At 32.9% G+C, this 141,848-nt stretch overlaps 4 protein-coding genes and 1 long non-coding RNA gene across 14 annotated transcripts; 1 reads left to right on the top strand and 4 right to left on the bottom strand.

Annotated features, from left to right (window-relative positions):
• The first annotated feature begins 25,776 nt into the window (after positions 1–25,776).
• LOC127700648 (phytanoyl-CoA hydroxylase-interacting protein-like) lies at positions 25,777–47,509 on the top strand. 4 transcript variants are annotated; one of them, XM_052204201.1, is made up of 6 exons: positions 25,777–25,803; positions 33,823–35,357; positions 38,857–39,157; positions 43,835–43,923; positions 44,854–45,145; positions 46,080–47,509. In XM_052204201.1, exons 2-6 carry the CDS (start codon positions 35,238–35,240, stop codon positions 46,766–46,768), a joined length of 1,491 nt encoding a protein of 496 aa, XP_052060161.1. In that variant the 5' UTR covers positions 25,777–25,803; positions 33,823–35,237; the 3' UTR covers positions 46,769–47,509. The 4 variants fall into 4 exon arrangements, with proteins under 4 accessions (XP_052060161.1, XP_052060163.1, XP_052060162.1 ...); XM_052204203.1 differs by having other exon boundaries at positions 33,823–35,759; XM_052204204.1 differs by lacking the exon at positions 25,777–25,803 and adding an exon at positions 35,722–35,759 and having other exon boundaries at positions 35,320–35,357.
• Positions 47,047–114,912, bottom strand: LOC127700649 (tetraspanin-9-like). 5 transcript variants are annotated; one of them, XM_052204206.1, is made up of 8 exons: positions 114,751–114,912; positions 101,714–101,790; positions 100,912–101,145; positions 99,541–99,615; positions 98,232–98,342; positions 97,123–97,329; positions 49,042–49,125; positions 47,047–47,602 (listed from the first exon to the last, which is right to left on the bottom strand). In XM_052204206.1, the coding sequence occupies exons 2-8, from the start codon at positions 101,768–101,770 to the stop codon at positions 47,540–47,542; spliced, it is 831 nt and encodes a 276-aa protein (XP_052060166.1). In that variant the 5' UTR covers positions 101,771–101,790; positions 114,751–114,912; the 3' UTR covers positions 47,047–47,539. The 5 variants fall into 5 exon arrangements, with proteins under 5 accessions (XP_052060166.1, XP_052060167.1, XP_052060169.1 ...); XM_052204207.1 differs by lacking the exon at positions 114,751–114,912 and adding an exon at positions 111,268–111,328; XM_052204209.1 differs by lacking the exons at positions 97,123–97,329; positions 98,232–98,342; positions 99,541–99,615; ... (1 more) ...; positions 101,714–101,790; positions 114,751–114,912 and adding exons at positions 51,254–51,442; positions 52,269–52,376; positions 60,297–60,371; ... (1 more) ...; positions 63,186–63,263; positions 69,480–69,624.
• Positions 52,489–58,214, bottom strand: LOC127700653 (uncharacterized). Its single transcript, XR_007981676.1, has 3 exons — positions 57,026–58,214; positions 52,941–53,016; positions 52,489–52,530 (listed from the first exon to the last, which is right to left on the bottom strand). It is a non-coding gene; the product is annotated as an uncharacterized LOC127700653 (long non-coding RNA).
• On the bottom strand, positions 70,436–87,247 carry LOC127700651 (CD63 antigen-like). 3 transcript variants are annotated; one of them, XM_052204213.1, is made up of 10 exons: positions 87,055–87,247; positions 81,968–82,012; positions 79,708–79,781; positions 78,972–79,202; positions 78,334–78,408; positions 76,160–76,267; positions 75,352–75,540; positions 74,350–74,433; positions 73,061–73,144; positions 70,436–72,341 (listed from the first exon to the last, which is right to left on the bottom strand). In XM_052204213.1, exons 3-9 carry the CDS (start codon positions 79,762–79,764, stop codon positions 73,082–73,084), a joined length of 807 nt encoding a protein of 268 aa, XP_052060173.1. In that variant the 5' UTR covers positions 79,765–79,781; positions 81,968–82,012; positions 87,055–87,247; the 3' UTR covers positions 70,436–72,341; positions 73,061–73,081. The 3 variants fall into 3 exon arrangements, with proteins under 3 accessions (XP_052060173.1, XP_052060174.1, XP_052060175.1); XM_052204214.1 differs by lacking the exon at positions 87,055–87,247 and adding an exon at positions 83,118–83,217; XM_052204215.1 differs by lacking the exons at positions 81,968–82,012; positions 87,055–87,247 and adding an exon at positions 81,843–81,862.
• Positions 114,913–123,464: 8,552 nt separating the features above from the next.
• LOC127700650 (tetraspanin-18-like) lies at positions 123,465–138,960 on the bottom strand. Its single transcript, XM_052204212.1, has 9 exons — positions 138,868–138,960; positions 135,883–135,953; positions 133,856–134,086; positions 132,330–132,404; positions 129,740–129,850; positions 127,975–128,175; positions 125,387–125,470; positions 124,295–124,362; positions 123,465–123,617 (listed from the first exon to the last, which is right to left on the bottom strand). Exons 2-8 carry the CDS (start codon positions 135,940–135,942, stop codon positions 124,300–124,302), a joined length of 825 nt encoding a protein of 274 aa, XP_052060172.1. The 5' UTR covers positions 135,943–135,953; positions 138,868–138,960; the 3' UTR covers positions 123,465–123,617; positions 124,295–124,299.
• Between the last annotated feature and the right edge of the window lie 2,888 nt (positions 138,961–141,848).

The following is a 141,848-nucleotide window of genomic DNA, read 5'->3' as shown; positions in this document are numbered from 1 at the left end:
TGTTCTGAATACCGTTTAGGTCTATTCAGCTGTACAATAGTATGTATGACAGGTCAATAAAATTTGAAATATGAATTTGTTAAAAAAAACACCATATCTGTCAGACACATGCAATATGGCGTTGACCTAATTTTCACGGTCGAGTAGTTGGATTACGTTTCAGAATTTGGTTTGCTCCTCAGAATCTGTGGTCAGGTCACCAATATCCAGTCTGTGATGTTGTAAGGAGTAAATATAGGCCCATGTCTGACATATTTCATATAAACCAATATCATGAATAAATTTTATTCCCAATCAGTCAGTTGAAATTTGGGATAATGTCTGTACCTAAGAAAGATAGGGCCTATACATAAACAATTTTTAGCCGCTAACATGGTCGATTAAAAAAATTTAAAACAAGACTTCACTGCATCATATGACCTTGGCCTCAGTTTAAAAGTTCATTTCCATCTTAATAATAACAGAATTTACATATAGAAGAATTATAACAAATCCAAAATTGTAGCAGGCAAGATATTTGAGTGTGTCAACTCTTGTTTGTTGCTGTCGTGTTGACGTACACCCAATTTAGGGACTTATCATTTTTTATCTGGGAGGGGGGGCTGGGCAAAATGCAGGGGGGATCAAGTTTTTTTCTGTATGTGGAAAAGGGGGGTTCAATTTTTTTTATAAATTCAATGTGGGGGGATCAATATTTTTTGCACATAGAAATAAGTAGTTCACATACTTCAACGGAGACAAAATGTCAAGAAGAACATTACAACAGTCAAATCGAAATATATTTTTAACACCATTCATATACAATTAAGTAAGACATCACAAGACTTTAGTGATGTAGGATCTGAAGCTGCCATTTTGTGTCATTTTGTCCCATATAAAATGCATATTAGGTGCTTCATAATCCGAATAATTTAGTAGTTATATTTCACTCACTTCGATCACTAAATTAACAAGCATTACTGCCAAGTTTTGTTATAATCAGCTTAATAGTTTGAGAGAAATAGGCCCCTTCACGGTTAGTTCGGCCATATTGGATAGGGGGCATATTTTCATAATGGAGGTAAAAATAGTATGAAAAATACGGGAAAAAACATCATTAAAGCAGAGCAGTTGCTTGGAAACATGCATAGGATTTCCCGTACTATCATACTATTTCCATCTCTTTCAAAAAATCTGCACCTATTCAATATGGCCGAACTAACCGTGTAGTGGCCTATTAAGTATAAAATAAAACGAAATCTACAGCGATTTGTGCAAAATTTTGTCCAAAAATACAAGTCACACCGCATCATGGAAGAATATAGTGTAGAGCAATAAATTCTCCAATAAATGATTAAATATTCATCTAATCTGCATACAAACAGTTGAATATTGATACAACAGATGATTCTGAGATGATGAACAACACTAATGTATCTTTTTGTTTCTTTACAAGATCGCTTTGGGTCCATTTATACCTCTCACTCCCTCAAAATTTGTACTTTTTAGGCTTATAAATCAAAATTTTGAGGTTACTATCAAACATTTATGAATGAAATGTGACAATTAATGAGTAATTGAATTGTTCAAGCTGTAAGCATAAACTATCCATATAAAAGTTTAGCGACTCAATGGAGGTTTCAATAAGGCCTTACGTAAAACTTAAGTTTAAGCAGCGTTCAAGAGAGGGACATATAATAGATCCCTCTAAGTAAATAATGTGTTGTTACTGTTTCAATGTATATTTTTTACAGAGTTACGTAGGATAAAGTTTTCTTTAATAGCCCAATATAGGAAATTAGAAAAAAAAGTCAGAAAAAGCTATTCAAAGCACTGGCTTGCTCTACCTACTAATATTCATGGAAGAGGCCTCATGGAATAGCCCTATTTCAAGACAATTTTCCCTCAAATATGTTTTTGGACTCAATACACTGAGAATATTTCATTTTCAATATTTTCGTGAAATAACATGATACGTGTTTTGCATGTTAAAATTTTAGCATGTTTAATAGAGGGGGGATCACAATTTTTAAATGTTTTTACGGGATGATCAAATACAATTGATAACAAAGTCGAAGGATATATAACGCCATAACATATACATAAAGAAAAAAGATTAAAAAAAAACGTCCACATTATCAGTAAGGTCTAAATCACTCACCTGCTGATACGGCACCTGCTGATTTTGCACCATCAGCTGGCGATACGGCACCTTTTTGGTAAAATTTGATTTGCCTCCCTTCGCACAGTATCTTAAGTTTTCAGAGAATAACTTAACGAGATGTGTGCTCCCACAACCATTTTGAAATTACAAATATATCCACAAATGTATTTTTCACAAAAAGATTTAATATACATCTCTTTTCTTCTCATTTTAAACGTATTCAAATTGTTTTTGTCAGGATTTATATGAATTAATATTTAGAAAATGTAAGTATTTTTCATTGGCTTGGTAGTTTCAATATTATGTAAACTATAAGCTAAAAAAGACTAAGATATAAATTTTGTTCTAAATATATTTTTATATAACTATACACACAATGATGCCTGCCGTGTCATATGCATAATGAAGTTTTGGGTGGAGTTTATACAATAGAGAATAAAAGACAAAGACCACAGAACAGACACACAAAAAAGGAATAAAAAATAATAGGATAAAAATAGAGAATAATATGTAAACTAAAACAAAAAGACTAAAATGTAAATTTCGTTCTGAAATTTTTTATATAACTAGACTAATCGTGATGCCTGTCATATACATGAATGAAGGTTTGGGTAGGGTGTTGAGAGAGAATAATGGAAAAAGACTACAGAATGGACTAAAAATAAACTGAAAAAAAGAGTAAAAATAGAGAATAATGTGATGCTAAAATTTAAAGAATAGAGAATAAATAATAGGGTACTAACATATACAGAATAGAAAAAAAAACTGGGGTGCTAAAATACAACGAACATATAGATAGAGCAGGAGCGATTTTTTTTCTATTTGAATTTATTGTCCAAAAAAAGAATTGCTCTACGAAATAACTGTGGTCAATTTATTTTAGAATTCTTTGACTGCACTACCTAGTACTCATCCCGTTATTATGATCCAAATTCAAAGGCTTTGTCTTTCGGCCTCTTTTATTTATCTTCTTTTAAACTATGATAATAATGATTAAAAAAACCGGTAAAATAACTAAAAAAAACTCTCTGTGCATGACACTTCGAATATTCACCTGCTTAAAAAATCGCGTTTATAATATAAATTCCACTTCCGCTAATTGAAATTGAACTTAAAAACTTATCACATTTCGTAATCACGACAATTGTGTTAAAAGAGGTAATAACTCTGAAGCTCAGTAGATTGTTCAACAAAAACACACTTGTATAGATCCACAAATATTTCCGGCGTGTAATGAAAACCAAAAATGGACTTCTGTGATTTACCTATTCCATTTGAATAATACATCAAGACAAATTAAAAAAATTAGATTTGTCAGTGAATGTCTTTTAATTTGACACCCTTATTTAGTTCTACATTAATTAGAAAAGGCTTGCAATCTTCGATGTATTAAAGACATTTAAGTAAAAAAAATATATACCATCTTCAATTTTTTTTTTTTTTTTGCAGTTTTACATCTTTCAATAAAATTGAAAATGGAAATGGGGAATGTGTCAAAGAGACAACAACCCGACCAAAGTGCAAAAACAACCGAAGTCCACCAATGGGTCTTCAACAAAACGAGTAAATCCCGCATCCGAAGGCGTGCTTCAGATGGCCCTTAAACAAAAATGTGTACTAGTTTAGTGATAATGGAGGCCATGTTAAATTCAAAACATACAAATAAACTAAAATTCAAAATCATACAAGACTAACAAAGGCCGGCGGGGTTAAACATGTTTTGTGAGATTTCAACCCTCCCCTCTATACCTCTAGCCAATGTAGAAAAAACAAACACACAGCAATACATACAGTTAAACTCATTTAAAAAAAAATCCGAGTCCGATGTCATTATAGGTAACAAAAGAAACTAAGCAAATTGATTGATTGTTGGCATTTTAACGCCACTTTTGGGCTATTTCGTTGCGGCCAGTTTTTATCAATGGAGGAAGCCGGTACCAAAAAAGTAAGCAATTACTTGTATAAACCCTTCACTGACAAAATCTGTTTTGGTGCTTGTTTTAATTTACTTTTGAGGGTTAGATTAGCAATAATATAAGGATTTTTAGTTTAGTTTAGTTTTGATTTGTTTTACTTAAATTTTTAGACTTAAAAGCCATTTTACCAAATATGTTAATTTAGAATTTAAATATATATATATACTTCGTCGCACGTGCCATCTCACTTGACCTTTCTGCACTTATAAAAGTTTTCAACTTATGTCAGTCTATTTGGTTTGATATACGCTTTCAGCACACACTTAAATCTACTTTAATTTTACCTATTTGGTTATTTCAGGTGCTATTTAAGGCCTCTTATCATGTTTTATCATTTATAAAAATAACAATTTCATGCTTCAACTACTGGTTTCCATGGTAACCAATATGCAATAGCAGCCATTTTTAAAAGAAAAAGTTATCTTTTGCTATGTGATATGATATGTTTATTAGGTATCATATTATTTCTCACTATGTGTATCTGTGAAAGGCTCAAAATGACATTTCACCCAATTTCACCATTTTCCCGCCAAAATTTTTGGGTTTTAAGGCTAAATATTTTTTTCCTTATCGGTGACCTATATTTTTTATTTAATAAAATTGAGAATGGAAATGGGGAATGTGTCAAAGAGACAACAACCCGACCATAGAACAGACAACAGCAGAAGGTCACCAACAGGTCTTCAATGTAGTGAGAAATTCCCGCACCCGGAGGCGTCCTTCAGCTGGCCCCTAAACAAATATATATACTAGTTCAGTGATAATGAACGCCATATGAAACTCCAAATTGTACACAAGAATTCTTTGCTTATTCCTTGAAGCTATATTTCAGCTTTTTATATTACAGTTTTGGACCAAGTGTCACAGACAGTTTTTTTGATATTCCGATAAAAATATGTCAACACCTCTATTTTGCCTATCATTTCATTGAAAAATGGTCCCTTTTACATACCTGTTTAAAAGTAATATTTTGATCTTAAATGGTCCGGGACCCCCTATTTTTTTTCGACCAATTTGATTCACTCTCTGTAAAGATTGAAATAATAAAAAAATACGGCACTTCTGACAGAAACTTCGAATAGGCCCGAGCCACCTTAATGTGCAATTATAGTCGACATTTAAAAATCTATAAATAAGAAGACAATCGAAATAAATCAAGACCAATACATTAGGGGTTATAGTTAAGTTCAGGAAAGTAGCTAATAGATATAAGAAGATGTGGTATGAGTGCCCATGAGACAACACTCCATCCAAGTCACAATTTATAAAAGTAAACCATTATAGGTCAAAGTACGGTCTTCAACACGGAGCCTTGGATCACATCGAAAAGTAAGATATAAAGGGCCCCAGAAATTACTAGTGTAAAACCATTCAAACGGGAAAACCAACAATCTAATCTACATAAAAAACGAGAAACGAGAAACACTTATGAACCCCATCAACAAACGACAACTACTGAACATGAGATTCCTGACTTAGGACAGGTGCAAACAATTGCAGCGGGTTTAAACGTTTTAATGGTACCAAACCTGCACCCTTAACTGAAACAATAGTGTAACATCACAACATAGAAAGACACACTATAAAATATCAATTAAAATGGCTTAACTCAATCAAAAGACATATTAACACAAGCCTTTATAGCGAGTTAGCTAAGTCGTTTTAACGAGTTAGTTAAGTTGTTTTATCGAGTAAGCTAAGTCGTTTAAACGAGTTATCTTAGTTGTTTAAACGAGTTAGCGGCGTTGTTAAAAACGAGTTAGCTAAGTCGTTACAACGAGTTGATAAGCTATTATTACGAGTTAGATAAGCTTAGTCGTTATAACAAGTTTGCTAAGTCGTTATAACGAATTAAAATTAAAACTCCACCTTGACAGAACCGGCTTCCGTAGGCTTTCGTACTGCGACATATGTTCTTTCATGGTACTACATTCTTTCGATACCTATATTCTGGCATTGCATAAGGCCATGTTAATGACGTGTTTACATTAAATCCATTGGAATTTGGATGTGACATAATTGATATTTAAGTCTTAGATACATGAGCTTTTTATTAGTTGTTATTGGCTTTGAACTTGATGTTAGTAACTGTGAGTACTATCAGATCTGAGTGTCGTTTTGTTGTTAGGGATGAGGGATGGATAAATACCCTCCCGCGTCTGGTCTGTGTTTTTGATTGATGCTTTTCTGCATTGTATCGATCTGTTGAGTTAATTCTTTTCAACTGATTTTTCTAGATCGTTCTTATGTTGTGCTGTTACAACACTGTCCCAGGTTAGGAGAGGGTTGAGCTCTCACCAACATGTTTAACCCATCATATACTCTATGTGCCTGTCCCAAGTCAGGATGTCTGTAGTTCAATGGTTTTCTTTCGTTCGTGTCAGTCTTATTTGTTTTTCGTAAACGCGATGTCAAAAATGCGAAAATGCAAAGTCGAAAATGCGAAAACGCAAAGTCGAAAACTCGAAAACAGAAATTTGAAAACACGAAAACGCGAATGGTTTCACCTAGCGATTTTTACGTTTTTGCGTTTTCGCGTTTTCGTGTTTTCGACTTTGCGTTTTAGCGTTTTTGCATGTTGACTTCGCGTTTTCGCTCTTTAGAATATGAAAAGCGAAATCACGAAAACGCGAAATGGCCTTAACTGGCCACCATACCAATGAAACAACTCTCTACAAGAGACACAGAAACTAACAACTACTTTAGTTGTAATTTCTCGAAACAGTGCCACACACGTACCTCGTGAAAAAAATGCGGTTTCAATACGTTAGTTTACGCAATGGCTGCATGAGAGTGGTGGAGAGTCCTTCAATTCTGTATTCTTTAATTTTCTATGCCATTTTTCTCTATTCTTTATTCTTTCTTTTTTAATAAGGAGTGACAAAGAGACAACTATCCACGCGATTTCAAATGAATTGGACGTAAACAATCATAGTCAACCATACAGCCTTTATTCTCTATTCATTATAATTTAGCAACTCGTTATTCTCTATTCTGTAAACCCCCATCCACATCCTCATAACTTGTTCCAAAAATGCCCAGCATGATATTAAGTCGCAAAATAAATCTTACCATAATCCTAAAAATGTAAGTATATAAGGATCTATGGTATATAAGACAAGATAACCGGTGCATTTGCTTATAAATGGCACCTAGAACAAGATACATTTCTTTGATAGAACGAGTGTATTATACATATACAGACATCCCATGCTTCCTATATTTCATTGTCCATTTTAAAATAGTAAATAGTTAAAATCCGAATGTAATCTGTGTAAAAAGTGCAAAGTTCTGAAATTTTATCAAAATTTACGTGAACGACTTCGCGTAACGTTACCAGTAAACCGAACATTTCAATATTTTCATCAAATCACGTTCACGGTTTAAAGTTTTTCGTTTACATTTTTCAAACAGAATAAATTATCCATTGTTCTCTTTTCTGTAAACCCTTGTCCACACCCTCGTGTGCCTATTAATCAAATTTGTTCTGATTGATTGATTGTTGGTTGCTTAACGTCCAGTGGCAAATATTTCATACATATTCAGGACGAGAACAAGTCAACAATAAATAGAATAGGTAGGTCCTGCAATAGAGGCCATCCGGAATGATGGTCGGGGAAATTTGGACTGCCACTGGAAAATGAGGGTATATTGGATAGGGACAGAAATTTTGCCTTGCAACAGGCCACCTACCAAAGAGTTGATGCAAGGTTTCTTAACGCGCAAAGAGCATGGCAATCTCTTTACACGAGGCATCGGATTTAACGTCCCCATTCTGATCGGACGTGGCTGCAAACTTGATACATCCCGCACAGCCAAACGGACGCCCCACTTTGGCAAGCGTTTTACTGCCGGTCGGAAGAATACTAAATGACCATAATTCTATTCCCCAGTAGTGTTTTATCTCAGAACTGAATAAAGGCATGGTATTTTGTTTACCAAAAGGGCACTTTGCGCGTCTACTATACCAAATAGGGCACATAAATAAACTAGTAAGTTACACATATTCATTGTTTCTCATTAAAAGATATATAAATTTAACAAAGTTAAGCTGATACATTGTATAATGATATAAGTATAATAGTCCCAGAGTTGAGCAACTTTAATAAATAAATTGAAACAATGCATATACATGGAAATATATACATTAATCAAGTTGATCTAAACAAAAGTATGTTAATGCGTGTAGAATGCGTAATTTTTCCTTTCGGGATCAATATTCTTCCGTCAGCTGTGCCATTCGTGCGTCCGTAGTCATTATCGTAAAGATCCGGATTTCGTTCATAGCTGGTCCGTTTCCCGACTCCGATAAATATTTCAATGGCGGACGAGGATATTTACAAAAAAAAAATGATGTTAGGCACGCAATTTGGAAAGGAATATGACGTTTTTAATGCTATAAATGAATAACAAATTTACTTCATGCAACTTTCACCACGTTCTTACCGACTTATTATGCCGAAATTAAGAATGATTTGACGTACGCTCCAGAGTACTAGTATTGCGGAAGAGATAAATACTGTCTTCATGAAATAACATGAAATAACATGCAACTTACTTTAGACGATGCTTGTCGCCTTTCGATTAGCGAAAAACACCCAATACCGCGATCCGATCTCGACCCTTATTACGCTTAAGGGCAAATGGCGTCAAATTTTTCAGAAGAAACAGGGCATGGCGTCCGATAAAAGGGACATGGCGTCAGGAAAAAAGGGCATGTCACCCTTGGGAGGGGGGGGGGATTTGTTCTGTGATCGGTCCGAAGACATGATTTAGAGTGAACTGAGGACTGTTTTATCCTACGATGCCGAGAATGTACATCAATGGGTTTTACAGAATAGAGAATAATGACCCAAAAAGTAAAGAATAGAGAAAAATGAGGTGCTCAAATATAAGGAATGGAGAAAAATGTGGTGCTAAAATATAAAGAATATTCTGTAAAAAATAAAGAATATGGAAAAAAAATGATTTAAGAAATAAATGATTAACAGAAAAATAATGAAATTGTGATTTTTCTGCACATACGATTTATTTTTGATAATTGACATTAAACGAGTATAGATCATTTGGTATACAATGTCGAAATGATCGTAATCGGATCTGTGTCATTGATCTTAGCCAAGCAATAGACTGTTTTTCTGTCCTTTGTCTTTTTGGTTAAACGCCATTATTCCAACAACCCATTCCGACAGCTCATTAGGTCGACAACCATTAGACATTAAACATCATAATACAATGATTATTATAAAAAAAAAGATTTTTTAGTGAAATACACAATACATAAAACACAAAGTAATAAAGTGATAATATGAGCAATGTAGGATATTATTACAGTATGAAGCATTAAGTGTAAAGAGGTCGGTTTTATAAAAAATTTAAAAGAATATGATATAAAATTTATTCACAGGAAATATAGTTTCTAGCTCATGTTGTAGTAGTTCTTCTCGTGACAAGTGCACAGCAGCGAGGGACTTTACATCACAACAATGCAGAGGTCATCAAAGGGAGGTCATTCAGAACTAGCTACAGATATGAGATTATCCCAATAGTGGTTCCCCTCATGACACATGCACAGCAGCAAGGGATTGACAACCCATTAGTCCGACAACCAAATTATCCGACAACCCATTACTCCGACAGTTTTACCTGTATGCGTAGGAACTATTTTGTTTTAAATATGTACTACTTTCCAGTATGTTCTTTTCTGTCTAGGCCCGATTATGTGGTGTTACATCTTACAAAGTCTATCCAAATTAGTTTTGCAAAGAATTCCGCTGAAGCCGGTGCTAAGGGCCGTGACGGTTTTATTTAGTGAGCAGTGAGGTGCACGTGGGAGTTTTTATTTTTTTTTTTACTCCGTGTTGAAGGCCTCACTGTGACTTTGAGATGAAGAACAGCAATAAAATTACAATTTGTGTATAGAGGTATATTATTCAATTATGTATGTTCGCACCTTTTTGTATATACAGATATCGATTATGTATTACAGAGTTCAAAAGACGGATATTCAGAACTGTTTCCGTATGGATAGACTTCAAATTCCGTGTATACGGAATTATGACGTAACATTTATACGCAAATACAGAGCTTTGCTGATAATTGGAATAATTAAGAATATAATATGTGTTTCAGCCGTGTATCACGTGTTTAGACGTACTCATCAAATTAATTATTTCTGTGACTGTATCTTACGATATTTAGCTAATCTGCAATCAATTCCATATATCATGTACTGTGTTACAACTCTAGATTCTACTGACGAGAAGGTAACAATAGTCCACCGAAAGCTGAATTATTTAGTTCAGTGTAGGTGGCCGAGTTGTCTAGAGCGATGGACATATTGCAGGCGGCGTTGTCTCGATATCACAAGAGCATGAGTTCGAATCCCGGCGAAGCAAAAACAACAATTTGCTTCTGCAGGTTTGCTTTTTAAAATACAGAATTTATTGTGTATATTGGATATTGTGTGGCCCCCAGTGATATTGTTGTCTTTTTTCAAAACTACCTCTACCGTTTTTTATTGGGGAAAATGCATATTTTTTATGAAAATTGGGAAATTTGGAAATTTTATTCTAAACACATCTCCGATTTTTTGCTGACCTTTGCTGTCTTTTTTGCACTGTTGTGTTCATGTATATTTTGGTTGTCATACATGTTCAACCTGAAAGGTACTTTTCGGAGAGGGGAAAGAAACAGAAGCAATGATGGTACTTAATGCATTGAAAACCACATGTGTTACAAACACCATGATGATTCTGATCAGAAAACCGGATCTCAAAAGTGCTTTCTAATATCAAAATAATAACATGAGTACGATATTTACAAACATTACTACCAATGCTATCACTGTTTGGGGAAAATGTAAAACTTTTTGGGAGGAATTTTAAGCCATTTTTTTTAGTAATTGGGAATTTTCTATAGGGGAAAAGGCCGAATTTCGGCTGTAATCTGAGGCAAACAATATCACTGGCCCCAATATAGAGTAATCAGACCCGCCACTTAAGGGATTAAATAAGCGAATCTGCGTTTCATTTATAACAACCTACGACATTATTTTTTTTTTTATATTTGCTTAAAAGTGAGACGAACTGTTGCATTTTTTACGCGACCTTAAGGTGGTATTCTACTGGGCCCCGTATTATGATACATTAACAAACACTTTTCTTTTTACAAGATATTCTTTATTATAGAAGTATTTTTTACTTCAATAATCGCATTTTGAAATTGACCTTAAACTTCAATATCTTTTTAAAGACCTTGCCGCCAGTTTAATCCAATATTGAAATAAAATCGATACAGTAGTGTTATGTACAGTCAGTTTGTCTCAACAATTGTCCTGACTAAACCAATGAATGGTAGACACTCCAAGTGTAAGTCCAGGAGAAGGGAAATCATTTGACAAAGACACACATGGGACAAGAAAGGCACACAGCGTCTTACATACACGATTTTTTAAATATTTGTTATTGGCTTTGAACTAGCTGTCAGTAACTGCGAGTGCTTTTAAATTTGTCTTATTTGTGTTTTTATTGCTGTGAGGGATGTATTAATACCTTGCCACGTCCGGTCTGTGTTTGTGTTAGATGCTTTCTATTTTGTTTCGATCGGATGAGTTAAATTCTTTTGAACTGCTTTTCTATAGTTTGCTCTTATGTTGTACTTTTACACCACTGAACCAAGTTTGTGGAGGGTTGGCACCTTCAAAGATGTTTAATCCCGACACATTATTTATGTGCCTGTCCCAAGTCAGGAGCCTGAAGTTCAGTGGTTTTCGTTGGTTCATGCTTGTTATATTTGTTTTTCGTAAATAGTTTTGTTATTATTCACCCCGTCCTGCGCCCCCAAACTGCATTATTAAAGTGGCATGTTTTTTTCTAGATTTCAAAATAAGCTCAGGATATAAAATCGGTAGCCCTACATGTATAATGAGTGTAATATCCCTATGTCTGATCGACCGTTATTGTAGGTGCCGCGTACTGTCTCCGTATTTCGTGGATTCGTATTTCCGAACATGACATTTATCAAACCGCAATTTAGGTGTCTTGATACATTGTAGCAGCTAGAGTTGCTAATCTGTTCGGAGTACATACATAGTTCGTCCCATATGTCTTATTTTTTATGGGCCCTGGGTTTGTATTTGTCTGGTGATTTTCCTCATTTTTAACTGACGCTTCATTTGTTTTTTTCCGCGACCAAATTAAAAAAATAAAGCTTAGTTGAGTGATACAAGTGGTTAAAAGTGTTACGACCAAAGAGGGCGGGTAGGGTAATCCAACTCTGGTATATTTACTTATGTAGTTAATAGCGGTGAAAATACGAAAGGGGGAAATTGATGATCTAGAAGGTAAATCAAGACACATAAACAAATCCGGGGACTAGATCAGCACCGAATGACAATGGACACACAAACGCCGAAAATTAAAGACAAATAAAATACCCGGACCCGACCCGTAAAACAAAATGTCTACAAGTGAAAGGTTTAGCTAGTTATAAAACCAGGTTTAATCCACCATTTTCTACATCAGAAAATGCCTGTACCAGGAATATGACAGTTGTTGTCCATTCGTTTGATGTTTTTGAGCTTTTGATTTTGCCATTTGATTAGGGACTTTCCGTTTTGAATTTTCCTCGGAGTTCAGTATTTTTGTGATTTTACTTTTTTTATATGCAACTAGTTTTCTTTATTTTCAGATATTAAAAGCGTGTTTCAGTTGCGATATGTTTAAATTTTTTAAAGATACGTTTTATTCAGACAAGAATGATGTTTTACCGGATAAAACAAAGATTCTATGTGTAATCGGGGAAATGTAGTGCATGCTCCCTTTACGTTCGTTCGAACCTTTCGTCAAAATGTAAGAAAGCTCTATTATCCCAGATTTCTAAAGTATTACATAGAAATTGAAATAATTAAAAATTTTCCGTGTTAAGTTTTAATCAGATATTAATTAAAATAAATACAAGGTGTCCTTTGTGAAGTAAAGTCATGGATAGGGGATAGGGTCGCCATACCTCTACTTTGAACATCATTAGCGCATGTACAAACCACCCACGTTTGATTGGAAAACGTATATTTTTCAGCTCCGCTCGGCAGTTTCTATACTGTTTTCAGGATTTACATCCCCCTTGATAACATTCTCAATGTGACGTCGAGTTGAGGTTAGCTCTATTAAAGCACAATTCGAGGAGCACACACAATCAATAATCACTTGTCAATAATAACAATCTACTGAAGGTTGAAACAGACAAGAAGAAGAACCATCATGTAAAATTATGATATTACTGGAAACTTGCATAATTTTATAAGAAATGGTGAAATAATTTTGAGTGAGTTAATTCAAAGTGTCAAAGAGCACATACGTTGAAATATACGAGTGAATATGAGCACAATAATGGAACCAAACTTTACATATTCAGAACAACAGACTCCCCTGAATGCATTTATGACAGTCTTTGTACCTTACGGAATAAAGAGTATAGAATATTTGTTCCAACAGGAACACATATTATATATGGCATTGTTTCTTTCAAAATATCCAAGAAAACGTTTTTTTTTAGGTGGAACAAATAGACGTTGACAGTGGAAACGCATAAATCATTACCTTTCAGTGAACTCTCCGTTGCAATGTTGCGAATAATAGTGCTTAAAGGGGGATCTGATATTCAAATTAAGCAACATCAAATGTATCCTTAAGTTAGGACCATATTAAAAAGACCATCCTTAGACACCTAAATTAGTGTCTTAACTTAGGATAATTCCTATGATATATTCTAGGTTGCGACACGTTTGATACACCCACATAAGATATGTCTGTCATTCGTTATATCGAGAAAAAAGATCGTAAAAGAATACGTAACAGTGGTCAAGTATTGCGATTGGATCGTGAAAGCTCTGGTATAGGATCGGGAAGGAAATCTTATCGAGAAGAAATATGCAAGGTCAATTACTTATCTAATTTAATGAATTATACGGACAAATTTACCAAAAAATAAAACTGTCTGTCAAAATGGTTCAACATTATGATTAGTATCTGAGAAATTCAAGGTTTAAAAGTAAACCGTTTTTACAAAAATACAAAAGGCAGATTGCTCCTCGACATTTAAATGATATTAGATATGGAAACAAACAAGATTTTTTTCATAATTCAAATTACTAACCAACTTTTTTTTCTGAAACATGCCATTCCATTTTCATGATTTAAATGGTTCCTAAAGTTATCTTGTGTTAGCATAATCAGACATTCTGCAAAAAAATGAAATATTTACAAAACATTGATTTTTATGATCGTGAAAGATCGCGTACCGCTTTTTGAAGCTCGTGAAAAGGATCGTGGAAGATTTGATGGAACGAAAACGTTCAAACCATTATTTAATTATATGATGGTTTATATTTCTAATTGGTATAGCAAATATTGGATTTGCATGACTCATTCCTGTTCTCTTTTGTTGGTGAATAGGGCTATTACTCGTTCAATGCCATATGATCTGATTATTTTATACAAATTAAGATTGAGAATAGAGCCTAATCTGAATTACAGTGCAAGCATGGCATCAGGCAGAATCTAAAGCGATGTTCGTTGATTGGTAATTTGTCACAAACTTAATGTTTAAAGTTTATATGGCAATGAATATTTGAATTGGTAATTTCGCCACTAAGTTGGGTACAATGACGTATAGCTATTGTGAACACACTGATCAAACAATCAAGTAAAATAACGTTATCTTGGTACCTTTTCAGTTTATGCCAGAGCATCCACGAAATAAACAATAAATAAGCCAATATTGTCATATATACGATGTGCGCACGAACGACACACCATATAACTGAAGGTAACAACCCTTACACAATAAAAAATAATGTGTACATATGCATATATTTCCAGGGCGGATGCATTAAGCATTACAGATACATATATATTTTTACTTTTCGAAAATCTTACGCTGCTGAAGGTCCTTTTATCCTGGATATCTTCTTATTTAGACACGTTTTTGGTTATTCTAATAACTTTTAAGTAAAAGTGTTGAAAAAAAATGAAAAAAAAAAAATTAAAACATTAATGTTCTTTCTTATTTGAATAATTACACGCTTCAACTAGTTGCAAATATATCAATTGGTAAACAAATTTTTAATGCTGGTCCGGCGCAGGACGTTTGCGCTTTTTGATAGGACATTTGCGCTTAAATTTTTAGGATATTGCGCTTTTTAAAAAAAAGACATTGGCTGTTTTTTAATAGGACATTTGCGCTTAAAATATAAAAATAAAATGCTCCGCAGGGCGCAGCTTGATACGACCGCAGAGGTCGAACCCTGAACAGTTGGGGCAAGTATGGACACAACATTCAAGCTTGATACAGCTCTGAATTTGGATTGTGATTAAATATTTGACACAGCATAGGTTACTGACACAGAATGAATGTGGTCTAAGAACTTAAAAATTTTAAATTGGACATTCACCTATTATGGTCCAATATCCAAAATCTAAATACATGGTTAGATTCAGCATATCAAAGAACCCCAAGAATTCAATTTTTGATGAAATCAAACAAAGTTTAATTTAGGACCCTTTTGACCTCAATGTGGACAAAGTTGATAACGGGGCCCAAAAATCAAAAATCTAAATACATGGTTAGATTCAGCATATCAGAGAACCCCATATATTTAATTTTTGTTGAAATCAAACAAAGTTTAATTTTGGACCCCGATTTGGACCAACTTGAAAACTGGGCCCATAATCAAAAATCTAAATACATGTTTAGATTCAGCATATCAATGAACCCTAAGAATTCAATTTTTGTTAAAATCAAACTAAGTTTAATTTTGGACCCTTTGGACCTTAATGTAGACCAATTTGAAAACAGAACAAAAAATTAAGAATCTAAATACACGGTTAGATTCGGCATATCAGAGAACCCCAATAATTCAATTTTTGATGAAATCAAACAAAGTTTAATTTTGGACCCTTTGGACCTCAATGTGGACTAATTTAAAAACGGGGCCCAAAATCCAAAAACTTAATACACGGTTAGATTCAGCATATTAAAGAACCCCAAGAATTCAAGAATAAAACCCCATTGAAATTGGTCAAGAAATAAGCAATTTATACGAAGTATCTTCTTTTGCACAATACTGTGCAATTGAATATTTCTTGTTATTGCGCAATACTGTACAATTGTCAATTTCTTGCTATTGCGCAATATTGTGCTATTGGATATTTCTTGCTATTGCGCAATACTGTGCAATTGAAGATTTCTTGCTATTGCGCAATACTGTGCAATGGAAGATTTCTTGCTATTGTGCAATACTGTGCAATTGAAAATTTCTTGCTATTACACAATACTTATTATTATAATAATTTACACATCCTGTTTGGTGTGTATCTCCTACCATATCATTATTATTTGCTTTTAAATATAAATCAGAAATAAGCAACTTAAAATGGAAAATTTTAAAAGAAAAAAAAAAGGAAAAAAGAAAATCCCACCCCCCAAATTTTTTGAAACTCCTTATGATTCATCACCCCCAAACTCAATCCCAGCCTTCCCTTTGTGGTATGGTACCTTGCAGTACAATTTCAGAGAGATCCATACACTTGAACACAAGTTATTGTCCTGAAACTAGAAAAATGCTTGTTTTTTTCCCCTTTTTGGCCCCTAATTCCTAAAATTTTGAGGCAATTACCCCCAAACTCAATCCCAGACTTCCCTTTGTGGTAAGGTACCTTGCAGTACAATTTCAGAGAGATCCATACACTTGAACACAAGTAATTTTCTGGAAACTAGAAAAATGCTATTTTTGGCCCCTTTTTGGCCCCTTATTCCTAAAAGTTTTGGGCAATTACCCCCAAACTCAATTCCAGCTTTCCCTTTGTGATATGGAACCTTGTAGTTCATTTTCAGAGAGATCCATACACTTACACACAAGTTATTATCATGAAACTAGAAAAATGCTTGTTTTTGCCCCTTTTTTGGCCCCTAATTCCTAAAATTTTGAGGCAATTACCCCCAAAATCAATCCCAGCATTCCCTTTGTGAAATGGAATCTTGTGGTACAATGTCAGAGAGATCCATACACTAACACACAGGTTATGTCTGGAAGTTACAAAAATGCTTATTTTTGGCCCCTTTTTGGCCCCTAATTCCTTAACTGTTGGTACCATAACCCCCAAAATCAATCCCCACCTTCCTTTTGTTGTATTGAACCTTATGGTAAAATTTCACGGAGATCTATTCAATTAAACTAAAGTTAGAGTGCGAAAACCAATGTGTCTTCGGACGACGACGACGACGACGACGACGACGCCAACGTCATACCAATATACGACCAAAAAATTTTTAATTTTTGCGGTCGTATAAAAATCATTTAATATATAAAAAAGGCACAAAACATTCGTATATTTATATACAGCTAAAATCATAAACATTTCCCCATCATGCTTGTGTCAGATGAAAACGACAACACTTCAATAGGATGGATACCTTACAACAACCACGAGTATTAGTCTTTTTAAAAGTAAACAGGTACAGCAAGTCGTTTAAAAATAAAATTTCGGTCTTCACAAATTGAAACAAACTGAAAAAAAACTATGATGGTACAGTTCCTCGACTATTCATTAACAAAATAGCCACAAGAGGAATACAGTTTCTAATTCTAATCCACTAGTAAGAAAGCTTATTAAAGAATTTCGATCAAAATTTAAATGATCCATCCATAAAATTTTCTTTTTTTTCTATCATTTACCCAGAAACGTGTACTAAATTTTTTTTTCAAATATGTCTGGATAACCCGAATATTTTTTTTTCTGATTTTGTCGTTTGTTCGGAAGAACTTTCAAAGAATATGTGAACATCTTTTCATGACTTTGGTAAATTTCTAAAGATTACATGTAAACTATTATGGGTAAAAAGCGCAAATGTCTTGTCAATTTTATTCAGGTGTATCAAAGTCTAAGGCGCAAATGTCCTTTATAGTGCTACAGGTAAATAGCAAAAACGTCAGGTGCGTCCGTCTGGTCACGCCATTTTTTTCACGATCAAGATTATGCATTGCCCGATCTTTAACAATCAATTTTGATAAAAAAATTAACAAAATTCAATGTTTTCAAAAACAAAATGAACGGTTTCAGGGGGTAAAAACTTATATGTTTACTGTACTATCTGACACACCAAAGATTCAGTTTCAAATATACCATTATATATTGGAATGTGACCATTATAGGTACACAGCGTGTTTTGTTTCAATACATCCACTATACTTGTGTTGCACCTTTTGTGTTTTCTCATAAAGTACTGCATATTTTATTTATCTTCTTACACAGTATTATTGAGAAAGTTAAATCATTTTGACAGACAATTTATTTTTCCGGATTTGTTCCGCGTTTTGAAAATACTGTCGATTTTTCACAGATTTTGAAGTAATTCTACTATTAATTACATTCACAATCCGATACCAGATCCTCACGATCCGATCGCAATGCTTGACCACCATTAGGTATTCTTTCACGATCATCTTTCGATATACCGAATGACAGCCGTGATGATGGTCTTAGGACATATCATAATCATAAGACTGCTTCGATAAACAGGCATTAGCAATATAACTTGACACTATAATTCATGTTTAAATCATTGCATAATACAGAACTGTCTTAAATCTTACGACTGCAAAATAAGATAATGGCATCTATCAAAAAATGTAAAAATGTAAACAATCCTAAAATTGCAGTTCTTACATTCAGTAAAAGTGTTCTTTTTTTCTATTGACCGTTTGTTTAATGTAAATACCCAAACGCATATTCGCATTCTTTTTTTATGATTCTATTATTGTGTCAAAATTATTTCAGCGTTTTTTTTACACCAAAAAATTAACACAAATCGAAAGTTTCCATAGAAATATAAAAACTGAATCCTTTATGTTTACGACGGTGAGTTATTGGAAAATTCGATGATGTTTTGTTTTGTTTTAAAAAAATGTAAAAGTGCTGCATATAGCCTAGAATTTGATATAATCTATATATTTTATTTTTATTTTTGTCATTCTTTAATTAACAACTCAAATATCGTTTGACATGACTGGCTGAGATATCAATTTAGAACAAAATATAAATAGATTATCAGTTGGTGTCCCAACTATTTTTGATTTTTTTCTATTTCTTATAAGATTGCATGGATTAAATATATACAGTTATTTTATCAGAGGGGAGCATATTGGTGAATAATCGTTATATTGTCTTATAACATGATAGGATAACTTCACTGACGGTTAATTATCTGTGAAGATTCAATGAAATTAATATCTCAATAAAGCAGTTAAATGTAAATAAAATGCAATCTAATGTCTAATACTGTTAATATCAAATGACACGAATGCAATAAAGATATCATTGAAGTAATCTCTTCATGGGCTGACAACTGTAACAGGTGCTCATCTCTGACCGCTATGATAAGCACCGCGTATACATGCATTATCATCATAAATATCTTGGTTCCATTGCGTATAATTATGATCTGATTTAAATTCCCTAGATTTTGCTGTTATCAGAGAAGCTACCTGATTGTGCAGTTGATATAAAAATAAGAAGATGTGGTATGATTTCCAATGAGACAACTCTCCATAAGACACCAAATGACATAGAAATGAAAAGTCTACATTATTTATGTGTTAAAAATTTAAACTAAATGCGTGCTTGACCATACAGTTAAACCTACACCGTTATATGGTAATTAAGTGTGGAGAATGTTTAACTCGCGTTCAAATCTAAATTAAGGAATGGTTTGATGTCCTTTTACCAAATGTATGACAACAGTTTTGCAGAAAAAAAACGCATTTGTAAATTTATTCTTAGTACCCATCAAAAGCAACACATATAGCTGTTTAAATGGATTAGGAAGAATTCCTTTATATTGCGATATTGTAAAAGATATGGATATACCTCATTTGAAGTTAAAGTGCAGGTGATGTTATAAATAAAGAAAGGGTCAACAGATACACTTTCTATGGTGCCTATAGGAAAGGGTCATATCAGCAGGTGATGTTATAAGTAAGGAAATGGTCAATAGGCACACTTTCTATTGTGCCTATAAGAAGGGGTCATATCAGCAGGTGATGTCCTAAGTAAAGAAAGGGTCAATAGAGACGCTTTCTATGATGCCTATAAGAAGGGGTCATATCAGCAGGTAATGTTTTTAGTGAAGAAAGGGTTAATAGAGACACTTTCTATTGTGCCTATAAGAAGGGGTCATATCATCAGGTGATGATATAAGTAAAGAGAGGGTCAATAGAGACACTTTCTACTGTGCATATAAGAAGGGGTCATATCAGCAGGTGATGTTATAAGTAAAGAAAAGGTCAATAGAGACACTTTTTATAGTGCCTAAAGGAAGGGGTTATATCAGCAGGTGATGTTATAAGTGAAGAAAGGGTCAATAGAGACACTTTCTATTATGCCTATAGGAAGGGGTCATATCAGCAGGTGATGTTATAAGTAAAGAAAGAGTCTATAGAGACACTTTCTATGGTGCCTTTAGGAATGGGTCATATCAGCAGGTGATGTTATAAGTAAAGAAAGGGTCAATAGAAACACTTTCTATGGTGCTTTAAGGAAGGGGTCATATCAGCAGGTGATGTTTAAAGTAAAGAAATGGTCAATAGAGACACTTTCTACTGTGCCTATAAGAAGGGGTCATATCAGCAGGTGATGTTATAAGTAAAGAAAGGGTCAATAGAGACACTTTTTATAGTGCCTAATGGAAGGGGTCATATCAGCAGGTGATGTTATAAGTAAAGAAAGGGTCAATAGAAACACTTTCTATGGTGCTTTTAGGAAGGGGTCATATCAGCAGGTGATGTTTTAAGTAAAGAAATGGTCAATAGAGACACTTTCTACTGTGCCTATAAGAAAGGGTCATATCAGCAGGTGATGTTATAAGTAAAGAAAGGGTTAATAGAGACACTTTTTATAGTGCCTAAAGGAAGGGGTCATATTAGCAGGTGATGTTATAAGTAAAGAAAGGGTCAATAGAGACACTTTCTATAGTGCCTAAAGGAAGTGGTCATATCAGCAGCTGATGTTATCAGTAAAGAAAAGGGCAATATAGACACTTTCTATTATGCCTATATGAACGGGTCATATCAGCAGTTGGTGTTATAAGTAAAGAAAGGGTCAATAGAGACACTTCCTATAGTGCCTAAAGGAAGGGGTCATATCAGCAGGTGATGTTATCAGTAAAGAAAGGGTTAATAGAGACACTTTTTATAGTGCCTAAAGGAAGGGGTCATATTAGCAGGTGATGTTATAAGTAAAGAAAGGGTCAATAGAGACACTTCCTATAGTGCCTAAAGGAAGTGGTCATATCAGCAGCTGATGTTATCAGTAAAGAAAAGGGCAATATAGACACTTTCTATGATGCTTATAGGAAGGGGTCATATCAGCAGGTGATGTTCTAAGTAAAGAAAGGGTCTATAGAGACACTTTATATTGTGCCTATAGGAAGGGGTCATCTCAGCAGCTAATGTTATAAGTAAAGAAAGGGTCTATAGAGACACTTTCTATGATGCTTATAGGAAGGGGTCATATCAGCAGGTGATGTTATCAGTAAAGAAAGGGGCAATAGAGACACTCTTTTTTATGCCTATAGAACGGGGTCATATCAGCAGGTGATGTTATAAGTGAAGAAAGGGTCAATAGCGACTCTTTCTATGATGCTTATAGGAAGGGGTCATATCAGCAGGTGATGTTATAAGTAAAGAAAGGGTCAATAGAGACACTTTCTATTGTGCCTATAGGAAGGGGTCATATCAGCAGGTGATGTTATAAGTAAAGAAAGGGTCAATAGAGACACTTTCTACTGTGCCTAAAGGAAGGGGTCATACCAGCAGGTGATGTTATAAGTAAAGAAAGGGTCAATAGAGACACTTTCTATTGTGCCTAAACGAAGGGGTCATATTAGCAGCTGATGTTATAAGTAAAGAAAGGGTCTATAGAGACACTTTCTATGGTGCCCTAAGGAAGGGTTCATATCAGCAGGTGATGTTATAAGTAAAGAAAGGGTCAATAGAGACACTTTGTATTGTGCCTATAGGACGGGGTCATATCAGCAGGTGAGGTTATAAGTAAAGAAAGGGTCAATAGATATTTTCTTTATCGTGCCTATAGGAAGGGATTATATAAGCAGGTGATGTTTTAAGTAAAGAAAGGGTCAATAGAGACACTTTCCATGATTCCTATAACAAGGGGTCATATCAGCAGGTGATGTTTTAAGTAAAGAGAGGGTCAATAGAGACACTTTCTATTGTGCCTATAAGAAGGCGTCATATCAGCAGGTTATGTTATAAGTAAAGAAATGGTCAATATAGACACTTTCTTTGATGCCTATAGGACGGGGTCATATCAGCAGGTGATGTTATAAGAAAAGAAAGGGTCAATAGAGACACTTTTTATTATGCCTATAGGAAAGGGTCATATCAGCAGGTGATGTTATAAGTAAAGAAAGAGTCTATAGAGACACTTTCTATGGTGCCTTTAGGAATGGGTCATATCAGCAGGTGATGTTATAAGTAAAGAAAGGGTCAATAGAAAAATTTTCTATCGTGCTTTAAGGAAGGGGTCATATCAGCAGGTGATGTTTTAAGTAAAGAAATGGTCAATAGAGACACTTTCTACTGTGCCTATAAGAAGGGGTCATATCAGCAGGTGATGTTATAAGTAAAGAAAGGGTCAATAGAGACACTTTTTATAGTGCCTAATGGAAGGGGTCATATCAGCAGGTGATGTTATAAGTAAAGAAAGGGTCAATAGAAACACTTTCTATGGTGCTTTAAGGAAGGGGTCATATCAGCAGGTGATGTTTTAAGTAAAGAAATGGTCAATAGAGACACTTTCTACTGTGCCTAAAGGAAGGGGTCATATCAGCAGGTGATGTTATAAGTGAAGAAAGGGTCAATAGAGACACTTTCTATTGTGCCTATAGGAAGGAGTCATATCAGCAGGTGATGTTTAGGTAGAGATAGGGTCAATAGAGACACTTTCTATTGTGTCTATAAGAAGGGGTCATATCAACAGGTGATGTTCTAAGTAAAGAAAGGGTCTATAGAGACACTTTATATTGTGCCTATAGGAAGGGGTCATCTCAGCAGCTGATGTTATAAGTAAAGAAAGGGTCTATAGAGACACTTTATATTGTGCCAATAACAAGGGGTCATATCAGCAGGTGATGTTTTAAGTAAAGAAAGGGTCAATAGAGACACTTTCTATGATGCTTATAGGAAGGGGTCATATCAGCAGGTGATGTTATAAGTAAAGAAAGGGTCAATAGAGACACTTTCTATTGTGCCTATAGGAAGGGGTCATATCAGCAGGTGATGTTTTAAGTAAAGTAAGGGTCAATAGAGACACTTTCTATTAAGCCTATAGGAAGGCGTCATATCAGCAGGTCATGTTATAAGTCAGGAAAGGGTCAATAGAGACACTTTCTATAATGCCTATAGGAAGGAGTCATATCAGCAGGTAATGTAATAAATAAAGGGTCAATGGAGACACTTTCTATGGTGCCTATAGGAAGGGTTCATATCAGTAGGTGATGTTTTAAGAAAAGAGAGGGCCAATAGAGACACTTTCTATTGTGCTTATAGGAAGGGGTCATATCAGCAGTTGGTGTTTTAAGTAAAGAAAGGGTCAATAGAGATACTTTCTATGATGCTTATAGGAAGTGGTCATATCAGCAGGTGATGTTCTAAGTAAAGAAAGGGTCTATAGAGACACTTTATATTTTGCCTATAGGAAGGGGTCATCTCAGCAGCTAATGTTATAAGTAAAGAAAGGGTCTATAGAGACACTTTATATTGTGCCTATAACAAGGGGTCATATCAGCAGGTGATGTTTTAAGTAAAGAAAGGGTCAATAGAGACACTTTCTATGATGCTTATAGGAAGGGGTCATATCAGCAGGTGATGTTATAAGTAAAGAAAGGGTCAATAGAGACACTTTCTATTGTGCCTATAGGAAGGGGTCATATCAGCAGGTGATGTTATAAGTAAAGAAAGGGTCAATAGAGACACTTTCTATGATGCTTATAGGAAGGGGTCATATCAGCAGGTGATGTTATCAGTAAAGAAAGGGGCAATAGAGACACTCTTTTTTATGCCTATAGAACGGGGTCATATCAGCAGGTGATGTTATAAGTGAAGAAAGGGTCAATAGCGACTCTTTCTATGATGCTTATAGGAAGGGGTCATATCAGCAGGTGATGTTATAAGTAAAGAAAGGGTCAATAGAGACACTTTCTATTGTGCCTATAGGAAGGGGTCATATCAGCAGGTGATGTTATAAGTAAAGAAAGGGTCAATAGAGACACTTTCTACTGTGCCTAAAGGAAGGGGTCATATCAGCAGGTGATGTTATAAGTAAAGAAAGGGTCAATAGAGACACTTCCTATAGTGCCTAAAGGAAGGGGTCATATCAGCAGGTGATGTTATCAGTAAAGAAAGGGTTAATAGAGACTTTTTATAGTGCCTAAAGGAAGGGGTCATATCAGCAGGTGATGTTATAAGTAAAGAAAGGGTCAATAGAGACACTTCCTAAAGTGCCTAAAGGAAGGGGTCATATCAGCAGGTGATGTTAAAAGTGAAGAAAGGGTCAATAGAGACACTTTCTATTATGCCTATATGAACGGGTCATATCAGCAAGTGATGTTATAAGTAAAGAAAGGGTCAATAGAGATACTTTCTATGATGCTTATAGGAAGGGGTCATATCAGCAGACACTGGACGTTAAGCAACAAACAATCAATCAATCATATCAGCAGGTGATGTTATAAGTAAAGAAAGGGTCAATAGAGACACTTTCTATGGTGCCCTAAGGAAGGGTTCATATCAGCAGGTGATGTTATAAGTAAAGAAAGGGTCAATAGAGACACTTTGTATTGTGCCTATAGGACGGGGTCATATCAGCAGGTGAGGTTATAAGTAAAGAAAGGGTCAATAGATATTTTCTTTATCGTGCCTATAGGAAGGGATTATATCAGCAGGTGATGTTTTAAGTAAAGAAAGGGTCAATAGAGACACTTTCCATGATTCCTATAACAAGGGGTCATATCAGCAGGTGATGTTTTAAGTAAAGAGAGGGTCAATAGAGACACTTTCTATTGTGCCTATAAGAAGGGGTCATATCAGCAGGTTATGTTATAAGTAAAGAAATGGTCAATATAGACACTTTCTTTGATGCCTATAGGACGGGGTCATATCAGCAGGTGATGTTATAAGAAAAGAAAGGGTCAATAGAGACACTTTCTATTATGCCTATAGGAAAGGGTCATATCAGCAGGTGATGTTATAAGTAAAGAAAGAGTCTATAGAGACACTTTCTATGGTACCTTTAGGAATGGGTCATATCAGCAGGTGATGTTATAAGTAAAGAAAGGGTCAATAGAAACACTTTCTATGGTGTTTTAAGGAAGGGGTCATATCAGCAGGTGATGTTTTAAGTAAAGAAATGGTCAATAGAGACACTTTCTACTGTGCCTATAAGAAAGGGTCATATCAGCAGGTGATGTTATAAGTAAAGAAAGGGTCAATAGAGACACTTTTTATAGTGCCTAATGGAAGGGGTCATATCAGCAGGTGATGTTATAAGTAAAGAAAGGGTCAATAGAAACACTTTCTATGGTGCTTTTAGGAAGGGGTCATATCAGCAGGTGATGTTTTAAGTAAAGAAATGGTCAATAGAGACACTTTCTACTGTGCCTATAAGAAAGGGTCATATCAGCAGGTGATGTTATAAGTAAAGAAAGGGTCAATAGAGACACTTTTTATAGTGCCTAAAGGAAGGGGTCATATCAGCAGGTGATGTTATCAGTAAAGAAAGGGGCAATAGAGACACTTTATTTGATGCCTATAGGACGGGGTCATATCAGCAGGTGATGTTATAAGTGAAGAAAGGGTCAATAGAGACACTTTCTATTATGCCTATAGGAAGGGGTCATATCAGCAGGTGATGTTATAAGTAAAGAAAGAGTCCATAGAGACACTTTCTATGGTGCCTTTAGGAAGGGGTCATATTAGCAGGTGATGTTATAAGTAAAGAAAGGGTCAATAGAAACACTTTCTATGGTGCTTTAATGAAGGGGTCTTTTAGCAGGTGATGTTTTAAGTAAAGAAATGGTCAATAGAGACACTTTCTACTGTGCCTATAAGAAGGGGTCATATCAACAGGTGATGTTATAAGTAAAGAAAGGGTTAATAGAGACACTTTTTATAGTGACTATATGAACGGGTCATATCAGCAGGTGATGTTATAAGTAAAGAAAGGGTCAATAGAGATACTTTCTATGATGCTTATAGGAAGGGGTCATATCAGCAGGTGATGTTATAAGTAAAGAAAGAGTCAATAGAGACACTTTCTATTGTGCCTATAAGAAGGGGTCATATCAGCAGGTGATGTTATAAGTAAAGAGAGGGTCAATAATGACACTTTCTATTGGGCCTATAAGTAGGGGTCATATCAGCAAGAGATGTTTTAAGTAAAGAAATGGTCAATAGAGACACTTTCTATTGTGCCTATAGGAAGGAGTCATATCAGCAGGTGATGTTTAGGTAGAGATAGGGTCAATAGAGACACTTTCTATTGTGCCTATAGGAAGGAGTCATATCAGCAGGTGATGTTTAGGTAGAGATAGGGTCAATAGAGACACTTTCTATTGTGTCTATAAGAAGGGGTCATATCAACAGGTGATGTTCTAAGTAAAGAAAGGGTCTATAGAGACACTTTATATTGTGCCTATAGGAAGGGGTCATCTCAGCAGCTGATGTTATAAGTAAAGAAAGGGTCTATAGAGACACTTTATATTGTGCCAATAACAAGGGGTCATATCAGCAGGTGATGTTTTAAGTAAAGAAAGGGCCAATAGAGACACTTCCTATAGTGCCTAAAGGAAGGGGTCATATAAGCAGGTGATGTTATCAGTAAAGAAAAGGGCAATAGAGACACTTTTTATGCCTATAGAACGGGGTCATATCAGCAGGTGATGTTATAAGTGAAGAAAGGGTCAATAGAGACGCTTTGTATGATGCGTATAGGAAGGGGTCATATCAGCAGGTGATGCTATAAGTAAAGAAAGGGTCTATAGAGACACTTTCTATGGTGCCTATAGGAAGGGGTCATATCAGCAGGTGATGTTATAAGTAAAGAAAGGGTCAATAGAGACACTTTCTATTGTGTCTATAGGACGGGGTCATATCAGCAGGTGATGTTATAAGTAAAGAAAGGGTCAATAGAGACACTTTCTGTTATGTCTATAGGAAGGGGTCATACTAGCAGGTATGTTATAAGTAAAGAAAGGGTCAATAGAGACACTTTCTATGAGGCTTATAGGAAGGGGTCATATCAGCAGGTGATGTTATAAGTAAAGATAGGGTCAATAGAGACACTTTCTATTGTGCCTATAAGAAGGGTCATATCAGCAGGTGATGTTATAATTAAAGAAAGGGTCTATGGAGACACTTTCTATGGTGCCTTTAGGAAGGGGTCATATTAGCAGATGATGTTTTATGTAAAGAAAGGGTCAATAGAGACACTTTCTATTGTGCCTATAGGAAGGGTTAATATCAGCAGGTGATGTTTTAAGTAAAGAAATGGTCAATAGAGACACTTTCTATTGTGCCTATGGGAAGGGTTAATATCAGCAGGTGATGTTTTAAGTAAAGAAAGGGTCAATAGAGACACTTTCTATTGTGCCTATAGGAAGGGTTAATATCAGCAGGTGTTGTTTTAAGTAAGGAAATGGTCAATAGACACTTTCTATAGTGCCTATAAGAAGGGGTCATATCAGCAGTTGATGTCCTAAGTAAAGAAAGGGTCAATAGAGACGCTTTCTATGATGCCTATAAGAAGGGGTCATATCAGCAGGTGATGTTAATAGTAAGGAAAGGGTCAATAGAGACATTTTCTATTCTGCCTATAGGAAGTGGTAATATCAGCAGGTGATGTTATAACTAAAGAGAGGGTCAAAAGAGACACTTTCTATGGTGCCTATAGGAAGGGGTCATATCAGCAGGTGATGTTATAACTAAAGAGAGGGTCAAAAGAGACACTTTCTATGGTGCCTATAGGAAGGGGTCATATCAGCAGGTGATGTCCCAAGTAAAGAAATGGGCAATAGAAACACTTTCTTTGATGCCTATGAGAAGGAGTCATATCAGCATATGATGTCCTAAGTAAAGAAAGGATCAATAGAGACACTTCCTATGATGCTTATAGGAAGGGGTCATATCAGCAGGTGATGTTATAAGTAAAGAAAGGGTCAATAGAGACACTTTCTATGATGCTTATAGGAAGGGGTCATATCAGCAGGTGATGTTATAAGTAAAGAAAGGGTTTATAGAGACACTTTCTATGGTGCCTTGACGAAGTGTCTCTATAGACCCTTTTGGGTGATGTCCCAAGTGAAGAAAGGGGCAATAAAAACACTTTCTTTGATGCCTATGAGAAGGAGTCATATCAGCATATGATGTCTTAAGTAAAGAAAGGGTCAATAGAGACACTTTCTATGATGCCTATAGGAAGGGGTAATATCGGCAGTTGACATTATAAGTAATGAAAGGCTCACTAGAGACACTTTCTATTGTGTCTTTAGGAAGGGGTCGTATCGGCTGGTGATGTTTTAAGTAAAGAAAGGGTCAATAGAGATAATTTCTGTAGTGCCTATTGGAAGGGATCATATCAGCAGGTGATGTGATAAGTAAAGAAAGGGTCAATAGAGACATTTTTTATGGTGCCTATAAGAAGGGATCATATCAGCAGGAGATATTTTAAGTAAAGAGAGGGTCAATAGAGACACTTTCTTTTGTGTCATGGAATGGGTCACATCAGCAGGTGATGTTTTAAGTAAAGAAAGGGTCAATAGAGATAATTTCTGTAGTGCCTATAGGAAGTGGTCATATCAGCAGGTGATGTTATAAGCAAAGAGAGAGTCAATAGAGACTCTTTCTATTGACCCTCTCTTTACTTTAAACATCACCTGCTGATATGACCCCTTCCTATAGGAAAATAGAAAGTGTCTCTATTGGCCCTCTCTTTTCTTTAAACATCACCTACTGATATGAACCCTTCCTATAGGCACCATAGAAAGTGTCTCCATTGAACCTTTCTTTATTTATTACATCATCTGCTGATATGACCCCTTCCTATAGGCATCATAGAAAGTGTCTCTATTGACCCTTTCTTTAATTAGGACATCACCTGCTGATATGAATTTTCCTATAGGCACCATAGAAAGTGTCTCTTTTGACCCTCTTTTTGTTTAGGACATCACCTGCTGATATGACCCCTTCTTAAAGGCACAATAGAAAGTGTCTCTTTTGACCCTCTCTTTAGTTATAACATCACCTGCTGATATGTCCCCTTCCTATAGGCACAATAGAAAGTGTCTCTATTGACCCTCTCTTTACTTATAACATGATCTGCTGATATGACACCTTCCTATAGGCTTAATAGAAAGTGTCTCTATTGACCCTTTCTTTACTTAAAACATCACCTGCTGAAGTGACCCCTTCTTATAGGTACAATAGAAAGTGTCTCTATTGACACTTTCTTTACTTAGGGCATCACCTGCTAATATGACCCCTTCTTATAGGCACCATAAAAAGTGTCTCTTTTGACCCTCTTTTTACTTATAACTTCACCTGCTGATATGACACCTTCCTATAGGCACAATAGAAAGTGTCTCTATTGACCCTCTCTTTACTTATAACATGACCTGCTGATATTACACCTTCCTATAGTCTTAATAGAAGTGTCTCTATTGACCCTTTCTTTACTTAAAACATACCTGCTGAAATGACCCCTTCTTATAGGCACAATAGAAAGTGTCTCTATTGACACTTTCTTTACTTAGGGCATAACCTGCTGATATCACCCCTTCTTATAGGCACCATAGAAAGTGTCTCTTTTGACCCTCTCTTTAGTTATAACATCACCTGCTGATATGACCCCTTCCAATAGGCACAATAGAAAGTGTCTCTATTGACCCTCTCTTTACTTATAACATCACATGCTGATATGAAACTTTCTTATAGGCACAGTAGAAAGTGTCTCTATTGACCCTTTCTTTACTTAGGACATCACCTGCTGATATGACCCGTTCTTATAGGCACCATAGAAAGTATCTCTTTTGACCCTCTCTTTAGTTATAACATCACCTGCTGATATGACCCCTTCCTATAGGCACAATAGAAAGTGTCTCTGTTGACCCTCTCTTTACTTATAACATCACCTGCTGATATGACCCCTTCCTATAAGCACAATAGAAAGTGTCTCTATTGGCCCTCTCTTTTCTTAAAACATCACCTACTGATATGAACCCTTCCTATAGGCACCATAGAAAGTGTCTCCATTGACCCTTTCTTTATTTTTTACACCACCTGCTGATATGACCCCTTCCTATAGGCATCATAGAAAGTGTCTCTATTGACCCTCTCTTTACTTATAACATGACCTGCTGAAATGACACCTTCCTATAGGCTTAATAGAAAGTGTCTCTATTGACCCTTTCTTTACTTAAAACATGACCTGCTGAAATGACCCCTTCTTATAGGCACAATAGAAAGTGTCTCTATTGACACTTTCTTTACTTAGGGTATCACCTGCTGATATGACCCCTTCTTATAGGCACAATAGAAAGTATCTCTTTTGACCCTCTCTTTAGTTATAACATCACCTGCTGATATGACCCCTTCCTATAGGCACAATAGAAAATGTCTCTATTGATCCTCTCTTTACTAATAACATCACCTGCTGATTGGACACCTTCCTATAGGCACAATAGAAAGTGTCTGTATTGACCCTTTCTTTACATAGGACATCACCTGCTGATATGACCCCTTCCTATAGGCACAATAGAAAGTGTCTCTATTGACCCTCTCTTTACTTATAACATCACCTACTGATATGACACCTTCCTATAGGCACAATAGAAAGTGTCTCTATTGGCCCTCTCTTTACTTATAACATCACCTACTGATATGACACCTTCCTATAGGCACAATAGAAAGTGTCTCTATTGGCCCTCTCTTTACTTAAAACATCACCTGCTGATATGACCCCTTCCTATGGGCACCATAGAAAGTGTCTCCATTGACCCTTTCTTTATTTATTACATCAACTGCTGATATGACCCCTTCCTATAGGCATCATAGAAAGTGTCTCTATTGACCCTTTCTTTACTTAGGACATCACCTGCTGATATGACCTTTCCTATAGGCACCATAGAAAGTGTCTCTTTTGACCCTCTCTTTACTTATAACATCACCTGCTGATATGACCCCTTCCTATAGGCAGAATAGAAATTGTCTCCATTGACCCTTTCTTTACTTATAACATCACCTGCTGATATGACACCTTCCTATAGGCACAATAGAAAGTGTCTCTATTGACCCTCTCTTTACTTTTAACATCACCTGCTGGTATGACCCCTTCCTATAGGCACCATAGAAAGTGTCTTCATTGACCCTTTCTTTATTTATTACATCACCTGCCGATATTACCCCTTCCTATAGGCACAATAGTAAGTGTCTCTATTGACCCTTTCTTTACTTAAAACATCACCTGCTGATATGACCCATTCCTATAGGCACCATGGAAAGTGTCTCTATAGACCCTTTCTTTACTCATATGACCTGCTGATATGACCCCTTCTTATAGGCACAGTAGAAAGTGTCTCTATTGACCCTTTCTTTACTTAGGACATCACCTGCTGATATGACCCCTTCTTATAGGCACCATAGAAACTGTCTCTTTTGACCCTCTCTTTAGTTATAACATCACCTGCTGATATGACCCCTTCCTATAGGCACAATAGAAAGTGTCTTTATTGACCCTCTCTTTACTTATAACATCACCTGCTGATATGACCCCTTCCTATAAGCACAATAGAAAGTGTCTCTTTTGGCCCTCTCTTTTCTTAAAACATCACCTACTGATATGAACCCTTCCTATAGGCACCATAGAAAGTGTCTCCATTGACCCTTTATTTATTACATTACCTGCTGATATGACTCCTTCCTATAGGCATTATAGAAAGTGTCTCTATTGACCCTTTCCTGACTTATAACATGACCTGCTGATATGACGCCTTCCTATAGGCTTAATAGAAAGTGTCTCTATTGACCCTTTCTTGACTTAAAACATCACCTGCTGATATGACCCCTTCTTATAGGCACAATAGAAAGTGTCTCTATTGACACTTTCTTTACTTAGGGGATCACCTGCTGATATGACACCTTCCTATAGGCACAATAGAAAGTGTCTCTATTGACCCTTTCTTTACTTAAAACATCACCTGCTGATATGACCCCTTCTTATAGGCACAATAGAAAGTGTCTCTATTGACCCTCTCTGTACTTATAACATCACCTGCTGATATGACCCCTTCCTATAGGCACAATAGAAAGTGTCTCTATTGACCCTTTCTTTACTTAGGACATTACCTACTGGTATGACCTTTCCTATAGGCAAAACCATAGAAAGTGTCTCTTTTGACCCTCTCTTTAGTTATAACATCACCTGCTGATATGACCCTTTACTATAGGCACAATAGAAAGTGTCTCTATTGACCCTCTCTTTATTTATAATATCACCTGCTGATATGACACCTTCCTATAGGCACAATAGAAAGTGTCTCTATGTGCCCTCTCTTTACTTAAAACATCACCTGCTGATATGACCCCTTCCTATAGGCACCATAGAAAGTGTTCAAATGACCCTTTCTTTATTTATTACATCACCTGCTGATATGACCCCTTCCTATAGGCATCATAGAAAGGGTCTCTATTGACCCTTTCTTTACTTAGGACATCACCTGCTGATATGACCTTTCCTATAGGCACCATAGAAAGTGTCTCGTTTGACCCTCTCTTTACTTATAACATCACCTGCTGATATGACCCCTTCCTATAGGCACAATAGAAAGTGTCTTAATTGACCCTCTCTTTACTTATAACATCACCTGCTGATATGACCCCTTCCTATAGGCACAATAGAAAGTGTTTCTATTGACCCTTTCTTTACTGATAACATCACCTGCTGATATGACCCCTTCCTATAGGCACAATAGAAAGTGTCTCTATTGACCTTCTCTTTACTTTTAACATCACCCAACAGACACTTTCTATGGTGCCTATAGCAAGGTGTCATATCAGCAGGTGATGTTTTAAGTAAAGAAAGGGTCAATAGAGACACTTCCTATTGTTCCTATAGGAAGGGGTCATATCAGCAGGTGATGTTATAAGTAAAGAAAGGGGCGATAGAGACACTTTTTATGGTGCCTTTAAGAAGGATCATATCAGCAAGAGATGGTATATTAAGTTAAGAAAGGGGCATAGAGACATTTTCTTTGATGCCTACAAGAAGGGGTCATATCAGCAAGAGATGTTATAAGTAAAGAAAAGGTCAATAGGGACACTTTCTTTGATGCCTTTAGGAAGGGGTCATATCAGCTGGTGATGTTATAAGTAAAGAAATTTTCGATAGATATTTTCTTTATGGTGCCTATCGGAAGGGGTCATATCAGCAGTTGATGTCCTAAGTAAAGAAAGGGTCAATAGAGCCACTTTCTATGGTGCCTATAGGACGGGGTCATATCAACCGGTGATGTTATATGTAAAGAAAGGGTCAATAGAGACACTTTTTATGGTGCCTTTAGGGAAATTTATATCAGCAGTTGATGTTATAAGTAAAGAAAGGTGACTCAGGGACAGAAAATATGATCACTTTTGTCTTTGAACCGAAAGTAAAGTCCCTTATAAAGTTGCATTAGTTTTGGTCATGTTGGGTGATAAATACGCAGCCACGTCTGGTAAAAAAAAGATTTCTCATCCTTTGTCTCGTAAAGAGATAGAGTGCCAGGCTCTCTGCACGTTAAAGATCCTTGAAAGAAATCCTCCTTGAAGGGTCTGTAGGCGGGCTGTTGCAAGGCTAAATTTCAATTTCTCTATCCAGTATACCCTCATTTTCCAGTGGTATTTCAAATTTCTCGACATTCATTTCGATTGAAGACCTTCCGTTTTATTCATTATTAAAATTGTTATCACCATTAGCATGCATGAAATATTTGACACTGGACGTAAAACGAACTACAATCAATAAATTTAATATTGCTCTTAATATCAGTGTAAATTAAATATTCTTCTTCTGCTAGTGCTATGGGGGTATATGTTGAATAATTGAAAAATGAGTAATTGATAAAGTTAATCTTGGTACACAAAGTTGAAGCAAATTAACACTAGTGATATAAAGGTTCCTACAGAAGCGTATATCGGTCAACTATAATAATATCAACAGTTTAATTAAATTTGTTTAATATTATAAAGTAACACCAAAAGAAAACTAAAGCAACACTATAATTAATAACGACGTATTTGTTATATAATATTCCTATATTTTCATCTTTTAAGGCATTAATTATCGTAAAATAACACAAGTTTACATCGAAATTACTAATAACGCTTGACCGATATACGCTTCCGTAGGTACCTCCATCAAAATATATGTGATTAAAATAAGTAATAAAATTGTATGTATTTATACAAATTATAAAATACATTTACACCATGTTTACATTGAAAGTATAAGGATACCCTACATTTATCATGATAATCATGATCATCATAAACGTAGTCAAATTCCAGAATGACTACCTCCCCCTTTTTATCCCTGGTAAATTACTGAAATATATCGTTTTGCATTAATCATCAAATCATTGTGAAATTATATTAATTGTATGCTTAACTTCTATTAGTGGTGTCCAAACAATAATATTTTAAGAAAAAAATAACCTAACAGTCATATAAGTTATTTTCCTGCTACATGTATAAGTTTAAATAATTTCATTTCACTATTTTTTTTTAACTTTGCAAGATTAATAAATTATTGTTTTCCAAATTAATATATGTATTCAAGGATTTGTATAGTACGACCATACAAATCGTTGATGTATTCTTATTGTGAACTATAAAAAAAGGCAAAATGTTCAACAGTGTATTCAAAATTATACAAACCATTTAAATAATACTTTCCTGCGATTTTACATAATTAATTTCTAGCTGTCATTTATCTTAACTTGATTAATAAAGTAACATGACATTAATTTTCAATTTAAAATCGGTTAATGTACAAAGGGAAGCAACTTTAGTTGTTCTACATAGGGGCAAAATTGGCAGGTTAATGGTGCAAAATCAGCAGGTGCCGTATCAGCAGGTGAGTGATTTAGACCCGTCTCCACATTATAACCCTATCCACAAAAATTTAACAAAAAGGTATTGTTATAAGCAACACGAAACCGAATTAAAACTAGGTGACCACAATCAGTACATCCGTCTATTTTACTTCCGTTTTTAGTTAGACTTTCTGGAAATGATGCACAGTTGCATGAGATATGCCATATGCATTGGATTTATATCAACAGCTTAGTGATTGCTGCTTAGACTATCGAGACAATTTTCATTTTCCGAAATTAATACTAAATACGGAAGTTAGACATGGATGTACCGATTATGACATAAGTTTAATTCTACACACTTGAATTATTGATATTTTTATTTTTTATAAATTATTTTTATAGTTCACGTTGATGACTGACTGAATATGGAGGACAAAAATGTAAGTATGTCGTTCTATATATATATTTAAATGTATAAAAGAGTTCATATGCGGAAGAAAACCTTGAAGTTGATTGAAACAAATTACGTCGTCTGCAAAATATATCTAAGGGTCCTTACTGTGTGTACCAATGTCGACTGGTTCCTACCATAAATGTGATTCATATGACCCCTTAGCTTATCGATGACGCAGACAAGACCAACAACAATATATTTAGACCGTGAAATGGAACTCTTCCACCGTCTGTGATCTATCAGGTCTAACACATGTCTATTCACAATTTAAATGTCACTTGTTGCATGCAATATTGTTGTAAATATGTTTTTTGGTACTATTTGTAATTGTTCACGTAACGGTCTATAATTTAACTGAAGGAGAAGGACTAAACTCCTCATTTTTCATAGAGTTCCTATTTTTTTCAGTAAAAAGGTAACACTGATATTTGTGTGTGAAAATATCTAGTTCACTATTATTCATTGCACCCATATTTTGTAATAGTCGATAGAAAAAGGGGCAAAGTTAGGCTCCCGAAGAAGATATTTTTTGACATTGGCCTAATATTGTATATATATTTATTACTCTCACGGTGACGGAGATCAATCATGATTAAATACTCAGTGTTTTCATGTATCTATCTATTGCTCTAAATATTCTGCATTGCAGTATTTTGCTGGGTCACTGCAAATAACCCACAATGGTTGTTTTTAAAAACATCTAGCGCATCCGTAATTGGGTTTATAAGATCAATATAAGCCATTTGTTGTTGTCATTATTTGACTGAATAACAAAAAGGTTGAAAAATATTATCTATATATTGAACTACATAAATCGCAATACTGATACATTAGGAGTCTCTTTAAGTGAATATGATTCCTCTTTGTAATGTTTTATACACAGTGTAAACAGTGGCGGATCCAGGGGGGGGGGGGGGGGGGGGGGGGGGGTTCCAGGGGTTGGAACTCCCCCTCTTTTGACGATCAATGCTTTTGAATGGGGACATATGGTTGGAAACCCCCCCCCCCCCCTTTTATCCTGGGTTGGAACCCCCCTTTTAAAAATGGCTGGGTCCGCCCCTGGTAAATAATTAACTATATTTCATAATTTGTTTGACTTGAAAGGATGTATTTTTTTCATGTTATTTTTATATGAGTCACCCTTTCATTATTTTTACTATGATAAGGACATATACAACTATCCAGACGATGAAGGTCTCACTCACAAAAGTCTTATTTATGAAATCGTTGATGTAGACTGTCTTGCTACTATAAAGGGGCATCTCAGAAAAACTGACAGAAAGTTACTGTGCAAAGAGAGATAACTAAAATGTTGCAATAAATTGTCACAGACATTAAAATTGTTTATATGACATTAAAATATTTGAACTGACTTGATTTGCTAAAATTTTAATTGTTGGCACAACACTTGTTGATGAAAAAGAGAGGCGAAAGATACCAAAGGGACATTCAAACTCATAAGTCTAAAATAAACTGACAATGCCATGGCTAAAAAAGAAAAAGACCAACAGACAAGCAATAGTACACAAAACACAACATAGAAAATTAAAGACTGAAATGTCTCTGTCTCTCTCTCTCTTCATATTATAAAACGTACACTAATATTCACTAACTAGTGTACTGTCGTGTTTTGTATACATGCCCCGAATAGGCTCTTAATATGCTTAATTGGTTCTATACAATATGGTTCCCCTTTGAATTGCCGTGATTGAATTAGTTCTCCATTTTTCTCCCTGGTAGCTATCTTTAATTTCTTCCTTTCCTAATAGAAAAAACAAAGGATATGGGTATCCATCCACGACACAAAATCAGTGCATACACAGCAAAAAACACACAAAAAGCAAAGGAACAGCTACTTCTTTCAAGTCCCCGTTTCCCCTTCAGCTCCTTTCTCCTATGTGATAAGGAAACTGAAATTTTGACATTTGTTCACAATATGAATTAATATTTATTTCCTTATTGAGAGTTCAACACTTGCTTCTATGCAATTCATTACCTGCTGTGTTCATTTAATTCAAATTTTTATTTTAAAAAAGTATTTAAAAGAGATTAAGGCCATGTATAGTACCTCCTATTTCCCAGTTCCGCAACCATGGAAAGAAATACAGACCCTTAGAAATCACCAAATTCCTAAATCATCTGTTCATGTACATTCGCTAACTCTTAAACTTGAGAGAATGTCAAAAGTTGAAATGAAAACAGAGTTTCCCCTGAAATTGATAGTCGACTGTTACAGATATAAACAACAAAAAGAAAACACAAAATACAACACTGAAAACTACACAAAAAGCAACAGAAACCCCTTTCAAACAAAACCAAGGATGAGGCTCCGGTGCTCCTAGAAGGTAAGCATTAGTGGCACCCGTCTTGTTGCTCATGGGAAGTTAGAATTCTATGAAATCGCTCTCGGTGATGTCACAATCAGGGGAAAGAAAGACAAATATATCTTGTGTCATGTGTATCATAAATATATCCTAACGGTCAATCAAATCATGGTGATGTCCTTAAACTATGCCTCGACTGTACTATACTAAATAGTTATACTATATAACTATACACTCTTTACGTGACACTGATGAAATATTGCCCAAAAGGAAAGGAAAGATTAAAATCGGAAAATTGAAGTCATACGACCCTCATTGTCAATTTCTAAATGTGAGTCAAGATATGAAGCAGAAGTAGCTGTAAGTTGTCCTATTTATCAAGTTCAATGGGAAATTTGCGATCAATATAGTCGCCAAACTTTGAATGTTTGAATAGGAAGAAACCATCTATAAGGTGAAACGTAAAGCTATACAAGATTATAGATATATATATATATAGATATCAGAATTAAAGAAAATTGATTCAGGTCAAGCTAAGGTCAAATGATAAACATACGAATTTTCTTATGATAATGTGAGGGGAATATATGTTTGCCGTAAAAGGTTGACCACAAAAATAAAAGAACAGACATTTGACTTTGATCATCTTTTAAAGTGATGTATTTTTAATGTTAATGAAGTGTTTGAGTCATCGAACAAACATCATAGCATTAAGGGTAAAAAAACACCAAAATAATGAATTTTTCATCTCATTTTCAGAGCAATACATTTCTCTTCAGTGCTCAGCTTTATAGTACTAGAAGATTAGATCTTATGATAAAATGGCCGACTAATCTAACCATAGACGTTTTGTACATTTTCATTGTTGATACAGCATCTGGAGCAAGCGTAGCGGTTTTCCTAAATCCATGCGAGAAGAAATTTTGTTCTCCACTTGAATTTTCTCTCGGGATTACAAAGTGCAATATTTGTATCTACGGCCTTGTAATCAGAGAGACGGAAGATGGAAGGTTTTATCAACTGTGTAGTCATTCAAAAAGGAAATTAAAAGGTTTAAAAGGTATTTCAAAACAGTAGAGTTAATTTCCAATGTCTTTCACCTATCGGGTCAAAAATTAAAAGTTTTCAAATCCTACCGGAAATTTAATATATGGATGTCTACACATACATAAATTCTTAAACAAAATGTTTCAGAATTTTACATATTTCTATTAAATCAAAAAGTTATTCAGTGCTACATGTTGCTGTTGAAGGTATTTTGATTCAAAATTGCAAATTTTACATGTTTTTGTCAAATTTTGAAACAAGGACATCACTAACCAACATGTATATCCCGAAAGACAAAAAACATCTTTACTTCCAACATAATTTTGCTTTTGCTTAACGATGTCCTTCTTTTTGGATATGCCAAAATCTCTCAAAATTGTGGTATCTGGCATTTTTCAAGCGTATATAATTTGATGACCTGTTTAGACATAATCCACAATATATAGGAACCTTAACCGTTAACGTACCTATATTTGGCTATTATGAATTTAAGTCAAGATTGAAACACTTTTTGAAAATGGCCCTGGTGTTAAATAAATTCAGGGGAAATTCCGCTTACTCCTTAAAAGATTTTAAAAGAGTATCATACACTACAAAGTCATTGTGCACATGTGAACTATGTACACTATGTGTATATATAAATTCTGAACCATTTAAGTGACTTTTACCTGTTCATTTTGTTGTATTATTACGTATTTTAAATGGGAGAATGTGGGGCGATTCATATTGTAAATACACTTGTATAAAAGCAGTAGGTAGTAGTGTGGTTGACTATGTTATCATGTCGGAAGACTTGATTGAAGATACTTTATTTTTTCATGTTGGTGATTTTTTATCAACTCTGTCAGACTGTCACTGTAAACTGACATTTGGCCTGTTAGCTAGTTACTCACATAAAGCTAAGGAGCAAGCCAATACTATTTTATTTCCAGGAAAATATATATGGTCAGAAACCTCTACACAAAAACTTCAAGATACTTTATGCAAGCCAATTATTAGAAACAGTATCAAAAAATTTTTAGACACAAAATTTAATCCAGAGGACTATATTGAAAAGGAAGCTAATGAATGTTTTGATATAATAGATAATGCTGCCAGTAAATGTTTAATATTCCGTAAAACCAAGAAAAAAGTTGCACGTAAATACAAAAACAAAAAATGGTTTGACAAAGACCTGGTACAAAAACGTAAAAGCCTTATTTCTAAAGGTGAGCTGTTATCAAAATTCCCCTGGGACCCAATTATAAAAGGGTCTTACTATAAATGTTATAGGGAGTATAATAAGCTACGTAAATATAAACAAAGGAAATTTAAACAAAACATTCTTGACAGTCTGGATAATCTAAGGGATAATAATCCAAAGAGTTATTGGAATCTCATCAAAGAATTAAAAGAAGACAATTCGGATGGTCCAGAACATTCTATTCAAACTAACGTCTGGTTTTCATATTTTCAATCTTTATATCTCAACTCTGACAAATTTAAAGACAGATTAGAGGAAATTAACAAGAAAGTAAAAAATTTAGAAAAAAATCCAACTTTTTGTGGACTGGATTACAAAATAACCCTAAAAGAAATTTTGGATGCTATAAATAAACTAAAGAATAATAAAGCTGCAGGACTAGATGGTATCCCAAACGAGATATTGAAATCAGGGGGTAGTATATTTGCACCGGTTTTGCAGAAACTTTTTAACTTGATATTCTGCTCTGGAACATACCCTCGCAAATGGTCATTGTCTTATTTATGTCCAATTTTTAAAGCAGGGAGTCATAGTAAACCTGAAAATTACAGAGGCATAGCAATTAATTCATGCATTGGAAAATTATTTAACAGTATTCTTAATAAAAGACTTGACATTCATCTTGATAAAAATAATATAATTCATCCATGTCAGGTTGGTTTTTCAAAAAAGAGTAGAACATCTGACCATATCTTTGTTTTAAAAACCATATTAGATAAATATACTAACAAAAAAGGGGGGAAATTTATGCTTGCTTTGTGGACTTTAAAAAGGCTTTTGATAGGGTCATACACTGTGGTATTAGATACAAGTTATTGGAAAATAACATATCTGGAAAATTTTATGCTATTTTAAAAGATATGTACAGAAAAAATCAAATGTCAGTGAAAGTGGGTAATGTACTAACGCCATCATTCAGCTCGATAGTTGGGGTAAGGCAAGGGGATGTTCTAAGCCCAAATTTATTTAAGCTTTTCATTAACGATATGCCTCCAAGATTTGAGTCGAGTCCAGATGCTGTTTATATCAATGAGCGTAGAATTGATTGTCTTATGTACGCCGATGACATTATTATATTATCAAACACTAAACAGGGTCTTCAAAACCGACTTGATAAACTGCACACTTATTGTATTGATTGGTGTCTAGATGTAAACTTGTCCAAAACAAAAGTTTTAATTTTTAACAAGCCTGGAAAATTTTTGAAGGAATCACTTTGTTTAGATAATGAGGCTATAGAATGTGTTAACAGATATAAATATTTAGGGATAGTCTTTACTTCTAGTGGTCTTTTTCAGCAGGAGAAAGAAGAGCTTTTCAAAAAGTCCTTAAAGGCAAAATTTAAACTACAAAAATCCATGTCAGCTTGTAATCCAAGTATTGATACTACAATCCATTTATATGATCACACAATAAAACCAATTTTATTATATTGTAGTGAAATTTGGGGTACATTTAAGATTAACTCTGCTGCTTGCAAGAAAAAAAGTGATTATCTATTTGAATTAATTTACATAAATGATTATTTGGAAAAATCACATTTCAGGTATCTAAAATATATTCTTGGTGTAAATAAAAAAGCCTCAAATCTGGCAGTGTTATCAGAGGTTGCAAGATTTCCTCTTTATTTTTCTGTCATTATATCTATGGTAAAATATGTACACAGGCTTAACAAATTGGACGATGGGTTACTTTATGATGCTTATGTTTGTAATAAAATTTTAGATGCAGGAAACATTAATTGTTGGTATTCATCTATGAGATATGTCCTTAAATCACTTGATATACCAAATTTGAATACAAAGCTCAATAAATTAATTAAATTTGTAAAATGTAAACTTTGTAACAGTTTTAAAACATTTTGGGTGGTCAAAAGATCTGATACCTTATCACAAGGTAATAGTAAATTAGAAAATTATCTCAACCTCAAGACTGACTTCGTAAAGGAGGCTTATTTATCAATTAAAGATTTTAATATAAGAAGAGCTATATGTAAAATGAGAATAAGTGCACATGATCTTAAAATTGAGAAAGATAGATATAGTAAAAAATACATAGAGAGAAGTCAGCGTCTATGTCATCACTGCCTATCACATGGATCAAATTCTATTGAAGATGAGACCCATTTCACAGTAAGTTGTCCTTTATAGAACGAACAGAGAAAATTATTATGGGATAAAGTAAACAGTTTTTGTACTAATTTTAAAGAATTACCCAAGGATAAAAAATATTTCTGGCTGTTCACAAATGAGCATTTACCAACTCTTATGTGCCTAGGCAATTATATTATAAAGTGTTTAGAAATAAGATCCAGGTGGGTACAAAATATATAAAATAATATTTAATTATTATGAAATTATTGTTATAGCTATGTAAGACACATGATGTGTTAGGCTCTGATCCTGTCCATAATATGATAGTATTATATTAGGATCTAGTTTTTTTCTTTTTTCCAATCATATTGTGCTTAATATTGTTGTAAATGATGCCCTTTATGGGTTCTTGATTAGATTAATAAAATTCTTATTGCTTTCTCATTAACTTGTTCCCCGCTGCCCCAATTGTCAATATGTTTGGAGGAGGCAGACCCAAAACCTCTTACGTACTATGACATATAGCTGTTCAAACGAACCTGATGTTAGTAGTTCAAGTCTGTAGTATTTGGCAGTTTTAAAATATGTTACATCGGAATTTGTGTTTTAAGGCATAGAAAGATGACACTGTGATATCAAATGAAAAAGCCATGCGATCTCCGAAGTTAAATATAACATGAAAATGTTCATGATAGAAGTTGTATCTAAATAATTCAACTAGCGATGATTATCACCACCAGTGAATTTTGATAAATATATGCGATTTACGTTCAATGATAATTGTTTTGCGATAATTTCATGCATATCCATGACTAGTTTTAGATTTAAAGGACAACTGAATACAGAAAATATTTTTTCTCCTCTGCTTAAAATTGTTATTTAACACCAAATGATTTTTTTTCAACAGTTTCTTGGTTTTTTTTCTCGTTATTGAAGGACTTAGAAACAGTAATGAATCGTAAAGTTACTAAAAATGATAGATTTTGTCTGTAAATTTGCACGCCATGAACTTAGTAGTTGTTATTAAACTAAGCTTGCAACTCATTCAGGCAAAGTTGACCATGGCAGGTTCGGGCTGTTATATTCGGGACCTTTTGATTTTCATGCTATCAAATGATTTATATTTTGGACTTTAAAATAAAAACCTTTTGGTCTAGTGGGTAAATGATGAAGGTTAATCAGGTAACGCGTGTTGTGCTCACGGAAATCTTAACAAAATCTTAACATACGTTATTTACTGGCGTTTTCTTCCCCAGCTCCGTGTATATTATTTAATCCTGATGTATATTTATCTCAAATCCGTCAACATTTTCACCTGACTAAAGATTAATAGGGTATTTGTTTCATTTTCCAGTTGCAGACACTTTGATATCTGATGTTACAATGATATTCGATATGAAGGAAACCAGTGTAGTTGAATTGCCGATGAAACACAAAATGAAGGTAATATAGTAAATATTAGAATTGAATATGTTCTAAATAGATTAACTGCAGCATATTATTTGCAGTAAAGTCAACATTTTGCCTGATTTATTTATATGTAGAGTTTTTTTGTTTGTTTGTTTAATTGCAGGTTTTTTTTACACTGTTGCCAAACAAGAAGCTTCTACTGCATACTTCTGTAGGTGTCATCTTTTAAAAATTTTATGTGCTTTCTTTTCGTTGATAATACACAAACCTGAAATATGATGACCGCGAGCAATTGATTTCCTTCAGCTGAACAAAATTCTAAACAGAGGTAGATTCAATTAAATACAATCCTGATTATTGAACATAAACATGATTTTTGGTTAAATCTGGTAATATAGAAGAATGCATTGCATTGGTAAATCTCAGGAAAAAAGATACCGAATCATTGATATTAAAATGGGATCAGACAGTTGTTATGATAACTTAAGGAATAGGCATATCCTGCTTAACATATGTAACCAATCATGTTTTGCATAAAACACACCCATTAATGATATCAGGTGGCCTGAGGGGGTAAACATATCCTGTTAAACATGTGACACCCGTCATGTTGTCCACTGATCAGCCGTTAATGATACCAGATGCTCTAAAGGGGTAAACATATCCTGTTTAATTTGCAACACCCGTCATGTTATCCACTGATCAAAGCTGAGTCGATCTTGGTAAAAGAATTTGAAGTACTAAGGCACCGACACTTCAGTCATCATTTGTTGGCTTTGGTCATGGTTTTTTTCTCGGTTCACAAAATTGTTTTAAACTCATTTTAAGAAGAAAATACAGGTGCATATTTAACTGTCGACATAAGACTGGTCAATTTTTTTTTTGTATTTCATATGAAGTTTATTTATAAACAAAATGTGAAGTTTGCTATCAATCAAAATGTTTTATTTTATTGATTTGCAGGAACCACTGAATGTTACAGTTCTGCGTTGTCCACCAGCTAGCTATACAATTACTCAGTCAGACAACAAGTCTAGCGAGGTTTTTACACATGTTATATTCTTAAAGCAACCGAATAAAACTTTTGTTTTTATACTAAATTCTTTTAAATTAACGTTTCCATTGCCATTGAATTTGGAGTCGGGGAAATGGACTGAAATTCAGATGTTGCGTTTGTCTCAGCAAAACTGTAGCACGAATAAGCACATGATAGCTGTAACAGTTCACCATAGTCACGTGGTATATTTTAAAACGTGTAAGTAGTTTAATATCTCCATTTCAGTCTATCAATTTTTTCAAATTACATATTTGTTGACTGTAAAAAAGTCAATATATCAGTAATATATTTTCATGATGATATCTTGGTATTATGAAGAAGCGTCTGTCTAATTTTTCATTAAATTCCCTGAAGTTTTGACAAAGTTATTCAAATTTTAAAAACAGACTATCTAAATATTGACTGCAACAAAAACAAATAAACAAACAGTCACAAAATAAGTCCATTTAATAGTTAAAACGGAGAAACGGTAGGGGACTAAATTTGACTTTAGATGGTCACGAATAAGCTTATGTAAAAGTTTCCTGAAATTCCTGAAATTCTTTGAATGTTTGAGAAAGGTTGTTGATGTTTTACCATAAGCTGTATCAAAATTTTAAATAAAAAAAGTCTTTTAAATAAAATAAAAAGTCTTTTGAGGAAGTAAACAAATTATGGTTGAGAAAATGCATTGAAAAGAGGAGGACTTCCCTTGATTTTCATATCAATAAGTCAAAAACCAATAATTGCTATAAATAGAATAAAAAAATTGGAAGCATAAATTCATCTTCATCCATCTTTACCTAACTTACTTTTGTAATAACTATTTGAAAGAGGAAATTATCATTTGTGTGTGTAAGGCAAGTACTAGTGCAAAGATCATTCTTTCTAGATCCTACCAGCTGTTATCAATAGTTTGGGATTTTTTTTCTCAGGATCATATCTTTTAAATCGTACTTTAAATCTTTACCCAACATAACAACACATGTTTACTTGTTTTATGACTGCAAAATTGCTTATATTCACTTCATTGAACTCCGGTAGACAGTTGTCTAATTGACAATCATGCCACATCTCCTTACTTTTATATAACGGATAACTTGTATTTTTGATATTTAAACAGCATCACATTGAATCTTACTTTACATTCCAGATTTATCGATAGATGACTATAAGCAGTTATATATATTAGCACTAAGATACCTGTATAGTAAGAATACAAGTGCCCAACAATGCAAACCTATAGAATTTTTCTATAGGAATAAAAGTGAACAGTATTATAAGGACATATTGAAATCTACATCTGGTGAAATGATACCTTATATCAAAGACAGTAATGGCGACCAAGGCTCCATTATCAATGGTGCTATTAACGGTCTGTTTTATAGTACCCTGCTAGGTCCAAGGTCTAAACCACCACCTATATCATTTTATGGACCTGTCCGACTTCATTTAAAGGCAAATATTATCTTCACAGAGAATTGTAAAATATATTTCTCTGATTTTTACTGCCACTATGAACAGCATTATGTTACAATTGTATTAACTCGCAAAGGATCTTTAGAAGACGTTTTTTGTAGTCAGCATCTACTACAGATGGATAAAAATGACAATCCGTTCATGAAAATTTCCAGAAATGTTAATGGTCTAAATGTTGTCATGGCAACAATGGCTGTTGTAGTAGAAGTATTTTATACAGAAAGCGTTAACATACGATCTTTGCTACAGTGGGGACATGGTTACATTAGTAAAACAGTCTTGATGGGTCGCGGCAGAAGTAAACCAGAAGGAATTCCAAAAAATGAAAATTGCGACAAATGTAATTTATCTTATAAGAAATGATATTGAAATTTTCCCCAATTTGTGTTTGATGTTTTCATATAAGACATACAATTCAAATATACGTCTGCGATAAACCTTATGTGTAAATAGAAAAAAATATATTTGCCGGTTTTTTTTCAAAGTGACAGACTATAAATATTCAGCTGTTAGAAAGTTTATCAGTGAAGTTGGAGTAGATGGCCAATGATTGCTCTCAATTTCATTTGAAGGCTGCCTAGTTTTTTAATTATATCAAACACTTTACTTGATATTGCCTTTTTTACATTAGAAGAAGAAAGTTCGGTGCTATAAATGAACTTTATTGAACAACAATAGACAACAACTGGTCGATAAACATCGTAAAATATAGCGAAATATTTTTGTGAATGAAAATACCGTTATCATGTATGATATAAAAAGAAATTGTTTCTTGTCTATATGCATCAAACCCTATCAATGCAAGCCACCTTGCATCTTTCCTTTACAAACGGCAACAATTACATCGCGGTATAAGAAAATGATATGCAAATGTTACCAAACTCGGAAAAAGTAATGTTCAAGATTTTTTGTGAGTCCGAATCTTATATTTTTATGCGGTACACATCTTTATATTTAAGAAACAGAAAAATTCGTTCTGATTGCGTTCTATCTGAACAGTGCATAGTCTCTATTAACAAGCTTTATCATTCTATAAGAAATGAAACTAATGTATTCAAACAATGACAAATACAGAAAAATCATGGAAAAAATATACATAATATTTTTAAAATATAAAACACACAACTTTTTAGCTTAAACAAGTGAACCCGTCTTACTCTTTTTACACAACGAGCATGCAAAAATAACAGCTGCAATCTGAAAAAAAAAGAACAACAGTCTGTCAATCAAGTCAAATCAAATTATTTATTGATTTGAAATTTATTGATTTGAAATTCAAATACAGAATCGTTACCAAGCCATCCAAAATTCAATACTAGCAAACATTGAACAAAGAAATATTCAAATATGTTGACAAGAAAACACTTGTAAATTTTTTGATAATAGACTAGTTTGAGGGAATACTTTTGACAAGTTATGTACTAGAAAATGTTTACATATATATGATTGCTACAATATTAACAATATGGAAAATAAAATTAAAAAACATCCATGTAATAGTAAATAATCCTAAACTTGTATATTATCTCTCTTCGTTGTGAGTATACTTTCTACTTCGTTAAAGATATGTTCTTTTCGTTTTGTCAAAACTTGATATTTATTGCAAAATTAAATTCATCTTCCACTTCTTTTTAACAAAGTTGACAATTATTTTTCTATGAATTATTAACGGTGTCTCCGACATTTTATTGCAAAATGAAATTCATTTTCTATGAATAATTCACGGTGTCACCGACATTTTATTTCAAAATAAAATTCATCTTCTTATATGAATAATTAACAGTGTCTCCCTTATTCAATATTTAAATTCTGTCGTTAAAATGTTGTCGTTGTTTTATGCCAATGACTTTAATAAGACCGTTGGTTGTTTATTTTAAATTTTCCTAATTTGGTTTACCGTCGTTCCTTACATTTATTCCCTTGTTGAAGGCCGTTACAGTGAACTATAGATATGTAGATTTTTGGTCTCTGGTGGAAACTTGTCTCATAGGTTAGCATACCATTGCAAATCTCTTTATTTGTTATTAAATTACATATTAACGATCTTTATAAACACAAGAGAAGATGTCCTTACTTTGCTTAAACTATACACATACATCAGAATATTACAGCCTAAAATATCGATTAAAAATTTGATGTTAAAGTTTCATAATTTGTATTTTGTGTCATTCCAAAGTATGTGTATTTTTTCTTTAATTTGTTTGTTTTCAAATGTGTTTTTTTATAAATCAAACATGTGTCATTCCAAAGTATGTTTTTTTTTTATTTATTTTGCTGTTTTTTTTTTAAATAAAACATGTGTTATTTTTATTGATTTTGCTTGTTTTTTTTTTCAAATGTTTTTTTTTTAAATAAAACATGTGTCATTCCAAAGTATATGTATTTTTATCTTTTATTTTGCTTGTTTGTTTTCAAATGATTTTTTTAAATAAAACATGCGTCATTCCTAAGTATGTACTTTTTTTTTATTTTGCTTGTTTGTTTTCAAATTGTATTTTTTAATAAAACAGCGATTACAAACCCATTTTATAGTTCCGATAATATAATAAACGGTAAACATGAAACTTATTGGTGAACAACAACGGGACAATGTTTTAATGCCGTTTTTCACTTCTCGGATTCATACATTTACCTACCTCTGTCAACAAGATAAAGACTCCAATACAAATGAAGGCAACTGAATACTTCGTTGCAAAATCTTTGACAGCATCATAACAACCCTATAAAATATTTGTTGATGAACCTTTAACATTTTAATCCAATTCTGTACCCACTTGCACACAAGAGATATCTGATAAAGCTTTAACACTTATCTATGCGTTTTGGACAAAACCACATATTCTTTTATTTGCAAAACCGGATTTTGATGACATTTATAGGAATGTTCCTTAAGCTTAAAATATAAATCTGAGGAATGACGATGTGACAGTGCCATACGGGCAGCTCCTAATCCCTGAAAATGCAGTTTATTCATATAACAAACAAATAATTAGCCCCTGGAAACCAAAGGAGGAGCATAAAACAGAACTCACATAACGTATTTGTCAATTATGTAATTTTACGAAGATTTATGTAGAAATTTATAACATAATTCTTGACTCATGCATGGAACTATTTTCCATATTGTTCCATAAACCAACTTTTTTCAAACAAATCTTCATCTAAAATTTTATCAACGTGGGTTTTTAAAGTGGCCTCTCTTCTCTCAATTTGTCATACCAAAAGCGGTATGTAAATATCTGCCTCCATGGTACCTATTGAAGTCGAACAGTTATAATAGAGATTTCAGACGACACAGCAGAATTGCCTAGCAAAAATCGTATGTTCTTCTAACGTATTTAAATAGTATGTAATACATTTATCGTGAATTAAAAGCGATACATGTGATTTATACTTTCGTTATAACTATAATGTATGAGGCATCATTGGAAGATGTTGACTGCCTGTTTCAATGCAAGATTATGGCGCGTATATGCAAAAAGTGGAAACCGACATTTCTTGTGCTATAGGAACCTCGAAATAACATTCCGATCGTAAACTGGTAAAAGTATTACACAATTAGAATTTGGAAATGCATTTTATTGGTTAAGAAAGAGTTAGATGATGGATGCGTTTTGCTTTACACTTTTAATTGTATTTCTTGCAACGGGAAACTCTGAAAATAATCTGAACAATAGATACAAAACCCGATAAGTCCGTTACCATTCTACACCGTGAGATAGGTGTCAATAGTACTATGTAATAAAGAGCATATTAACTGGCTTCTTATGTATTCTAAGCGCAAAAATGGATACAATATTTTCAGAAATGTGTCATTTAAACACCGAAATTTCTTACTGAAGAAAAAGAACAAAAGTGGCATTTTTTATATCAAATGAAGATTTTACAAACATTCACAATGATGGGTCAGGCAAAATGCAAACCATTTATTCGCGAGAATGGCGAAGTTCGTTGTCTGCCATTGTAAACTCCTAAATTTCATGCTGATAAAAAGAGTGAAACTCGAATAGCATAATTTCAATGTGTAAGAAGATTTTGGGAACATTATCAACTATGATGCCTATCCAGATTAAACACTGAAAATATATATATCTTTCTATGACTTACCCCTACACGTGCACCACTCTGATAAAATTTAAGTAGGAAATTGCCCAAAGATATATAATGAGCATTCTATAAAAGGTTCACTGCACTCACCGGATTCTGATGGATGTGAAATGAGACCCCTAGTCTTGGAAAAGTATTTGATATTTGGAATGGTGTTGCAAAGGTAACTGGTATTCGTTAAAGTTTTAACCAATATGATGCACTTAGTATTTCTTGTTCGGATTTCAAATATAAATTCTTAATTCTTCACATTTTAAGTTTTCTAATTAAGTACATTATGTTTGAAAATATTTAAAAGGGACCATTGTGATTTTGTTATTTTCAAATATAAGTTGCAATCACAATATGTTTCCTGTTAACTTTAACCTAGAACATGCAAACATGGTACTTTTGCAAAATATAACTGGCAAAAATTGTACAACAAAAACTTTAAACCATTCTTGATAGAAAAGTGTGGTCGAGTAAATGAACTTATAAAATGGATGTGACTTCTAGCCAAAGAAAGAAACACTACAGTTTTTTTTTATAAATGGTAAATGCATATCATGCATACATAAATGTACATGTGCATGTTATTCAGATGGGCTGGAATCCTTGTTCAATGTAGACCTCAATTAATTTGTATAAATGCATTTAAAAAGACTTCAAAATACACAAAATATGTGTCTATTTACCATAAGGTACTACTCTATAAGTGTATGAGACAAATAAACAGAAGTATTAAACATTACACTAATATACCTTTGAATGTTGTCCAGTTGGGTCGGCATTCTTAGTAAATGAACATGTACTGGAGTATGAAGACGATGTCGCTGATGGACAACATGATATGGGAAGCTCGTCAGCTCCACTTCCAGTATACCATGCAGAGTTAGTGTAATCATTACCAGTTCCTTTACCAGTGACAGCATCAATACCACAACACTCAAGCTATAATAGATATAAGAAGATGTGGTATGAGTGCCAATGAGACAACTCTCCATCCAAGTCAAAATTTATAAAAGTAAACCGTTATTGGTCAAAGTACGGTCTTCCACACGGAGCCTTGGCTCACACCGAACAGCAAGCTATAAAGGGCCCCAAAAAATTACTAGTGTAAAACCATTCAAACGGGAAAACCAACGGTCTAATCTATATAAAAAACGAGAACTGAGAAACACTTATAAACCACATCAACAAACTACAACCACTGAACATCAGATTCCTGACTTAGGACAGGTGCAAACAATTGCAGCGGGTTTAAACGTTTTAATGGTACCAAACCTTCACCCTTATCTTTGCGTATTTCAAACTTTAACCTAGATAATCTTCATTGAATACTCATAAAGAGATATATTCTTGCGCTTAATTGAGATATAAAATGTAAACACTCTAGCGTTGAAGATGTAAAGTCAAGCGATAGAGACGTAAATTCTAGCACTTTTAAAAATGTAAAGTCCATCCCTGGAAAAGTAAATTCCAGTACTAAAGATATCCAATCCAGCGCAGAAGATGTATAGTTTAGCACTGCAGATGTAAACTCCAGCGCTGAAGATGTAAAGTCCAGTCCCAGATCTGTAAAGCCCAGATTTGAATATTAAAACTCAAGTCCAGTAGATATAAAGAACCCTAAATAAAACCAAAAGAATACTAAGTCAAGGTTAACAACTGCATTGTCCATGAGTCCGTGATAATAATAGTGAAAAAGTATGTTTGATGGTCCTGTTGTTTTAATAAATTTGTACTAACAGTTTTAGAGTAGAAAGTTAACACTTACATTCATGTTGAGATAATTCCATCCTGATGAAAGTTCGTGTGTTGTAAGATCGTCTGTTGTGAATTTTAGAAGTGCCGTTTTCATTTCTGTTTTCAGTTTGCTTTCAATCTGTGCAACAAGATGTTAGTGGAATTTATGTACATGTTTTTATTTGTGATTACTCAGGCTATTAAACAATATATATGTAGACTCATCAAGTTGGGCGTAAATAACATCTGAGTAAGGTTCTATTGGTTTATTATAGTAATCTCAAATAAACACCCTGTAACATATAAAACACACAATAAGACACAATACATACGTTCAAAGAACGATAACTCTAATTATAATCTCCATATTAATAAAATAAAATATAAATTATCCAAGTAGTTAACTTCAGTTCGAAATATACCATATTTAATACAGTATGTTTAACTACAAATCATAAGCATCTATACCAAAGTCTATTTCCGGTAACTGTTCAATATGCAATTCTACAGATATCAATAACACCTTGTGTCAACGATCATTATCTAAAGTAATCAATTCTGATACACTATTCTATTCGGAGATATTCGTAAACTAAACAATAACACATTACAAACACAGACAAGACACACATTAATTAAAACACATAAGTACAAATAGACAGCACGTAAATAAATAAACATGTAAACACAGAACACAGCTTACCGTGTATATAATACAAGGGCTGAGCAGTGCTCCTCTATAAAGTTACTGTATACTCTTATACTTCACATACTGGAATCTGAATATAAAGAAATATGACTTCATAAGTCTAAATGTCAAAACTAGTAAATAATATAGTTAAACTCAATCCAAGACAATATTCTATGCTGAAATCTAATAACAGCCAAATATGAAAAATAATATAATAACTGTAATATTCTTTCTGTCTTGCAAATACCAACTTAAAGTAAAAATATGAACTCTTTCATACTCATGGAAATCAAAGTGGACTTTCATACACATTTTCATAACACATTCATATCTTTTATACCAAGATAAAAATACAGAAATACATGCATCAAATACTAATGTAAAGAATATAACTGACCTGAATATAAAGAATGGTTTCCAGAATAAGAAGAATAAGTATCTATAAATCACAATAAAGTGTCAGTGTTCTATATCTCTGTGTAGAATTTGAAAAGAGTGCCTCAATATCAAAGGAGTTCACAGAGTAACCAATCAGAATAAAGAAATAGAATACCCAGGATGTAAATACCCAAGTGAATAGAAAATCAAAGTACTGTCATACTGTATACTCTGTCAGAGTCAGTCAACAAGTCAATGCATGAACAAATATATACAAATACTATTTATTAACATAAATGATAAAATCAAGCTGTACTACAAACTCCCCTGCATTGGGAAATGACGTCCCCGTCATTGCAGTCAAGTTTTAACAAAATACAATATATAATACACATGTGAAGTTCTGACTCTCAGTACTTCTTACTAACAATTCATGAAATTAATATCAAACATATAAAAGATAAAACACAGATCTCAATCACTGAATGGAATAATCTCACTGAATTTCTAAGATGATTTCAAAATAATGTCTATTAAAGCTTTCCCAGCTTCTTTTTCTAATCCAGATAGAGTTCCATCTTTAATTGCAGAAGCTATAAATTCTGCTTTTGCTTTCCAATCACAAATCACTGCACTTTTTACAACAAAATCTCCAGACCTTAGCCACTTTGGTTCTCTCCTAGCACGACGCGACCTTCTAGGTGGAGGTATCGGAGTATGAACCAAATCATCTAATGTATCACTATCATTATCAGATTGAACGGTTTCATCTGCGTTCAATAATTCATGACTAGATTCATCAATTCCAGAAGCGCTTCCTAATTCAGAATCATCTCTGACTTCCTGAATATCAGATTGGGCGTCCCCAACTGATTCTGTTGTATCCTGTTCAATTTCCACTTCCTGTAATGCAACAGTATCCTCAGTACTTGTTGGAGCACTATCTGTTGTCATAACAGGTACAAAATAATATTCATCCTCTGATGAAGATTCACTAGCTAAGTCTGAAGTGTCTGTAACTATAACTGATTTCGGTTTCGGTGGTGATTTCATCGGTTTTAATCTAGGTTTCGGTTTCGGTGGAGTTTTAACGGTTTTGTCTGAAATATGGCCAATAGGTAGAAGTAGATTTCTATGAAGTGTTCTTAATCTTCCTTCTCCATTTTCCTTTTTAACATTGAAAACAGGTATTTCTAAATTCGGTTGCGATAAAATTATATACGGTTCATCCTCCCACTTATCAGCAATTTTATGTTTTCCGTCGAATGCAACTTTCCTAACTAAAACCTTATCTCCTTTTTCAATCACTGCACCTCTTGCTCTGAGATCATAACCTTCCTTTTGTTTCGCCTGAGCTTTCCTTGAGTGTGCAGCTGCTAATTCATACGCCTTAACTAATCTTTCTCTTAACTCCTGAACATATTTTGTTTGCGGTTTGCGTTGTTTTTCTGTAACTAATCCAAAAGCTAAATCTATAGGTAATTGCGGTTCTCTTCCAAACATTAAAAAGTATGGTGATTGATTGGTTGATTCGTGTTTTGTACAGTTATACGCATGAACAAGTGATCCTACATGTAATTTCCAATTAAGTTTTTGATTCGGTTCCAAAGTTCCTAACATTGAGAGTAAAGTACGGTTAAATCTTTCTGTCATTCCATTTCCCATTGCGTGATACGGTGTAGTTCTAGATTTTTTAGTTCCCAAAAGTTTACAAAGTTCCTGTATTAAATTCCCTTCAAAATTTGCTCCTTGATCTGAATGTATGCGTTTCGGTATTCCGTAATGGACAATAAACTGGTGAAATAAAACTTCTGCTGTAGTTTTAGCGGTCTGATTCCTTGTCGGATAGGCTTGAGCGTACCTAGTGAAATGATCTGTCACTACTAACATATGCTGATGTCCTCCTCTTGATTGTTCCAAAGTTAAAAAATCTATGCATACCAATTCCAAAGGTTGTGAAGTTGTAATACTTACCAGTGGTGCTCTTGATGGTTGTTTTTTTCTTTTTATACATCGATCGCAGTTCTCAATCCAATTGTCAATATCTTTCGACATACCTGGCCAATAAAATCTATCACGCAATAATGATGTAGTTCTATCACGTCCAGGGTGTCCCATTTCATTATGTAAAGCCTCTAATACTGTTTTAACATAATTTGATGGTAGTACAAGCTGATTTAGTATCTTACCATTCCTATCTGTTACTTCTCTGTATAAGATGTTGTCGATCAGTTTCAGATGTTCAAACTGTCTGAGTAACGGACTGTGTATGATTTCTCCCTTCTTCGGTTTCTTTCCTATATTAACACATTCAATCCATGGTTGAAGTCCTTTATCCTGATGTTGTATACTTACCCAATCTATGTCGTTGTAAACTTGATGTTGAGTATCTATTGTTGTTTCATCAACTACTTCTGGTGATATTGATAGAGTTTCCACTAATGGTGTTGAAATCATTCCACATATAGCTTTAATAGATTCCATTGGTATATTTGTCTCTTTGTTGGTTGGTATCCTTGATAAACCATCTGCATCGGAGTTGTTTTTGCCAGGACGGTATGTAATATCAAAGTCATATACTGAAAGAGCAGCTAACCACCTATGTCCTGTGGCATCTAAGTTGGCAGTTGTTAACGCATAGGTGAGCGGATTATTATCGGTTAATACTTTGAATGCATGTCCATAAAGATAACTGTGAAATTTGTCACAAACTGACCATTTGAGTGCTAAGAATTCTAATTTATGTGCCGGATAGTTCTTTTCTGATTTCGATAGTCCACGGCTTGCATATGCTATTACTCTGTCGTGTCCTTCTTGATGTTGATATAATACAGCACCTAACCCTGATCCACTAGCATCAGTGTGTAATTCGAACGGTTTTGTATAATCGGCATATCCTAAAATTGGTGCTGTTGATAGAAGTTCTTTTAATTTTACAAATGCATTTTCCTGTTTTTCTCCCCAAGTCCATGATTTTTGAGTTTGAGTTTTCTTTTTGGTCTTTTTAGCTGGTGTCGGCATTAATTCAGTTAACGGTTTAGAAATTTGACTGAAGTTTCGAATAAATCTGCGGTAGTATCCTGCAAAACCAATAAATTGCCTAATTTCCTCTGGAGTTTTCGGTGTTGGCCAATTCTTAATTTTCTCTATTTTATCGGGGTCAGTTTCAACTCCTTCCTCTGAGACTATATGACCTACATACTTTACCTTTGGTTTGAAGAAGGTACATTTAGCTGGTGCCATTTTCAAACAAGCATCCCTAATTCTGTCAAAAACAAGTTTTAATCTCTCCATATGTTCTTCAAATGTCCTAGAAAATATTATGATGTCATCTATAAATATGCAACATATTTTCAAGTGTAAGTCTCCTAAACAATCTTGCATTAGACGCTGATAAGTTGCAGGTGAGTTAGATAACCCAAACGGCATTCTACAAAATTCGAAAAATCCTAAAGGGCCTACAGTAAAAGCTGTGCGCTCTTTATGCGGTTCGTATATCTCCACTTGGTGATAGCCTGATTTCATATCAACGGTAGAAAAATACTTGTTTCCTGCAAGACAGTCGAGTATTTCCTCTATACGGGGAATAGCATATGCATCAAGACGAGATTTCTTGTTGAGTTGTCTAAAATCTACACACATTCTTAGACTCTTATCCTTCTTCCTTACTAGAACTACATTTGATGAGAAAGGACTATGTGATTTCCTTATAATACCACGTTGGGCGCCATTTGTAGACTCATCAAGTTGGGCGTAAATAACATCTGAGTAAGGTTCTATTGGTTTATTATAGTAATCTCAAATAAACACCCTGTAACATATAAAACACACAATAAGACACAATACATACGTTCAAAGAACGATAACTCTAATTATAATCTCCATATTAATAAAATAAAATATAAATTATCCAAGTAGTTAACTTCAGTTCGAAATATACCATATTTAATAAAGTATGTTTAACTACAAATCATAAGCATCTATACCAAAGTCTATTTCCGGTAACTGTTCAATATGCAATTCTACAGATATCAATAACACCTTGTGTCAACGATCATTATCTAAAGTAATCAATTCTGATACACTATTCTATTCGGAGATATTCGTAAACTAAACAATAACACATTACAAACACAGACAAGACACACATTAATTAAAACACATAAGTACAAATAGACAGCACGTAAATAAATAAACATGTAAACACAGAACACAGCTTACCGTGTATATAATACAAGGGCTGAGCAGTGCTCCTCTATAAAGTTACTGTATACTCTTATACTTCACATACTGGAATCTGAATATAAAGAAATATGACTTCATAAGTCTAAATGTCAAAACTAGTAAATAATATAGTTAAACTCAATCCAAGACAATATTCTATGCTGAAATCTAATAACAGCCAAATATGAAAAATAATATAATAACTGTAATATTCTTTCTGTCTTGCAAATACCAACTTAAAGTAAAAATATGAACTCTTTCATACTCATGGAAATCAAAGTGGACTTTCATACACATTTTCATAACACATTCATATCTTTTATACCAAGATAAAAATACAGAAATACATGCATCAAATACTAATGTAAAGAATATAACTGACCTGAATATAAAGAATGGTTTCCAGAATAAGAAGAATAAGTATCTATAAATCACAATAAAGTGTCAGTGTTCTATATCTCTGTGTAGAATTTGAAAAGAGTGCCTCAATATCAAAGGAGTTCACAGAGTAACCAATCAGAATAAAGAAATAGAATACCCAGGATGTAAATACCCAAGTGAATAGAAAATCAAAGTACTGTCATACTGTATACTCTGTCAGAGTCAGTCAACAAGTCAATGCATGAACAAATATATACAAATACTATTTATTAACATAAATGATAAAATCAAGCTGTACTACATATACATACAGTTATCTATTATAAAAGGCCATGAACAACGGCAATATTTGATCATATCAATAATAATCATAAATATTTGAAACGAATACAAGACCCTGCAGGGGCGGATCCAGGATTTTGAAAAGGGGGGGCGTAGTATTAAAGATCGCCGAACGGAGCGAGGCGAAAAAATTTTTGGACCCTTTTTTGGCTAAAAAACATAAAATAAGTGTAAAATGCATTTTATAGTTAAAGTGTAGGGTTTGGACATTTTTGGTGCCGTAATCTCTCCATTAATTGTCTATTATGAAATGATTGGATGGATCCAAAGCTATGTACTAATTAATATATTTGATGTGGGATTTGTCAGTAAAAAATGGACATGGAAAATTCTCGTTTGTTGTATGGTTAGTTAGCATATCCTCACAGATTTCTTGTTGTAAACAAGATATACGGCTATTCAATGAAATTTACAATACGACCGACACGAAGAAAGACAAACAAGCAGTTTTTATCCAAATGTTTGGTTGAAATGTTTCAACCAACAAGGGAAGTGAGGGGTTCCAAATCAACCAAAGGCTACGAATGAGTCGGAAATGACAATGAAGTTGTGAATGACGGTCGACACATGGAGACATAGGCCACACCCAGCAGGCAGGTTGCAGTCGGGCCTTGAAAAAAGTATTCAGTATATCAGTTCGGCGAAACAGACATTCCGGTCAGATATGGGATTCACATGTAACCCCCACCCCCAAAAAAAAAAATCACGCCCGTTTTTTATTCATCATGTTCATTTAATGCTAAATAATTTTGTTGAAAATATTTTTTTCTAATAGCAAAAAAGTGGACAAGATTATTGTTTTCAATCCAGATACGGCCAGAATTTTTGTTTAAGGCAAAAACCAGGGTCAGAATTTTTTCTCTAAAATATCTCAGACTGCCCCCTCAAATCAAATGGTCCGTACCTTAGATTTATATCTATATCTGGAGCTTACTGATTGGGGATCACTATTCCCCAATATAATAATATTGCTGTGGAACTTTTTTTTTTCCTGAGAGTGTAATAGAGTATTACTTTCTGTTGGGTGGAATTGTGAAAGAGAAGTCAATACGTTCTTGCTCAATACTTTGTCGCTTTGAAGGCGTCATGCTTGTCATCCTCAGCCTAAGCAATGTGTTACTGTAATTGACTGTAAAATGACTGAGTGACGTTTTTTTCGACGTACTAGTCAACTCCACCGTAGCGAATCACTTGACTTTGACATAATCAATAATATATTACAGTAAATACGTTCAAAAAATATATTTATAAGTAAAGAATTGTCGTATAAAAATTAAATACACGGGAAATGGCAAAGTTCGCGAAGTCTAGTCTGATTAATCATTTTACAAAAAAAAAACAGAAAAAAAAGTGCAAGCAAAGGGGGGCGTACGCCCTCTACGCCCCCCCTCTGGATCCACCACTGCGGCCTGTTTTGTTTTGTTTTGTTTTTTTTGCTAAATGACCTCCACTGTTTTGATTTAGAAATGTTTGCTGTTCGGTGTGAGTCAAGGCTCCTTGTTGAAGGCCATACTTTGACCTATAATTGTTTACTTTTTATACATTGTGACCTGGATGGAGAGTTGTCTCATTGGCACTCATACCACATCTTCTTATTTATATTAATTGAGCACTGGTTATTTTTTAACTGGTTCGAGTTGCATTTTATGATAAAAGAAAAGACATTTTGAACACTATTTAACCAACGAAAGCATCTGTCCTGTACATAAACGTACATGAATGTTTTCCTATATTGTAAGTAATTCACTTATTTGTAATATAATGACAAATTAAACCGCAATATTTTTTGGGGGAAAACTACTTTCAACAGTTATGTATTTTCAAATGCAGATATTGTAGAAAAGTAGACAAGAAAGTTTGACATATCGTATGGACAGACACCTGTCGGTCGTAAAGACAGTTCTTTTGGATTTTTTGTCAAGATTTTGATCAAAATGCTTTTATTCATATAAAGGAATGCATTTTTGTGTATATTTGTTTGAATCATATGATACTATGATGCCATTCCTAGAATAGAAAGTTCTATAGTTGTACTATACTTACATCAGAGTTAAAAATAATCCACAAAATAACAATAACAAACTTTCCAATAGACAGGATCAGTACTATGATTATGTACTATAAAGAAAGAATAATGCTTTGGAAAAGTGGGCAATAAAAAAGATATGTCAAATGGAATTTAGTTAAAACATGGAAAAAATTAGGTTATGCATTACGCATGTTACGTCATAGGACACAATATTAACTGTGTTATAACCAGTGTTGTTACACCACTGTTCCAGATTATGGAGATGGTTGAGCGCTCACGAACATATTAAATCTTGTCACATTTTATGTGCCTTTCCCAAATCAACAACATGTAATCCAGTGATTGTCGTCGGTTGCTGTCTGTCGTAATTGTTTTTCGTTTATTGTTGTAGCCTAAACTAAACGACAATTGTCTCGCATCTTGTCATAGCAAGGCTTTTTACAGCTCACTAATCGGTATATGGCCAGTGTTAAAGGATTAGTGTTCATATCATTGTCATTTGGTCTTAATAGGTATTTTTCTCTTGGCAATCATACTATATCTTCATATGTTATATTATTTTATGTTTGTCGAGAAACCTCTTAGCTTCTCTTTCCAGTGGCTCTTGGGTTTAACATAGGTTTGTAATATTACTAAGTTCATGTCACTTATTCGTCAGCTTTTTGACAGTGTTTTGATAGTCATTGGTAAATCTTTAGATCATGATGTTGTTGTCGTTCTTTTTCTTAGATTGAGTTTTTATTGGCTCCTTGGCATTTTTTTTTAAATCTTAATCGTTATTCTTAGAAATATAATGAAATTAAGATATTCACGTAATTAATATATTGAGACTGTTTATAATGCAACATGCTTTACGTCTCTGTAATGAAAAGATCTCACGTGTTTCGGTTCTTGTAATACCCTGGCTTTCAAATATTTTGCTTTGTGCGTTCCCGATTAAGGTAAATCCAGACAAGCGCTTGGAACACAGCAAATACATAAATTGTTATTTTTTTTTTTGTATTAGTATTTATGTTGATAGTTTAACTTACAATGATCAGGAGACATCTGATTTTACAGCATGCACCGATTGCACCAATCAATGAAAGAACAAGGACAAAGGAACCCAGTACAATCAATGTTATAGACAAGCCTTTAGCCATGTCACCAAGATTTGTCACACCAAAGCTCACACTTTTTAATGCTGGCAGCACGTCATCATTAATAACATCTTCGTTTAGAACAACTAGTATGCCTGGAATCAACAGTCCTAATCCAAGCAGCTGCAAAAACAATAACGAAAAAGAAGATAGAAACATTTAGTAGGAAGTGGTGCATCAATGTAAAAATGCATACAAAATCATCTCATCCTTTTGATAGGACAGCTGAAATTTACATTCTTCAGTCTGTTTTTGTCATATTTCAGATATATATTATAAAGATTCGTGCAAGAAAATTCTAATTTAAGTGGTTAAAATTGTTGGAACGATTGTTTTCTTAGAGATATGCACGGATGATTATTTTTCTCAAAAAGGAACATTTTATGTTTTAGTATGGTAACATAAGGTCTTAATTTCAAACCACCATCAATTCCTTCTACGGATTTTTAGACGATATATTACTCCTACTACAGGCAATATATGAGGTATGAATGGACACCTATCTAAATAAAAAATATCATTAATCCACTTATTTTTGCAATTCTCAAAATTTCAAAAGATGACTTAGCTCTTTCGTTTTTAGACATTTTCAATTGGAAACAGCGCATGTGTACACTAGTCTGCTATGGTCAAGTCAATAATTCGTATCAATTCCACGTATCCAAAGCAATGAACCTCGTCAGTGGATGTCTTATGTCACATCGTAATGTTTTTCGTTGTTTGGAGGACTTGATGGTGACGGCACATCGATAATAGTTTCTGTTTAACTTATTCATTTTTTTTTTGTCTCAGAACGATTTAGAGCTTGATATATTGCATAGGCACCTGGCTAATGTTAAGAATGCATTTTGATCTCTAAGCGTATCATATATTGTGATTGTATTGCCGTTGTGTTACTGTCTCATTGACGCATATCCCACATCTCTTTTGTTCATGTAGATTCATTAGCAAAAAATGTTGACAAAACTCTTTACAAAATGTTTTTCTTTAATTCGACGTTTTGAATATTAAAATGATTGCTTATGTTTAAAAGTAAAAACAGCATTACATTTAAGCAATTAAAATGATACAAAAGCAGTACTATTTTCTAAATAAAAATATTTCTTATATTTTATATCATTTTTTTATATTATTTCGTCACAGTTTTTGTTCGGTTGGTTTATTCATTTTCACTGTTACCTGCTTTAACCCAGCCGCATTTTTGCGACTGTCCCAAATCAGGAACCTCTACCCTTTGTAAGTCTTTTGATTTTTTAAAATAATTGGTTCATTTGTATGTTTCGGAGTTAAGTGTGGTGTCCATTTCGCTAAACTAGTATACATTAATGTTTAGGGGCCAGCTGAAGCCTACCGGGTGCTTGATTTTTTCGCTGCATTGCTGACCCATTGGTGGCCTTGGGTTGTTTTCTGCTCTTTGGTAGGGCTGTTACCTGCTTTAACCCAGCCGCATTTTTGCGACTGTCCCAAATCAGGAACCTCTACCCTTTGTAAGTCTTTTGATTTTTTAAAATAATTGGTTCATTTGTATGTTTCGGAGTTAAGTGTGGTGTCCATTTCGCTAAACTAGTATACATTAATGTTTAGGGGCCAGCTGAAGCCTACCGGGTGCTTGATTTTTTCGCTGCATTGCTGACCCATTGGTGGCCTTGGGTTGTTTTCTGCTCTTTGGTAGGGTTGTTGTCTCTTTGACACATCCCCCCCCCCCCCCCCCCCCCCGTTTCCATTATCCATTTTACATCTATCTATATAATACTTATTACTTACAATAAACAATATGTTGACGATGACAAGTACAACTTTGCTGACCTTTTGATTACACATGGCTTCTTTGTTCTAGTATATCTATGACGAATATAAAGAACATAAGTTTGATAACTTATTAGATATTATAAAGTTCTGCCATTGAAAACAACTGTATCGGCTGTAATAGGTATGGATTATTTTCCTTTTCAATATATGTTAATTTATTTGCTTGCTTATATTTCATTTCTATTTGCTTTATTCTACATTGTATTTAGTATTCATATATTGAGCAAGACTGATATTTGAGTTCCTTTATTTATTTGACGTTTGTAATAATTTTACAATGTTATTTATTTTTGTTTACCATTTTAGAGGAACTTATTTAAATGAGATAATAATAATATTTGAATGAAAATTAATAACCGACCGTGTGAGACCCGAATGTGGAGACAACGACCTGAAATAACCCCCTCGTCGTCAATTAATGACCTGCAGACGGGTTGCTTGAGTGTACAGTGATGCACAGTATGATTAAAACGGGAGAAGATCAGTTGCCTTCTCAAGTGCGAAGCACGGTAACCTCTATATGCATGCCTTGTGGCGTTACGATGGCTAAGCTAACCTGGATACGATTTAAGGAAGGGTTTCTACCTTGAAATACTTGAGCCGTTTTGATAAGTTTATTGTATGAATAGTCTATGAGTTTACTTTCTTTTATTCAATTGTTATTTGTTTTACTGCTTTGAGTATTATTTGAAGTGTCTTGGAATATACCCATTTCACTGTATCCAGAACCACTCCCCTCACACGGCAATTAAAGTTTGATAAAACATATTGATCTGTATGTTCAGAATGGTATATAAGTAATTCAACTGTGGTTGTAAGGTTAACATCGCAAATCTCAGCGTCGGACTTTTTTATATCTAAAAATTTAGAACTTTCTATCCTAGTACCTGTCCGGTTTTTGACACGTTAAATAATACCCAACAGAAGACATTCTAGAGTTATTGACATAAATTATCTATTTTAGACTTTGAATTTAGCGCAATAGCAAACGTCATCCAAATGATTTTAATACGGATGATTTCAACAATTTTTCTTTCAGTTATTATTCAGATAATGATATATTTGTGTCCGAAGATTATGCAGGCAATTTTTTTTTTTTATGGTCGCAAATATCCTCTTACTTCGTCGCCAGTAAAATTGGTTGCGTTTTGATCTCCGAAAACGCTCGTAAATATTCAATTATAGTACTGTTATCTTCTATTAATACGGTAGGCATTGACATCAGGAATGTGTGACAAGGGAATAGGAAACTATGAGGTTGGCATTGGAATTAGGCAGTCAATTTAAGGAAATAAAACATCTTTACTTCCATTATGTTCATTTTTTTAGGACCAAATGGTATATACCTGGTTTCCCATTTCATCAGCACTAATTCAAAAGTGAGAGAATTTTGACAATAGGGTATAACAAATAACTATACTTCAATATGTGTTCTCTCAACAATCAATGGCCACATCTACTGGCTAGTCGTAGTCCTTTTTATCATCTTTCATATTAAAACCATGGACAGGTACTGTACAATAGCAGGCGATCTTTTCAAAAGTTATGAATAAATTTGACATAATCAACCTTGTAACAGAGTTTACTCATACCACATCTTCTTATTTAAATTTATCTTACCTCCTATTAATTTCTAGGAATATCATTGGTTAAAAGCAAACACGTGGAGACCCTGTATATTTAATATGGGGTTAGTGGGCGTGTTTTATTTTAATATTTCAATATACGGTTAGTAACAGTCTTACGTCCCTTTATAAAAACAACATGACGTTGAAGAAAAATCTGAAACGTTTCGCCCAAACAACAGATGAAGAAATTGATGATGAACGACCGAAAATAAATGCAGAAAACACATTAAAGCTAACAACTTGTTATTGTTGGCATTTGTTTAGTATAGACCAATGGAAGTAGGCGAAGACTTGATCACCTTGATATGCCACTAGTCTAAATGCCACAAGTTAAGATAGTCGGTAAGATAAATTCGTTACACGGTGTGCTAGTGATCTAATACGATATATATGGGGTCAGTAAATTCCATATGGCGTTCGAGCTTCTTCGCTCTCACTTCATATGGAATTTACTGACCCCATATATTTCGTATTAGGTCGAGCTCCGCTCTCAGCCCATATGGAATTTACTGACCCCATATATATCGTATTAGATCACTAGCACACTGTGTAACTAATAATATTTTACCACAGATTAAATCACGTCAAAAAGGAACTATGAAAAGCAAATAGCAATATACCTAAAAGTCTAAGCTTCCGAAAAACGTTTTGAGTAATGCATGTAAATTTAATCTAAAAACTCGATAAATACCTGTTCGTATGTGCCCCGCTGTAAAATGAAGCTCACTGAAACCCTTGGCAAAGAACAAAAGTATACGTTGAATTGGACAATTGCGTAAAATGTCATTGCGAATCAAAGCATACTTTAGACGAAATAGTGCTCACAACAACTGCTTTTAACGATTTAACACCAATAACTCTAGAAAAAACTATTTCGAAAAACTTTACAGAAATACATATTAGCCCACACAACTGTATAAATCTAGTTGTATTCCAAAGCCTAGTTAAGGGAAACTCGTGCTTACAAAAAGTTGCTGACCGACAGATAAATAGAAAACAAAATGATTGCGCATCTTTGGTGCGGGGCCTACAGACATAAATCGGTATTTGCTGCTAGTCTATTAAGCACGAAACATTTTGGAGTAAGGTGAAAGTCAGATAGTTAAATGTATGAAGGAATGACCAAATTTTCCAGCACTTTTGAAAATATGATTAGCGTGTTTGTTGGTGTACATTTATATCGGGCAAAGTTCTAACTACTGAAAAATAGACGTTAACTGTTCGGTTAGCTAGAGTTTACAAATCAACCAATTATGATCTAGTAAAGAACAATTACTTTTAATTATAGAAAATTTAAAGTAATACAAAATAATACTTTGTTTAAGTATATTTTCTTTTTAAACCGACTTTATTAAAATATTGCGTCTCGCCTATAGTTAAACATAATATACCATTTAAAAAGAAGTATCGAATTTCACTTTAACGAGAAAAAATATATTTCGTGAATACACACTTCCTTCTTCTTGATCTTTAAAGTAAAATGAAAAGGTATCCAATTAAAAATAATGTATTCCTCGTATACTCTAGTTCAGAGAGACATACTTAAAAAAGTATATGTAGATGTAAGTGAGCCTTGGATTCACTCTTACCCCTTCTCCCAAAAATCAAACACCAACATCAATAAAAAGACACCACATTTTTCAGCTATAATAAAAGTGCTACTTAATGTTAATGTCCAATTGGTTTCCACAATAACCTCATTTTAGAGTACTAAACGAAAAACCTATTATATATGATTCACAACACGGAGAAGACGTGATACAACTTCGTTGCAATCCATTTAATTGCTTAGAAAGAGCCACGAGTGGAAAAACAGACAGTCACTTTGCACGAGAATCCCTCTCTGAAAGTTTACTTCTACACTCGTCCATTCGAATGCAAAAATCAAATATGAGAGTACTCAACTTTAATGTTGAGCGAAGATAAGAGGTTACAATAAAATCCATCCTTAAATAAAATGAGAAGCGCATTGCAAATATTTTATCTGCTGTAGATCCTATTTTGAATCTAAACGCAGATTAATAAATACATAAAGCACAACCTAGATGAAAAGAGATAAAGTTTTGCTGAAAAGCCTTTGATAAGATTGGAAAGAGTCGTTGACTATAGACATATCTTAAGACAGAAAATACCCTATTTGTATTCATTCTTAAAATCTCAACTATAAAATAAATGATGCATTACTTGATTAATCAGGGAATAATTTAATTCCTCTTTCCATTAACATTTGAAACTAAAAACGGAATGCATGATTATACTTAAGAATGAAGAAACGATGCGAGTTTCATTGAAATCGTTTCCATGGTTTGTACACGCGCATTGGGTGTATTTAATAGATGGGAAACCAAAAATCATTTTTACCTAGAAATTGTCTTCGGGCAATACAAGATTCACATTTTTACTGCACGCATGAGAGATGAAAAGGTGCTTGCTGAAATCAATTTATTATAAAGATGTTTTTAAAACTTTATATTTTTGACGAGTTTTTACAACCACTGGACATTATCAACAGCTTATAGTAGTCAACACTTCTGTTTTGACATGACATAGCATTACTACGATCATATTTTTTTAAATTTACTGCTTATAAAATCTGGAATTATTCGAAACAGTAAGGATTTTCTAACCTCAGGTATAGATTGCCTTAGGGATAATTGACAACTTTATTTGAATTTTTATTTTCAATACTTCAACTTCGTTTCAACAATTTGAATGAGAGCCACGGATGCGACGTATGTACACGAAACGTCTAGTGAAACAAATCATATACCTGTTATCTTTGATGAGTTTTATCTGCCACTAGGTCGCTGTTTCTGCTGGTGGACATTTCATACCCGAGTGTATCACCAGCCCATTAATTGTCTCTTATGCGTTGACATGAAATATCATTGCTACAATCTATTTTCTCATATTTACAGTTTTAGAAAATCCGGAAATTATTTGAAATTCTAAGAATTTTCTATCCCCTGGCATAGAAGATTGACACAACCTTTTTGGATTTTTAAATTATCAATATGCTCTCTAATTTTCGACTATTTTGTTTCGAGCGCCACTGGTGAGTATCCTGTAGACGAAACGCGCGTCTGGTGAATCATAATGTTATAAACCAGGTATCTTTGATAAGCTTTTAATCAGATAATAATATTGACGGATGAATAGGCGAACGGACGAACATATTAAATACTTACGCCTTTCGTGTTGTTTGTAGGGCATAAGAATACACAATATGTTTATTAATACAAGATTGATTGATTGATTGGTGTTCAACGCCACTTTCAACACTATTGTGCTATTTCGTGGCGGTCAGTTGTTATTGGTGGAGGAAGCCGGAGCGCCCGGAGAGAACCACCGACCTTCGGTAGGAAAACTGACAATCCTAGTCAATTAAGATTGGAGTCGAGTGCACCTGCCCCGTGCGGGATTCGAACTCACAACCTCAATGTTGACTGGCTAGTGATACAGTAGTTCGACTACTTAGACCGCTCGGGAACCGAGGCCCCCTATTAATACAAGAAAGAACAACCCTAATAAACACAGGAAAACATAAATGTTTACTATCATAAAATAATAGTTTTTTCCCTAGGTAACTAGGTAACTAACCAGTGGCAAAGATAAGAAACGATTCATACTGATCTATGAGATAGATTCCTCCATACTTAGTTGGAACTTAAAGGCAATGATGTTAGAAATGGCTTGCAACCCAGTAGTTATCACTTTTGTGTTAAATTGAAATATTCGAAACACTAATATTTTTCTTCACTCGGGCATAGATAGCCTTAGCTGTATCTGGCACAACTTTTCGAAATTTTGGTTTTGAATGCTCAATTTCGTATTTTTTTTGGCCTTAGAAATGTGTTGAAATTTGAAATATTTGAAGGCAATTACGATAGAGTCTCCTCTTGATAGGACGGTAACATTTCCAAGAGTAAGGAGTCATTATAGATACCAGTGTAGAGATCACAGCCCTGTACAATCGATCGAGCTATAGGTGTTCGTATTTGAGACAAAGTAACAAACCAATTCTTTGGTCTATGATGGAAAGTTGTTTCATTGACAATGATACCACATCTTCTTATTTCAGTTAGTGTATCTTATACGAGAGGAAACCTTAATGCAATACGAAAATTGCAAAAAATATCGAGGATGTATAGCGTAGGGGAGCTTTTTTTTGCAGCAAAGATCCATGTAAGAGAATTTAAGTTTTTTTTCAATATCGTTCCAGTTGCAAGAGTTTCGGGCGCACAAAATTTTTGAAGTGTTATTTTCATTGACAGTATTTGAAAGATGTTATATAAAAAGTAACTACATAACGGGCGCATTGAAAACGGTTAGATGACCCAAAGAAGTTTCACCGAAACTTTTAAAGATATATAAACAAGCTTTATTTTGTGACAAATATCGTATTTTTATATAACAAGATGTTCTAAGAATTTCTTTTAGAAACTCAAGTGGAGTGATGGTCTTGAAATATTATTTTCTACAAAATTCTGTGTCTGGTATTATTTTTCAATGTATTCCCTTTATTCGTGTTAATGTTAACTGCATATATGGACCGACTCTAGATAAGATTTAATACTTTCTTGTCTCATAGATTGTTGTCTACTGGCAAAAAATTACTCACCCTTTTGTGTTAAAATTCCATATCGCAATGGGCAAACTGAATATTGTGCGCATTTAATATCTGTATCATTTTTTGAAAATCTTGTTCCGTTACTTTACGAAGAATTAAATTACACACCTATTTAACTGAGAACACAAAGGTAATTATGACAATGACTTTCAGTACTAATCATATGTTTTGTTTTCAAAACATACCCATTTTAAAGTTTTTTAACTTTCTGTTTGCTGTTATTTAATTAAGCATATAAATATTTTTTTGTTCTTGATAAACTATCATTAGGCAAGGCATAGAGAAATAACTTTTCAATTTTCAAATAGCGAAGAATAAATTGAGCTGTCATCTTGATTAATGTTAGATACTTATATATTAATTTTTATTTGTCCATTTTCATCTTGACCTAAGTACATTTCTGTATATTTTACGCAAATCTAGTATATTTTTCTTTAACTCGAAAATACTCTTCAATAACAGAATAGACGTACGTGAAGCAGAATTAGTCGTGATCGTTCAAGGAGCAAATCTACATGACAATATATAATAAATAACTCATATCTGAGAGGGTGATAGAGCAGATTGTTACCCCGAGAAAACATTGTCAACTGAGGCGAAGCCAAGGTTGGCAATGTCTTTTCGAGGGGTAACAATCTGCTCCAACACCCTCTCAGATATGTGTTATTTAATTCAAATTAAATTTCAAATTCTAAGTAATTAACTATGTCGTCTTGTACATAACAATCATCCGTATTTATTAAAGCGCACACTTGAGCAAGCGTCTCCGTGAAGGGTAATAGAGTATTTACAATAGAATAGAGTAAATTGTCTCCGTCGTATTAACCAATCGAAATCTGGCATTTTGACATGAAGTATAATAATATGAACTAACATGTTCCTCTACATTTCTGTCAATTCGTCTTCTTTTTATGCATACTTTGTCACACAATAACTATAATACATCATTCGTTAGTTTTTTTTTAATTTCAAATGAAACAATGAAAATGAGATAGAAGTTTACAAAACACATACAGTAAATTTTCAAACAAGTTAACTGGCAAGTGACGCATAACTGCTTGCATTAAAAATGTTAAATTTGTTTAATTTTTCTGCTTTTTGATTATTCAATTATTTTTATCTACTTTTTAGTAAATAAAATTTCTCTTCTGTTAAAAATAACAACAACCCCGGTTATTATTCCATGGCAACATAATACGAAGGCTGCAAGCACTAAAACAGTGTACTATGGACGAATAATTACTGGCATATATACAAAAAGTTTTCGATAGAAGTCTATGTCAGAACGATGTTGATAAAATAAATAAACTATTGACACAAGAGTTGTGTCTCGTCTGCATGCAATTTTTGAAAGTATAATGCAAATTTTGCTGTAACAAAAATGGGGAAAAAATTATTAAACATTTTCCTCTAGATACTATCTTTTGATTGTAAGAAGCTTCTGTCCAAGTTTGATAAAAATCCAGGATGGTTTATGAATCTAATAAATGTTTTAAAAACTTTAACTGATGACTGTATGTAATGTTAACTGGAAGAAAAACTAAGCCCATTTATAATTAATATACGGAAAAACAGGAAATATTTTTTTACAAAATTTCCTTCTAGATACTAGCGTTTGATCACAAACAAGCTTCTGTCAAAGTTTGGTACACATCCAGGATAGTTTAAGAAAGTTATTAAAATTTTTAAAACTTTTAACTACAAAGTGAATGTAATGTTAACTGGCAGAAAAAACTAAGTCCATTTATAAGTAAAATACGGATAAACAGGATTTTTTTTTTTACAAAATTTACTTCTGGATACTATCTTATGATCATAAACAAGCTTCTATCCAAGTTTGGTAGAAATGCAGGATAGTTTAAGAAAGGTATTAAAATTTCAAAAACTTTTACAGAGTGAATATTTGTGGACGGAATGTAGGATCGCTGTGTCTCGCTTTTGCGACAAAAGACGCAGGCTCCACAAAAAATCATTGCCTTGTCTTCAGTGGTTCCCATTAAACTCACCTGATCACAAAATTTAACCCGTTAACTATGCAAAAGTTTCGAAGTCAATTATAGGCCATGGCAGTGGCTGAGACAAATAATCTTCATTGAAATGTGACATGCTAATGCTTATACAACTGCATACCAAATATCATTGACTTATCATTAATAGTTACCCTTAAAATTACCTTATCACAAACTTTTAATAAATTGTTGACACACAGACGACGCCGGACACATCACTTCTAAGTCTCGCCTTCTCGACTTCTTCGAAGCGAGACAAAGCAATCATTTTCATGAATAAATCAATGAATCCGCTTATATTTCAACGCTTAACTTGCACTATGCTCAGTCTATTTACAAACGAAAACGATAATCAGCCATCAATATGTACATTTCAAACCATTTGTTTGGTTATGTTGATAATAAACGCAAAAATAACTATCGATCATGAAATATATTACCAAAGAGATAAACCATTCATAACACACCAAGGATTTAAACTTTCACGATCCTCATAATTTCTTAATATATAATCTACTTTCTGAATATTGTCGAAAATTAATAATTTATTATAAACTGTTTGATCTATGATGTTTTTCATCACTTCTTTAGATTAAGAAGTGTTTCATAAACACGTTAAACTGGTTGGTCAATAATTCTACTGTACGGAATATTTAAACACTATTGCTTAACCTCAAACTGTAATAAATTGTTTTCTGAAATGTCAATCATTGAGTTACATCTGTTTGCAGCAATGAAAAAATATATATGTACGAATGTAATATTAAATATATCACTAAATATTGTTTTCTGAAAGTTTTGTAAGACTAAATCTTCAAACACACGCTAACAGTTGTCTTGAAACCTGAAAAGTAAAAAATAAAACAAAATTAGTGCCTTGTACAACACAATGCAAGCAATACTAGCTGATATTGAAAATATAAATATAAATAAAGATGTGGTATAATTGCAAATGAGACAACTCTCCACCAGAGACCTTATAAAAACTGTTTTCAAAAGGTCCTTAATATACTCGAAATATTATTCCTCAAGTGACTGTGTAGCGATTTGTGGCTTTTAATGCTGGTAATTCTTTGTGCTGTCCGCATTTTTTATCTCTCTACACTCGACTTTTATAGTTTGTATGGTTTATAACTGTAAAACTAGTGAAAATGCATTTTAGAGTACATGGATTGTGCACACAAAATTGTTTTAGATTTCTTAAATTTGTATCCAACTTTATAACTTTCTTCCCCATAAAAATACTAGTAACATAAAACATAAAAGAACATGAAAACTCCAAAAACTGGTTCATTTCAGTATTAAGCAGTAGATGGTTTGGTTGTCGACTATTGTCCGAAAACGTCATACCTTATTGGACTGATGATAAAACAAAAAAAAGTGGTGAAATTAGAAAAGACCCGATACTATTTGTCTTTGCAACAGGCGACATATTCACGACTCATAGAGTAAGTAGAAAGGATTTCTAATGTATGGAAGTTCACCACTCTCCCTTCAAAACTGTATCGTATGTCCTTAACGTATATGCGTATTTATATAATATCAAATGATAAAAATACATACTGTTTATGGCAGAGAAAGGTTTTATACAACGTGGTCTTTGCCTATGTTTTTGCACAACGAGCACGCAAAAATCACTGCTGCCACCTAAAATTGAAATATGTCAATGTATAATACAAATATCTTTGAAGGATTCAATATTACGATTTTTTTTATACATGATACAGAAAGTGCGCGAGTGTGGATAAAATTAGAATAAAAATGTACAAAAACATCGACAAGTGTTTCTTATTATTAGGAACTGAGTGCAGATTTTTTTCTCCGTTTTATACACAAGAGTACACACGCTGAAATGTCTCGCCTGCTTTACTGAACATGATTGATTTAAAGTTGAAAGTTTTAACGATAAAGGTGTTAATACAAGTATCAAATTAACTTAACATTGTCAATAATTTATTACAATAAGGTCAAGTTCAGATAAACCCTGCTAGACAGACATGTTCATCGTACAATCAATCCATACACCAAATATAGTTGAGCTATTGCTTAAAGTATCCAATGAAAAGACCAAACTATGCAAATCAAGCATTGACCAATGCACCATGAAAATGAGGACACATGCCCGACAGACATGTACACCTTACAATCATTCAATACTCCAAATATAGTTGTACAGTTGCCTATAGTATCCGAGAAGAGAGCAACATTATGTAAACTTAACATTGACCACTGAACTATGAAAATGAGGTCAAGGACAGATGATATCTGCCAGACAGACATGTACACCTTACAATCATTCAATACACTAAAACATAGTTGACTTATTGCTTATATTATTTGAAAAACAGACCAAAAAACAAAAACTTAAAATTGACCAATGAACCATGAAAATGAGTTCAAGGTCAAATGAAACCTACCTGGCTGACATGTACATCTTACATCATTCCATAAACTACACAAAGTTTACCTACTGCTTACAGTATCTGGGAATCGGACGTTATCGGGAAACTTTAACCTTGATCACTGATCCATGGAATGAGGTCGAGGTCAGGTGAACCCTGTCTGCTGGACATGTAGACCTTGCAAGGATTCCATATACCAAGTATTGTTATCCTTTCACTCATAAGCGAGTATTTTACATGACAAAACAACTTTACTTTTTTTCAAGTATATATAGTCGCTCAACCACGAAAATGAGGTCAATGGCAATGGACACATACCAGACGGAAACTTCGTAACATAAGACATCTGCGTACTTGCTTTCTTAAAACTTACAAAAGAGCAGTACGTTATGAATGCTTAAAAAGAATTTTTCAATAACATAACAACACTAATAGCATTAATATACCTACCTCAACTAACAAAATGAAGACGCCAACACATATAAATGCAATTGAATATTTATCTGCAAACTCCTTCAAAGCATCGTAACAGCCCTGTTCAAATAAAATATTGACATTCATATGAAAAGTAAATGCAACCAGTGCTTGTATAATAGATAATTTACTTCTTATTCTCACAGAAGCAAAAACTGTTGCTTGCAATTTATTTCAAATGTCTTCACACTTGGACCTGTATCAATTGCATAACGTTTGAAAACGAAACCACACAACACCACAAGAAGAGTCTTCCAATATAATTCGGTTGATAATCTTGATTTCAATGCGACATTTATTTTTAATCAAACATATTGATTCGAACACAAAAAAGTGGTCATTGTCTTGCAAAAACAGAAAAAAAAAACAGATACTGAAAAAGTGAGAATTGACAGTTAATGTAAACAGTACGAAAATATGTTCTTAATGTTGACGAATATGTATGTTAAAGATATAAGAATATGTATTATAATAATTCATTTCATTTTCGTAGTAAAAATAAAATCCCGTCTCTAATTTCGGTAATAGAATTGTTAAATTTACTGTTCTTCCAAATGCAATAAATTGCATTCAACAAAACAAATACTTCACTGTTCACAACGTACCACGTTTCCTTATTTTTTGTATTTATCAAAATTGATTAAAAAAATCACTTTTCTGTGCATACGAATATTTTACAACCTAAATATACGTTCCCATTGATACCCGTAAACGTTATTTGGATCCTTGACGATTGCATATTTTAGTAATCATCTGGCTTTGAATGAAATACTTCAGTAGGTTCGATATTCACAACAATCATTTATAAAATAGTAAGGTGATCTCGACCGAGCTGTAAATTGGTGGTATAAACCAAACTGCACAATTTAATTGTGACTATTTACCATAAATTTCGGTTCGATTAAGTAAGAAACTTATAAACAGAAAGTAATGGATGTCAACTAAGTTAATTCTCTATATAAAACTACACTTATGTACCTGTGAATGTTGTCCAGTTGGGTTTGCACTCTTAGTAAATGAACATGTACTGGTGTATGAAGACGATGTCGCTGATGGACAACATGATTTGGGAAGCTCGTCAGTTCCACTTCCTGTATACCATGCAGAGTTCGTGTAATCATTACCAGCTCCTGTACCAGTGACAGCATCAATACCACAACACTTAAACTGTAATATAACATAAAACCATCCACTATCTCAATCCCTATGTTAAAAAATGTCAATTGAGTTGAAAAATAGAAAAAATCTATTTCTTTCACCTTTCAAAATTCAAGGTAAGTGACGTCTAAATGAACCACCTAAACAACAAGGTTTGCCTTTTTATCAACTTTGAAATACTGAAATTAGATATACCTAGACAATGTATATTGCTGCATTTCATCAATTTCGAAATAATGAGTTTGACGTCAGTATAAACGAACATTTAACACCCTCTGGGTAAAATAAGTTTGCTGTATTCTTACAAAAATCAAAATATGTCAAATAATTGAGAATAAACGAAATTTCATACATGTATATTCATTTCACAAAATAATTGAAACCATTTTGTTCCCAATTTTCTATTTAAAGAACAAGATGTACTAATATCAAAATTCCAAGTTCGCTGTGTTTCATCTTCTTTGATTATTTTGATTCATTTCCTTGTTTTGTTTTTCGAAAAAATGACTACATTCAAACTTTTTGTGGAAAAATTTGCAGGTATACCTGCATGTTTTATGATGTTGAAAAACTAACAGATTAACAAATAACAGAATTTTGCTAACACATATGGATAACATGTGCTTACGTTCATATTCAGGTAATTCCATCCAGTTGAGACTTCGTGAGTAGTAAGATCATCGTTCGTAAATTTCAGAAGTCCTGTTTTCATTTCAGCTTTCAACTTCGATTCTACCTGTAAAAAGACGGTAATATTATAACCACAAGACATTTAGTTAGAATTCTAAGAAATTGACATTTCTAAAGAATCGGGTTTAAGCACGTAACAAAAGCAGTCATACTAAAATGTCTTACCTAGCAAACTATTTTTCGACACAAATAAAGCATAATGGATTGAAAATCACATGTCAGGTGTCGTGTGCATATAAACTTGAAGGACGATTGTAAGAACTTTGCGCTTTTTTTGTGCGTCAAATATGACGTAAATTTTGGATTTGACGTTTTGACCACTTTATGAAATCGAAAACACGTTTGCGCTTTTTATCCGTACACTTTAAACTGTAAAATGTAACATTTGGTTGTACTGATTGCAAACTGACATATATAATTTTTAGTGAGTTGAAACGACTGATACGGCGATGTAAATATGACAAACGGCGATGTAAATATGATTGTCATGAGACAACTATCCAACAAGACCAACATGACGTACTAGATGTTATCAACTATATGTCACCGTAAGGCCTTCAACAATGAGAAAAACCCATACCGAGTCTATTAAACCCAAAGTTAGTTATTTTACAACACATTATCAACCACTGATTGATAAATGGATTGTAAATGTCGAGAAACAAGTAAAGGGAACACTGTATATGATGGATTTTTTAAAACCAAATTGATGAGACACTGAAAAGTGAGGATTTATCTTGGAGGTGCGAGACAAGAAATGAAAACTCGAGAAAAAATTGACAATGGAACGAATACCGTTTTAGGACAAATTGATCACAACCAAGCACCTGTCGCTCAGCCCGTATAAGAAGGGAAATAATAAAATAAAAGGCAAACACTTCTTATACGAAAAGTGGAAATGTAAATTCTACTAAAGCACAAATGTCTATTTGAAAAAGCGCAAACGCTCTGCGCTTTGCGTGACTACTATTGCTTTATTATTGATACTTGTGGATTTTAGTTAACTACTGGATTTAAAATGTGCTGGCTGAATTCTAAGGTAGGGCGCCCGATGTACAGATGTTCCTTTGCTTGTTTCGGTTTTTATTTGTGATGTTTTTGTTGCTGCTCAACTTTTGATACTTTCTGAATTGCACAATATGGGTTCGATCAGAAATAAATATCAAGAAGCGCATATGGTTCAGCAAATTAAATTTTTGTATTAAAACCACTAGATTTATGTCACTCCTGATGGATTGGTTGATTGATTGTTGGTTGCTAAACGTCCAGTTGCAAATATTGCATGCATGGTCAGGACGCAAACAAATTAACAACCAATACAATAGGTAGTACTAGAGTTATTCCGGTATGAAAACCGTGTAAATTTTGACTGCCACTGAAAAATGAGGAATATTGGATAAGGACAGACATTTTGCCTTGCCTAAGGACCAATCAAAAGAGTTGTCGCAAGGGTTCTTAACGTGTAGAGAGCGTGACTCTCTTTACACGAGGCATCGGCTCGTTACCATTCTGACCGAACGTGGCTGCGTACTGGTACATCCTGCACAGCCAATTGTACGACCTACTTTGACAAGGGGTTTACTGCCGGTCGGAAGAAGACCAATAGACCCTATTTCAATTTCCCAGTGACCATTGTTGGTTGCTGGTGGAATGTATGTGCTATATTATTTGCATCATATTACTTGATAATGATAATTGATAAATTTCAGAAGAAAAAATATCTAAATTTTTGGTACATTCTAAATTATTCCGGGCATATCGAAATTTCAATATAGTGTGTCAGACATTCTTACTGGCTTATATTATTATTATTTGTAGTTTTCAGAAAATTTCTGTTGACACCTTTCGAATGTCTTTTTGTTGGAACCAAAATTTGCCTTGATATTCCAGACAGCCAAATAAATCTTGAGACTTCTTTAATTCTCCCGATGCTAAAGTGCTCCAAAGCTGCTTTAAGTTTTTTTTAGTTTGAAAATGGACCAATGATCCTACCATTTTGAATTCATAAATAAATTTCGGCCGAAGCGAAACCATACGCCGATTTAAAAAAAAAATGTTATAAGGAAGGTACACTATGTTATGAATGATTTATCCCCGAAATATGGTACTTACGTCTGCTTTGAATACAATCCACAATACTACAATTACCAGCTTTCCCAGGAACAGAATGACAACTACAATTGAATACTACAACGAAAATAACAGTCATAAAATCTACACATAAAATGTCTCTATAGATTTATAATAGATTTACAGTCTTTATTATACTTTTTAATCTATACAGTCTGGATGATGAACTTGGTGCCTTACTATGGGATGCTAAAAAGACTATATTAATTTAACTGAATACTTTATCCTCATAAACAAAAAATATTACAGAGAACATAAACATATAAGCAATATAAAAAATGTTAATGCATGTGTGAATTAAACGCTTAGAAAACTTCTTTTCGGGAGGAACAAACTTTATAATATTGATTGAAAAATGATCTTTTAGATTTTGTTTTTACGTATTTTGAATTCCAGATGGACGAACAGTTAATTTGATTCGGCAATTTATTTGAGCATCCACAATAATCTAAAATATTTTAACAAATTTTAGCCACTTAGTTTCGTAATCAAAATATGTGTAGTGAACAGTTTCGTAATCAAAATATGTGTAATGAACAGTTTCGTAATCAAAATGTGTGTAGTGAACATATAACAATTTTATACAAAAGTGAAGAAAATAGCTGACATTCAATACTTACTATCGTCAAAAGTAATTTTGCTTCACAGCACGCGCCACATCCACCTAACAACGACAGAACTAAAACAAAAGAGCCCATTACAATAAGTGTAATAGAGAGTCCTTTGGCAAGGTCACCAAAATTCGATACTCCAAAATCGACAGTCTGTAATGCTGGTAATACTTTCTCGTTGATGCCATCATCATTTATGATCACTAAGATTCCTGGGATAAGCAAACCAAGCCCAAGCAACTGTAAAAACGGACATCACTACATTTTAATAAGCAAATGGCAAGATTCAATTTTAAACACATTATTTTCTATGCTTTTGGAAAACGTGAGTGATGTGCACAATTTATATGGATGTATAGGAAATATAGAATGAAATTCAAAACAAGACAACAGAAAAATTGCTGTTCATTTTCCTTTTTTTTTTTTTATACAATCACGTTTTCAGTATGTGAACTAATTTAGGCTCTCCTGTATACATAGTTGTCGGTTTTCTGTTATTTTTATGAGCGGTACATCATTGTAATGTCTTTTCTGTTGTCTTGTTTTGAATTTCATTTAGTTCGAATTTAACCAAGCCATTGTAGTTTATCTATTTATCATGTAACACAAGCATAAATCGACACATATAAAAGTCAGTCTAATACCAAATTGCTTATTTAAATAACCAATTCAATAAAAGTTTATATTTTTTGGTTTTCTTATCTAATTATACTATAATTTAAACCTATACACTACATATACTTACAATGAATATAATATTGATAACAATCAAGGCAACTTTGCTGCACTTTGGGTTACACATGATGAATCAAATATTGGCTGGGAAAAAAGTATAAAATACACATGAATTAAATATGACAGTAAAATATTGATTATAGAATGTGTAAATAAAAACTCTAAAGCTAATACTAAGAAATGAGTCATTCCATATTTTGATACTAATTTATTTCCCATGCCTGAGGGAGATATGAAGATTTGTTCACCCAAGAATATTCATATTTCACGAGTGCTCTGCCCAAGGGAAATATGATTTTTCGAGGGTACGCAAATCTTCATATCTCCCGAGGCAAAGGGAAATGAATGTTTTATTCCACTGCCTATGCTTTGTTTACTATCAATACATTAATTATTATTTGGCATACATTTTTTTTTCTTATCCGTTTGTTTTTATAAGTTAAACTAAACATGACATACACATTGATAAACAGTACGGAACAAAAGTTCATTGTTAGTCTTTTTGTTTTATCGTCTGTAATAAATTTGAACATGATAATGATTTTTGCTATCACTATTTTAAGAAGAATAAGAAGTTCAAAACGTTATGTACATTAACCGCACGTAACGTCGCACGATGTAATCCCGACATTTCAGAGGGGAATATGATCATCAGAAGGGAATATGAAGAGTTGTTCAATGAAACGTGGGATAGTCTCAACCAATCAAATATTGATTAAACTATCAATATGTATTAACAGTGGAATATTGAAATGATTTATCAACCCTAGAAATATGATATTCACCGAGGCCAACGGCCGAGAGTGAATATCAGATCTCTGGGGTTGATAAATCATTGTATTAACTGATATCAAAAGTCAACAATTGTTTTATTATGCGACTTTCTTTTATCCATCTCCAATTTTTAAATATTTGCTCTTGGCGAAAGATATCTAATTTTTGCATGTTTTTTATACTAACATATTATCTGCTTTTGCAGTTGTTTTTTTTTTTAAGTTAAAATACTAGAACACAATAAAATTTACTAAAAAAATTATGAGGTTGATAAACTTCCCAGTATGTTCTTTTTCACCGGGCCCAATTTGGTGGTGTTACATCTTACAAAGCCTATCCGAATTATTTTGCAAAGAATTCCGCTCAAACCGGTGCTAGTGGGTGTCTTAAACTTGCAGCGAAGTGAGAGTTTTTTTTTGTTCCGTGTTGAAGGCAACACTGTGGCTTTGAGATGAAGAACAGCAATACAAGCACTGTTCCTTTGATTTTTTTTCTGTGCATGTACTGGTTTTGTGTCATGGATCGATACCCCATAACATTTGTCTTTCTATTGAATTAATTCGAAGCGTTTTCCTGGACCAAGTTTTTTCAGATATTTTAAGAGCCAAAAGTTTTGAAAACCAACGATGTTTAATTACAGTAGGAGGTTTTTTAAAATATACAACAAAGGAGGAAGTAAATCTGGAATAGCCAAACATGCCTAATGGAGTATCGTTTGATGAAACAATTACAGATTTATTTACTATACAATATGCATGTATATATCCGGTTTCGAAATGACACATGCCTGTTACTGTTCTGTCTAGAATAACAGATATATGCCAAAACATTTCAAGACAACATGGCAGCGTATTGAGTAAATGATGAGACTCAACACAAATACACCTGATCGAACAGAGATATGAAATATTAATTTAACAGTAGGACATATATTGATCTCTTATGGCTAAGGTGAATAAATAGAACAGAATCAGCATCTTTATGTCATTAACATCTAGGGGGATAAATAGAACGCATATATCCATGACAGAAATATGTAGGTCATTTACATTCAAGAATTTATTCAACTTCTTAAAAATACAATCTGAATAATTGTGGCATGTGATTCGAAACCGGACTGAAAATATGTGGACATGAAATAAATGCTTAATTATATAAACAAGAAAAAATAAACAAAATCTAATCATATGATTCGTTCTAAATAAAAGTTTTATTTTCTTTATCTTTAAATGATAAAAGAATTAATTTGTTTATTCGACAAACAATTAAATCATGCTGGTCAAACTCGCATTAATTTCTATTAGAATGACAAAACTCGCATAAACAGCTAATATGATGATAATTTATGAAATATGGAATTTTAAAACATACCTGTGTCAGACCAAACTCGCATAAACGGCTAATAGAATGATAATTTATGAAATGTGAATTCTAAAAACATACCTGTGTCAATATAGACTTAGATCAAATAAAATCAAAGATAAAACAGAACTCACCTTCCTTACTTTGCAAACGCTTTCCGGTATTTTCGAAATCGATTCCTGTAAATACGTATTGCAAAATGTAATAACTTGTGTGAACTTATGTAAATACCATCTATTTATAAAATCCAATAGCAATACCTGACATCAGTTATCAGATACCTTAAACGCTTGAATACCGTGGACAAAGAGTTTATTACCTATAAGTTTAAATATGTATGAGTAAACATCGATCAAACAAATAATATTTTGATCATTGACACTAACGGCCATTTCATAAGAAAAAGCAGACACAAACAGAAGCATGATTGATTGTTGAATGTTGTTTGATTATCGCAGTGGCAACTATTTCATGCATGTTCAGGACGAGAACAAATTAACAATAATACAATAGGTAAAGAGATCGTCCATGATGAGAGTCGGAGAAATTTGGACTGCCACTCTAAAATGAGGGCATATTGGATAGGGACAGATATTTTGCCTTGCAACAGGCCACATACGACCCCACAAAAATTGTTGCAATGGTTCTTAACGTTAAGTCTACACGAGACATCGCATTGAACGTCGCCATTCTGACCGGACGTGACTGCGTACTTGTACATCCAACACAGCTAAACGGACGCCCCACATTGGCAAGGGTTTCATTGTCGGTCGGAAGAAGACCTAAGTGGCCATATTTCTATTCCCCAGTCACCTTTTGGACAACAGAATCACGACACTAGGCTAAACATTAATTATGACAAAATAAAGGAGAATTAAAAATTTGGATAATGATTGATTTGTGAGTAAGATGTATTGTTAGCCTTTTGGACTATCACAGTATCAATAAAGTACACGTATCACAAACCAATGTATCTTGAAACTGTACACATGTAAGTGAGATTTTCCTGCAGGATATGAAGTTATACGCCTACTCATTTTTTTTTTTATTTTTTTTTTTTTTGGTTTCCCATGCCGAAGCGTGGATTTAAGATAGTTTTTCTTTTTATTATTACGAGAAAGCATACTCACAATTTTTTTGTGATTAGATTGTTCGTATATTTATGCTTAAATTTCTCGTTATCAAAATGTTTAAATTAACGTTATCTTAATACTGATGTTTCTGCTGATCTTTTCTATGAATTACACATTCTATTTTGCCAGACATTTTGATAATTAATTTGACTTTTTTTTGCAGCTCCAAGTGGTTATTTTCATAAGTCCATATATACATTGATTTAGTGTCCAGTTGTATTCACGATTTTTTACTTCATGTGTTGAAATGGATAAGAAGTATAGAGCGTAGTTCAAGTCCTGTTTATCATTTATTAAGGTCACGGACACTTTCTTGATTCTAAAAGCGCATTTATTACATTTTATTAAAGTATAATGTTTATTTTGCTTATCAATGACGCATTAAATTTGATTACAATAGATTGAATGGAATAGCACATGACCATGATGACTTCCTCGTCAAGATAATGATTTTCTTTTCTGAAAATCCAATATATATTTAAAGGTTTGGGTTTAAAGCACTCTTTCAATTGATATATTTTTGCACAAAACACAAATCTGTAACTCATGAATGTTTAATCATAAGGAAAAACTCAGTCTAGTACAATTTTTATCAAATTTTCCTAGTGAAGTATTTATACAAATATGCCATCCGTTAAGAAACATTGAGTCTATCTGTTATGCCAGTAGTCAGTACTTCAGTGTTGACATGAGTTATCATTGATATGGCCATAATAATGTTTAGAAAACTTTGAATATTTTGAAATAAGGATTTTCTACCCCAGGAATAGATTACCTAACTGTATTAGGAATTTTGTGTCCAAAATGCTCTTCAACTTCATTTGGTCTTTTTTTTTTTTTTTTTACGTTTTGATTCGAGCGTCACTGATGAGTCTTTTGAAGACGAAACGCGCGTCTAGCGTTCAAAATTTTAGTCCTGGTATCTATGGTGAGTTTATTAACTCCACGCGATCTATTAATAACTATAAACTATGCGTTAGTTTAATATCTGGGTTAAGAGACAACTCGTGTATTTACTGAAATCAAGCTGAGAACCCTATACTAGATCCTGCCACATATGTGATACCAGTAACTTATGAAAGTATGCCTTCTTCCAACAGGAACAGATATTATAACTTTGTTATAACAAAGTTTCCAGAGCAACTTCTGTTAGGCGAAAAAAATAACGGTTGACACGAGTCTAAAGACGCACCCCAAATTTTAAAGTGTATAGATATTGGCTCTTTATTTTTTTATCTCAGTCACTGATGATTAAGTTTGATCACGAGTCACGTATTCGCATTTAAAGGTAGGTTTTAATAAACACAAATATTTTACTTTTTTACATATATGTATCATGCATTTGTTCGTGACACTAATTTTGTACACACGTAATAAATATATGTTCACACTACGCCCGTAACCAAGGAAGTTGTAAATATTTACCTTACCTTCGTGAGAAATAATTCTAATTATAGATTGTATTACAGTATTGTGTTGTTCAAAATATGTATTTGAAAAAAAAACCTATATGTAGAATCCATTTTTATTGTAAATGGCTAGTGAACTTTAGAAATTAATCTTTTGACCTAGAATTATTTTTGAAATATTTTGTATTTTTTTTTTTTTTGTATCTTTTGAAAATCTTTAGCGAAAATCAATTTTGACAGATTAATGTAATTTAATTTACTGGTTATATTTAGCATATAATGCTTCACGTTAAGTATATCTAAATCAGAAAAGTCGTGAATAAAAATAATATAGTTTTGCCTGTTTTATGTAACCTTGTTTGAATGAGATCATAGACTAAGTATTAAAACAACTAAAAGAATGTATATGTCTAAGACCATGTCTTTTAGCTTAGTTTTCTGTTTATTTGTTTTAAGTAACGACAATTTGTTTTCAACATACCAGCCAGCAGGATGAAAAACCCTTCACTGAAACTAAAAAAGCAACGCAGATTTCAGGTCAAATCTTTAACATCAAAATCATTTCTGTTAAATAATTTTATCTACCGAACAGCATCAGTTTTGAATTTGAACCATGGCAATATGACGCGTGCCATATGTGGAGCAGGATTTGCTTATCTATCCGAATGCCTGAGACGGGTGTATGTTGCTCAGTCTTTAAGTTTTCCATGTAATGTTTTGTAAACTGATGTCTTTTCGTTTTTGGTCATGGCTTAGTTTCTTTCCGATTTATTTTTTTTGAAATCCCCTTGTTATCTTCCACTTCTATCTGAAAATGAAAATGCGGCACAGAAATGTTTTGCTCAGTAACGAATATAAAAATCGAAGTCTAAATACCGATCGTCCAAGACGTAAATGGTAAAATTTAAGCGGACAACACTGCGCATATTCAAAATAAATCATCTCATACCATCAAATACATACGACAAAGCGAATGAAGAAAAAAAAACACAACTGATTTATGTATTTAAACTAAACATTTTGATGGTAAACTAAACATTGAAAAGGAAAGAATGAACCCAACTGTAGCTGCAATTAGAAATATGACTACTTTATTCGTCTGATTATTGCCAAAGAGCATATTTTTGTTTGTTCATGAAACAGAAAGCATCCAACTTTGTGAATTTGAAATCTCGAAATGCTAAAACAAATATTTTTAAATTTCCAATTTATAGAATTGGTCTGAGATTACTATAACTATAACTAGTAATCTCAGAATTGCTTGAGATGTTAGATCCGAGGGATAATGAAATGCTTCCTGTACAATAAACAAGGCGGTCAATAACTCTTTGAGTGGATCTGGAGGTTTCCTGTTTTACGGCAGCTAAACGCCGACATTTTTCGGTTGTAGTTAAAATCGTCCTTTTCTTGAAGTCGTGCGCAGTTTAAGATCGTATAAATATAAATATATTGTCAACTATTTTATTCCCGTATAAGCCTTAAAAATTTGCTACTGGACGTTAAGTAATCAACAATCAATAACCGTGGGGAAATGACTTTTGTTCGATAGCAAATAATGTATCAAGCAATTTGACATATATATCATTTTCAAGAGTTATTTTTTTTCTCGTAAATGGGAGATGATCTAATTTGAATCACGTTCGATCGTCCATTTCAAATTCATTAAAATTCTTAATAGAGTATCACATTAAAACAATTTATCGTTGAGCTAAGTCATAAATACCTCGTTTACAGATAAAATGCAGTACGCAGACTTTTTCACAAATGACATAGAATATAAGGAATAGAAAACAAAATAAAGTGACACGTTTAGAGTGGCTTTTAGTGTATCCAAGAGAGAAAAAAAACACCAACTGTTATAAAAGTTGATAATACTCGCATATTGAAGGTTTATCACTTGGTATTGCAACTCTATACTATGTAATTTTCTGAAATATGGCCTACTCATAATAGAATTTCGACAAGACTTTCTTTTGGACCCCCTTTATGTATGTATTTGCATCTACAGACGGTGTTTAATGGGAAGTCTTTCCAGAATCTTTAATAAATCACAATTGCAAGCTGCAACATTTTTTCTTTATATTGATTAAAAATATTGATATTTCATAAAATAACTCTAAGCAATATTTTGCGTCGGTTTAATTATATATATAATTGACTTTTTTTTATATTCTTTAAAATTCTATTACCAAACAAAATAAATAGAATGAAGCGTTTTCAAAATTCTACCAGTATAAACACAACTAACAGATCTATTTATTCTTACAAAAATTTCCATTAAGTTACCGTAGAACAAGGATAACGTCATAAAAGATCGTTACTTTTCCTTTCTGCAATGTGTTTAGATACATTTAATTTCTATATCATAAAGTTCCTTCACATGTTTCAGTCACTTTTCAAACTTCAAATTGTTAGATAACATAACATATATATGGTTTTATTTTTCTCTGAATAAATGCTCTATTTTTTAGATTTGATTACGTCTTGTTTGCTTAACGTCAAGTGGCAAATATATACATACATGACAAGGTCGAGAACAAATTAAACATACATAAGTTGGTAAAATGTTTGATCTTTAGGAATTTATGGACAAAGAAATGCTACCGAAAGGAGACATGTGTTTGACAGGCTCTGAAATTGTAAATAAAGAGATATTCTTAAAAAATCTGAAAGTAATACCTGACTGTAGACAGTATTCAGTTTCTATAATTCCTCAAATGTAAAGCTGGGGACCTGCAGATGGCATCATAAATCATCCATTTGTTCTCTCTTACTTGACCAACTTACTCTTTATCCACTGTCGAACATGAAATGACCAACTGAATATAATCTGAGTAGTTCTCAAGTTAACACATGTGAATTTAAACCGCACCGGCTTGAATAAAACTTTAAAAGTTGTATATTTATAAATTTAATGTTTATTAAATGTAAAATAATTTAACGATGAAATAAAGTATAAAGGCTTCAATGTTGTTTTTCAAATCTTAAAGTAAATAATACCATTGCTTTAACTGATGAAGGGTGTTCTAATTATACTGCAGACATTAGTGCCGAGGAAATTACTTGCAACATGTCTAACAGTGACAGGAACAATTGTCAAATTATTGTTTTGGATACTCTAGTTTCACATGGGATACTCTATTATACTAAAAGTTATGACAAAAGAGACGATTTCGTCTTCTATTGTTTATTTTCCTCTTTTGACGATTGTGGTCCTTTTGCTCTTTCTGACGGTATTTTTATTTCCCCAACTCGTTCGCTATGCCCGTGTCTGTAGAGACGTTTCATGTTTCAATGAATATAACATAAAAATTTTGCCAGGTCAGATATTTCGTGACCACAAATAAATGAAGACATTTTACTAAATAAATGCAAAAAATGGCATTGGATACATTGCTTAAACATTACCATAACGATAAGTGAATATCACTAGCCTGTAACAATGTACCATTTAGAAAAGGGAAATACTTTTTACGGGTAAGACCTTTTGCTTGATTAAAAACAATCTCCTATATAGGACTTCATTTGCATTTATCGACTTAAAAATAATAATAATTTCATTTAAAGATGATTTAATTTTTATGGATTAAACTTACTGTCTAGAAATAGAATATACATGCACAATGATAAGAGAACTCATTACGAACAGAACGGAATATGGTAATTAATATCTTATTGACTACTTATTTCAATATAAGATCTAAGATGGAAATAAGAAGCCGATGAACAAATGCATAGGAACTTAATATCTGTACGAATTCTCAAGAAAATTGCCTTGTTAATTCAATGGTTATCGTTTACATGCAGATATTTTCTGTTTAATATGCTTTTAAAATATTAATATGAGTACTAGTATCTCCAAAAAGATTTACTATGATGTAGAATACCCATTTGAACAATCTTTTGTTCTAACTCTCCATTGTGACAGCTAACATGATTCTCTCTATAACATCAATTAGTCAGGCTGGTACAGGATTGGGGAAATGTTCGCCAACACTCTTACCTGTTAGCCAAGTCGCCAATATTTTGAATAGGACCCCTGTTCTCCAACTTCGGCAACAACAAAACAAGTACATCTCCTCTCCAACATTCTAAATAGGATCCCAGATTTCATTTTTTCTTCGAAAGTCCGCTTTATGCACAAATTAGAACTCACCTTTAAGACAAACTACTTTTTGTCCCGTCTTTAGATCTTGGTACTTTACTAAATGGAAACGAAAATTTAACTCTTAGTCAAAATACATCTTAATTAAAGAAGTCTTGCATTTTATTCGGCAAAGTGAACGGTTTGACCTTTAGAAAGATATTTTTCTTTTTTTTTAACTGATATAGTTTAGTATGTCGATGAATAAGCTTTTTGGCGTGGGACTGTTGTTTATTTTTTGGGGGGAAATTGTGAACTTTCTTTTTTTCTATAACTTTTGTACAAATCAATAATTATCTAATGTTGTTGTTGCATGTCTTTATATTTATATATAATAACTTATTATATTTAGGAGAGGACTATCTCAGTTGTAATAACTTGTGTCTGATCCTTTTTGTTATATGTAATAACAATTAAATTAAATATGTTTAAATAAAATAGGATCCATGTTGGCCATTTGATCAACCGAATCTAACATTTCACTTTATATTTTTTTATTCTAAATAAGTTAAGTTTAACTTATTTATAACGGTATACATCTTCAACAATGCTGTGTTGACCCAGAGCTGCATCCAATTGCACTTATTCTGCATCTGATTTTTTATATCTATAACAATATCTGTCACATTATATTAATTTAAAAAATATTATATACTGTATCATGTTTGTTGCTTATATTGCGTATGTATCTAATTATAATTGTTGCTTGTAAATGCCTCCCTCCCAAATCGTAATGCCAAGCAAAAAGAACGTGAAGCCTGCATGGAAATACGCACGACACACTTCCTTTATCTATATTGATAAAGATCATTTGCTTGTCCATCTATAAAATACATAAATAAATCAGTGATTCTAACCCATACACGATAGAATGGTTGAGTATCTTTATCGCCTTGTGATCACCTGCAGTCATGCACTCATATCACCGACTAGCGAATTTTTTGCATTCTCAACATCGTTACGATGAAAGTTCAAGATATGGAAAGGACCTGAATACTGATTAGACATCGCACTCTTAAAGGTACTCCATTACCATATGATTGTTTAAAGGTGATTTTATATTTTTTCTACCGTTTCTTAGTTGTGTTGTTGCAGAAATTTCACATCTGCTGATTTGCAAGAAAAATATTCGGGTTGCACCAATTTTAAAAGATGGAGTTATTCAGCCAGATAATCAGTCGATGAATCAAAAGCCGCATCAAAATAAAAATAAGGAGATGTGGTTAGAACTATCCACCAAAGTTCACATGAAGTGGATGTAAGCAATTATAGGCAACCGTACGGCCTTCAAGATGAGAAAAACCCATACCGTATAGTTGGCTATAAAAGGCCCCGACACGAAAAATATAAATTCAATTGAGAAAACAAAAGGTCTAATTCATAACAAAATAATTTACGAAAAAAAAATACCCCGGTATGACATACATGAACCAACGTCAACCACTGAACTACAGGCTCCTGACTTGTGACAAGCACATAAAGAATGTGGCGGGGTTAAACATTTTTGCTGGCGCCAAACCCTCCGCCTAACCTGGGACAGTGTTGCAATAGTACACCACACGAACAAACTATAAAATCAGTTGAAAAGTGCTAAACTCATCAGGTCGATACAAAGCAGAAAAACAAGTAACAAAAACACAGACCGAACGTGGCAGGGAATTTGTACATCACACACAACAAAAAAGACACAAGAGAGTACTCGCAGTTACTGACAAATAGTTCAAAGCCAATAACAACTAATAACAAAATCGTGTATTTAAGACTTAAATGTCAATCAGTACACATCCGACATCCAATGGATTTAGTGTAAAGACGTCAGTTAACACTCAACCCCATCAACTAAGATAAACTTCAGTCATATTGCATAAATGTCAAAAGGGAAGCAATCGATGTTTTGATGGCAGAGATTATACAATAGAAAATTCATTGAGAGATAAAGTGTAAATATTAAAATACTGTTTGTTATCAACAAGTAGCCATTTTATATTTTTCATAAGCTTCTCTTATTTCTGAAACAAGAATAATGGATTTCAAAAGATTAGTAAATCTTCCTTGATAAAACTTAAACATGTTAAAAGTGTGACGAATACAGCGAAACGCCAAAGTTTCTTGGAAGTGCTCAGTGGTTACATTGAAGGAATAGGGAGAACAATATTTTGTAAAACATTTTTAATATAAATCATTTTGTGTTATACGCTATACGCTATCCAGTTTTCAATATTCCATGAAAACATGTGTCTATTTTTTTGAATATCAAGAACAATATAAAGGATCTTCCATTCGTGTATAAAAGCAATTTTCTCTTCCAACAGTTTAACCAACGCTATCTCCACTGTTGAACATGACTCGAAATGAACAACGTAGTTTGAAATAATTCATAACTGTAACAGTTTTTTTTTTGTTTTTGTTTTTTTTTTAGAAATAAGCCATATAATTGTTTGCACAAAACCATATATTACTCATAACAACATGAAGAAATGAACGGTTATTCATATTTATTAACTCTAATGTACATAAAAATTGTGTCGTAAAGAAAAGAAACCGCACACGAACAGACATGACAAGTAAATAACCAATAAAACTTGAACTCAAAAGCCAAGAATCGTGAAAGTTTCCACCCGGATATATTCTATTTGAAAATCTTAAAAAAACATTTTCAAATCAACAAATGCTATCTAAATCACTCTAACACTTGTAGTTTTATTGTATACAATAAATGAATTACACAAAAATAATATTATACGAAATCATGTCACTTCAAATAGAAATTGTTATTTTATGATTCTTTATGATCATTATATCATTCCACTGATTGAGATTAAAAAGTAGGAGGGTTCAGATCTCTTTTTTTTGCACCAATATGATGATTGTTGTTTGCTTAAAGTCCAGTGGCAAATAGTTCATCCATATTCAGGACAAGAACAGGTTAACAAAAAATACAATAGGTTGGTCCTGTAATGGCGGTTGACGGAAATGAAGGACGAGAAATTCGAACTGCCACTAAAAAAAAACTAAAAAACAAGGGTATATTTGATAGGGATTGAAATTTCGCCTTGCAACAGACCACTCACGGACCCCTAAAACAGTTGTTGCAAGGATTCCTAACGCGTAGAAGCGTGGCATTCTGGCATTCTTCTCTACACGAGGTTTCGGATTAAACGTCTCCATTTTGACCGAACGTGGCTGCTTATTAAACATCCCGCACAGCCAAGCGTGACATTCTTCTCTACACAAGGCTTCAGATTTAACGACTCCATTCTGACCGGACATGGCTGCGTATTTATACATCTCGCACAGCCAAGCGGACACTTTGGCAAGGGTTAATTACTTCCGGTCAAAAGGAGACCACGATTTACCATACTTCTATTCCCCAGTCAATCTCGAGTTTTTTTTTACACCAAGATAAATGTAATTGGGTATCATGCGTTTATCGTGCTTTACAATAAAATAAGATTAAATTGATAAAAGAACCCCTACTAACATTATTGAAATACATCCTTTTGCATTAACCATAATATCTTGGTTTAAATTAAATACAGCAATAAAAGTAAATATGACATAATGTATACTATATAGAACTTCAAATAGACGTTTATGTATTGTATCTTTTATTATTCCACTGATCGAGTTTATAAGGGAGGAGTGTTGAAATCTAAAAAAAATAAGTAAAAACCCCGCCACATATTCATGTACTTGACAGGAACCTCGTCTATCGTTATGCTTTCGTATTAAAAGGGTTTTTTTTCGATTGGGGAACATGGCGTTGATGGCAGATATATAATAGTATTTGTTACATTCATACACACATTTTTTTAACCAGGGCGATTTTTAAAAAGCTTGTTTTTATTTAATGTATAGACACCGGAATATTGTCGAAGACTGTATGTTGACATCTAGATTTTTGGTTTTTGTGTTGATTGGTTGTTTATTGACATATACACAACATTTTATATATTGGGTGGAAATAAAAGAAAGTATTGCGTTGATAAATGACAGGTAGAATTATGTTAAAAAAGGGGTGGTAAGAAAAGCGACATCCCGAGACCAATACTCGAACAAAAAAGGGACACAAATAGACGTATACGAACAACACACACAAAAACTAAAACTTCGGAAAATAAGAACTCCCGTCAAACCAGGAACTGATATCAAATGGTAAGCATATCCTGCCTCACACGCAAAACCAGTCATGCATGTATTGCCAGTGAAAAGTCGGTAAAGAGCCAAACCGGTATAAAAGGCGAGTCGCTAATATCTTGTTTCGTCAGGTTACTGTTTCATTGACGTTTAACAAACATATACTTTTATTTATATTGATAAAAAAAATTTTGCCCGACCAGCTAGGAAATAAGTAAATACACGACAAGTACATTATTGCAGTGATGTTAGCTCGTCTAAGAAAGGGTTGTCTGTAGCACACACATGACACATCCGTCATACCGGTTTATAATACAAATTGTAGGTACAAAACACTTGGTGCGTTCGATTTGCTCTTTTTGATTTACCTTAATCAGGACGCTGAATCCCCCAAACATTGAAAGCTCAAGATATCTAAATACCTGAATCAGTGTGGAACTATATTACCAAATTATAAAATACACTAAATAACTAACCATGTATAATGGGTAAATTTGAAATGCAAAATAGATAAAATGCATAAAATTATGTTGAATGAGGTTTATGACAATGTTTTATTGCAAAAAATGATTGTATTATACAATGTTTCAAAAGTCCATCGAGACCTTTTTATTTTTTTCTTAGAAAAGCATATTATTAATGAAGATGACCACAACATATTAACAGTTCGTTAGAGGAAAAACATACTGGTAACTACTATCATAGTTCTGCACATTTTTTTATCATAAAAGACTGCGTCATAACTGATACCACACATGATTGTATAGTTGTCCTTGACTCCATATCAAACACTTTTTTCAGTTAAGAACCAGAGTCAAATCTTTTGCTTCCTAATCATCTTCTTTATCGTTTTTGCAAAACAGGTAAAAAGCACATACAATTCCAGAGATCTGAAACGGAAATCTGAACTGTTAAACTTTTTTTTATAGATGTTAACTAACGGAAATTAATGTAAGAAAAGTAAAATAGCAAATTATGCAAAATAATTGATATTATTTATTGGTCTTTAATAAGATTATGAAATTATTTTTTTATCATTTATTATTACACTGTCACACTAAATGATACTTGATACATTTGTTTGTATGAAATATTCTATTTGTTACAAAAATATATTCATAATAAAAAAAGGCATAAAATTGGTATGGCGCAAGTTCATATAATTGACATTTTCGTCACTTCAGTATATGATCGAGACTAAAATCTTGAAGCTTATTGACTACAGTTAATAGGGATTTATGGTCTAGAGGAGAGTGATTCTAGACCCTCGAACTTTTGCGTATTTTAAGTCTCGAACAAACCTGATGAAAATTCCCGGAAACTGTTGTTGTGTTAACTTGCACTATAGCCGAGCGTTAAACGTTTTCATTCTAAATCATCACTACAAATGGAAAGTTAAAATATGGAAAGGACTTGTTTACAGACTAGAAATCGCACTCTTAATGATATACTAGTACTTCATTAACATTTGATTGTTTAAAGGTGATTTAATATATATTGTTTCTCTTTTTTTTTTTGCAGAAATTTCACATCTGTTGATTTGCGAGAAAGACATTCGGGTTGCACCAACTGGGAAGAATGGATTTATTCAGGCCGATTATCAGCGAATGAGGCAAATATCATCCACGACTTCAGTTTAATACCTTACATGTCAAAAGGGAAGTAATCAATGTTTGTTGTCCATGATATGAGTGATGAATTGTAATTATATTAGAATATTATTTTTTATCAATAGGTATAGGCATTTATTATTTTCATATTAATCGATTTACGACCGATATTATCGCAATGTTGTACAATCATAGCAAACGTCGGAAGATGCAAAGGACAGGGGGTCCTAAACTAGAGGAATACTGACAACAAAAATCAAACGCAAAACGAGGAAAAGACAAACAAGTAACATGTAGTTAAATTGTAGAAGTGATATATAATAGTTTGAACTACATTTATAAAAAATTTTAAAAATTAAAATATTTGTTCAAAGATGATTCTATGAAAACAGATTTTTTTACGTTTTATATCATGAAAATTATAAAGTGTCTTCCATTCACAGAACAAAAGTATGCATAAATTAATACATTATCTGACTACAGCCGTAGCTTGGTATTCCTTTTTTTGGATAATGTCAATATTTACCTCGATAAGGAAAAGAATAGGACCTCCGATATAAAACCACAGCGAGTATCCCTTTATGAAGTCGTATATTGCATCATAACAACCCTAGAACAAACAAACAAAATAACATTATACAGAGATGGTACATATTATTAAATTATTATCAAGGCTCAAATGTGATAGATTATTATGAGAATTTATAAAATTATTATCAAGGCTTAAATGTGATAGATTATTATGTGATTTTATAAAATTATTATCAAGGCTTAAATGTGATAGATTATTATGAGATTTTATAAAATTATTATCAAGGCTTAAATGTGAGAGATTATTATGAGAATTTATAAAATTATTATCAAGGCTTAAATGTGATAGATTATTATGAGATTTTATAAAATTATTATCAAGGCTAAAATGTGATAGATTATTATGAGATTTTATAAAATTATTATCAAGGCTTAAATGTGATAGATTATTATGAGATTTTATAAAATTATTATCGAGGCTAAAATGTGATAGATTATTATGTGATTTTATAAAATTATTATCAAGGCTTAATTGTGACAGATTATTATGAGATTTTATAAAATTATTATCAAGGCTTAAATGTGATAGATTATTATGAGATTTTATAAAATTATTATCAAGGCTTAAATGTGATAGATTATTATGAGAATTTATAAAATTATTATCAAGGCTTAAATGTGATAGATTATTATGAGATTTTATAAAATTATTATCAAGGCTTAAATGTGATAGATTATTATGAGATTTTATAAAATTATTATCAAGGCTTAAATGTGATAGATTTTTATGAGAATTTATAAAATTATTATCAAGGCTAAAATGTGATAGATTATTATGTGATTTTATAAAATTATTATCAAGGCTTAAATATGATAGATTATTATGAGATTTTATAAAATTATTATCAAGGCTTAAATGTGATAGATTATTATGAGATTTTATAAAATTATTATCAAGGCTAAAATGTGATAGATTATTATGAGATTTTATAAAATTATTATCAAGGCTAAAATGTGATAGATTATTATGAGATTTTATAAAATTATTATCAAGGCTAAAATGTGATAGATTATTATGAGACTTTATAAAATTAAATCTATGTCAGAGTTATGTAAGTCACTCCCCAATCAAAAAAAAAATTAAAGTGAAAATATGTATGTTACTGGCTGCAGTTTTGACGAGTTTTTACAGTTTATTTTTATCATAAGTTGATAATGATGTTTCGATTGTATCGAAACGCGTAAAAGACTCTTTTTTTAATTCTGGTCAAATTTGAGAAACTTTGGTCTAAGTTATATAATACTTATAAAAATAAGGAGATGTGTTATGATTGCCAATGAGACAACTCTCAATCTGGGACCAAATGACATAGAAGTTAACAACTATAGTCAGCTATAAAAGGCCCAGAAATGACAAATGTAAAACAATCCAAACGAGAAAACTAACGGCTTGGTTTATGTACAATACAATGAACGAATAAACAAATATGATAAACAACAACAAACGACAAGGCAATATTGTTTATTTTTGGACCAGAATTATAAAAGAGTCTTTCACGCATTTCAATACAATCTTGTTTTCCAATTGGCAACATTTAATAACGTTTGTGAATTTCTATCAAAACACTAAAACAATAGTTCTGTTATCACATTCATCATCACTGTGTTCCCGTATAAAAGTGACTACTTATCACGGTTCATTTGAGGTTTAATGCTGATTCAGCAGTACTTAAGGTTTAATAGATTTCCTTAAATTAATTACAAACCACAGTCCGGGTAGAATAGACATGCTATATATCTGCTGTGAATGAACTCGGCCAAATGTGAATAACCTCGGGTTGTTTGTGGAATATTGTCCCGTATTAGTAATCATTGATGATATCCACAAGAGATGCAAACAATTTTATGATTTAGTATGAAAAAAACATGAACTCATGGTAGTTAGTGTTTCCCTGTGTTTTACACGAGGTTGTACCCAATGTGTTTGATAGGCGTGATACGAACGTTACTTGTATGGTTTAAATAAGTATTCGTTCTTATGGCTATCCTTTTGTTTAATATTCCTTTTCATTCAATGTCAAAATCTTTTTTTTTTCGAAAGTTTTAAGTAGTCACAATTTTTATCATAGTGGCTCACAATTAAAAGTACAAAAATACTTTTCTTGATGTTTTTAAAAAAAGTCCACAATACTATTATTTTTGATGTAGACATTTGGATATTTACAATATGTATTTAAGTACATCCAATACCAATTAATTCATTAAAAGCTCCTCTAGTAAATTTCAATACATTTCATTGACTTTAATTTTTTCCTTAAAAATTACCTTAGAATATTGCCCGGATGGTGCAACGGTTGTAAGCGATGGACATAACGGATTTGTTGCAGCTGCAGCAGTGTAGTTTGATGACGTCACACCCGGACAACATGATATAGGTATGTCAGTAGAAGGAGGAGGACTACCGGTTTGCCAAGTTGTATTGTCAAAATCATTAGTGGCAGATGTAACGGCATTAATTGCACAGCATTCGAACTGAAAATATTAAATTGCTCCAAATATATATAAATTACAAAAGCACCATAAGTGCATAACCTGTGTTAAATTGTAATATTTATGGATTTGCATACATTTTTGTTTGTGCCGGTTATTATAACTATTCAATTGAAAAAATGTTTTCCTAAGAAAAAATACGCTCCCTTTTTTCATAAAGATGAATGGCCGGTGCTCAGGCCTTCAATGCTACAAAAATCCTCAAGCGAATCCGCAATCGGTCAACATGCCAATAAAATAGATTTAAGAGTTTTTAGAACTTAATCTACCTCTGCAACCTTGATCAATGAAAGAACAAATGATACATTTAAAAGTAGATGTTAATCTAGTAAATCACTTAATTCATTGGTTTTACATGCGAATAAGACTTAGACTCTTCATATTCTGCCTGATTGTGCTCCCGTTACTTTTAATAGATTCATACTAAAACATCATTAATAGTGCGAGAAAGAATCTATACTAGTACTCAGGGAGTTTTTGGTATCCCCTATTTATCTTGAAAAAGAACAGAACAAAATATTTTAAGCAAGAAAGTGTTTATAAATGTTTCCCAAAAAAAGTACATGATGAAAGGAATATATATCTAATCAGTTTGTTATACTAAACGGAAATTTTTAAAGCATGTGCATCCAAATATTGTTATGGCATCTGAATTTCAGTTTTATTACTTTGGAGTTTAAACTGTTATGGTATATACTATACAAAAATAAAAAAAATATGTGGTATGATTGCAAATGAGACAACTCTCCAACAGAGACCGAATGAGGTAGACGGTTAGCAGATATAGGTTACCGTACGGACTTCAACAATGAGCAAATCCCATACCGCACAGTAAGCTATAAAAGGACCTAAAATGACAAATGTAAAATAACATTACTACTTACAGCTAACTGTAACTGGTTCCAGGATGTAGAGATTTCGTTGCTTGTTAAATCATCATTTGTATATTTAGCTTTCAAGTTCTTCAACATTTCATCCTTTATTGTAGTCGTGAACTGGAAAACAAATAGCATGAATGATAAAAAAAAAAGTGGAAATACTCTAGAACTATGTTGTTGTGAAATATTTGCTGTGCCTGCTGAATTTGAACAAAGTAGCAAGAAGCAAAATTTTGTTCCGTGCATTTTTTTGTACTGAACTATGGATAATATATGTTTTGCATACTTTATTAATTAATATATAAGTACATATTTTTAAATAAAAACAAAATTTACAACAACAAAACCTTTGATACAATGGTGAAATATGATGCAGTTCACCAGAATGAAGAAGAAACACACTTTTCGCATGAGCAAGATGTGTATCATTGTGTATGATTTGACATATAACATACTCTGAATATTACCAAATTGTATTAAACCTTAATGGTGTCTACTTGTATTACATATGTCCAAATGAAAGCTTCCTACCGAGGGTATCCGTTTGGTTGTGTGGGAGGTATAAATGCGCAGTCGTATTTTGTTTATTAGAGAACGTTAATTGCAAGTCATGATTTGGGCGGGATCCACATTTCTACACGTTAAAAGCCAAGAGCAACAATATCCTTATTGAGCATATTAAAGCATTGTTGACCCTTCCAGAGCATTGCAGTTCACCCTCGGTCTTCCTATGGCCATGTTTAATTTACTGCTCGTCTTTTTCCAATGGCCATGTTCAATTTTCTGCTCGTCTTTTTCATGTGACCATGTTTTCCTGCTCGTCTTTTTCCTATGACCATGTTTTACACATGCCCATTGTGTCTTCTGTCTTAATATTCTCTTCTTTCTGCAAGTCCACTACATTTCTGATGTAACCCAGCCATACTCAATGACTTTCTCCAAACCGAAGACTGGGGCAAAGAATACTAATTCCATGGATATTTCCCATCAGGCATTAAAAGCAGGACTGAGTGGTTATTCGGGATGTATAAATACGCAGATGGGTCGAAACGTTTGAACTTCAAAACCTATACTCCCATTTGGGAGAGTGCAACGTAACAGAACTCTTGCTAAACTCTTTGACGGTTTCATAAATGATGACCTATTGTAAGACAAAATTCCCGCAACTTCCTCTGTATATTCTTTTCCTAGCCTTTCATCCTGGACGATTTATTTTGCAGAACCTAAGCTTATTGTTTTATTTGTTCTCTTAATTGATTTTTACATCAACAGACATCGTATTAATCGATATATTTTAGTTAAATATACATCTCACCTTGTCATTCATGAAATACCATAGTGCCAGAACAACTACTTTCCCAATCAACAGTATAATAACGATAATGGCATACTGAAATCAGACAATTAAAAAATAATAATTGTCCTACAACAAGACTACAATTCCTTATACTGATATATCAAGTACGAAAATCTATCAAAAAGATAAAAGATAAAAGACGCATTTATTGTTGTTCTTCATCTTGATAGTGTGCTTGTTTAAAAAAAAGTAAATGATATAAACAGCAGTGAAATATTGAGTAGAAATATTTTTAAATTATCGTTTATTTTTTCTTCTGAATTGTTTTGAAGAGATAAAAGCTTCTTTTTTTTGAAGGTGACATGTCTCTTTTAACCCGAACTATTAGTGCGGATTATGGGCAATGCGAAAATCTAAAAAAATCATAATAATATTTTAACACTTAGGGAGCTACCATTTGATTTTTATGGGGGGGCTAGGATGAAAAATTTTGTCCTGCCTATTTATTTTCCCCTCTTTTCGGTCCTGCCTTTTTATTTTTCACTCTATTTGGTCCTGCCTTTTTTATTTAGTTTATCCTGACTTTTTTTTTTACATAAATTGCCATCCTGCCTTTTTTTTTGGCAAATAATCTCATCCTGCCTTTTTTTTTACTCAAAAATCCTGTCCTGCCTATTTTTTCAAATTTCATCCTAGCCCCCCATAAAAATCAAATGGTAGCTCCCTTATCCAATTCTCTTCAGTCAACCAAAATATAATAGTAAAACTATTTTTACATGTTTAGTTTCAAGACGCCAAGTATCATTTTAAATGGGCGTTTACTAATGATGAAATAAAGATCATACAAAAAATAAATTACTCAATGCAAAACAACAATCTATCGACAGATCTTTAAAAAAATTACGACAAAAGATTTACACTGTTGTTGCTTCAAATGGTCGTAATACTCAATTCATAGAAAGCCTCGTTGAGACTGACTGATTCGACTTTCATTAACACTAAAAGTTCCACAAATATTTTCAGCAAACTAATTTTGTGTTTCAATATAATTATATATATGTTAATTCATTTAAGAGTATCTTTGTGAGTTACTTGTAACATGGTCGTTTATGGTAGCGCAATTGTAACAGTAATCAAGGCATGAACGATGTACTTCATTCTGATCTATTTTGCTGCTTTAAAACAAATAAAAGTATCTAATATATTTTTATAGCTATAGGTACTACTGATTCCACTAGACCATTTAAAATATCCAATTTTCTGTAGATCCTTCTATTACATTTCAGAAGTTTGTCTATGATTTGATTGCATTCATTCCTTGTAATTTTCACGATGTTTTATTGGATTGTCCCGGAACCTACAGTATGAGTTTTAACTGTAGTAACTTACCACCATAAGGAAGCATCTGATTTTACAGCAACACGTTCCTAACAATCCTATTACTGAAATGACGAGCACTAAAGACCCAAGACTTATTAGTGCTATAGGCAGATTTTTAGCCAAATCTCCGAAGTTGGTGGATCCTAATGATAGTTCCTTGAATAATGGTATTATCTTGTCATTGATAGCCTCGTTGTCGACTAGAAGTAATATACCAGGGATGATAATTCCAAGACCAAGCAGCTAAAAATTATTAGAGAATTTTAACTAAATTTGGATAATATTTATATTTTATTTCATTTATGTTATAGCATTGACCTGTATAATGTATAATTAAAGAAAAAAGCAGCTTCACTCATTTAAATATAATATATAATGATTAAAATTGGACATTATGGAACGTTTTTCATTTATCCTTCTTCTGTTTGCTCCATTACAAAATAGAATAAAAACTGCGGAAAAAATAATAATGAAAATGTGACAAATTGAAATGCCATGTAAAGAATAACAATACGTCATTTTTCTAATTTTGCAAGGAAAATTGTACGATTAAAACGTGAACAAAAAGATTTATACTCTTTATGCTGGTCTTTTGAAAAGTTCACTTTAAATAATCTGTTTTTAACTTGTGTCTGAAGTTATCCTTAAACTTTGCTCTAACTAATGTTTTTTTTTTGTGTTTTTTCAATATTTTTTACCATATTTACTTCATGTTTATTTATTAATGCTAACATTTTAAAATCATTAATACCAACATTAGATGACTGTATATTTAAGTTTTTATAGTCATTGTCGATATATATATACGTACGAAAAATATAACGTTTATGCCAATCAGAATTATAGTTGCACACTTCGGACTGCACATCTTGCTGCTTTATTTTTTACCTGAAATGAAAGATTGGTGATGAAATAGTTGTGAAGAAATAGTGCCAACTTCCCTTGATTTTATTCCATACCACAGTTTGTTTGCGGTATCGTAGCGTTGTGTGTGTAAGGTTTTTTCAGTGATACGGCTTTTCTAACATATGACCGACATATGATAGATAGATAGATATCAGTATAAAACATTACAAAAGTAGTATAAAACAATAGCAGACATGTAAACATACTAAAATCATAAAATGTTAAAACAATTGATGATACCTATCAGTATTGCCAATGAAAGCCATACGGCTTATTTCCAATGTGGTCCCTTTATGTTACATTCTTAAAAATATTAAATATAGTTATTAGAAATCATGACTTTGGCAGGCTTTATACTTATAATGTTAAAATTAAAATTTACGAATACATTGACTTGAATATTTAAGCCATTCAATAAAATAACAATGTGCTATTAAAATCGTTGCTTTCCTTATTTGACAGAAATTCTTTAACACCAGACTTATAAGATTCAAAATTTGTGTTGCTCTTTAATTCATTTGGCAACAAGTTCCAATCCTTTATAGCATTATAATAAAATGTTAAAGTCGGTTGCCCTTTTATAGGTGGTATAAAAATAAAAAAAATGTATTCAATAGTTCTTGTTGAATAATATACAAATATATCATGCTTACAAGGGGTATTTGCCAAAAATACCGATTGAGAGGTACAAATTTGCCGTTAGGCTTTTTGTAAAATAATACTGACAATAATTTCCCCAACAAATGTCTGTCTATGTTTAGGTCCAAGTATTTTACACAATTTTGAGCTTGAATAATATGGTTATTGCAGCTGACTAGAAAATTGTCTACCTTTGCAAGTTTGCGTTTTGAACCAAACAAAATACATTCAGTTTTGCCCAAATGAAGGGATAATTTGTTATCAATTAACTATTGACTGCAAGACTGGAGTTCCCTTCCAAGTTTTTCAGATATTACCTCCGGGTTTCTTATGCGAAAATAAAATTGTGCTACCACCAGCATATAATAATAATTTACAATCGGAACTTATACTTATAGACATTTCATTTACATAATACCAAAATAAAAGTGGACCCAAAATAATACCTTGAGGTACCCCACAGGTACCTGTGTGAAAATTAGATTCAAAGCCATTTACATAAATTTTACTTTCTGCTTTCTCTCTGTCAAATAAGATTTCAACCATTCTATGGATTTTAAACCCAATGTTTGTAGTTATAATAGTTCGCTCGTAACAAGATACTAGTATTTGATAGGTTTTAGCTTCTTGAGCATCTTTCTAAAATTTATAAGATGTATGTAAGTAGTCGTTGTTGATTGCCGTTACTCATATTTGTTTTTTGGTTTTTGTTTATTAAATCTGGCTGTTTGATTTTTCGATTATGCAATGTTTTTACGACATTAATGTTGTTACGCTCTGTTGTGATAATTGCTTTGCAAATTGTTTGGGGAATATCTAAAAGACTTGTCTATTCTTCAAACGTCATTGGATAATGTGTGGTCATAAAATGTACTGGACTTATTTCCTCTGTTTCCCTCACCGTAAAACAAAATGTCAATAGTTTCACTTCGAACATGTGAACACTATATCAATTTTATATCTAAGTGGCTTTCAGTTATTATATGAAACATGGGTTTGAAATCAGTCCATTAAAAAACTTCTCAGTTTACGAGCCTCATATATGGGATTCAACTTACATTGAAACTTAATCGTGATTAACGGCGCAAATAAGTATTTATTTGTTGGCGTATATGTATATGCACTTTAATTGAAATCAGCACTTTCATGGCACCAAATTCTTCTGACTTGTATGACAGTTTTTCTAGGTTCCACATAATAAGTTAAGGGTAAAAAATGGAGTAATCTTTTCGCAAACTTTTACAATCACGAATAGTAGAAATATATGAAAAGAGACGTGGGATATTTATCACTGTTTTCAACTGTCTTTAAATGCCAATATTGTGTTGTTCCCAAATGCTTTAACCCAGTTTAATCATATTGATGTTTCAGGTTTGCATGTATGAACAATTTTCATTGCAAATATTTCTTATTCTAATCACAATGAAATATCAAAGGGAAACCATAATAAACGATGTTTCATTTGAATATTGATTTTTTTAAATATTCCTTTTTGAGTTCGATAAAAAAAAAAAGCTATTTTCTCTTCAAACAAATGGTTGGCATAGTCACGAACATTATGAAATTCCATGCAGATTTATTTCTTTGTCGGTACTTTTCAGATTACATCCTCTCTATTTAAAAGGGGTGGAGATGCATTTGGAAAACATGTTCAAGAAAGCCAAAGGCCAATTTAGCAGGTTAAGGAAAATATCGAGATCATCAATGTTGACATTCAAAACAAAGGTTGAGTTATTTAACAGTTTGGTAATATCGGTACTACTGTATTGATGTGAAACCTGGAAAACAACAAAACAAGATAAAAGAAATTAAACACCTTTCAAAATAGATGTCTGAGACAAATTCTGTAAATAAGATGGCCCAACACCATATCAAATGAAAACCTTCACATCAGAGCTGGAACAAAGAATTTAAGTGATGATATTATGGAACAGTGTTGAAGATGGATTGGCCATGTACTAAGAATGGATACCAACAGTTACTGTATATGTGCAGTGGCACTGATATTGAAACCAAGGGAAGGTTGGACGTCCCAAAACCACCTGGAGACGAACTTTCGAGACATAAAGACACTTGGATGGACCAGCTGGGCTACAGCAAGGAAAACAGCTAGAGACCGTGTTAAATGGAAAGAATGTATCCGGGCCGCATTTGACCTATTTCTCCATTATGCGCTGTGTTGCAGTTAGTCACGGTTTTTTCGTGACTCCCTGTGGATATATATACCAAATTACCTTGTCTTTCGTGGTATTTGCTAAAAAGAATATTCCCTTTTTACCCTCGCTAGCCTCTTCATGTTAGATTTATTCAGAACGTTCCGTAATTTTTATTTGCATTTAAAAGCAAAATGATTGATAAAAAATTATTGACGGAAGTAATCCGACAATATAGTGAAACATTAATAATACTCGTTATTTTCTACTAAATGATAATAGAAGCATGTTCTACCTTTCTATCTAATAATGATGATATTTTTGCACTCTTGATATCTTATTTTCACATTTTTAAATTGCTCGACAAGCCTTGAATTTTTAATTTTAGAACATAAAACTAATCTCTAGCGGATAAATATTATAACCGGTGAGGTATTGTGGTACAATCAACATGTATCCAACTTCAATAAAGACAGATACATGTATATCTTAATTTCATATACTGAACATGTAAGTTCGAAGGTTGCAAAAGCTTGTCGACTTACAATAGTCACAGACTATGCCTGTTGAGATTATTACTGGCATATGTGTTTACATTTAATAACGGGTTTTGTATTAAAGCTCCTTTATGAAATAGCTTCGGTTTTTGACAGAACACAATGATTGTCACAGAAGTTGACAGAAGAAGGCTTAAAACACCACATATTTGTTTTACACTATATTAAAGGTTTAAGTCGCAATCATAGGTTAAGCGATCGTTTTTGGTTGAATATTATCACCAATGGGTGAAGTCAATGTCATATTTCCCAGTTTCTCTTCGTTCTTCGTCGCTAATAGGGCAAGCAAAACAGGATATGCCAAACCTTTCCTCAGTGCCTGATGTCGCTTCCGGATTCATGGGAATTCCTACTGGCCAGGAATCCGTACAATAGTCGACAAAAAGATCGACAAAACAAATCTCGATTTTTGGTATACTTTGACACTTTTCGCAAAACTTCTGGCTAAGTATTTAGAAATTGACAGTAGTACTATATTGAACGGTATTTGTCATTTGCAATAGCAATATGGTTTACATACGGTAACCTTTAGGTTTGACTTAAAGTAGTTTGCTTTATAATGACTCAATTCTGTGTTTATTTTATAGTCTCATTCAGTCTTTAATACAACTGTCTTTTATTTATTGTTTTCCGGAGAGAATAAAACGTAATGATTTTTGAAATTTCTTATTGTGTGTGAATCTGTATGATTATCATTATAGTTATAGCCTGATATATATGTACATGTCAAAAGTGGCATTACATTTGCGAGCATTTCCATTTATTTGCGGGCATTGTCATTACATTTTCGATATGTCAGTATAGCTGTACAAAAATGATGCATTTGTCTTGACGTGTTCAGTGTTTAAACCAGATTTGACTTGCAAGACTTTCATCCAAAAAGAAAAAAAAAGAAGAAAATTGGAACTACAACGTTGTTTATAAAGGATATATACCTATAAGATGAAGTCACAACTAAAAGATTTATTCTGGTTATATCTACTACTATGGGGTTTCAATGACCTTAACTACCAATCAGGGCCTCGCACGGTCGACATATTGTTCAAATATGTATACTACATTTTGCATACACTTTAATATTCATGTCTGCTCATACATTTATATTAAAACTAGAGACACCATCTTTTGAAATCCAAACAAATAATCAAGTTTTCAAATGCTTGTTTCTAAAAAAAGTTAATTATCAAAACTTTCCAAGAATTGAATGTTTTATATAATCACTATTAAAAGACTTATTAACTTATGAAAGGGGTCTTGTTATGAAATTCATCAGCGGACATTCTGAACATTATTATCAACAAACTGTGTAAATTTTAATTTGACTGTAAATTAAATATCTAAAAAGACCTTGGATAACTCTATGTAACATAACAATTCACCTTCCTTCTATAGAGAAAATTCTTTATATCCAAAGATAAAAATTTACATTTTATCTATAAGCAATGAATAAAGTAATCAATAATAGAAGTTTATTAAGATGTGTTATCATTTGTTAAAACATAGAAAACGTAAAAAAAATTAAAGATATTGAAACATGCTGTCTTAAAGTCAAGTTTGGACAAAGAACAATAAAAATATTTCAATCTGTTTAAAATTGATGTTTCAAAGTAAATTTCCCTTATTTGGCTCGCTTTTATCGTACATATTTTTTTATTGCTTTTATACTGTTTGCGATATGGTGCACCTTTAATTAATCCTCCTTAGGAAAATTTGCAACTAAATAAAATGTAAGCTGAAGTTAACTATTCTTGTGCATTTTCCTTTCTGTTATATATCCATCAAGCGTTTAGCTTTATATTTTAGATTCTAAAATTTTAAGAGGATTTACTTTTTCTTTTCAATTTATTGGGATTAATGAATATTTTTGTAATAGTGGCAAGTCAGGTTTTGCAGGGGTGCCTTGAACTTACTTATTTTTTTCTTTTATGGAAGAATCGCTTGTCTAATTTTAAAATGGTACTAGCCTTTAGCCGCAAGATAATTTGACTAGGGAGTAGGACCACTTGTTAGTTAAATGACAAAGCCAATTGGATAAACAGTTCTTGCTATTAAACATTATCAATGGAGCTGAATAAAAATAAGGAGATGTGGTATGATTGCCAATGAGACAACTATCCACCAGAGTACAAATGAGACAACTATCCACCAGAGTACAAATGAGACAACTATCCACCAGAGTACAAATGAGACAACTATCCACCAGAGTACAAATGAGACAACTATCCACCAGAGTACAAATGAGACAACTATCCACCAGAGTACAAATGAGGTGGATGTACACTTTACACTTCTTGAAATTTAAAACAAAAACGGAAAGAATACCACAATATTATGTTGTAGAATTATAAAATCTAACCGCTTTAGCAATAAATATCTTTCATAAATTCACGTACTTTGGTTGAGTTTTATACACTCAACAAAGGGCTGTCTCCCATAATATATGATATTCAATGGTTTTGAATACATTCATGTGACAGAAAACGTTGAAATATTTTAGTTTCGATAAGAATGCACGTGTCTTTAGATGATCAGTCGGTTCATTTAAAGATAAGCCCACTGCTGTGTCTAGCTAGACATGCGTCGCTGTATCAATTGATTGAGGTTATATGTATACTGATGCATCATCGAAACCAAGAAAACTTTTGATGAAACTTTTCCTTGTACAATGAGTGGTGTAAAAAATCTAACTATCGGCAAACAGGAAGTTGTTGCACGGCAGATATAAAAATTGCTAACACGATACAACTTAACATTATCAAGCTGCAGACCAAATATAAAATCATTCCCTTTAATAGAAGCCAAGAATGTTTCACGCAAATTTTCCTTTTACATTTAATGTTGTAAAATTGAAACTATCGGCAAACAGGGAGTGGATGCATGGGAGATGTAAAATATACTCACACGCTACAACTTAACATTACCAAACTGAAGACCAAATGTTAAATCATTAACTTACATAGAAGCTAAGAATTCTTTGACGACGGTCTTTCGGTCGAACGGACGGAGTCGAGTGGCTACTAGAATAAATCACGCCGTTGTTTTTTTTAATTGTTTCCCATTGTATCATGTTGGGTCCTTTTATAGCTGACTATACGGTATAGGTTTTACTCATTGTTAAAGACCGGCGTACGGTGATCTATTGTTGCTTACATCGACGTTCTTTTTGACTCTGTGGCTGTCTCAAGGGCAATCATACCACATCTCCTTATTTCTATATACATAGAGATTAATTATCAGACAGTGGTCGGATTATGTTATCCCTTAAATCTGAATCTACCAACTATAATCTGCGTGATATGCAACCTTATACAGTTTCAATACGTCAACTTGATTTATATCAACAATCCTTTCTTCCTGCTACTTCTCGTGCTCTGGGACAACTTAGGCATAGCTATTCGAAATTTTAAGTTCTGTCCATACCGTTAAAAGGTCCTAACAAAAGTTTCGATAGAATCATAACTTTTTGATGATTTATTTTTTTTAAGAAAGCTTTTGAATAAGATACTTATCATAAATAAAGAGATTTTAAATATTCTAACTTATTATTATTATTGACAAAACGCTTTAATTTGAGTTACATGTAAAAATGACCTGGCTTCCTGTTTTCTAAGATTTCATGATAAAAATATATGTGTTTGGCTCAAAATACTAATTTCTGGTTATGAAATTTGCCAGTTTCCGTATACTATCATCTATGTTATCTTTGAGATAAAATTACAATTGACAAATTTTCCGGTTTCCCTCTTTCTGAGATTTTATGATAAAATCTTAGCTTTCCTCTCAACATACTAATTTCTAGCCATGAACTTTTGTTAGTTTCCTTATACAATTATGTTTGTGTTGTTTCGAATAGATTTATATTATAATAAAGGATGTTGCTCCATTCATTATATAAATATTACAATTTCCCAGTTTTTATTGAATTTACATTAAAAAAAAACGACAATTATAATCCTGACTTGGGACACACACATAAAGAATGTGGCGGGGTTAAACATGTTTGTGAGCGCTCAACCATCCGCCTAACCTGGGACAGTGGTGAAACAGCACATAAATAAGAACAAACTATAAAAATCAGTTGAAAAAGGCTTAACTCATCAGATCGATACAAAGCAGAACAATCAAACAAAAACAGACCGGACTTTGTAAAGGCGAAACAAAAACGATTACTCGTAATTAAGTTTTGCTATTTACAAAAATATTATAAAATTTTATACCCTTAGTGGTCTCGATTGTTGCACTTTTATATGCACCTTCTCGTTTTATCCGAATGAAATGTTTATGTCTGAATACGGTCCATTTTAACTTGCTGGAAACACATATTAAGAAGGTTAATCTTTGCGGCTTTATCATTCTGATTATGGTGATATGTTTTCTTTAAATTCTCTGGTTTAGTTTCATACATATACGGAGAATTGGTGTGTTCCTGTTTGGACTTTTTTTTTAAATTTCACAAAACACTTATATAGTCTGCTTTACTCATTGTTTGTGTTATTATAGGACAATAATTATATTATATCATAACTCACTTTTCATTATTTCTCAGTGATATAAAGGGGATATAATCAAACATGTGTTGCTGTTCGTCGCTCGTCGTCTTCGCCTACGAATATACCTGAGATTTCTAGACCTACGACACAATATACGTGTCATGATTATTGATGACATTATCCTGGTTAGGTTGTTCAATTTTCCCTTAGATTAAATTGGTGTTTTTTTATAAATATTTGTAAAGAAGGTATATAAAACCCTTTTCAGCTAAAATTTTTACTCTCAAGTACATACAGGCATAAGCTTTACGTTATAGTTTGAATTCGAAATAATTATAACTGGATAAATTGATATACAATTTAACAAAAGGCGTTGGAAATTCAAACTTCTCTGCTCTATAGAGTTTTCATTATACGTATAATCTAAATTGTATCATTTAAATGGATACATGTAACAAATGCATATATCAGACGTCATGTTTTGTAAATTACTTGTTAACCGACATGCTTCGCATGTCATGGGTTGGTAGAGACATGCACAATTAATCTAAGTAAAACTAAAAAAAAACACAAATTTAAATGAATAATTGTAATTAATTGAAGCAGAAATAAGATAAAGATAAAGATATTTTTTTTCATCTTTATCTTTAGAAATAAATGTTTATCTTAAAATACACATATTCGATTGTGGATTAAACGTTATTTTTTATAGATCAAATGCAGTCCTTCAACAGGACAAAAATCATTATACATTGAACCAAAATGTTACAAAACCAAAGAGCAATGACTTAGTGTCTAGTTCTTATCATATGTACTTTATTTCTTGAAACACTTATAAACAATCTCATTGTTACCCAAAAATTACATTGCATTAGAGACTCTTTACTGAGTGGTAGTATGTCCTCCCACTACAAGATTTTATCGAGAAAAATTGTATACTAATTTTTTAATAACAAGTTAAATTACATTTTCGGAACAAAGCAAAGTTTGTACTATACTGTATATGGGTGTTTACCTTTGCAACTGAATATATAAAGAGGTATGGGGTCTTTTACCCCTGTATTTGTTTTATTCAAATCTAAAATTTGTCAAATTATATTTAAAGGTCAATGTCATAAATTTAAAATATTTTTTGAACAATTTTACATATTTCCACACTATTAATGCGTTATTCAGCGCTTCATTTTACTGATGAATGCATTTTCATACAAAATATTACTTGTTTTTTTCTTAAATTTTGCATAATAAACAAACTATTTTCAGTAGAATTTTGGTTATAGTTAAGGATGTCCTTTTACTCTTTGGGGAATAAATGCTCAAAATTTGCCCATATCTACAAAAAATGCAGTTTAGGGCTATCTTTAAACGTTTATAATTTAGTGATATGTTTAGAAATAAGCCATATTATATTTAGAACCTCAAAGTACATACATTAAGCTGCGATATTGTTAATTTTAGTAAAGATTGAAATTGTTTTTGAAAAATATCAGGGGAAATTGATCCTTCCTCTTTACAATTGTGTTAAACTAGGCTAGTGGAGTCCAATGAAAAACATTTGTATTTGATAAGTTAATGCTTTCGTAAATCAAAAAGTCAAATAAAAATATGGAAGAAACTTACTGTAGTTTAAAAAAAAATAAAACCAGTTAATTACAGTAACTGTTCAAAATCCTAGATTCCTTTGACGTGATTGGACTTTATATATATGTATAGATATATACCAAACACAAATCGTCAAATCTCAATGACTTAATTTTGCATCAGATCCTGTTGCTTCTAACAAAGAACCGGATCACAAAATAAACAAACATGTGTAAATATCGGTTTATATATTTATTATTAACGATAAAGAAAAATAATGCGATGAATTTATGAATGAGAGCTAATCTTGTTTAAGAGGATAGTTGTTGTTTTTCACGTATCTTTGATTAGTCTAGGGGAAGTGGTAGACTTTGTCAATGAGATGCAAGGAGATTTAACCGATGTACAATACTCTTAATCCTCATGTTCAAAGGGAATCGCATATACTCTTATCGGAGCGAGTGAGACTACGTCGACAGGATAAGAAGCGTCTACTGCTGAAAACCAGTGAGCTACACTCGATCCTGTTCAGAAACAGGAATCAGTTTATTTATAAACAAGATATTTAGAGCTTGACCTATCCTATAGCAACCCGTCTATTGTTGAAGATATTTATAGCTTGACATAACCTATAGCCACCCGTCTATTGTTGAAGATATTTAGAGCTTTACATAACCTAAAGCCACCCGTCTATTGTTAAAGATATTTGGAGCTTGACATATCCCTAAGCCACACGTCTATTGTTGAAGATATTTAGTGCTTGACATAACCTATAGCCACCCGTCTATTGTTGAAGATATTTAGAGCTTCACATAACCTATAGCCACCCGTCTATTGTTGAAGATATTTAGAGCTTCACATAACCTATAGCCACCCGTCTATTGTTGAAGATATTTAGAGCTTGACATATCCTATAGTCACCCGTCTATTGTTGAAGATATTTAGAGCTTGACATAACCTATAGCCACCCGTCTATTGTTAAAGATATCTAGAGCTTGACATATCCTATAGCCACCCGTCTATTGTTGCAGATATTTAGAGCTTGACATGATCTATAGCCACCCGTCTATTTTTGAAGATATTTAGAGCTTGACATAGCCTATAGTCACCAGTCTATTGTTGAAGATATTTAGAGCTTGACATAACCTAAAGCCACCCGTCTATTGTTGAAGATATTTAGAGCTTGACATATTCCTTAGCCACACGTCTATTGTTGAAGATATTTAGAGCTTGATATATCCTATAGCCACCCGTCTATTGTTGAAGATATTTAGAGCTTGACATAACCTATAGCCACCCGTCTATTGTTGAAGATATTTAGAGCTTGACATATCCTATAGCCACCCGTCTATTGTTGACGATATTTAGAGCTTGACATAACCTATAGCCACCCGTCTTTTGTTGAAGATATTTATAGCTTGACATAATCTATAGCCACCCGTCTATTGTTGAAGACATTTAGAGCTTGACATATCCTATAGCCACCCGTCTATTGTTGAAGATATTTAGAGTTTGACATAACCTATAGCCACCCGTCTTTTGTTGAAGATATTTAGAGCTTGACATAACCTATAGCCACCGTCTATTGTTAAAGATATTTAGAGCTTGACATAACCTATAGCCACCCGTCTATTGTTGAAGATATTTAGAGCTTGACATAACCTATAGCAACCCGTCTATTGTTGAAGATATTTAGAGCTTGACATATCCCTTAACCACCCGTCTATTGTTGAAGATATTTAGAGTTTGACATAACCCTTAGCCACCCGTCTATTATTGAAGATATTTAGAGCTTGACATAACCTATAGCCACCGTCTAATGTTGAAGATATTTAGAGCTTGACATAACCTATAGCCACCCGTCTATTGTTGAAGATATTTAGAACTTGATATATCCTATAGCCACCCGTCTATTGTTGAAGATATTTAGAGCTTGACATAACCTATAGCCACCCGTCTATTGTTGAAGATATTTAGAGCTTGACATATCCTATAGCCACCCGTCTATTGTTGACGATATTTAGAGCTTGACATAACCTATAGCCACCCGTCTTTTGTTGAAGATATTTATAGCTTGACATAATCTATAGCCACCCGTCTATTGTTGAAGACATTTAGAGCTTGACATATCCTATAGCCACCCGTCTATTGTTGAAGATATTTAGAGTTTGACATAACCTATAGCCACCCGTCTTTTGTTGAAGATATTTAAAGCTTGACATAACCTATAGCCACCGTCTATTGTTAAAGATATTTAGAGCTTGACATATCCTATAGCCACCCGTTTATTGTTGAAGATATTTAGAGCTTGACATAACCTAAAGCCACCCGTCTATTGTTGAAAATATTTAGAACTTGACATATCCTATAGCCACCCGTCTATTGTTGAAGATATTTAGAGCTTGACATAACCTATAGCCACCCGTCTATTGTTGAAGATATTCAGAGCTTGACATATCCTCTAGCCACCCGTCTATTGTTACAGATATTTAGAGCTTGACATAACCTATAGTCACCCGTCTATTGTTGAAGATATTTAGAGCTTTACATATCCTATAGCCACATGTCTATTGTTGAAGATATTTAGAGCTTGACATAACCTATAGCCACCCGTCTATTGTTGAAGATATTTAGAGCTTGACATAACCTATAGCCACCCGTCTATTATTGAAGATATTTTTTGCCCTCCTGATGTTTTTTTCTTCTTGTTATTTTTGTAGTTGAGTAGCTGCATCATTGACGTATTCTATTTCTTCACAGGAATCATTGGTCGCCTTTTTTATGTTTATGTCAAATCCATAATATTTATAGGGATTGTAAGCTTACTGAGGAAAACTTTGCTTATCTGTAGTTCAAAATTTGGAATTTCCTTTGCATAATTTGTGAACAAAAAATGCTGTTGTTACATACTAAATATCAAGTATATATAATTTACTATGGTTGGAACAGTTTAATAGATGAAAAATATAAAGAAAACAGATAATTGTGCATTTTCCAACTTCTGAGGTCCGCCAAAGCAGATTCTTCTGACCAATTTCACTTTATTTGTTGCACTCGACGGGTCAAAATATGAAGTTTATTGAACGTTAGCGGAATTTTTGTATTGAAGTGTTTTTACACAAAATCTTTTACAAATCGATGACATCAAGATGTTATTCAATAACACATGTTGCCATTGAAGACAATTTTGATATTATATAATCAAACTTTTACATGATATTATAAAATTGTGAATCAAAGGACATCTGTAACCAAACTTCAAAACAATGCATAGCCTTATTTTCGACAGAATTTGTGAAATATGGTTAGAAATGCTGTGTTGTCGATATTACAGATTTAACGCTCGTTCCTATATATACCCCTGGATTCAGAATCTCTCGAAGTGAAAGCTAATCTAGTAGCATCCATGTTGTCATGACAATGGTATAAATTTTCTTTTATTTACACGTTGGTGCAGAAAGGTAAACCCAATTTCAATTTCAAACAACATACGTTTTTAAAGAACAATGAAGAAAAAATTACCTTAAAACGTTTATTACATCCAGTTCTTAACCAGAGTGATAAACTCCTACTACACCTGTCTATAGAATGAATTTTGATAGATAAATCGATGTCAGTCTTGGTTGGTCACATGCGAAGATATTACTAAAGGTTGTGACGAGGAGTATATCATTTATTTTTTGTCTTTCCGCATGACAAAATAGATGTTATAAAAATAAGTAAAATTTGATTTCTATTTGATAAAGTGAATCATCGTATATTTTTATTTTAACTCCAGCCACCTACTTCCGAAGGTTCTTACTATGCGTTTCCTTCCTAAATAAGAGGCGGATGATACTAGAGAGAGCATCAAAACTCATAAATCCAATAGGGACCGAGAAAATCATAACAAGAAACGATAAACGATTGAACAGTCTTTCAAAACATAAACCAGTTTGCTGTTGGAATACAATATCAGCATTTTATAATTACAGGTCTTTACAATAGTCAACGTATAATAAGTGTGAAACTTCTACGAAAGCCGGTATGGGACAAGGGGGAAAATATTATGTCGTTTTCAAAAATAGTATGTCGTAAAAATTTACGATAAAGGATGACGTTTTGATTGGCATAACGAAATGAAGAGGTCTTTCCATTAATTGTGGACATTCGTGTCGTTCTACCACCTCTAGTTCTTTACATTTTGATGAAGTTTATCTGAAGACCTGAATCTTTAATTAATAAACTCAACATGGCCTTTGTCTATTTATTTCAACCTTGATATGAGATTTCACGTTAGTTCTTCCGTATTTATTTTTAAAATCTCAATTGGTTTGTCTGTTGTGTGTTATCAGTGGCATCTTTGATTCTGAGAAAAGTTCAATTTGAATATAAAATCAAGGATTCAGATATTAGTTTTACTTAGTTAAACATAACATAATGAATGTTCTATTGAAGGTCGATTCCTTTAATGAAACACAACACAATAATGATATTTCCAATCAGTTCTTCGTGGTAAATATTAACATCCAAGATTTAGAGTTCTTATTCGGTTGAAAAACTTTTTTTTAAATTCATTTCTTTAACTATTTTTATTCAATCTTTACAGGGGTAAAAAAGGAGACAATAAAAAGAAGTAGACAAAACCATTGCAAAATAAAAAACGACATCAAGACAAACAACAGTCTTCAAAACAAAACCCTAACAGAAAACTAACGATGAGCAACACTAACTCTACAAAAACTAGGGTTGATCTCTGGTATTTCTGAATGGATAGGTATTCCGGATGAGTAAGCAGATCAAGCTCACCTTGTGGCACTTGTCGTGTTGTTCACGACAAGTAAAAGTTAAGGTTAAGATAAGGGCCATTGATACACCAATTACTTTACAGCATACTTATATCTTTGTGTTTTCTGCATTTGTTTTAGGACAAATTCATAATCAAAATTATACTAGACTGTGGGATTTTTTTAACTATACAAGTCATTGCTAAATCAAAACTATTAAGACGCCCCCTACCCGTTATTAGAAGTGGGCTCAGTGTCCAAAAACACCTCTAGTTAACGAGTTTAAATTAACGGACAAACACACGGCTGAATTTTTTTACAAAATATAGGAAAATAATTATATCTTACAATCATGATTTTCGTCGTAAGTTCCCGCGGTCACGATTTTCTAAATTTCTAGTTTTTACAGGGTACCCCCATATACCGTATTGTATAACATGAAATATAAAACTATTGCGCTCTTTGTTGGTGGTTGAAATAGTACTTATAGTATAGTTTATATATCATATAAAGAAAGAGGAAAGTATTTAAGTGATTTTAGTAAAAGTATTTCAGCATTTTAGTATGACTAAAATTTTACCCGAAATTTACCACATTTTCATCGAAAGCAAAATTATTACGTGTACCATCACGATATTTTTTATCCTGATTAAAGCCATAAGAAACAGTGCATGTGTGTGCCAAATTTCATGTGTGAATTAAAAGTCGTTTTGAAGAAATTAGCAATTAAAAACACAAATTAAGTAAACATTTTGACACTGATTAGAGCTATTTTCCTAATGCTTGTAATTTGTCTGCTCAAACATTGTAATTGAGATTGACACCTGCAATCAATAGATAAGCGGGGCTTCAGCTTGTATACATTATACTTAAATGTCATTGGCTGTTAAGTATAATGCGGACAGGAATTTTTTTTCAGAATTGACCATTTTTTCATCTGTTACTACGCATGATTATTTTTTCCCACGGCTTTGGTGCGCGAACATTTATTTTCACTTTTGTACACATTTGTATCCTCAACTATCTTGCGATTCATGTTGCAGAGTATTCATTCTCATCGTGTCTTGTGCAAAGTCATTTATTGTCAGCTTATACCAGGCAAAATTATTCATTTTCAGAATCCTCCTCCCCATTTTGAAATCAAATGGTCGTCCCCTTGTTTAAAGCTAATGAAAGGACGTCATCAATAGTCTGCGAAAAGTATGATCATTATAATTCATTACCGTAAAAACTAGGATTCTACAGGTACAGCATACTTTACTAACTGACTGAATTATGTCGAAAGTCTTAGAGAAAAGGATTATACATTCTTTATATGCCTGTCCCAAGTCAGGAGCCGGTATTTGAGTAGTTGCCATTGGTTCATGTCGGTCATATTTGTTTTTCGTAAATTGTTTTGTTTTACATTAGGCCGTCAGTTTATTCAAATGAATTGTTTCATATTATTCATGTCGGGGTCTTTTATAGTCGACTATACGGTATGGTTTTTTATCTCATTGTTGAAGGCTGTACGGTTACATAATATTAACATTATCAATGTTCCATGTAAATGAGGTAAGGTCAGATGAACTCTGCCACAAAGACATGTACACTTGGCTATCATTCCATACACCAGATATATTTGACCGACTACTTATAGTATCTGAGATACGGACTTGACCATGGAAACTTAATCTTGTTCACTGATCCATGAAATGAGGTCGAGATCAGGTGAACCATGTCTGACGGATATGTAGACCACACAAGCATACCATATTTTAGTAACCAAATATAGTTATCCTAGACAAAGATAAGTGAGACATTCACATGACGAAAAAAAGCTTTACAGTTTTTTTAGCAGTCACTGAACCATGAAAATGAGGTCAAGGACAATGATTATATGACAAACGGAAACTTCGTAATACAATGGATCTATGAATCACCCAATTGCTCTATTCTACAAGCTTCAGCAATTTTCTATGTTGTTTACCAGTGTTTTTAAAATACATCGATGCTGTACATACCCCTGTTTTTTGTAGATAATATTTAATTACCTAGGTCAATTTATGCTCAACAAGTGTGTAAGATAAAGATTAACCGGTTTCTAATTGTCATTTTATTTTCATAACATTGACAGACAGCCCTCCCCCTTTTTCACCGTATGCAGTATTTCTTATTTCTATAAAGCAAAGATATACTCAGACCTGCTAATTCAATCCATTCTGCGTTAATATTACACCAGTTTTGGGACTAAGTACAATTTGATGTGCTTCCACACTCACCAAAAGAAAACTGGACATTTACCCAGAAAATCATTACGAACACCTTCTATCAAAAGACGGAAAAAATTATTTTAAAGAGCGTTTATTCGTACCATATATATTCCGTTTATGTGAGGTGATACACGATACCTTTTCTTCGATCTTGTAGTCTATCTTTTACATTCCTTTACAATTTGATATTGATATCGATATTCCATTGAACTAATTCTCAACCTGTCGAGATTCATAACAATATCGAACATGCAATGGATCTTTGGTCATATGGACTTTATAAAGCTTTATATTCTCTTTAAAAGCAACATTAAACAATAAAATGGAGAGAAGGAGACAATGATGATAAACTGTAAAAAAAAAAAAAACAAAAACAAAAAAACCGTTATAAATTCCATGCGTCTAAAGCGTTTTTATGTATTTACCTTCATTAAGAATGCTCAAAGCCGAATATTGGAAAGCTAATATAAAAATAAGGAGATGATGTATGATTGCCAATGAGACAACTATCCACCAAAGTTAAAATGAAGTGAATGTAAGCAATTATATGCAACCGTACGGCCTTCAACAATGAGAAAACCCATACCGTATAGTCGGCTATAAAAGGCCCGACTAAGTATGTATTAGAACTGAAACAGTTGAAGTTAAAGTCTTTGTATATATACATTTCGACATGGCGGTCCCCTTAAATATTGTGGTTGATTGATTGTTGCTTGCTCAACGTCCAGTGATAATTATTTCATGCATTTTAATGACGAGGAAGAATTTGAATTACAACTTCATGGTCATAATACTGTAGTACTACTTAAACTGTGCCTTTCAATCGATCTACACAATTGCTGTCCGTATTGTCATGATTCGGTCAATCACTGAAAATCTCAGGAGGAATAATATGAAGTCATACATTAATTTGGTTTGCATGATAGTTCTGCAGTAATGTAATCTAGTAGCAAGTCGTCAATCAATCTACGTCACAATATTTTATTAATTCATTCAAATAATTGTGTGATACATTCCCTTCCCGTACTGTAAATCTTATTTGTTCGTTTAGGCAACAAGGAAATCTTATCTGATTGAAATATCTATTAAAAGCTCATACATTTGTACTGATGATACGATTTCCTAATTGATTAATTTCAACAGTACGGTTGCTACAACATACTTATAAACACTGATATTACATATGGTTTAACCCAGCATTTAAAGAAAATGTACCAAGTCAGGTATATGACAGTTGTTTTCCGTTCTTTTCGTTGGTTAATATAGTTTAACGTTTGATTTGGCCAGTTTTTATGGACTTCCCCCTGTTTGAATTTACCTTAGAATTTAAAATTTGTGTTTATACTTTTTTACACTAAGTTACAACAGCTGAAACATATGATTTTACATACACATACACATTACAGTTTTCAAGTGTCGATTTTAATAACTATGCAGTTTTTGCGTTATGAGCATACCCCTGCTAACATAGACATGAATGCGCGTGATGTATCGATTGAGATACGTAAAGTCCGTACGATGGGAAAGAGGTTACTACTGAGAAATTAGAAAAAGGCAATGGGAAAACTAAAGCCGTCACGTTTTTCAGAACAGATTTTTTTAACGGAGAAAAAAATCTGTAAGTTTGTTGAATATAACAGGAATATTTACTTGCACTTTATTCATTGTCATCGATGAAATCTCGTGCTTCTCGATAAAATGTATACTACTACTACTACAGGGGTGTTTAACGAATTTGACTAACCATGAGGGTCTCGTACGGTCGGTTATAAAATTAATCCTTAACACTGCGTGGTTTGTTTCATTTTGTAACAAAGGCACTCATTCATATTTTCATTAGCGCCATCCAAACACCAAGGAATGAGAAAATGATTAAACGGGGCCGTATCATTTCAGCCTCTTTTCAGTAACAAATTCAGGGGGATGAAAGTAGTCATTATAATACAATTACAATTAATATTACCGGTATTATACCTTGATAATCAAAAATATAGTGCTTATGACCAAACAACACCAACGATTTACTCATGTACGCAGCCGTACATCACTAATATATTTACGTTATTTTGATGCACCAAATACTTAAGGGTTGGGTGTGGCGTTCAAAATTGGTTTTCTTAAACGGCGAACAAGATAGTTATTGACGTGTACACAAAACGAAAATAAACATTTCCGGATTTAAAAATTGTTTTTACATGAAATATAAATTTGAGGCACCAGTAGTTTACCGATGTTCAAATTTCAACAATCCATTTAGAAGATATAAATCAATGTAAAAAACAAAAAAACAAAAACAAAAACTGTGGACCATGCAAATCCACTCACTATAAGGTCACAATCGGTACATTTACAGATCAGACGGCTATTATCGTATATTAAAAGATGTAAGACAGCGAAAATATGTCTCTAATATTTGAGAATAAGACACATCGTATCGATTTTTATCAGTCTTTTTGTAAAGAGAGCTTCTATGTCATTTGGTCTCTCGTTGAGAGTTGTCCTATTGGCAATCATACCACATCTTCTTATTTTTATATCTATGTATATGAAGTCTGTATATTGTGGAGATGCTAGAGTGTTCCGTATTAATTGTGATAATTATTATATAAACCCCATACGCTGGGATAGAGGGTATGTTACTGCTGAGAAATGTTTAGTTGACAATTTGAAAGTTGAAACCATCACGTTTGTCATAGATTCTGATGATCTCTGATTTGAAGTCGTCCATTTGAGTCCATATCGATGAAAGGTTCAAGATATGAAGTAGACATCCTAGTTTCGATAGTATCCTTAACCCGCCAGTTCACTAGGATAATTATATGAGATGCTAGCACGAACTGAAATGTGGGTTATTGAGTAACCTTACATCAACAATATATCTGAAATTGTTATTAAAGAACTTTGCAAGATGCTTTTTCTTTTGTCTGTTAGAAGTATCTGTATGAATTCTGCTTCACATGAGTACAAACACAAGTCGACCATTATGTGCGCACAGTAAGTACTCATTGGAATACCGACTGTCTGCTGAAATATCAATCCACCAAACTCAACAAATATGTTGTCGATCAAAAAAGTTTAGCATTTTGATGATATTATCATCGATGTATTTTTTGCTGGAATCAATGTGGTTCTTTACAAAGTAAGATTTTTCATGACTTAAAACATGTAATTTGTATCTGTAGCCCCTTTTTTGTAGAAAAGATCTGTTTGATGAGACGATGTGGTCGACCTTTTAATTGAGCATTGGGAAAAGTAGTGTAAAGTGTAGGGAAATCAAAAGGTTTTATATTGCCGCAGATTTGTACAGATTGTGATGGAAGATTTTATGAGTAGGTCTTGAGATTTTTTTAAATCCACATCTGATCGACACCGCTCATCGAATACTGTAAATTCGGAAATTATTACGAAAAATGCGACAGGGTTGTAATCGCAATAATTTAAACTCGCATTTTGGATTTTTTTGTATGAATGAAGGGGTATTTTTCTCAGTATCGCAAAATTAATAATCGCATTTTGATCTAAAATGAGAAAATAGCAATTATAAATGCAAGCAATAATTTCTAAACCTCATAACAATATTTTGAAGGCCATCTTTTACTTTAAAGATATAATGTATTCTAACATCAGTACTGCATTAGATCTACAGCTTAGTATACAGACGATTCTCTGTTGATGAAAAACCTCTTTAAATTTGATTAGATATTTTTTGTGGAGTTGCGTATTGTTATTGCCTCATAGTCGACCACATCATATATCCACCTAGTCTTATATAAATTTACATTTAAAAACTTAAAGTGGATACGATCAAGAAGTTAAGTTACAATTTCTTTATTTTATTTCAACGAAGTAGTCAGGAAGGAAAACATTTTAAACAGAAAGGATATTCAAATTCTTAGAATTAAAAGAAACGATAAGTAATAACATTAACGGTATCAATTCTATTGCACCAGATATGCATTTCGACAATTGACAATGAGGGTCGGTTGAAAACAAACTTAACGACAAAGAAAAAATGATTTCAGCTTCCGAATTGTGAAGTTTCCATATCTATGAAGCAACATTCCAGCAGCGTCTGCATACTGAGTACATATCTCCCAGTTCATACGATGTTCCATGGCTTGTATTTCCTATCATGATTTCCTTGAAATAGGGTTGCTGCTCACAAGGAAGCTATTAAACCAAGAGTTCTAAGTGGTGAAGTTGAAATCATCCCTTCGTAAATTTTACGGACGCCATCTCGAGTTGGTTGGCCGTTATGGAATATCTGTTTCACAGATGACGACGGATATGTTCCAATTGTCGTTACTACAATCCCGTCCCCTTTTCCCCGAATGTGACCTACCGAATTATACTTATCACCGGGTTTGTACTTGCATGAGTAACACGACGGGTGCCACATGTGGAGCAGGATCTGCTTACCCTTCCGGAGCACCTGGGATCACCCCTAGTTTTTGTTGAGGTTTGTGCTGCCTAGTCTTTCTATGTTGTGTTTTGTTTACTGTTGTTAGTCTGTTTGTCTTTTTCTTTTTAGCCATGGCTTTGTCAGTTTATTTTCGACTTATGAGTTTGAATGTCACTTTTGTATCTTTCGCCTCTCTTTTAATGTCTCCTCGGTGATGCTCAAGGCCAAAATATTTGTAAGTCAAAAACACAATAAAAACGTTTGAGAGCTAATCAAACCAAAAAAGGACCAAAAGTAAATTTAAACCCGGACAAGGAATCAGAGCACGAGGGAGATACATTACTTAATTTATAGCAATTTTGTAATTTTAAAACAGCAAATTCAAATCAAACTATATCCGTATTTTCAAGCCAGTACCGAAGTACTACGTACTGGGTTGATGCTATTCTTGGTGACTAACAGTTTACCAGTAGAGGTATCAACCCAGTGGCAGAACTAATAATAACAGTAACACAGTTCAATTATACATCAGACTTATACTGAATCATTGGCTGTTGGATGTATCTAGATCAAAATGTTGTTTCAACATAAAATTCATTTATTCAATTGTTGTTTTCTTCTTTGAGATGTCTTGTTTACCAATGCTACATACATAGTTTGGCGATGAACCACCTGTTTCAAAATTCTTTTTATTATAGAAACATTAACAATAAAGACAACAGTAGTTTACCGATGTTCAAAGCTGATAAATCGAATTAGTAGACAAATCAAGGTAACAAACTGAGAGAATGTTACAATGTTAGATTATAATTATAATCAGGAAATAATACTTTAAAGAATTTAAACTTGAGTACTTTTATCGCATGGAAAGTGTAGATGTGTGACATTTGTTCATGCTCTCGCATCATCTGATAGACCCTTTCCATCTGTCTTCTTACATAATGAAATAGCTGCTGTGATTCCAAGAACCTGCAAATATATCACTATAGAAATCAACATCATCATCAAATTTCAAACTATCAAAATAAACAAAAGGGCTTTCTCTTGTCCACTTTTGGAGTAAAAAATAAAATTTAGTTTCAGATCTATTTTTTCCAGTGATTTTTAAGTTCAATTCATAAGAAAATTTGAATGCGCCAAAGTGACATGTTTCAAACATTTCCTATTGATACTGTACCTTTTGAATAGTATTTACGTTAAGCTTGAAGTATATAAAGAAGGTGATTTTCAAGTTATATATAAGACCTTTCATTCGGATGCTCGAAAAACATGGGTTAGTGAGGCTGAAAAAACAGTCAGTGCATAACAAATATGTAAAGTTATTTAATTTATAAAAACAAACTCATCAAAGATACCAGGCTTATAATTTTGTACACCAGACAGGCGTGTCGTCTACAAAGATTCACAGTGACACTCGAATAAAAAAATCAAAATCAAGTAGAAGTTGGAGTGCATTGAGAACTTTAAATAATCCATGCAGATCGTATTAAACTTAATATTTGATAAAATCATCTAATTTATTGACTGAAAACTATAATGTGTGCACATGTAGCAGGTGTATAATTTGTGTTTTCCAAAATACAAAACTGAGATGTTAAAGGCAGGCAAACTCAACGATACTCTTAGAGTAAACAAAATTCACGTACTTGTATTACACGATTTGATCTTTATTAGCCCGCTTACATATTATAAGGGCGCTAGCTATTGTGGTAATCTGTGTAAAAGAAAATAGAAAATGTTTTGTTAAACAAATTTATTAAAGGGTAATAAACTTGGCGATTATACATGTGGTGTAATCTTATAACGTTTTGACAAAATGTAAACAATAAGCACTATTCTGCAAGGATATACGTATACCCAATCACAATAAGCGGGTGTATATAGTCATGCACATGTCCGTCCCTTCGTCTTTTCGTCCATCGCGCATTTTGTTTACGGATGATAATCAAAATACCGCTTAACCAAACATGTACTTTGAAATTTGAACATAATTTCATGGACCATACAACGGGTACTTATTTGTTATCTAAAAAAAAATGATTTTGTTGATTATTTTTGGGGTTTTTAAATTAAAGTTTAAGTACCACAAGATTTTCCCATAATTTCAGAATTCATGAACTACAGGTGAAGTGTGATTTTGATGGATTTTTCATTTAATTACCAAAAGTTGCGCTAATAGTTTTTCTTTAAAACTTGTTTTCTTGTTTAAGGATGATAGTTAATGTTCCCCAATGTAAAATCTTTTTGAAGTTAAACACAGTTCCATGGACCATTACATTTAAGTCAAGTTCGATTTTAAGATGTATGCAATGAGTGGGGGTATCTTTGACCAATGGGCGACCTAAATGAAATTCATTATCATCATTCAAATTTAAATTCTGTTTATAAATCCTTCAATTCCGAACGGCGTGCGAATGTTTAGGACAAATTCGTATTTGCTATACTATACAACGAATAACGCTGAGTTTTCAACTTCGTTTTTATGCCATGGCGTTGTCAGCTTATCGTTGGCTTGAGTTTGAATATTCATTTGGTATCTTCCGCCTCTTTTTTAAATCTTCATTTTAATACTTATATACGTTATTCTATTAAACTGTATGTCGACCTCTAGATGTTTTTGGTTTATTTATGCCATTAGGTTGCTATTTCATTGACATTTATCCTACAACTTTTTCATATACTAGTAAAACCGAGATTTTAACATTGCTACAGATAAAAATAAATTGTGTATTACTTACTTCTACCAATAAGATAATAACCAAACACACTATAAAAGCTATTGTATAAGTTCTGATCAAGTCATACACTGCATCATAACAACCCTGAAAAAAGTAACAACGCATGGGTCAATGTTTAACTTGTAGGCGAGGATATGAAGGATACTATACCATTTATAGAGTTGATAGTAATAACAATAACACTAACGGTACTAATGTTGGTATAACAGATGCGCATGTTCGAGGACAAAATAGTAGGCTTCTTTTTTTAATAAAGACCAACATCCATTATTGAATGTTTTTCGTTTCGATGTATTAACTTCGAAGCCTATAACAAAATATATATAAGTAATTGCAATGAAAGACAATGTTAATGTCTATGATTTTCTACATGTAACGTTTGGAATAGGACAGTGCAATAATCAAAGCTGTGCTGTTCTTGCATTAAATACGTTAATTAGTAAAAAGCGTTCTATATATGTTAAATAACTTGCTACATGTATTTCAATACAGACTAAAGAATTACAATCAAAATAGTGTTTATTCTAATTCGTCAATAAAGAAAACGGTGTTACTTTTTATTTTTGTTTCATAATCTTGAAGAATTTTGCAGATTAAAATGTATGGCCGCGGCCATGTTATTACACCAGGGTTTTCGATATCACAAACTAGTCAAAACATTTACTAAATTTTATCATCGGTATAAGGACATCATTCGTAAATATAGCTCAACATGCAGACTTCTTATACGTTCAGGTATTTCACATCCAATTTTTTATGGAAATATTCTTTATAAAGCACAAAAATGTCAGTATTCACCTCTGAAGCTAACAAAACCTTTAAATAGACTTATTAAGAAGGGATATAGTTACGATACTGTTGTCAGGTCATTAAAGATTGCATATTTTGGCGTTAATATTGATTCACTTATAGGGTCTTTGCATCGGCACTAAACACATTTATTTAAAAACCAGTTGTTGGCATGACACGGGTTATGTTCTTCTCATATATGTTATGATGGTATGATACTAAACCCCTAACGGGAAGGATTGTGCCTGATATTCATATGATGAAGACATAATCTTTCAATCAGTTTAATTGAAGTCTGGAGCTGGCATGTCAGTTAACTGCTAGTAGTCTGTTGTTATTTATGTATTATTGTCATTTTGTTTATTTTCTTTGGTTACATCTTCTGACATCAGACTCGGACTTCTCTTGAACTGAATTTTAATGTGCGTATTGTTATGCGTTTACTTTTCTACATTGGCTAGAGGTAATGGGGGAGGGTTGAGATCTCATAAACATGTTTAACCCCGCCGCATTTTTGCGCCTGTCCCAAGTCAGGAGCCTCTAGCCTTTGTCAGTCTTGTATTATTTTTAATTTTAGTTTCTTGTGTAGAATTTGGAGTTTAGTATGGCGTTCATTATCACTGAACTAGTATATATATTTGTTTAGGGGCCAGCTGAAGGACGCCTCCGGGTGCGTGAATTTCTCGCTGCATTGAAGACCTGTTGGTGACCTTCTGCTGTTGTCTGTTCTATGGTCGGGTTGTTGTCTCTTTGACACATTCCCCATTTCCATTCTCAATTTTAGTCTTTAGAGAACGACTAGACAATACTGTTTAAAGTACTTTCGAGATTCAAGGCATGCATTGTTCATATTCAATGGTTTCAATTTCATCCATAAACACACATTAATTATTTACCTGCACAAATGGGCTTGCGAGAGTAAAATATAACAATTTTACTGGGTATTTGTTTTATTGAGCTTTAGTTCTGTGTTACATAATTCCGTTAGCATGTACGAAAGTTTAGTCTGTTGTTTAAAATTATAAAAAAAAACCGATTGAAATGAATAAAGAAAATTTAATTATAATTGAAAACAATGCATGAATATAGAAATTGTAAAAATTTCTCAATAAAACTGTAAAATGTATTTGATAATAAAGACTAAAACATTTATAATTGTCTATAGAATGTACTTTGAAATTGAATTTGTAACCTTATTTTTTTGTAACCTTTAAAATAATATGTTTTGCATTTTATCCATTGTCAAGAGAAATTATCCAAATAGATAATAATGTAATACCGTAGTGTTATATTCATTTGTTACCATGGTAAAGTATAAACAAAGGAAAACAATTATTCTATATTAAAACAAATCGACTGGATATGTTTATGCCGTAAACCATTAAAGGTGATATAATTAATTAACACTTTTAAGTAAAGGAAAATCTATGAGATCAGATAAGTCAATTGCTTTTAACAAGTACATATATAAAAATATATACCTTCCTTCAAAAGTCAGGCATCGGAGTTTAAATTCTCTTCAAAAAAAAAAATTCTCTTTGTTTTAAACTTTATAAATAATTTGCTTTTTTTTTTCTATACATATTTGAGGGAGATATGCATATTTTCCGCACTCAATGTTAGTTTTAACAACCTCGACTTTTTATGCTGCTTGTTTTACAAAATATGACTTTTTTCACCGATTTTGTTATGCTCTTGTGATATGCTGTTTTGCTCGTCTGCTGTTAATGTTGATTCGTCCAAAATACCGACGAGATTATAATCTTTACTGCATCTTTACATGATTGAAATAGCCTTACCTTAGAGTACTGACCAACTGGAGCTGACCCAGAACTTGAAGGACATCCAGCATTTGTTGCAGATGCCGACAGATAGGACTCTATGGTAACACCAGGACAACAACCCAGCGGAATGTCGGTGTTTGGACTTCCTGTTTGCCAGGATGTTGAGTCAAAGTCATTTGTTGCTGTTGTCACGGCGTCAACTCCACAACACTCGAGCTGGAAATGTTAAACTTCAAATGACAAAGATTTACCCAAAAAGACATCATCACACCCAATCTTTCCCCAATAAATATTTTTACTATAATGTTAAAATATTATATTCATTCCGCAAACAAACAGTCAGGTTGTCTTGCACATTAATTAAAAAATGACAACGAAATGATATTAAACATGTTAAATATTTTTGTACCGTTGTATTTTAGTATGCATCTTTTCACTCCCCTTTAAACTTCAATGTTGAGGCTTCTGGCATGTCGGTTTTCATCGCTTTCATATCCCTGTTACTTTATTCACAATGATAATTTATTTCAAAAGGGGGTTTATATGTTTGAACAGCGCTCAGAGACATTCCTAAGCAAACGCGCAGAATGTATAAAACAGTTGATGCAATTGACAAGTGTGTTTGATTGATATATTGTTTGCATATTATTCCAAGGTGGGCTTGTATGGCGAGGTATGAGTAGAACCAAGAAGCATCTTTTAATGATTAATACTGTGTAGTTAAATTGTAAATGATTTGACTTGTCTTATTGGCCACCATATCACATCTCTTTATTTTCATATCGAATTCGCACAGCTATGATTTCGAAAATGTTTAACTGAATTGGGAAATCAGGTGATATGCCTTTATATGCGATAATTAAGGACGCCAACTATCTAACAGCCCCAACCCCCTCCACTCCTTTTCGCATTGCTACTTCCAGTTTACTCAAGGTCACTTCCGGTTAACATCTTTCAATGTCATATGTCACCCAACATTTTGCAAAAGACCCTTTGGCTTTATCGTGTACCATTTTGAAGAAATAATCAATTAACCTTAAATTTTAACATTTTAGGGGTAATTAGTCCAATAAGATATCATCAGATCGCTTGTAACTGAATGTACCATATCTTCGTCTCACCAAACCAAATATTTAGCACCAGTTATCTGATATCCAGCTTTTATAGTATGAGATCAATTGCACACACAAGCAAAGGACAAAATTTAGAACATGACCTTGACGCCATTTTCTTTTTGGTGCACCAAGGACATCAAATAAAGATACCCTAGGTCTCTATCACTAACGGTTCATGAGTTACTTTTATATATCTCTTATGTCAAATACAACAGGGGAAATAACTCTCATATGGAGTTTCAGTATCGCACGGTAAAAATTGACCAAAGCACTCTGAGGACTAACGAGCAATTTGGAAAAATAAATTTGTCGATTTCTTTTACGTTATAGTGTTCGTTCAAACAGGTTGAGTTTCAAAAGCGCAATAACTGTTCGATATCATATGAAAAAAAAATTCTAAGCGACATCTTGTGAAATCACAATATACCGCAAGAAAAATGTTTGGCGGAAGAAGAAATAAAAATTCTAATCAGAGCAAATACAATAGGTCTTTCCACAGAAAAGTGGAAAGGTTAATTATACTAAATCATAATTATGTTAAACATTAGTAAAATATTACACGTCAAGGCCTAAATTGGTTTTAGCCCATACGATTTTGTAAATTGGCCAAACTTTTAAAAAAATTCGCCACAGTCATTTTTAGATAAGTTTTACAATATGATTACCTTAATGAAAAGGTAGTTCCAAGAAGTTGATACTTCACTAGAGGTAAGATCGTCATGACTGTATTTGTTCAGGAGTGCTGACTTTAATTCCGACTTTAGTGAATTCACAATCTGTAAAAAATATACAAAATATATCCACCAGTTGTTGCTGATTTGCTAACCCCCCTCACAACGCAATATAAATTATTCGCAATGAACTCTTTTGTTTGTTTTTAATAGAAACTATGTTTTGTCATGAAAACAAGTGATGTACTTGAAAATAAAATGTTCAAATTTATTTCATTGGATTGTTGTTTCTTGTATATCTACTTCAAATTCAATTTTCACTCATACTTGACTGTTAAGCTCTCCTTTTATTTACCAATTGACAATTGCTTTCTGTTAACCATTTTCAAAGTTTATAGTGAAATAAAAAGCGCTTTCTGAGAGTTTGTCATACATTTCTTTCGATTACAGAGTCAATATAGGAAAGTTGACAAACTCGGTGGAATTATTGATAATATTTTGAAAAAGTTTCCAACATTTTCTTTAAATATTCAGTATAGAAAGAGACATTTCGCATTTCGGAATTTTTAGTTCTAAATATTCCTGTTTATTTTCAGATATACTGACTGACTTTAAAAACGCAACACTCATTTTGTTGATTTTTTTTAACTAAATCATGTTTGATCCTCATACAACTACTTTTCATGCTTACCATACTTCTTTTTCTTTAAAAAAAAACCATCTGACTTATCTGTGGTTATTGAACATACCGGATTTTTGAAGTCACACGAATTTCTTAAAGCGATATTTGGAACCCATAAAAGATTTTTTTCAGTTTTTTTGGCTTCGTGAAACAGTTCTTTCAATCCTTGGCCACACTTAAATCAGTTAAAAAAATGTTGCATCTCCATATTGCCAAGACTGAGGATTAAAAAACTGAATCAGCCCATAAGAATACTGCGAACAGGAAAACGTGAACGTGCTGCAACCATACAGTTTGCCTTCAGAAACTCGTCTTACTGTCCTTCCGACAATGATACTGGTAGACGGGATTTGTTGCTGAACATCAATGACCAGATCAACATGTAGTGACAATGCAACGTCAAAGGAAATTGATTACGCAACGTCATTTGCGAGTCATGTTTACGGCCGCAACGTCAACTGCTAATCAAATTGCCGAGTGCCATTGCGCACAAATTCATGCCATAAATGTTTCCCATAAGCTGAACTGCCAAAGAATCGACTGAAGAAAAACATTTAAAGCTCTAAAGTTACAACCGCATAATTGCCAAAACCTATTGTAATGGGTGGTACAAAGGCAAAATCAGAGGGTGTAAAACAGAACCCAAATTCCAAAACCAATTCAAACAGAATTGGTTGACCTTTCTGACAATCATTTTGGCGTTTGTTACAGGCAGTCTTTGCTTTTAACGGTGACACATTCATTCAAAATTTTAAAAAGAATAATCTAGTGTTGCGTTTCTGAGGTCGGTCAGTATACATACTAAAATTGATCAGAATTATTGTTTTATTTATGTATATAATTTACAACATTTTATTTATGGGCTGAATCATAAGTTAAAGCTGTGAAAAGTAATTCTCTAAGAATACACAAAAGGATAAAATGTTATGATGATGCGTAGTTATGATTCAAAAACATTTTCAATTGAATTCAATCATAAATGTAATGATGATAAAACGATTGATAAAAGGCAGATAACAGATGTTGCAGATCAATATCTAAACTGCGTTCGGAGTTACCGCCCTTGTGCCAGTTAAACTCTAAAAAGAAAAGATTAATTGTCATTTGCATATATCCATTTTCTTTTTCGTTTTATTGCTTGCATATAATGAAAAGGCAACACGAATTATTTGTGAATGAGACAGCGACCCAACAACACACAAAATACTAGAAAACAAGAGATTGCTGTTATGCCATTGGAAAATTGTATCTAGTTTTACTGATGTCCGTATGTGAGGTGTTATATTTGTATGTTTTTTTCCTTTATTGCTCACAAAGAGAAGTATTCTTCGTGTCACATGTTGAGTCATGTACTGATACCGAAAAATAAGTATCCTTCTTATTATTTTTATTCTTATTCTTGTACTAACAGTACTTTGTTCTATACACATCAAATTATGTTGAGGCGGGTTGAGGCAAAGACAATTTTCAAATGTGGTTTTCCATTTTGAACCAGTTTTAGTGATTGCCTTTATAGCATTAAAAGTCCATGTTAAAGAAGGGAATAATACAATGTGAATGGACATTTTGTAATGATTCTTATATATTTATTTTCAATGCCGTATTGCTATTTCTGTTTATACTCTGTTATGATTTTTATTAATATTCAGAAATAATGAGACTAGCTTAGAGTTTTCCTACACGTATTTCCTTTTTTCGTTTCATTGTATACATCCGAATAACAGGTGATATGGGGTATATTTGAATTAGACAGCGATAAGACAGAAAAAACACTCCACTTGATTTTTTTGATATTTTAGGCGGGAAATGCACAATAAAGGCAATCTCGAAAATGATCTCATGAAAAGGAAACAATACGAACGCCTATTTTTTCTCTCAACATAACAAATTTATTAAACTTACCGTGTCGTTCATTACAAACCATAGTATCACAATGACAAGTTTACCAACAAACAAAATACCGACTGCAATGGCATACTGAAACACAGAGAAACCTTCTTTTCAGATATTATAACTAACATGATAAACTTTAACACCACTTTAAAAAATCTTTGAGTCTGTTTTTTTTTATCTAAATTGCTGATAATTAAAAATATGAATTAATATAAACAATACAAAATTTGATGCTTGCCAAATATGTAAAAAGGAAAAACACATAAATTGATGACATTAGCAGCACGACAGGTGCCACATGTGGAGCAGGATCTGCTTACCCCTTTCGGAGCACCTGAGATCACCCCGGTTTTCGGTAGGGTACGTGTTGCTCAGTCTTTAGTTGTCTATGTTGTGTTTTGTGTTCAGTTGTTTGTCCTTTCAGTTTATTTTCGACTTAGGAGTTTGAATGTTCCTTTGGTATTTTTCGCCTCTCTTTTAATGATTGCACCAAACGAAAATGCTAGAAGCAACCCGTTGCGATAGTGAAATGTCGACAAGGGAAAATTGAACAGAAAAAAAATAGTTCTTATTAAATGCGAAAATGCACCCAAGTGTTGTGCTTGACAAAGTAATCTATACATATGACAATGATATTTAAGGAAGCAGTAAAGGAAAAATCCGTTGAAAATTAGAAATGATATGAAAAATTCTACATTTTGTATTGCATTCCCTTTTTGAACTATTACTTGTCGGAAACTATAAATGCAACAACCAACCTTTCTGAAGATATACCAGTAGATTTTTTTTAGTGGAATTCAGTGGAAAGTACGTGCAAAATCGTTTCGATAAAACTTAACAATAAAATTGAGAATGGAAACGGGGAACGTGTCAAATAGACAACACCCGACCAAACAGCAGAAAACAGCCCAAGGCCACCAATGGGTCTTCAACAGCGAGAAAATACCGCACCCGGAGGCGGGCTTCAGCTGGCCCCTAAACAAATGTGTACTAGTTCAGAAAAAATGGACGTCACACTTAACTCCGAAACATATAAATGAACCAAAAGTAAAAAAAAACATACAAGACTAACAAAGGCCAGAGGTTCCTCACTTAGGACAGGCGCAAAAATGCGGCGGGGTTAAACATGTTTTGTGAGATCTCAACCCTCCCCTTATACCTCTAGCCAATGTAGAATAAACAAAAACACAGCAATTCGCACAGTAAAACTCAGTTTAAAAGAAGTCCGAGTGCGATGTTAGAATAGGTAACAGAAGAAACTAAGCAAAATGACAATGATCAACATAAATTATCAAAGGACTACTAGCAGTTACTGACATGCCAGCTCCAGACCTAAATTAAACTGATTGAAAGATTATGTCTTCATCATATAAAAATCAAGTACAATCCCTCCTGTAAGGGGTTTAGTATCATACCATCATAAAATATATGAGAAGAACTTAACCCGTAACATTAGACTGTTGATCATGTTTAATGTTTTCATGTTTAACTTGTGTCTCCTTTTATTCCAAGTTACATTTATGCTCCATACTTACAACAATCAGACACATTTTGTTCTGACAGCACGCTCCACAAGCACCACAAGTTGCTACGATCAGAACAAACCCTCCAAGCACGATCAAGGTTATCGAAAGACCTTGAGCTAGATCACCAAGGTTAGATGTACCAATGGATACCTGCTGCATCAATGGTAAGATTTTGTCGTTGATAACGTCGACATTTACTATCATCAGCAAGCCAGGTATCAAAATTCCCAAACCAAGAAGCTACAATAAAATAATATATCTAATTATGATTTGAAGCTATAGATAGAATGAAAAAAAACGCTAACTTTTAACCTATTTTTATATTTTGTTCTAATGTTGTACTGTAACACCACTGACCAAGGCTAGTGGGGATGTAAATTAAAGCACTCTTTAACATTTATTAACCATTTCATATTTGATATGTGTTTGTTTCCAGCAAGGTTCCTGTAGTCCAGTAGTTTTCGTTAGTTGCTGTCTCAAATAATTGTTTTTCGTTTTACACTATTTGCTTTAATCAGACTGTGGTTTTCTCTCTCATACCACGGAGCGTTATATTGTTTGATCAATATGAACTGCATTGTATGTTGTATATATACATATTCCTAATCCGATGGTTTAGGTCTAAGGGTATGATAGAAATCTTTACCATTCCACTATTGTGTAATGCATGATCATTGGATTTTCACACGAGTACATTTTACGACGTTTTGTACGTGATTTACACGTGTATCTTCTGTAAGATTTTGCCTCTGGTTTTCAAAATGTCAATATGCTTGAGAATAAATAGAGCGTTGGTTCTTTAAATCAATTTCCATTTCAGAAATTTACTAAAATAATAATTTTCGCTTTAGCTTGGAACTGTAGCGCCTATCAAATCAAATACTTTAAAATTGGTATTTGCTGCTCTCTCCGTTGATCACGCGGCATTAAGGAGTAAGAGCAAAGACTGATCGGCTCGGAGTCAGAATAAAGTGTCCAGGTAAGGTGACATTCCTCCATTGGACTGTTACATTGTGAACTAGCATGTTAAAAATCCGGCTCAGCGTGTCGGTCTAGTCATGGAAGTAATATTTAAATATTACTTCCATGGTCTAGTACAAAGAAGGGTTCATATTTATACCGCATTAACATGTTCTCGTCCTGAGTATGCATTTAATTTGCCATTGGACGTTAATCAGCCATCCATCTATCCATTCCTTCTGTCATTGATTACGTATATTAAAGTCATATAAAACTGGTTTCTTTTAATTTTAATGTTATCGAAATTATTGAACCAATGCGTGTATATATACTAAACTAAGTCATGTATGCACGTTTTTATATTTATTACGACATCTATAACGTATTATTGACAAATAATTATATTTCATTCAGTGATTGTGATCGCAATCTAATTAACTTTCGAGTTTGTTGCCGACGTTTACCGGATCATGACATTGATAAACAATCAACATCAAGCATGTGGAGCCCGTGACAAATAAGTGAATGATAGAGCCGTGATATATATTTTTTTTTATATTTTCCATGCGTTCCCATTAGGTAATTAAACTTTTCCTTAACAGTTGTTACATGTTTTTTTTATTAAATTTGTTTTATAAGAATCCGTTATTACTTCTTACCTTCCAGTGCACGTTTGTTTACATTCTTACATCACGGTTTCCCCTCGCACTTGCACTGTGCGGTGGCCGAAGTTCTAACGAGAGGTCTCGTAGTTAAGGTCACTCCATACGGGAAAATATCGGCGAATCAGTGTACGGGAAGACAATAATTCAATAGCAACTTACATTTATTAAGATTTTGATAATATGAAGAATTTTCTTTTACAAGAAAGTTCACATAAACTTTTTTCAGTGTAAAACTTAGCCATTCAAGTATATAAAACATATTCAACTTTATTTTCTAAATTTGAAGTTTCATATGACTTTAAACTAGCATTTAAATAAATGAGTTGCCTTCCTTTTACCAGAAAAAAATATAGACATTTTGGTGTAAGCTGTTACGAATTTACAGTTATAAAAAATCATTACAGAGCTTACCATAAACAGGATGTTCAGCACAATCAACAGAATCTTGCTCACTTTTTCACTCCAACACATGATGGTATTTTCTGCAAAATGATTATAAACCAATCAAGTTAAACTTTGTTTTATGTATAAAAATGGAACTGGGAATACCGTTTGTATTTGTTTTTAATCATTTCACTCCCCTTTCTCGTAAGTAGATATGGCAACATTCCCATATATTTGTTTAACTCAGAAATGAAAGCCGTTAAAAATGTTGAATTTGGATTTAAACTGAAGAACACACAGAACCCACCTGAATTTATCTGTTATTTAAAGAAGATACATAAAAACCTTATGGTAGATGTTTTGTTATAGTTTGCAATGTTCTTTCTATTTGGTTTAATTAAGTTCTCAAATTTCCGGAAAGCTTATAAGCTGCAATTTTGTGTTTATAATTTCAAATGTGACAGTAAAGATCTACGCGCCTACTTTCTTTCTGTTTGGAAACACCAATGATTTATTTGAAACTGCATGTATACTTTGTAATGTTACAAGGAAGGGATACAGAACATCAGCTTAGTTACCGATTTCACAGAAGAAAATATTAACATTGATTTTCAAAGACATGCACATGCGCGAGAAGACGGTGGATTGCTTAAAATTCATGTAGGTTAAATTTTTGGTTTAAGGTAGTTTGTGGTAACATCAACTTTCAACAAAGTACACATGTTCATTATGAAGTGAACTGTTTAATCTATATGCCAAAATAGGGTTTTGACCCAGATTACACGGTTATAATATGTGAAAGTTTTGTTTTAAGGTATGTTAATTTTTAGGTTTGGATTTAAGATAGTTTGTGGTCACATCAAATTAAAATTAAGTTAGCACGAAGGTTCATTATTAAATAAACTTTATACTAGTATTTCGCAATAAGGTTTTGACGGTTCATTGAACATGGAAATGTTGAAATGTGCGAGCGGGGTATGGTTTATAGTTGATATATCTGTTTGCATCAGTTTGAATCATTTTGTTTACTTGATTTATTAAACAACGTTATTTTTTTCTGATAGATAAAAGATGGGCTAATGGAATGCCGATTAAAGTTGATTAAAAAGAGAGACGAAAGATACTAAAGGGATATTCAATCTCATAATTCGAAAACAAACTGACAATGAAATGGCAAAAAAAAGCGAAAAACGACGAAAAGACAAACGACAGTACACAAAACACAACATAGAAAATTAAAGACTGAGGAACATGAACCCCACCAAAACACCGGGGTCGATATCTGGTGCTCCGGAAGGGTGTGCAGATCCTGCCGAAAAATCTACAAAAATCCAAGAAATATACGAAAATACTATGACATCGATATAATTCGCCTTATCTGTTTGTTGACATTGACTGTTAAACAATAAACATAAAACAAAGTGGTTAATACTTCTACCAAAAAATTATAAAGTTGCATGCTAAACTTTCACATTGACATCAAGGTATATGGTTATTTCAGGTGCATGGGTTATAAAGCAATTCCTTTTATGTATGCTTTGGAACTCATACTTTCAGAAATCCTACAAAAAATATCGATATTTATTTTGTTCTCCAACAAATTGTCTGCTTTTATAACTTTTTTTACGTTGAAGTATGGTATTTATCTTGCATTCATTTGGCAAAATTTACCGAAGAAGTGAAATTTTCTACAAACAGTATTGACAGATACTTGTATAATAAATGTATTTCCGAAAATGAAAATATTGATGAAAATAAACCTTTGTTTTGCTTAGACGAAAAGTTTCAATAAATTAATTTGAAACGATAAAGCAGAAAAATTAAATTTAATTTCGATATGTTTTTAATTGGTAGAGTTAATCATTTTGGGTTTATGTTTATATAACTGCTTTTATATTTTTTCTTCTGAGAATATATGTGATCATTGATTTTAAAGTCAGCAACTATGCTATGGTCTAACAACTAACTGAATGAACAAACAAACATTTACTGTCAACTAGATTTTCTAAATAAATATCTTTGTCATTTTACGAATGCGATTCTCGTGTAAAGGATTTTTGAAAAGCTAAGTCTACATACTTGTTAATATTTTACAATATTTATATTAGGGATCGTCGCTTTTGTTTGATTTTGCATTAGTGAATTGTCATTTAAACTAAATATATGGTTCAAATGTATATGATAATAATTCCGGTATTGTTGAAATAGGAACCTTGCCAAAAAAATGAAAACAATAACACAGGAAACTAGTACATATACGGATAGAACGGAATCCACGGTATTCAGCATCGGCTATGCACGAAGCTCATGTCTTTTTCTAAATCATAAGATTTCTGGATATCGTATTGAGAATTTTAAAACATCTGATGATTGTGCGTCTGTCTCAAATTGGAATCTTTGGTGATTGGTTGTCTTGTCGCCATTGTTTATATTTGGTCACCGCACCGTCATTACTGACTGACAGTAACATTAAAATACAAGCAGTACCACCAAAACTTCACTGATTAGAATTTTTTTTATATAAGTATATGGCATGTCATTGAAATGACGAAGAAAAAGAAAAAAATTGATTGATCATGAAAGAAATACAAGAAGGAGGTTATACTTATGTATTGGTATGTTTGACTTGGACAAAGCCACCATTTTCTTTCAAAAGTGGTTGTACAACAAGCACGCAATATGCTATTTATTCGTCAAATTGTTCAAATATAGATCCTTTGAAGAGATTTCCCCTAAATGTAGGCAGAATCAATGAACATTGATATTTTTGGACATACTTGTAGTTTGGTATTTTTTTTTATACATTATTTTCCACTACTTCCAAAACGAAAAACGAATGGACGCAAATACACACGGACAATGCACATACGGTTAATGTGAATTATTCAACAACACAAAAACACTGGACGACACTTAGGCAGACAAAAGACAACAAGATCATTAAAGATAGCCAGCACAGCTGGGAAAGTCGAGCAGATAGGTAGTTAGAGAGACAGATTGAAATGATCTTACCACAACTTGAAAGAATTATTTCCAAATATCTCTGTATGTATGAAGTCCGTAAACATATATAATTCAGTAATTAGTTAAATCACTAGACCTTTCCTTCTGTCCAGTAAATGTATATTATTTGTTTTCGTCACACATAATCTTAATTTAATCTTTAATCCCTCAGACACGTATAAGGTTAAATAATCAAATGGAACTATTATTTGACCATTTGATTTAAAAATCTTGAAATAAATGTACGTGAAAATTAAACTGAAGTTATTAAAGTAAGACAATTGAAAGCTGTTGTTAACATTTTAATACGAAAAAAAAATCATTAATATTTATTTTTTCTATAATCTTTCAAAAAAGAATTACAGAAAGATAGATAAATTCATAATCAGGGAAGGTTTTATAGTTTATTAGAATAATATTAAGTAAATGAGATTTTCAATTAAACAGTTATCACAACTTAGATAGTACACTCATAAATATAAAATTGTTAATATGTATACCCCATATTTAAGAAGTCTACATAATTATTTCAACCTTCTAATACCGAGAGTGTATACACAGACAAGTCCGATATCAATATTTTCTCAATTTCGGTTCCCGATACACAACCATTTAACGTCCGTATCTTTACATAGATTATCTCGGATTCGAAAGATCTAACTTTGCATTTTTATTTGCACAATTGATGCTACAGCTCCTGGACTGCTTGTTTTGATATCATTAGCACAAAATGGAGCATACACAAATCAAGAGATTTATTATTAAAATCTGCAGCTTTCCCTCGCAGAAAAAGATAAGGTTCATGTAAAATGATGCCACAATTCTGTTAAATTCACGTTTTAAGGTTTCTACCCCTTGGCAACAATTGCTTTAGAATTATTCGGAGTTTTCGGTTTTTAATTTTCTTTAGCTTCGTATTTATTTTGGCTTTCAACAGTTCTTATTCGAGCGCTACTGATGAGTGCTATGTAGACGAAACGCGCGTCTGGCATGCCAAATTATAAGCCTATTATCTTTGATGAATTTTTTGATGACACCGTATTTTCTATTCATTAGATGTACTTTTGGCGTCATGTATACATGAAGACATGGGCAAGACAAGACAAGACAAGACAAATACTTTATTAAAGTCTCACCACTTGTTACATATAAAATATACAGCTTTTTAAAACACAGGTTAACAACAAGAGCCACTCTATAAAGAGTTATGAGAGACTATAAAACAATTTTTCTTAAATTATAATACAAATACAAGTCAACTATCATGAGTATAAAATACATTTTCGCTTTATTAAAATTTCATAGCAGATTTTGGCAGTATAAAATACCATATTTTCATTTGTAAAAAGAAATATAAATTTTCATTATCAGACATATGTAAAAAATTCTCATCAACAATACTAGCATGGTTAAAAATAACATTACGAATATCTGAATATACAGGACAGTTTAACAAAACATGTTTTTCATCTTCAACGTCATCAATACAGTTAAAACATAATCTATTTTCAATATCAATATTTTCATAACGACCAGTTTCAATTCTGATTGGTGCTACGCCACATCTAAATTTGGCTAAAGCACTCCTGTATCTACCTGGTATATTAACAATCAAATAATTTTCTACACCATATACATTTTTAAACATTCTATATGTACGTAATTTATTTTTATCATCTGAAATAATTTTGTCATACCATTCTTCCTTAAATTTTTCAAAACATACATTTTCAATATTCTTAATTAAATCCTTGTTCAAAATATCACCATTGCACAAATATTCCATATCAAGTTCTTTAAACTTATTTTTTACTCTAAAATGCCAATTTTTTACTTTTTTACATGTGTTACCCCATATATGTAATTGAAAGTAATGAATAACATTGCCTTTTTGCCATGTAATTATGAATTACTTTTCAATTACTTTGAATTACATTTAAATAATTCCATGGAAATTTAAAAAAAGAAAAGATTTTTTGATGCAACTTTTAGTTTTCCTTCATTTAGTATGCACTTGCAACTTTCATTTTTCTTAATAGTTTTTAAACATTTATCATGATGAAAAAAAAAATTTAACATTCCTCAAATTATTTTATTGATCATTATAGCATGTATTATAATCTTAATTTGTATTTAATTCATTAATTTTTCATATGTTTACATAAAAAAATCTAAATATTAACAACAATACCAATTTATTTACATGCAATTTTTGAATATGTTGTTTTAACAATTAACTATGATCTTAGCCTGAGGTTATTCCTTTCATTTAACTAATTATTAAGTACAAATTTGTCTCTTGATTAAAATGCCAAAAGCAATCTTTTTGAATCATCATATTTATATGTTAAAATCTGTACAGATGGCTATTTTTTAAACACTTTCTACAACATTTTAAATACAACAGTCAAAACACACAAGAATGGAGTTCGATATACTTGACAATTTTGGCCCATCAAAAAACAAGTCTTGAAAAATCTATCATTACTCTTCTGTAATTAACGGAAGCTTTTTAAAAAATCACTTCAAATTTCACATGAGGTACATAAGAAAACTTTTAAAATATAAATTAATATTTTTAGTAGAAACTTGAAATTTGAAGAAAAAATTCATGAAATTCTTAAGAATAAAAAATATATTAATCTGAAAATTATATATAAATGACATATAAAATGTAAATCTTTATAAATTGTTTTCGTATAAAAATAAGAAATGCAATCAAATAATCAGTAATGTAACAATGACGTTAGAAATTTTGAAACTTTTTTTAAACTAGTCTTGTTCAAATGTTTTCTTTGTTAAAAAGTGAACCTACTGGTATATAGGTATACATAAGGTTCATTCTATTCTAGCCTGTTGTCATATTCCTGATTTTATTCTAAATGATACAGTTAGGATAGAAGTAATTGAAATGTAATTAATTACACTTTAAAATCAATTTAATTGTGATGTAATTAATTACATTTAAAAATCAATGTAATTGAAATGTA

The sequence above is a fragment of the Mytilus californianus genome, unplaced genomic scaffold, assembly GCF_021869535.1.
Source record: "Mytilus californianus isolate M0D057914Y unplaced genomic scaffold, xbMytCali1.0.p SCAF_5, whole genome shotgun sequence".
Taxonomy (NCBI): Eukaryota; Metazoa; Mollusca; class Bivalvia; order Mytilida; family Mytilidae; genus Mytilus; species Mytilus californianus.
This window is presented reverse-complemented; position numbering and strand designations above follow the sequence as displayed.

Bases quoted from the DNA above. Each gene is read 5' to 3' on its own strand.
- LOC127700651 (XM_052204213.1), bottom strand. From the start codon at position 79,764: ATGTGTAACCCAAAGTGCAGCAAAGTTGCCTTGATTGTTATCAATATT. The intron at 79,203-79,707 runs GTAAGTATATGT...CCGTTTTTACAG, and splicing joins TTATCAATATTATATTCATT to TTGCTTGGGCTTGGTTTGCT. The intron at 74,434-75,351 runs GTACATAAGTGT...TTATTTGAACAG, and splicing joins CAACTGGACAACATTCACAG to GGCTGTTACGATGCTTTGAA.
- LOC127700649 (XM_052204206.1), bottom strand. From the start codon at position 101,770: ATGTGCAGTCCGAAGTGTGCAACTATAATTCTGATTGGCATAAACGTT. The intron at 97,330-98,231 runs GTAAGTAGTAAT...TAATATTTTCAG, and splicing joins GGAACCAGTTACAGTTAGCT to TTCGAATGCTGTGCAATTAA. The intron at 49,126-97,122 runs GTAATTTTTAAG...AATATTTTATAG, and splicing joins CATCCGGGCAATATTCTAAG to GGTTGTTATGATGCTGTCAA.
- LOC127700648 (XM_052204201.1), top strand. From the start codon at position 35,238: ATGACATTAATTTTCAATTTAAAATCGGTTAATGTACAAAGGGAAGCA. The intron at 35,358-38,856 runs GTGAGTGATTTA...TCTCATTTTCAG, and splicing joins AGCAGGTGCCGTATCAGCAG to AGCAATACATTTCTCTTCAG. The intron at 45,146-46,079 runs GTAAGTAGTTTA...TTTACATTCCAG, and splicing joins CGTGGTATATTTTAAAACGT to ATTTATCGATAGATGACTAT.
- LOC127700650 (XM_052204212.1), bottom strand. From the start codon at position 135,942: ATGTGTTGGAGTGAAAAAGTGAGCAAGATTCTGTTGATTGTGCTGAAC. The intron at 129,851-132,329 runs GTAAGTTTAATA...TATTTTTTACAG, and splicing joins GGTTTGTAATGAACGACACG to ATTGTGAATTCACTAAAGTC. The intron at 125,471-127,974 runs GTAAGGCTATTT...TACTTTTTTCAG, and splicing joins CAGTTGGTCAGTACTCTAAG to GGTTGTTATGATGCAGTGTA.